We start from the raw sequence: 143392 nt of genomic DNA, 5'->3' as shown, positions 1-143392 counted from the left end.
TGGTGGTTCAAGTCATCAAGTGTTATGCTTAAGCATTTGAACTTTAGTATTATGCTGACTTCCTTCTTAAGACACAATTAGTTAGTGAATTAGTTAGAACATGAGGAATGAGGAGCAGCAAAATGTGGTATAGATAAATAGAGATAGATCTATTAGCCATGGCTGCTAATCCTGTGCAGTATGCAATGAAAATAAAGAACTGAACCGATGAGAAACTAGCAACTCTTTTTGGGGTAAACATTTGATTTCCTTTTGTTATGAAGGATTGTAATTACATTATTCCCCTATTGAAATACAAGCAGGCTAAAATTGTATCAAGCAACTAGATGGTCAGACTCTACTAATAACCGTTTGGTCCAAGATTTGCACATGAGTAATAAATCATCTATTAACCCGATATACATGCAGTTAGCTTTGGGATTGAACAATAGGTTCATATTGAAAGATGGTAATGTGACACCAACCTGGTATATAGGAAAAGGCGGTTCATATCTACCTCAAATTGTAGTTTCCTCGGATTCTTGCCAAACAACTAATAAATGATTGCAGAAAGGAAAAAATGGACTAGATTTTATTTTCTACCAATGGAATCTCTTTGTGAATCTAGCCCAAAATCTTGCAAACAGATTGAGGATTTACCTTTTAGAATCTAGAGACGATTAATGCTTGAACTGTTCAATGATCGTAGAGAGAGAAGGAAGAGAAGACAATCAGAAATAGGGATCCTTTCACGTGTTTCCGATGAGGACGATGATGCTCCTCAGAGACGGAGAAGGGGAAGAAGTGGAGGCCCTCTCTCCCCATTTGTTCCGATTAGGATGAATGATATGTACTTGACGGCAAATAGAGGAGGAGGAGAACGCGATGTGTTCGTCTCGCCCAGATGAAGCTGAAAGACCTGTTCAATGTAATTTTCACAAAAAGATGAGGATAGAATAGGTAGTTTGAAATAATTCATTAAATGACCTCCGTGTTTTTCCAATTGGTTCCGCAGAAGCAAATTTCAAAAGCTACGATTTGTAGCTTCTCAAAAACACAGGTTGGGAGAAGCGCTTTGGACTAAAATCAGCTTTAAAGAATTTTACCAAACACCTCAATTTAAGTTCAAAAGCACTTCTTGACTCAAAAGCAGTTTAGGAATCAATCCCAAACTGGGCCTTATTCTGCTATACAAAATGGTAGATTCAACTTTCCTTAGCACATCCTAATACTTTTTTAAATTATTGCTTGCTAAGCAAATTGAATGGATGGCCCTGGTAAACTGTACATGGATCGACAAATTTCCTACAAAACATTTGTTGCAGACAACAAATTATGCAAAGTAGTCCAATAAATGTCACTGACTAAAACATTCTAAACTACAAAATACTGAGGCAAAGCAGAAGGTATCATAAACCAACACTGAAACCAAAACAACGTTTGCTTCATCCTGCAACATTCTCCACAACATAGCTTGATTATACGCTTCACAAAACAAAAGGTGCTTTATATTGCCGAAGGCATACTATCTATAACCTTACTACTCCTTACTTTCAATCTCCTTCACACTATCAACTATGTGTTGGATCTTCTTTGATAGGTTCTTATTGTGCTCTTCAATATGCTCAAATATTAGGTCAAGATGTCTTTTATATGTTGCAGTATCTTTCTTCTCTATGGCCAGCTGCTAGGATAGTTCCCGAATCTTGTCATGTGCCTTCTGCATAAGAAATAAAAAGATATTGAGAATACAAACTAAGATTACATTTTCTATCTTTCCAAGAAAAAAAAAATTACCGTTATGATTCTTAAAACTTCAAAGTCATTGTTGGAGTTCTCACACATAACAAGGTATAAATTAATCATTAATTATAAAAAAAAAACCACCACTTACGTTCTAATTTAAAAATGAAGATACATTCAGAAATATAAGTACTACTGATAATTAATCAAATGATTTAAAAAGGTACATAAATATTTCAGTTCTGAAAAACCATAATAACCACACTTGTTTAGCTTAGCTGTTAACCATAATTGTTTGTGAGTATACTAAAACAGAAAATTATGGAGAAAGCAAAATCTATAACAAAGACATGGCAGAACCCATTTGATAGCATGAGTATGTCCAAATTGCCCGCAAACTACTATGAAATGATAAAGCTAAGTTTCAAAAAGAAAAATAAATAAATTGTAAAACGGACTAGATGGAAAGACATTTAGACATACAAAGGACTAATGGCATATTGGAGAAACAATATCACATTCTTAGCACACTACCAAACTAACAAAAGATAATGAGTTATTTCAATATGAGTCCAAGAAAATAGTAGCTTCTCATACTCATACATAAAAATAAGTTGTCCAAGAGTATCAAGGATCCAAAACAATTGTATGTCTTCTAGGAGTTTGGGTAGTATATACATAATTCATTTAACAATATCATTTGAAAGAGATTCTTATCAAAGCAGTGGTGCAGTCAGTTCCCATATATGTCATGAATTGCTATTTGCTACCTTAGGGTTTATGTTCTGATCTGCACCAACTCTGTGCCCAGTTTTAGTGGGGGGATTATGATTCAAAAAAGACGATTCATTGGCAATCTTGGGAACTTTTATGTATTCCAAAAAATGAATATGGTATGGGTTTTAAGGACTTACGTCTTTTTAATTTGGCTATGCTTGCCAAACAAGATTGACGGTTGTTAAAGAATCCTGATTCTCTTTTAGCTAGATTGTATCAGGCTCTATATTATCTTAATGGATCTTTTTGGAAGGCTGAGCTAGGACAACAACCATCTTTCTCATGGAGGAGCATTTTTGAAGCTCGATCAATTTTAGAAGTTGGTACTCGTTGGATGGTGGGAGATAGAACTGAGATAAAAATTCGGGAGCATAGATGGCTTCCTGCATATAGGTATGTTATCAGGCCATGGTCAAATCCACCAGTACAAGAGGTGAGGTTTGTTTCTGAACTCATAAATGAAGATTCTGCTACTTGGAGTATTGACTTGGTAGATGAATTGTTTTCACCACCGGAAGCAGCTATAATAAAAGTTATTCTATTGAGTCATCATCTTCCTCGAGATAAAATAGCTTGACATCCTCATAAGAAAGGTATTTTTACTATCAACTCAGCTTATTTTGTAGCAAGACACATTGCTTTGAACCAGGTTGTTCACTGTCCTACACCTAATGGGTTTCAACGCTTATGAAAGACCATATGGAAGGCTAAAGTTAAAAAAAAAAAATAAAAAAAATAGCCATTCGAGTTTGGAGAGCTTGCCAAGACATTTTGCCTACTAAAGCACGCTTGTTAGCTAAAGGATATGAGGGAGAAACTGATTGTCTTTTATGTGATTGTCATCTGGAAACTATCAGCCATGTGATGGCAGATTGCCCGGTAGCAAGGAAGTTGCTGGGATCTGTGTCGCTGCAGTTGACTTGCCCCAATCTATGTCTTTAAAGAATGGATGCTATGTCATGCCCCGAATTTCAAATAAAAAAATTCAAATTCAAAACACGATAACCTAACAAGCCTAAAAGAACACTCAAAAAATTTTTCATTTAAACTAAGAAACAAAACAAACTGAGCTCACAATGTCAACACCGAGTCGCTCTTTAGAGTCATATACTATATTACAGAGAGTTTACAACTTAAACTGAATAATAATTCAATGAGTAAACACACCCACCTCACTCACTACACAGCGGAAGACTAAAACCAAATGTACTTCTACATCCAAGCTACGACAGCAACAAAACCTCGACTTCAATAACTGTTACTCAGACCTATACAATATCCCTTACACCATGGAATAGTGCACCGGGTTGAAACAACAAAGCTGATAAGCTTTTGCCAGCTCGTGTGAGTAAACCTAAATAACTACAAAACACATTTCCGACTCAAGGACAACAAATCAACACAATGATTAATTCCAACATCAAAAACGTTTTTTCTTTTTTAAGGAAAACATAAGTCACCACCGTGACAAATTAAATCCTTTGTAATCTCAACAACAAACCAAGAAATCACTTTTTTTTCCTCTCGACATGAAGCATTTATCACCACAATGACATGATAATACATTTCTCAACTCACTACGAGTCTCAACCACAACTGCACTCATAAATTGAACTAAATAAAAACCAGTAATCCATAGAAAATTAGTTCAGGAGATCACTAAAACCACACAATCCAAAACCAAAGTAATCTATGCATGTAGTTTAGTTCAGGAGATTAAATTAAATCAATAAATAGAAATCATAGTAATCCCTACATATAGTTTAGTTCAAGAGATTACATTAAAACCAAACAATTCAATAAAACAAGAAATCAATAAGAAAATCAAACAACTCACGCTAAAGGCAGGAAATCACAATTTCACTCAAAGAAAACAATTTACACCTTGATTTATTTCAAAACTCAACATCTTTTTTTCACAAGGACAAATCACGTCACCACAGTAACGAAGTCATACTATTTGTTCACTCAACAAAATAAATATGAAACCATGTCCCTCCTTGGACTATTAAAAAAATATATATATACTCGAAACTCTCTTTTAAAAACATGTACACAAAAATTGAATCAGACGACGGCTAAAAACTGTCATCTGATACAGAATTGACTGTCGTATATCTCGTTGTCGTCTGATGAAACATGATTTAGAGAACAGTCGTCTGAAGAACTCGGCATTCATGTTGGGAACATGTCGATAGGCTGTCGGCAGCATTAACTATTGTGTGAACATTACTCAAACAACGGGCAACTTAAACACCCGTTGTGTGATTGTGATTCAGAAGTCATTTTTTTTATAATCGTTGTGTGATTGTTATTTACACAACAGTTTTTTCATAGCATCCGTGATCTGTTTTGCATTTAGACGACAGTTTTAATTTTGAGGCTATTGTAAATATTCTGTACATATGATAGCTTTGTATGGTTATTGTTGTACTAAAAGAATGATTCAATGCATTATATATGTTGGAAGTGGAATAAAAAATGATCAAATTAACAGTAACTGATCAATATATAGAAGAATTAATTGTTATAATCCACATCATGCTCCAAAATGGATTGTGCAATGGTAATTTTTTATCCACAAAAGACGTACATCTAACAGTATTCTCCTAGCAATATACATCTAGAAATTTATGATGCGGCTAAAATAGCCTCACAATTTAACCCTGCAAAATGTAGTTGTTAGTATAGGATAAGTAGGGATCGTTCAGTCCTGGGATTGTAGGGTACACCTACAAAAAAAGGTCAATTAACAAATAAAAGAATAAAATGGGGGGTTTTGAAATTTGGTTCCTAATCTACTTAAAATAAAAACAAAACAAATAAACCTATATACAATGATCGACTTCCCTAACCTAGACTAATATCACTCGGAAATTACTAAGTGTAAAAACAGAAATTTCATTTCAACATGCTACAAAAATATGCCCATCTTAAATGCCTAGATAAGAGCCCAAATGAAAAGCCTTAGCGGATCAATCCATTTATCTGATTGGTTCTAATGTAGGATTAGATCAGAAAAGTCCTTACCAAGCCTAATACTACTAATTTTCGAAAACACTCAACGTAATTCTATTAACTAGTAGTATTATCTGACCCTAGAATCAACTCACACATGCAAATTAACCATTACACACATAGAATTTAACACGTAATTTTCAGAATCATTTAATCATTAAAGCATGATTTTTACCACCCGTTAGAACTAATTACTACTTGTTTAACTCAGCGTCTTAACAAATAACAATTACTCTTGGCAAATTAAACAAACACACAAGCACTCTCACCGTTATTCTAGCATGCAAACTTATGAACCTAACTCTGAAAATTACCTAAACACGTAAAAGGGCACAAGATTGTAACATGCACCATAAAAGAATTCTCGAAATCAACTCAATAATAAACTGAAAATCTCAAAAATATTAATAAAAATATTCTGAAAATTTCGTGTCTCCAATTACACAACTCACAAAACTGAAACAAAAATTGTAAGTAGAGTCATAGTTACACTTTGAAGCTTTCCTCAGCAGCTTAGCAACAATGTGATGAACTCGTCTCTACTATGGTGGTGGAGCGTCCTTGACTCAGCGCCTTACAATAACGGTGGAGCGCCCTCGACTCAGCCCCTTAGAGCTTTGTAGATTGATGGATGGATGGTGGTCACGGTCTTGTAGGTGATGGAGGTTTGAGGAGTGAATTGGGCAGAGTCTCGGAAAGTTTTTGGCCAGGAAGTGATAGGCCAGGAAATGATCTTGGCTGGGAAGTGATGCCAATTCAGTTCTGGATGTTGCCTATTTATAGGGGAGCATTGGTTGGCTTTTGTCGATCATACCCTTCATCATTGGACGGATGGGATTGCATCGTAATTCCTTTAATTTTCCAACTAAAACATCTCCTTTAAGGCCTTAACTCCTCTCATAATGGGGCAATTCCTTTAATTTCCAAGCTGAAACATCTTTCTCCTTTATTCTCCAACTGAAAACGTCTTTCACTTTATTTCCCTTCTTCATTGCTTGGTCAACCTGATTTAATAAAGGGCACAAAATTAAATTCTTTTAGAAAAAATAAAAGAAATTAAAACAATTTAATTTCAGAAAAATACACCCATAAATTCTCTCTTAAGGCCCACAGATTAGCATGACGGTGAGGAATCCTGATCCAGCTAGGATTCTTCATGAATTTTGCGTTTTCTGCCTATTTCACGCCAAACACTCTACATGACTCTTAAAATGACTCGATGACTCAAAACACGAAACTTAAGGGAGAAACAAGGCTAAAATGGAGCATATACTCATTAATATCGTCGCACATTGTGCTCCTATCAATTTACTCAAGAAGTCTAGCTTTGTAAGCTCTACTGCTCTTATGGCCATTTGGAGTCTAGCTTTAGAAGCTTCCAAGCACTAATTCAGTAGGATTGTGAAGATGTAATAATGCTGCCTACCCCATCCTCAGGATTCCATCTCTCCTTATACAATTTTTCTAGAAGCTGAAATTAAGAATGCACAAGATGTTAAAAAAAGCTTCTTTTCTAAACATATGCAAATAAATACCAAAGGAAAGCAGAGGTGCTGCTTGGTGATTATAGGAACTGTAAAGCATAGTTCACAAAAAAAAAAAACAACCCTCCCACACAGATATGCAATAAATCAAAGATCAAACTCTAAAAATCTTTAGCCAATAATTCGGCACAAAGCACATGTTCCAAAACTCAACTAACTCAACTAAATACTAGCAGTATGTAAACCCAGCAACGTAATAGTTATATGTCAACTTTCTCACATTTCTCAGCTACCAATGACACCCTCCCTAATATATGTCAAATAGAATTTGTTAGTGCAAAGTAATCACTACAAGAATAAGTTAATCACACGACACTCATCACATGACACATGAGTTTTTGCTGTTGTCTGAGTTAGTCAGACGACAGATTTTTTAAATCGGTCGTCTCATCTCTACTCATCCAACACATGATCATTTCGTAAATTTGAGAGATTTCAAATGACACTAACAAGGATATCTGTTGTCTGAATAACCGAAAAAAAAACAAACAATCATTAATTTATATTTATTTTTTTCCCCTCTCAAAACACCCAAAACCTTTCCGCCAAAAAAAAAAAAACACCCAAAACTAACCCGAGTTCCCTCCTTAGCTAAAAATTTGGGTCAACTCTCTCTCTCTCGGCCTCCCTTCGACTCACCATCGCTTTCACCCTCAATCACCATCGCTCTCACCCTTAATCCCCCTCACCCTCTCAACCTCACCGACCCTAACTCTCCACCTTGCTCTCACTCGATCTGAGCGGGTTTTTCTTACTTCAAGCTCTGATACAACAAGGCCCAGCATATAATTTGTAGAAGTAAGGAGAGAAACGAAGAAGGAAGAGATCGGCAAACTAATTGCAGACCCACTCAGGCAACGATTAAAGCAGAGAGAAGACTCTAGGAGCAACTGGAGTTCAAGAAAGCTGTCAAAGGTGCAAATGAAGGTCCAATTTCAACGCTTTAATTATCCAATTTCTAAAATTTCCAATTGGGTTTCGCGATTTTGATTGTTATTGAAAACTTAATTGCAGTCTGTTCATTGCTTCTGGAGACGACGATACGATTAAGTGCAATTTGGTGGGCTTAACTCTCCTCTCCATTTTGCTGCAGCTAAAGGGCACAACGAGGTCGTTTTGGGTTTTCTTTTTTTCTTTTTCTGGGTTTGCTTCCCATTTGAAATTGATGACCGTTTGATTTTTCTGATTTTGGTTATTTTCTGGCTTTGATTCAGATTATTTCATTGCTTTTGGAGAATGGAGCTGATCGATGTAAAACTCCAAAAATTACTGTGGGCAGGTATGATACTTGGTGTTGTTCTAATCTAATTATGAGTTTTTAGATCAATTGTATGATACTGTGGAAATCAAATGTAGATCAAATTTATAGTAGTAGATCAATTTTCTACCGTTGTCTATTTCCATACATAGAACAAACTATATTTGTATTGAATTTGTCTACCAATGCATAGATTTAGTTTATTTTAATGTTGAGCTAATCTATTTTATGTATTGATACATTAATATATTGTAAGCGAACCTCTCTAAAATTAAGAATTGAGGATCGATGTAATTATATAGATCAACATAAATAGTATTGTCACAACTTTGATATTGTTAATTGCTTAGGTTGATAGTTCAATTTCGTAATCTTTTTTTCTTTGCATCTACGTTGTCACACTTAGAAAGGAAAGAACAAGTTCCATTAAGCTATATATATTTGAGCTAACAGAAAAGTGTTCTTTGTTGCAGCTCGTCAGAAAGAGATGGCTACACATTCAGTAACTGAGCTTGTGCAGGCAGTGAGGAGACCGAGGTCACTTAGTGAATCGACAAATCGTCCCTTTAGAAAGTCTGGAGGTGGCGGTAGGGGAGAGAAGGTAATTGAAGCTCTTGCGAGGAGAAACTCCGAGAGTTTTCCTAGGAGAAACTCAGAGAATGTGGCACCACCTAGACGTAACTCACTTGGGGATGCTAAAATCTCAATGCAGTGTATCAATGAGTTTCCTGAAAAGAAACAGAAAAAATCTAGACGGCGCTCTTTCATGGGGTATAGTTTCGCTTCTTCTTATAAATAACTGCTGAAAATTAAATGATCATGCATATATGTAGCTTAACAACTGTGTGTCATACTTCAGGGTTATTTAGAAAAGTCAAACTCAAAGCCAAGGCTACCTGATAATCCCATTGTAAGATTTCCACTCGGAACTGTTTAGTTCATTCTTCCAATTTCATTTCAATTTTGCAGTCTAGATGAGAATGCAGAATGTAACAAGAATGTGATGTCTTTGAATGTATGTATTTCAGATATTTGCATCCGACAGCTTCTTAGAGCTAGCGGAGTACAGCCGCGAAGAAATATTGGGAAGAAATTGCAGGTTACTAGTTAGTGTAATACTGCTCACTGATGCGTTCAAGCTAAACTCTTGCTTGTTTGGATTTTGTAGATTCCTTCAAGGACCTGAGACTGATCCAGCAACTGTGAAAAAAATAAGAGAGGCAATTGACAACCAGACTGACGTGACTGTACAACTCATCAATTACACGAAAAGTGGTATGTTTCTCCTGTAAAGGTTAAGTCCATAAAGCTCAGTGATTGTGTACTTAGCTAAAGTCTCTCTGTACTCAATCCAGGCAAAAAGTTCTGGAATGTCTTTCATCTGCAGCCTATGCGTGATCAAAAGGTAATATGTCTCCTCACATATTCTTTATTACATTACAAAATCAATGTTACTGTTGAATGCAAGCTTATTTTAAAAGGGTATAATAAAATTTCAAATTAGACAATTACCATAATAGAAAAGAATATGGAACTGATTTGCCATTCTACTTGTTTATGTAAACAGGGAGAAGTACAGTATTTTATTGGAGTACAACTTGATGGCAGTCAGCACATTGAGCCTCTGCATAACTCTATTCCTGAAGTTACAGTAAAAGAGAGTGAAAAACTGGTATGGAAGATACATTGTGCACTTTTCAGATGATTGTGATCATAAATATTGAATGTTCTTTTCCTTAAATTGCTTGGTTGGTTCGTTACGCAGGTCAAAGAGACTGCAGTTAATGTTGATGAGGCAGCAAGAGAACTTCCAGATGCCAATATGGTAACGCCACTTTCTAAATCCACCGTTTGTAAAATCTAAAGGTTTAAAAATTTGACAGAAGTTTTCTCTAACTGCAGAAACCAGAAGATTTATGGATGAATCATTCGAAGGTCGTTCATCCAAAGCCTCATAGACGGGACAGCCCCCCTTGGAGAGCTATTCAAAAGGTATTAATTGTTCAATTATATATGTATGGTATTGTCGAATAAAATTTTTATAAACTGCCATGGGAAAATATTGGTTTTGTTCAGTGTCTATTACTGGTTCATGGAAACATAACATAGATGTACTCATCTCTAAAATTTTTCTTTTCTATCTTTAAGTGTTAGGGATTTGTTCTGTTGTTTTTCTTAAAACTATATCATGATAGATTGCTGATCGAAGTAACTCTTGATATTGCAGATTCTAGACAGTGGAGAACAGATAGGATTGAAACATTTTAAGCCTATAAAGCCCTTAGGATCTGGTGATACTGGCAGGTTAGTATGTTAAACAGTTTTATACCTCAGGTTTGAAGTAGTCTATGGAAATTGAGGAATCTTAACTTAGATTCTACTTACTTGAACTATCTTTTGGAAATATTCAATGTCAGTGTGCATTTGGTCCAATTGTGTGGAACTGATCAGTACTACGCCATGAAGGCTATGGATAAGGGTATCATGCTCAATAGGAACAAGGTATTGGATAGTTTGCTGACCATTAAGTGCAAATCAATTTTTTTCAGTGGGAGAAAAAAGGAAAGCAGCATATACCCAGCAGCATATTGATGAAGTCAGAAACGAGTGGGCAAAATTTGTTGTTAAAACATATATGTAAGCTTGTGGTTGGTGATCGACTTATTTTGGTAACCTTGATTTTACAAGATATATAGACAATATTATTATTACTTGCTAGATTGAGGTAACTTTTGGTTAGAATTGCTGGATTTGATCATATCTGGATATGGATATGTACTTTTGGAAATGTTTTGGATTGGCAATGTAAGAACATATGGCATTGATATATGACAATGTTATATTTTGGATTTGTTCAGGATATGAATGTTCATATTTGCAACAATTGTGCAAAGTTAATTCAAACAACATATATAGGTCAAATAACTGTAGTTTTCAAAGGTATCACACAACTGAAGGGTTCACAAAACCATTGTCTGAGATCCACTCATACAACACATCTAAAAACAGCAAATAATACATGTTGTCTGAACTTCATTTCAGACAACAAAAATAACAAATTGATGTCGTGTGATCTCCATTCCGGTAACATGTATAATAAAGTTACTGTCAATCAGACGACAGATATAACAATAATATGTTGACTAAGATTCATTTCAGACGACAGAAATAACAAATTGATGTTGTGTGATCTCCATTCTGATAACATGTATAATAAAGTTACTGTCGTCTGAAATTGAAATCAGACAACAGATATAACAATAATATGTTGACTAAGATTCATTTCAGACAACAGAAATAACAAATTGATGTTGTGTGATCTCCATAAGACACAACTAAAACAACAATGACAGTTGTTGGAGATTCATTTCAGACAACAGTGTCATTATAACTGTGTGGTGTGAAATTCATTTCAGACATCATGTAGTTGTGTTGCTGTTGTCTAAGATTCATCACACACAACACAGTTTTCCTAAAACTGTTGAGGTAATATAGCTTTTCTCAACAGTTAATAAACGAACTGTCGTGTGATTTTGTAACAAACAACAGTTAAACCTAATTATTTTAATTTGGAAATATTCAGACGACACATACTTAGCTATATATGTTGTGTGAATTTTGAACAGACAATGGTTTTTAATTGTCGTTTGAATGAGGTCAATCAGACGACAGGCTACTAGACAACAGCAACTTTTTCATTCAGACGACAGTTAATGTTTAACTTTGTGGTATAGTGAATGAACCTCATGAAATGCAAACCACAACTCTTGTGAAAGTAATATCAAACTTATCCGTTCATCGAAATCATGGAAATAAATTAAACATCAAGTTCATGAGCATATAATCCCATATATTGTCACTCGCATCTATTCCAAGAACCTTGGCGACACCATACATGTAATCTGTGTGCTTATCGGCAGTTCTACAGCAATATTTGCTCTGCTTTAATAAATAACTTCTCTGACATTCATATGTGCATTACACATGAGAAAAGGTTACAAATAGAGTTAAACAAAGGGTAAACTATTTTAGTATGCAACGACGTCGCTAGCACTATTTATTACGAGTTATCAAATACACACACACACACACACACACTCCAGATATCTACAAGAATATCTTGCTGGAGAATGAGACCCAAAAATATATAGTGCTGGTCTCATAAATATATAACACACACACACACACACACACACACATATATATATGTATGCACAAGCACATACTACTCGAAGAAACAGACCTTATTTTAATCAAATCAACATCCCACTAATGAGTTAAAATTCACCAAGAGAAGAAAATAAAATACCATAATCAATTGCAAAAGAGAAATCCCACCACAAATTGACTGAATCTTCCTGGCAGCTTCAAGTGTGTGACAATTGTTAGATGCTTCTTGAACAAGAGATTAGCAACTTGAACAAAAATGGTGAGCACCAAATCCACCTAATCGAAAGAACTACACATTGTCCAAAAAAGAAATCGAGAGAGTTGAACTACACATCAATCAAACTCTAGACCAAGTAACAAACAAAGAAGAAGTCATAATTGAGAAGAATGTTCAAACACAGTGCATGTACTAAAAACTTTAGCACAAGAGCTGTGAAGCTCAGTAAGTCAACCAGTGCAGATCCCTAAAGTGAAAGACTTTAGATTACCAAGAGATGATTCAGTTGAGACAAAGCAAAGATATAATTACCAGCTAGTGAGCCAAGAAGCAAAGGGTGCCCATTTTGGGCTAGCAATCATTGCACTGCAATAGTACAAACCCCCATAAGTTGTGTAAGAAGAACAAATCTCAGCCATGGACGAATCAACAAACATGATGAAACAACCAGCTATAAACCACCAAGAAACAATACAAACTTTTCAAACCAAAAAAAACCAAGCAAAAAAGATTCTCTCTTTTTGAAAAACCAAACTAAGAACAAGTTGAGATTTTGGGAAAGATTACAAACAACCAGTGCACTATTCAATTGTTCATGGAAACAATTAAATTGTAAATTGGTAGAGAATAAAAGAACAATACCACTCTTTCTGGAATTAGGAAGAGACAAAGGTTGAAATCGGGAGCAGGCATTGCCATCAGTGCCTACACATTAACATACAGAAAACTTTAAACAAATTTCTTATTCCACCACTTAATCAATAACAATCTAAATCAAAAGTCGAAAGCTATTCAAGATTGAAATGCAAACCTTAACCAAAATACGAGCAACAATTTGAGTGCCAATATGCTCTGGCTCAAATTACACCAAAAAATTACAAGAACAAACCATCACAACAAAGCACAGAATCCAAATAAGAACCAGTCAATACCAGAAACTCTATTCCTAAACCCTAAATCACCTGATAGAGACAAAGAAAGGCAGAGATTCGCATCGAGATTGTAGGTTTGTGACGAAATCTAAACATTAAAAATAGAATTCACTTAATTAAATCATTTAAAACCAATTAATCAATGAATCAAATTGAATAGAAACAAAACTTGCTCGGTGATGTAGCCTCAAATGGATCACTATTGTGGTCTCCTCTGCCTCTTTTGAAATTTGCGTCAACCTAAAACAAACAGAGTGAATATCAATTGAAGGACCCAGACCGAATCGACGGAGAGGATCTGCAGTATATATAAATCAGCAGTATATGAATTAGAGACTCCAAATCTCTAATTCACTCTAAATCTCCAAATCTCTAGTCCAAGGTTTCTAGGTAAATGAGCAAGTTGTGAAGTTTGACTACTAACATACACTCAACAAAAAAGGAAAGTGTAAGCATGGTAGAAGGAAACAAAACGAGCAAGTTGTGAGGTTGTGATGTTGACTATTGATGGCTATGCATTCAAGAAAGAAAAAGGCAAATTATGATGAAATGAAAAGATTGAAATTCTGAAATTTAAAAATCAATCAAGCTCACTATATTTTGTCAAATGGATCTCAATACTGGCAAAGAAATGCAGAATGTTTGGCCTAGCAAATTCCAGAACAAACTTTTAAGTCTTACATTACTGGGCAGTATAAAGAATGACTAGATATGGCCACAATGTTCTCTGAGGCTTGTACCATTTGTTCCAGTTAATAAGAGTATATGATCTTTAATTAACAGGCCACAATTTGGATTTTTCAAAAAGCAAACAAACATAATTCATCATTTCAAAACCCATTTGAATGATACAATTAGGAAGAATGACAAGATCAAGTCAATATAGGTAAAAAGAAAAGTTACATAAACCTACTCCAGAATTGTGGGATATGTACAAAGAGTTATGGTTGTCAAAGCTTATTTCTAACAAAAGTTAGAACATGAAAGCACTTTCACCCCATCCCACCAACTTACTACACAAGGAAACATGTGCTATAGATTACAAGAGGAGGATACCAAATCCAGTTGCTTACCTTAGTTCCATAAATAAGGCCATCTCGGACAGAAGGATGAAAACAAGCTATGTTGACCTCATTTTTGCCTTCAATCCCAAATCCACAGCTCCAATGTTCGAATTCAAATCTTGGTTACCCATAGCTGAATTTTGAATCCACCGAAAGCAACACGCCACTGCCAAAAGGTTTGAAGAACACTAGAGGTCTACCCATTATGTTTTCTACAGCCTCTGAACAAGCAGACCCCAAACTAATAAGTTATTATGGTACTGGAACCAGAGAGTACTAAAATAGAAGGAAAGTAAAGGAAATTGCAGAAAGAGAGAATTTGTCATATCATTTCATAAACTTCCAATGAGGCCAAGGCCAGTACATATAGCTGAGAATGAAGGATACGTGTCTACTAAGAGATAAGGAACAAACATGTGATAACAGGCTGGCAGATCACTATTGACATGGCACACTACCAATAATACTGAAGATAAAGTAGGATTCCTATTTAACAAGTAAAAAACAATGAAAATATCTAAATATTGGAGCAGAGCCCCAATATCCCACCTCCCTTGACAAACACCATCAGTTACCCCTTAAAATTAGGAAAACGCATCTGAAATTCTTCTGCACATTCCCACATGGCATCATCCTCTGAACCATTCTTCCATTGAATCAACCATCTCGCCTCAGGCTTGTTACCCTTCTTGAATAAAGCTTGCTAAAGCACCATAGCAGGAACCCAATTTCTCTTGTTGGTATCAAAACTAGGAGATAAGGATGGAGAAGGAACTACTGAGATTCCAAGTTTCTTCTTTAGAAGAGATACATGAAACACTAGATGCACCCTTGCAGAAGCGGGGAGCTCTAACTTGTATGCCACTTTACCAATCTTTTCTATCACCTGATAAGGACCAAAGTATTTTGGAGACAATTTGTGGGATTTCCTGACCTGCACTGACTTTTGTCTGTATGGCTGCAATTTGAGGAATACCCAATCACCAATGTTAAACTCTCTTTCGGTGTGATGTTTGTCATAGTAAACCTTCATTCTGGCCTGAGCTTGTTCCATGTTACACTTGAGCTTGCTCAGTAATTCATCTATATTCCTCAGTACTAGATCCACTTGATGAATAGCAGTACTACCAGGGACATATTTTCTCACTTAAGGAGGAGGAATTCCATAAAGAGCTTGATAAGGAGACATCTTAATAGTTGAGTGATAAGTGGTATTGTACCACCACTCGGCCCAAGGCAAAATATCTGTCCAGTGACCCTTCTCCTCCAAAATCACACATCTTAGATACTGTTCCAGAACTCTATTTAAGCATCTAGTTTGATCATGATACGCTAAAAGCAAGCGCATAATTTAACCCTATAAATATCATTAGTAGTATAAGCAAGTAGGGATCGTTCTATTCAGGGGATTGAGGGTACACCTGTCAATGTAGGACAATTACACAATTAATAAAGACACAAAGTATATTATTTACAAAAATAAAATAAAGTATATACATAATTACTAAATTAAGGGGGGATAACCCTATAAATATCATTAGTAGTATAAGCAAGTAGGGATCGTTCTATTCAGGGGATTGAGGGTACACCTGTCAATGTAGGACAATTACACAATTAATAAAGACACAAAGTATATTATTTACAAAAATAAAATAAAGTATATACATAATTACTAAATTAAGGGGGGATTTAGGTTTTGGTTTTCGGAAATAAACTAAGTAAAGAAAACAAAGAAAACTAAAAACATAATTACACGAATGGAATGAGAGAAAAAAGATCAAAACCGAAACTATGATCAAATTCGATTAAACCCTAATATTGTTCATCTAAGTCATGAGAAAGGAGTTGATCATGTGAAATATTCGAAAGCAAATAATTTCCCTTTTTTTACTTTTCAATGCTAATTAACCTAAGTGAAAGCACAAAGATTAATCCTATCAAACATGTAATCAAGCCCTAGAAAGCTAGTCAATCATGACATGTTTAACGCATGAAACACATAGAAAGGCTATCAACTCAAGTGTGCAACTTAGTATGAAAAAGTCCACCTAATTGCAATCCTCTTTAATTAAATTCGGTTTTTGTCCAAAACCTTTACTACTTCGATTCAAGTTACACAAAACAAAAAGTTGATTTCATGTTCTTAAATCTAGCACCATTCATATCAAAACCCTAAGTGTTTCGAACCACATAAGATTAAAATACAAAAGATATCTATAAAGCAAATTTAATTAAACAAACTCACATAAGCAACTCTCGAATTACAATAATAGAATCTGAAAATTTCATTCAATCATATAAAATTTCAGAAATAATAACTTTGTTCAATCATGAATGTCAACTAAAACAAAACCAACGAAATTCAAACAAAGGTTACAAAGTAGAGGTCGAATTACACCGTGGATGGAAGATGAGGATGGATGAGTTTTGTTGTGATCCTTGAAGCTTGAAAGCAAGTCTTCAATGGTGGATGGTGGAGGAATAGGTCACGGCTCCTTCTTCTCCCTTCGGCCTTGCTTGAACTCCGTGGCTTGCTTTAGAGGATGGAGAGAAGATGGGAGAAGCTCACGGCAACAATATAATTTTTCTGAATTTTTCTAAGGTGTGTGGAACCCTTCTCAACGTCAAAGAGGTGGGTATATATAGGAGCACGGCTAGGGTTCATAAAGCAATCATAATTTTCCACATCGCTTCAACCAATGATAATTCACCAAGTAAGCATGTGATGTGGTCCAACCAATCATAGAATCCCAAGTAAGCCTTGTGATGTGTTCCAACCAATCAAAATTCTCTAAAATACCTCCCTAATATTTAATTGCCGAATTTCCTTGAAATTATTCTGATTTTCTTCATGAATTTCGGCCAACATTCATTTAGGGAATTTAGGGATGAATCTAGACACCTTTTTAGCTTTTCCTTGGTGCACACATATTTTCCTTCCATAAATATCTCCCCTGAATCTCTCTTGGCGTCATCTCCTTGATTATTTCTGATTTTCACGTTGGCAATCACACCAAATTATTCCTCCAACAATATTTCTTTCCATAAAAGTCTCCCAAGAAAATCTCTCCTTGAAATCCTCAATCAATCATCTTTAATTCCCACGTTGTCACCTTGTTTTTCCTTAAGTATTACACGGTAAATTTAATCCCCAAGGAAAATATATTTTCCTTTTTGAAAATCTTCCTTGATTTCCTCTTGCTTTGGACGGCAAAACTCTTAAGTCTCCACATTTTTCTCTTGACGTCACAAAAACCCTAGATCATATGGGCCTTCCTCCATTTTTGCCGAAAATTCAAGTCCCTTGATAATTCTTGGGCTTCTTGCGTCACCTTCTTGCCATGTCATCTTCATGAAGCTTCTCTTCCCACTTATGAACTCAATTCAACTTATTTATTCCAAAGACCTGAAAATAGACGCTTTCTAAAATAAGAAATGGAAACTTTCCTAAACTAAAATGGGAAACTTTCTAAAAATGAAAAATAGAAACTACAAAACGGAAAATTTCTACAACTAGGAACTTTCCCAATCGAAGAATGGAAACTTTCCTAAACAGAGTTTTATTAAGGAAATAACGCTGAAAATATAGGGAAATAGCAGTTAAAACGTCGCATTAAAATGCTCCTATCAGACCATCAGTCTGCGGATGGTATGCGGTACTCATACATAGCTTTGACCCTTGTAATTCAAAGAAATTTTTCCAAAATGCAGAAATATGGGATCCCTATCACTGATAATGCTCTCAGGCATCCCATGAAGCCTAAAAATTCCCTGAACGAATAGTTCAGCCACACTTCGAGCAGTGTAAGGGTGCTTAAGAGCAATGAAATGAGCATACTTAGTCAGCCTATCAACAACTACTAAAATAGAAGTTTTACCTGCACTTTGAGGAAGGCCATCAATGAAGTCCACTGAAATATCAGTCCATAATCCAGCTGGAATTGGATTTGGTTGAAGTATACCCGGAGGTGATATAGTCTCATAATGAACCTGTTGACAAATAAGACATTCTGAAACAAAAGTCTTCACCTGTTTTTTAATTCCAGGCCACAGAAAACTCCTCGAAATCCTTTTGTAAGTTCTTAACCAACATGAATGCCCGCCACCCTTACCACAACGCAATTCCTTATTAATTTTCAATCTTCATTCATCTGCATCAGGAACAAATATTCTCTTTTTATAGAGCAGCTGGCCATTAGACAAGGTAAAGTTCTTGGAAGTGATAGTGCCTTGCTCAATGTCTTCCATCAGCCGTTGATTTCAGAATGAGTGTGACACAAGATGGATATGTCATTTATAAATTCAAACACAGGGCTAGAGATCCCCATTAAGGAAGCCAACTCACCTTGCCATGATAATGCATCAGGTACAATGTTGGTATTACTAAACTTGTACACAATGGTATAATCATAGCCAAGTAACTTTAGCAGCCATTTTTGTTGAGCAGGGTAGTGATTCTCTTATTTAAAAAGTATTGAATCATTCTGTGGTCAGTAATGATTCTGAATGGGTGTCCCAGTAAGCAAGGCTGCCAATGTTCAACTGCAAACACCATTGCGAGCATTTCTTTATCATAAACTCTAAGTACTAGATGCTTGGGAGCCAGAGCTTTACTAAGGTATGCAATCAGATGGCCCTCTTGAGACAAAACTGCTCCAATTCCAAGACCGGAAGCATCACAGTCAACATCAAATTTTTTTGTAAAATCAGGTAAAGCTAAAACTGGAGTCGAACACAAAGCTGCCTTTAACTCTTCAAAAGCCGTCTCAGCCTCAAGTGTCCAAACAAAGTTATCCTTCTTGAGCATGTTTGTAAGTGCTTTAGCAATGATTCCAAAATTCTTGACGTATTTCCTGTAATATCCTGCCATGCCTAAGAAACCCCTTAAGTGACATAGGCTTTTTCCAGTTCTTGATTGCTTCTATTTTTTTCAGATCCACTACCACTCCTTTCTCATGTCCAAGGTACTCCACACTCTTGGCTCCAAAGGTGCATTTGCTCATCTTTACCTTTAACTGATGTTCCTCCAATTTTGAAAAAACAACAGCTAAATGTTGTAGACGTTCTTCAAGAGACTTGCTGTAAATAAGAATGTCATCAAAAAACACCAAGACAAATTTCCGTAAGTGATCTTTGAATATATCGTTCATCAATGACTGGAAGGTAGAAGGGGCATTTGTGAGACCAAATGACATTACAAGAAATTCATAGTGGCCCAGGTGAGTGCGAAAAGCCGTCTTGTGTACATCAGCCGCATGCATACGAATCTAATGGTAACCTGACCTCAAATCCAATTTAGTGAAGTAAATACAACCATGCAACTCATCTAATAGCTCATCCACAATTGGTATGGGAAATTTCTCTTTGACTGTTACTGCATTGAGGGACTTATAATCAACACACATTCTCTTGCTGCCATCTTTCTTTTTTACCAAAAGAACTGGAGAAGAGAAAGGACTAGTGCTTGGTTGTATCTGTTTCCCTGCCAAAAGTTCTGTACATATTTTTTCTACTTCATTTTTTTTGAAACTGTGGAAATCTGTAAGGTCTCACACTAACGGGAGCAGCTCCAGGAACTAACTCTATTTTGTGGTCATGTAACCGATAAGGAGGAAGTCCCGTTGGATTTTCAAAAAGAGTTGTAAAGTTGTCAATCAAAGAAATAATATTGGGATGAACATCTTTCAAAGGTTGGTCATTAGCAGCAGATATAGCTAACAATTCAATACACAAGGCTTCCTTCTCTTGTTTCAATAATTTGGTCATAGCAACAAAACTCACTATAGAAGTCTCACTAGCTAAAATGCCTTGTAAGAAATGAGATTTCCCAAACAAACTGGACCTCATGGTCATTTTCTCATAATTCCAAATTAAATCTCCCAAAGTTCGTAACCAAGTAGCTCCCAAAAGAATTTCACAACCATTAACAGGAAGGATAAATGCTTCTGTATCCACTGGAGTATCCTGTAGCTGCAGTTGAATTTGTAATTTGCCAGCAGACTTCACTTTTAATCCACAAGCAACAACAACTTGCAAGGATCGGCCATAATCAACCTTGATATCACTATGTTGCAACAAGGAAGGGTGGATAAAAGAATGAGTTGCCCCCCTATCAATGAGAACATGAACTTCCTTTTTCCTGAAAATTCCCTTAATCTGCATAGTCATAGGATTTTCCATACAATTAATTACATGTAGAGTGGCAGTTTCCTCACCTTTAGTTTCCCCGTCATCAGAGTCTCCTTCAACAAGGTCAGATGGAGGAGTGGCAACTTCATCTTCCAGAATGCCTTCAATCAGTAATGCTCTTCCTTGTCCTTGACCTGGTGTTCTCTTACACACATGACCTCCCTTGTATGGCTCATCACAAAAGAAACAGAGTCCTCTTGCCCTTTTTTCATAGTAATCATTTTGAGTCCACTTTCTGTCAGAAGTAGTACTTGCTTGTGTATTATGTATAGCAGATTGAGCAACTGTTGGCCTCAGGGAAGATGTTTGAAGGTTTCTGCCTGAAGCAACTGGATTTCTCTGTTGTAAACTATAGGTAGGAAAATGAGATCTTTGAACATTGGACCTCGCATTTCTGTGGTCAGCATGTCTTTCTTCAAAAATCATCGCTAACTCATAGGCTTGGTACAAGGAGGTTGGCCTCATTGCTCTCACGTCTACCTTAATATCTTCCTTAAGGCCCCCTAAGAAACAGGCAAGCAATATATCATCTGAAAATCCCGGAGCTCTTCTTGCATTTTTGTTAAACTGAGACTTGTATTCACTTACTGAACCAGTTTGGTTAAGCCTAATCAAAGCAGACTGATAATCTGCTCTAGAATGGGAACCAAACTCTCGCATCAGAAGTTCAGTAAAACCAAGCCAATTCCTGAATAGATGCCAAACATCCGCCACTTCATCGGTTAGATGCATAGCAGCAATAGACACTTTTTTGTCCTCTGGAATTTGATACAACTCGAAGAATTACTCTGCCTTATTAAGCCATTGTAGAGAGTCACCATCACCAAAAGTTTGAAACTCCAACCTCATTTGTCGCACAGTCGGAAGATTTGGATCCATCTTAGGTTGTAAATGAAACAGTGGTCATGGAATAGCATGATGAGTTTGAGGATACTGATAGTGAGCATGCTGTGCTTGCGAAAACTGCGGAGGTTGAAAATAAGAGTACGGTGTTGAAATGGTGGAATAGGTAGATGAAGCCTGAGCTGGTATGGGTTGAGTAGACAGTTGTGATGTTAAGTAATGGTTCACTGCAAATGGTAATGAAGGCCTGGCCATCTGTTCCTGAAAATTAAGATTACTCGATGGAAATTGCCATAGAGGTATCATTGAAGAATTGCTAGACTGTCCTTGTTGTAGTGGCCCTCCCAAAATAGAAGTTCCATGAACATAATGCATATGTGACACAGGTATACCGTGAATAAATTGAGAATTATAAGCAGGTATATTAGTATAATGATTGGGAGCTACGGTATGCTGATAAAAATTAGATTGATAAGGAAAGCCACCGTAATCATGTCGTTCTTCCCTATCTCTAGCTCTAAAAGCATCACCCATTAACCTTTCACTATGACCAACAGATTGAGTAACAACATCTGTTACGACCCGAACCTAGAATTAACGATTTACTCACTATTTGGACGGTAATTGTCGAATACTTTCAATTTTTACTTTTTATCGATATTTTAGTGGCCCTAAAAGTTGACTTTTTGTTCGGGTCAAAATTTGAGGAAATGTTCTTCATGAAAGTTGTAGAGGACTTTAAACCGAGCGCGTGCATATGTGGTGCGTAAAAAGTGGACTCAATATGTGAGAGTTATGGCCAAAAATGTAGAAGTTACTGTTCATGGTAATTTATATATATATGGAAATTACTGTTGGTAGATTTCCATTTTCGGAAAATCTACCTAGCCCCGCGGTAACTCTCTCTTCTCCTTCCCCGACCCTTCCTCCCTTTCGGCCCGATCCTTTCCTCTTCGATTTCTTCCTCCTCCGGCCGACCCAAGACGTAATCCGGCCACCCCCAAGCTTGGTTCCTTCCCCTTGTCACATCTGTGGAGGTATTTTACAGAGATTTGACCGGAGAAGCTCGATTTGGAGCGGGGAAAGCTACGGTAGCAGTTAGCCATTATTGCCGATTTCCAGCGATTCCGGCCACCTTCGGTCACCATATCGGCGTCGAAGGCTTGGTTTTCGACGGAGATCATTTCGCCCCTAGCCTCGAATCAAGATTTGACGTGTAGAGGCAGAATTGAAAACCTAGGGTTCTTGAATTTCTGGGTTATTTTCGCCGGTCGAATTCGACTATTTCCAGGTATAATTTGGGGATGTTGTAGTTGAGAAGATTAATCAGTGTGTTGAATTGTTGCTGTATATGAAATTTGGTAGCCGGTGGTAGAGGTTGGTACCGGCGAGTGGGTGCCACGCGCTGCCACTGTTGGTGGCGCGTGAGACTGTGTTTGGCCAGAATTTGACTTCTGTTGTTGATATAATTAGTCAATTATACATCTAGTTTCGTAATAGCAGCTTTGGGATAGAATTGGAGATGGAATGAATGTGGATTTTGATGTTGTTCAATGGTGGAATTGTTAATTGAATTGCGAGGAATCCATCCATCGGATTTCCTTGATTCGGCCCTAAAGCCCATACATTAAGGGAATAATGTTAGTGAAGAAGATTGGGAGGTTTTGGGCAAATAATGATAATGTTAGGGTTGGTTTTATTTATCGTAATTTAGTTTTCCCTCCAGTAATTATGGGTTTACGAACGTTATATTGTACAGGACGTGAGGAGGATTCCCTCGAGGAGGGTTCGGATCGACGGCAGGCTTAGCCGTACACTGTGAGTGGACTTTTGTTTTCGAATAAGTGATGCATGCATTTATTTATTAAAGCATGTTCTATTTAATTAACATATTATTTTCCGAGCATAGGAATTTGATTACGATTTATCTCGTGGATTTGTTTCCAATAATGATTTTGTGAAGTATTTATGATTTATACCGGTGGTGAGCCTTGGTTATTAAGTTGTTATGCTCGGATTCGAATTTATATTTGATGTTGATTTTTTCGACGAATTGTTTTCGATGTGATTTCCGGATTTATACCATTTATATTATATTTATATTCGTCGATTTGAGACTTTATTTGCAAATTGAATTTTGTTGGAGTAAATCTCCATGTCTATTTATCGATTTTCGATTTTGGCATTGGGAATGCCTCATTGACAATCTACTTATTTCTGTAGCTTGTGGGACACGCTGTTAGTTTATACGACTTTACGAGAATTTCTGGGTACGGTTGGGAATCGTACCCGTGTTTCCTTTATTCGTGGGACATGGGGAAGCCTTAAGGATTTATTGGATTTTAATAGTTTTTACCCACCATACCTGGGTCGCTATATTTTATTGCTAGCTAGCCTATTAGTACTCCTCCCTGCTTACTATGTGTTTGTGGGTGAGTAAGAGCAGAGCATGAGATGCTCCAAAGTGTGGGACACTCCGACCCGAGCTTGGGAGGCTCCCTTCTTTCGTATGGTGAAATCTCTTCCCCATATTTTATCATTACTTGACTAGCGGGGCTAGTCCGTTTTGTTTTAACCAGCGAGGCTGGTATGTTTTTCACCAGTTTTGAATTTAAGAAATACGTTTTATAAATGTCGCATGCATCGAGATTTTATAATGTAAATTTGTGGGAAAGTATAAACTTTTCTTCCTTTATACTTATTTATTTTGTCCACTCATGCTAATGTTTTTATGTACTTTCCCCTGGGCCCTTTGGTTTCAATTGTCCAGATCGCAGCGTTGCTGACCGGCTTAGGAGTGGAGGCTAGCACCACCTTGCCATCTATCCTCAGTAGGTTATTTGTTAACCTACTTTATGTATTATATATTTCGAGTGTGTTCTTTAGATTGCTCTGATGACTTTTAAAAAGGGTGGATTTATACATTTGTATAATTATGAGTGTATGGGAGTTGTATATTATTGGAGAAAGTTGTGTAGTACAACTTGCTGGGTTGTAATTTATATAAATGGTTATATTTGTGTAGTACAAAGTTTATACTTGGAAATTTGCGGATTGTTGCTTGGAAGCGGGGGGTGGCTTCAAGCCTAGAAATTACTATACTTAGAAGTGTTTTCAGCAGGTTTAGGGTTGTCCACTTTTAGGGGAAGTTCTGTCGAATTTTTCTGAAAAGTGGGCCCCGCAGGTCCATCTTGGAGTTAGGAGGGTAATTCCGGGGTGGGTCCTGACAACATCAGTAGTAGCAGCGGTACTAGCAATGGATTTACCTCTTTGGTGACTTAGACTGCCACCAGAAGCAATCGACACAGAAGAAGTAGGAATTTCCGTGTTAGGTAGAGAGAAACCAGAAGGACCCCCCTTCAGACATAGTGCTTAATACTCCCATGCCAGCTACTGGAAGAGGTTCAGAGGAAAGAAATCCTTGGGTACCTGCTTCAGAGATGGGTAGAGAGCCAAAACGAAGATTGTTTGGGGAATTTGGATCCGTCTCCGGTCGTAAGGAAGCAAGCCGAAGCTGATGAAGTTCTTCAAACAACCGAGTCTGCATCTCAGCGTTTCTACTCTGGATATCAGCATTTTGAGCACGAAGTGAGTCTTGAGCAGAACGAATCTCCTCCATAGAATCACGCATATGTTGAATCTGAGAGTCAAACAGTGATTGTTGAGTAAGATAATCCAACACCATCGCCGTTAAGTCACGGGTCATCGGAGGACCACCACTGCCTTTCGGTTTTGGCATGAGCGCAAGGGCTCTGATACTAGATATTATGGTACTGGAACCAGAGAGTACTAAAATAGAAGGAAAGTAAAGGAAATTGCAGAAAGAGAGAATTTGTCATATCATTTCATAAACTTCCAATGAGGCCAAGGCCAGTACATATAGCTGAGAATGAAGGATACGTGTCCACTAAGAGATAAGGAACAAACACGTGATAACAGGATGGCAAATCACTATTGACATGGCACACTACCAATAATACTGAAGATAAAGTAGGATTCCTATTTAACAAGTAAAAAACAATGAAAATAACTAAATATTGGAGCAGAGCCCCAATATCAGTTCACACAAAAAACGCAATTTAATTCCTTCAATTTTAGGTCTCAGAAACGAAACAAGAAGACGACGAAGAACTGGCGTCAGAAATTGCAAGAGAGAGGGGGTTGTTATCGGTGAGATTGTTGGATTTGATGTTGGCCTGAGCGCGGTCGAAGCAGAACTCGGAGTTGTTGGGGTCGACGGCGATGGCACGGGTGTTCTACACTTGTGGAATGGTGACAAATTGCGATTTATGTTCAGCCAAGCTATAATTATGATTTAGTTTAAGTTTTATGAGTGTTACGAAATTAAGCATGTCTTTTATAATTGTTGTACAATATGTAGAAGTTGTTTTTGTAGCATGTTGAAATAGATTTTCTGTTTTTACACTTAGTAATTTCCGAGTGGTATTGGTCTAGGTTAGGGAAGTCGATCATTGTATATAGTTTTATTTGTTTCATTTTTATTTTAAGTAGATTAGGATCCAAATTTGAAAACCCCCATTTTATTCTTTTATTTGTTAATTGACCTTTTAGTGTAGGTGTACCCTACAATCCCCGGACTGAACGATCCCTACTTATCCTATACTGACAACTACATTTTGCAAGGTTAAATTGTGAGGTTATTTCAACCGCATAAATTTTTGGTGCTGTTGCCGGGGTTTAAGAACCTTGTAGCATCATGCCCTAACCATGGGATGAGTGAGGGGTCCCTCCTTACCTATTTTTATGAAGGACTCACCGCTAATGAGCGTGGTCTGTTACATGCTGTTGCTGGAGGATCCTTTATGGATAAGACACCTGTTGATGCCAAGGAGCTACTTACTAATCGTGCACTAAACTATCAACAATATGAGGGGTGCTTTCCTCTCAACGGAGGGTACATGAGGTGTCCACTAACTTTGCTCTTGAAGACAAGGTCAACAAGATGTCTACTCTGCTGTCTCAAGTCTTAAACGTTAATGGAGGAGGAGCAATGGCTCAAGTGCGTGGGATGTGCTCGACTCAAGGGCACCCCAAAGATAAATGTCCCTAGCTTGCCTCTCCAGAAAGATGGGAATCTGTTAACGCCCTAGGGTATCAAGGAGGTCAAGGAGGCCTAAGGTTCAACCCTTACTCCAATATACAATCCTAGGCTCAAAGACCACCCCAACTTTCGTTGGGCTAACAATGATAACACCTTGAGACCACCTCAAGGCCCAGGTCAGAATTCTCAGCACCCACCAGGTTTTTTTTTGAGGCCTCAGGTACCTCAAACTTTTGGTATTCCCAATTCTGTCCCTCCACCTCCTGTTTCTAATACTTTGAGTGCCCCTAATTATGATGAACTGTTAAAGTCCCTTACTGCAGGGCAACAACAACTTAACACGGCTACTTAAGCTTTGGTTGTAGGACATGCCACCCATTCAAAGGATATTGCAGAGCTCAAGAATCAAATAGGCCAAGTCGTGGATTTCATGGGCCGGATTGCTGAAACAGGGAAACTACCAAGCAACACGGTGCCTAACCCAAGGAATGAGCACACTCAAGCCATCATCACTAGGAGTGGACGCATACTAGTTGACCCTCCCAGAGCCCACAAGAAGCCCCAAGCGGCCCATAATGAAGAAGAAGACGTTGTGGAGGTGTCTAAGAAGGATGTTGAGAAGGACCCAGCTACATCAAGGGTGGAAGTTGACTTGCCCCAAGGTGAGGCACCCAAAGGTACAATTCCTAACTCTAGTGGTTTAGTTAAGACTAACCCAGTTGTTTCTATACTTTCCCAAGCAGGTTTTCCAAGACGAAGAAAGATAAATCTGATCAAGAGATCTTGGAAATCTTCAAGAAGGTTCAAGTGAACATGCCCTTGATCGAGTGCAACAAATAGGTGCCTAAATACGCCAAGTTCTTGAAGGAGCTATGCACCACAAGGAGGCAAACAAGAGAGAAGGAGGTGGTGAAAATGAGAGAGACGGTATCAGCCGTTATCCAGAGGAAGCTACCCCCAAAGTTGAAGGACCCAGGGAGTTTTTCTGTTCCCTATATCATTGGTGACACCAGGTTTGAAAATGTGATGTTAGACTTAGGGGAGTCCATAACTGTTATGCCTTATAATTTGTATGTGTCCCTAGGTCTAGGCCCTCTTAAAAATGATAATGTTGTCATTCAACTTGCTGATAGGTCTAACAAATACCCTCAAGGGTATGTTGATGAGGATGTTCTTGTGCAGGTAAACCATCTAATATTCCATGCGGATTTCTACGTATTGGACATGGAGGAATCGCCCCTAAATATCACTCCATTACTTTTAGGGCATCCCTTTATGAGGACTGCAAGAACGAAGATCGACGTGTACAAAGGGACTCTCACCATGGAGTTTGATGGTGATGTTATACGCTTCAACATTCTTGAAGCCATGAGGTACCCTGTTTCTGATTTGAAACCTTGCTTTGCTATTGATGTAGTTGATTCACTCGCGCAGGTTTTCTCTGAAGCAATGGTTGAGGATGAATTGGCTCTGACCTTAGAGAAGGGGGTCGGATATGATGCAAATGGGGAATCTATCCCCAAGGTTGAGTGGAACGTTGAGGAGCCTAGAGTGATCAAGACTGTGGCCTCATTGGAGGCTCAGCCTATAAAGAGGTCAATTTCCTATTTGTCAATTCCGGTTTCTACTAATAAAATGCTACCCTATATTGTTCAAGCACCCAAGTTGGAATTGAAGGTACTCCCTGAGCATTTGAAGTACGCGTACCTAGGAGAAAAGGAGACCCTCTCAGTGATCATATCATCAACGCTGGAGGTAGAGCAAGAAAGAAAGTTGGTGGACGTGTTGAAGAAGCATAACACTGCTATTGGTTGGACTCTAGCAGATATCAAGGGGATCAGCCCAACCACGTGTGTCCACCGGATCTTGTTAGAAGACGTCGCTAAGCCCACAAGAGAAGCCCAAAGACGTCTACATCCGCCCATGATGAAGGTGGTCCAAGACGAGGTGATCAAGTTGCTAGATTGTGGGGTGATCTACCCCATTTCTGATAGTAAGTGGGTCTCTTGTCACGCCCCTGATTTTACACACATGAAAATCGATATATATAATCCCATAATTATACATGTGTGAACGTTCAGTCATCAATACAAAATACCTGAAATCTTTTTTCCCTTAACTTACACACATATTGATGCCCTGAACCCTCAAAGTTAATATACACTCGCTCCACAGAGTTATATATTACACAAGCTTACGAATTAAATTGTCAACAACAAGATAAAACGTAAATGCTCCTCAGAGCTCACTACAACGGAAGTCCAAATAACGGTAAAGTCACAAAATTTGCTTCCTACTGTCTAGCTGCAAGTATGCAACCCCAACTTCAGCCCCGATTATCCTGACCTGCAGGATTAACCCCTACACCGTTTGAATGGTGCACCGGGTTGCCACACAACAAACCCGGTAAGGTTTTGCAAGCCCGTATGAGTAACTCAAACCACACACAACTCACACGAATCACGAGAATAACTCACACGAATCACGTTTAAATCAATAAACAAAGCACGAGATAAACTCACTCAAATCACGTTTAAATCAATAAACAAAGCACGAGATAAACTCACTCAAATCACGAGATAAACTCACACGTTTAAATCAATAAACAAACACAAGATAAACTCACTCAAATCACTAGATAAACTCACACGTTTAAATGAATAAACAAGCACGGCGGACAGACTAGAGCTCTAACTGATCGTATTCACTAACCCGGCCAAAGGCGTGAAGTCCCGATTTTCCCACCCACGATCCTCAACTTGTAAGTCTTTGGACCCGCGGTATAAATACCAAAACATTAAAGGAGTCACAGTGGACCCAAAATGTTACACGAATCGAAAATGAAAGATTCCCCGTAATTGACCCCTATCAATTACTCCCGGTAAAAACCCATATTTAAATAAACCACCCGCGAACTAAAATGTTCCTCAAATACACAAATCTCAACTCTTTTCAAAACAAATCGAAATCAACATTTCCAAAATCATTTGTTTTCCAAAAGCCACAACCCAAAACAATAAAAAGCATCATTTCATGCATATTGTTTCAAAATCCACAAACCACCAAAACATATATATTTCACGTAAATATATATCTATATGTAGTCATCCGCTCAGGAATGCCTACTAATACCAACTATAGTTTGCAGTTAACTAAATAACTCTCAAATCGATAAAGGTAAGCCCGTTCGTGAATGAACTTCGTGAGATTACTCACCTCGAAATTCCCGCTGCGTCTTCACACCACTAGACTACTTACAGAAAGCACTCTGTCAAGCACTTAAGAAAAGTACAGCCTTGATTCAGTAAATGAAACACAAGGAATAACGTTCGAAACCCTAAATCGAACCAAAATTCCAAAAGTGACGCCAATCGAGGCTAAACCACATCCGAGACCACCCAATGTCTCCAGAATACATCTACGATCAATGTGACCAAACCACAAGTCGATCGGACGCTCGAATCCTCACGGATCGAATAAATCGATCGGTATGAAACTGTAAAAATCATAACAATTTCATACGAACTCCAAAATTTGCATATTATATATCGAAACGGTCGTATCAATGAGTAGAACATATATAATACCAAAAACAGTTCCTTAAGTGGCCGGAACACCGTTGGAACGCGCCACAGACGGTGGCGCACTGCCGCCGGCCAAAACTCAATATTTCACAAAACTCCCAACATCCAAGTTCTTCATCTAAGCATGCTTGTGAACTTTCATAACTGGATCGAAGTCAGAAAACAAGCTTAAGGGATCGAAAACTACCTCACAAGCCGTGAACAATAATCCAATCCGAGTTGATCGAAGTTTCACGTGAATCGATCCAAACAACCACCAAGGATCGATCAACGAGGCTGCTCTGAGCTCAACCAAGAAGAATTGAAGCCTCGTTGACGTCGGAACAAGGATTTCCGACCAGGTCCTAAAACGCCAACCTGTACCACCTTCTACCGCCGCCACCACCGAGAATCGGTGCTAGAGGACACCACAGGGAAGACCAGACGGAGGAGACGAACTGATCTGGAAAGTTTCGTCGCCGGAGACCGCCGTAGTTCGCCGGAAAAGTCGGGTCAGATCGTCTGGGTTCGGGTCGGGTCAGCCGGATAATTTTGATTCTGAAGGTGCGAACGAGAGAGAAGAGAGAGAAAGGAATGGTTTCCGGAAAAGGAAATTATGAAAATAGTAAGTTTCTCCTTCGGGAAACTTCTATTTATACCAAAATGGAAATTTCTTCCAATGGCCATAACTTTCTCATACGAACTCTGATTCTCGCGTTCCACATATCCACGAACTCGTATCGACGCGCTCTACAACTTTCTTGAAGGAAGTTTTTGGAGAATCCCAATGAATAAAAAGTCAACCTTGAGCCCCCCCCCCCCTAAAGTCATACCTTTCAAATAGAAATTCGTCCGAAACACTTCCGCTCCATCCACGAGCCACGAAACCGTCCAACAACCATAAATTAGATTCCGGAAATTCCTCAAAAAATAATTACGAATTTCCGGGCTCGTGATTATTTTCCTGAGTTTATTTTCATTGCTAGTTCAATGAAACTTCTTTTTTTTTTTTTTTTTAAATATCATTATGAAAGATAAGAAAACTATATAATAACTCAACTCGATTTAGAGAACCAAATGAAGCCCAAGACCAAAGCATGATATTCAAAGAGGATAAACAAATTTTTTTTCCAAAGTGTGTATCTTCGAGTGCAAATTACAATGAACAAAAATTATACTTGGATGGGTAAAAGAGACAATAAAAGGGAAAAAATGGTGTGTGTATATTTTGGGATTTAAATTTGCTCACCACCAAAATATGAGTAGTGCTAGGGATCCCAAAATTTTATACCAAAATTACTTACCAAATGACATGGCACATGCCATATCATCAATTTCTTTGGAATTTCTGTTGACATGGATTTCCTTGGTTGATATAAAATAAATTTCATGTTTTTTTTTTAAGAATTAAGAAAACTTATATTAAATAAAAGTCACAATTAAACAAAATACCAAATTAATTTAGAAAATGAATAGATGCAGTTGTTATAGCAATCTACCTCTCTGCAACCTTGATACCCAGATCAAAATATATATTAGAGAAAAAAAGAAAAAAAAAGCAATTCCCACATGAAAGATTATAACTGGGTCTTTGATGTTTGAGTTTTGAATCGATCTCTGCGAGTTTTCTTAATGTCTTTCTTTATTTCTTTCTTCCCTAAAGCTTTTGCAGGTTAATGAGGCCTTGAAACCATGGCTTATTCCGATCGTCATTGGATAAATAGAACTGAGCAGGGATGAGATCAACTAGCTTGTCCATAAATTGAGAATGCTGATGGATAATAGACTTCAAATAAAGAATTGGATAAGAATCAATATTGGTCTCTCTATCCGTTTTATTCTTCATCCTTTTCCCCATTTAAGCAAGATGAAGCCAATTAATGAATAACATTGGCTGTTCTTCATAAGAAGCAGTGTAATTATATTTGTAATTGCTTTGATTTTTGTAAAACATTAGGGTTTTGATAATATACAAAATATTTTCTCAAAAGCATTCTGTTTTTAAATTGAAAATAAATAAATCCATGTCATTGAAATTTATGGAATGATATTGATGAAGTGTTGTATGCTACATCATTTGGTACTCAATTTTTGTATAAATATTTGGTGTCTCAAGCATTTTCCCCAAAATATTGGTGGTGATACCACCACGTAACTACCACGTGTTATAAAACATAATTATAGTTTATCCTGATGTTCTATTAAAAAATTATATTTTAAGTATTGAATTAATTTTATATGACGTGACAAGTTTTAATAGGATAGTGATATCACCACAAAATAAAAGTGGTGAGACGTGTATATCTAGAAATAAAATTTCTCCCAATTATTTTCTCCTAAGAAAAAAAAATGTTGAGAGCATGAATCTCACATGGAGAAATGAAGACTTTGCAAATGAGTTTATACGAATGTAAGTTAAAACCCCATTCATTGTCTGTTGATTCTGAATGTGAAGCTCAGATTAATTTATCAGGAAGGAAAGATAGAGAGGAAAAGCAGTGAGACTTGTTTCCACCACTGTGACTAGTTTGGTTTTTTAGTGAGACTAATATATATATATATATATATATTTTTGTTTTTTGTTTTTTTTGGGGCCTTATGGTGCCCAAGTGCCCAACAATAAAAAGATGAGAGTAAAATAAGACCATAGCACCCTAATAACGATTTTAGGCGCGATCCTCTCTCTGTCTCTCTGTTCGTTGGGCGGTGCTGAGAAGCATGCGAGGCCAAAAGGAGAGCAAGCGTTCCAAAGAATCAGCAGCATCGGCATCAGGTTCAGCTTTTCTTTTCTGCTTCTGTTTGGTATCCCACAACATTTGTATTTTCTGGTGATCAAACGTTGTGTTTTTGATGCTACGAGCCCCAGTTTAGTATTTACTTGAAGTGGGTTTTATTCTGATGTTTGAACTCTTTGGTATTCGTTTTGTCTTTTGCTGAATTTGGAAGTGCATGTCTTGCCTTGGTTAAATTCTTCCTCACAAAAAGATGTACTTTTAATCGACTATAGATATAGCATTTGAAAGTTTTCTGTGAACTAGAGTCTCCATTGGAATTGTAGACAAGGTAGAAGAATATGGAGTCTTTAGAAGTTTAATTTGGAAGGCCAAAATACCTCCCAAGGCGCCCGGGCTTGTATCTGAGATAAGGATAGTGTCCGGGTGCCTCTCGTCTGCTCCATTGTCCTGTTGCTGCAGCCTTGTGGAGAAGATTTTTAAGCGTTTGCATTATTGAGTGTTAGGTACAAGTTATTTGGGACAAAATAGGGCTCCGCGGCTAGGTAGAGGAAGAGGATTTTTGAGGGAGCATGGAATGACGTGGTAGCTCAACTGTTGGATCAAGTTTGTTGGCCTCCCTTTAGGTATTGTATCATGTGAGTCTAGGGACATGCAATCTCTTATGATTGTAATGTGATAGTGTCTTAGTCTCATCTATTTATCCATCAAATTTTAGTTCATACATGTAGATTTGTGTATTTTTTACAGGGGACTTCTTGTCCCAAGTTACTGTTGTTTTTATTCTTTTTAAAAGAATTATTGCTTTCGAAGAAAAAACAAATGTTTACACTCGTGCATTACTGACATATCAGCAGCTGCTTAGAGACTTTTGATGGCTATGGTGTTCTGTGGCATCAAAACTAATGTTGTTAAGCTGGGATTGTTTAGGGATGTTAAAAAAGCAGTGTAATGCATTTGGTAGCTTACACTTGAATTTTGATTTCAGGAACTCTGGGTGACCTATCAGAGGAGGCTGTGGCCAAACTTGTCAGACGTGCAAATAGAAGTGGGAAAAAGAAATGTGAGAATCAACTTCATCCATGTGATTTGATTGGAAAGGTTTGTTTGATATTTTTGGTCCTCACCTCCATTTTTTATTCCTGTTTTCTTTACTTTTTATTGATTATATCATTTTCAGCAAGAGTCCAGGCCACAAAGAGACAAAAAAGATGTGGATGCAACAGTCGGATCCAATGCCTTGGAGACTCAAGCTTGTAGCAGAGATGCTTTGCAAAAGGTATCTAGGGATGCGAAAGGTGATGGGGAAAGCTTTCAGTGCTCTTTTACGAATAGCAGGGAAGAACTGAATGACTCAGATTGGGAAGATGGCCCAGTTCCAATTTCAAATTCCATGGGTGGTCATGAAGTGACTATTGAAATAAATGAAACACCTGATTCCAGAAGACGGAAACGTAGTCGTCGGGCTTCGGTTGAAGATAAGGTACATCTAGTTAGCATTTGACATGGGATATATCTCGTGATAATTCTAGCGTCCTGCACAAAGGTTTAACATTCTCTGGTTTTCTTCCAGGAATTGGCTGAACTTGTTCATAAAGCTCATTTACTCTGTTTAATTGCACGGGGAAGATTGATTGACAGAGCTTGTGATGATGCTCTTATTCAGGTTGTTTCTGGTAATTAGGATAACTATAATGATCATTATGAGTGAAAAAAAATTAGTAGTTATACGCACCACTAAATCTAAGTGATTGCTCATATTGATGCTCTTCTAGAGGTTATGTCTTGTAAGTTACTGTAACTATTGTCATCGTGATAATCCAAGCATATCAAACCGTTGTCATATATTTGTATGTATCATTTTACTCCATGTTCTCTAAAGCTTGCTAAAATAATGGGACATCAGTTCATTATCTTGTGACCAATTTTTGAGCATGCTTGTTTGTTTTGGTAATTAGGAGCATAATGAAAAAACCTTTTCTAAGTTTATTACTAAAGCACAATAGTTTTCAACTCACAATACTTGTTATCTTCAATTTTTTTTTGTGGGGACGGGGGGTGCTCTTTTTTCTTTTATTTATCTTCTCTCTCTCTTTCTTCCTGCATGTGGAAAGTGTAAGGAAATGAGGAAATATTTTTTTGAGATATTATTGGGTACAGAAAATTACTTCACTTCTTCCTGAGAAAATTTGATTACTGTGGCAGGCTTCCTTACTTTCTGTTCTACCAGAACACTTGCTGCATATATCCAAGGTTGCAAAACTTACTGCGAAGCATTTGCTTCCCCTAGTCTTTTGGGTATGGTTTTAGTTTCACTTGTTATTTTCCTGCATTAGACATGTGGACTTTGGTTCTAGGTTGATTAATGATGTATACTTTCTTTGTTTTGTTTGATGTGTTCCCACACATCAGTTTCAAAGTAATTTCCGTGTTAGAACTACAAGCGTGAGAAGATCATTTCATTCGGCTCTGAACTTTGCCCTTGAAACTCATGAAGGGACCCAAGAAGAGGTGAGCATTTCCTAATACAATCTCCCTATAGGGTTTTTGATCTCTGTGAACTCCTTTGAGTCAGTTATCTTCTGTAAGCCTAGTCAAGAGTATTGGATATAAACTGGCACTTATGATTTAGTGGAGTCTATGATTGAAAATTTTATTTATAGCGACAGTTTCAGACTGAATTTTACTTTGAGTGGTTGCATTGTTTATATAAATCAATTACAGCTCTAAGATGCCATTTTTGTTGCAGATTGCTGCATTGTCTGTGGCACTCTTCAGAGCTTTGAATCTTACAACCCGGTATGATATCTATTATGCCCAAAATGATAATAATGGTATCCTTGCACTGCTTTTGAATATAACTATATCCTCTTAATTTGAAGTGAACATATCTTGGATTTTTATCTTTCTAATGTCATCACTATTTCTCTCTCTTCTTTTCTTTTTCATTTTGGTGAACTTGAAGTTGTGGCTCATTTGTCTTTCAAAGACTATTGCTGAGGTTCTTCCAACTTCTGAATTGAGATGACATTAGTAAAGCACAATGTCTCTTTCTTGGTATTTTCTGATAATTTTCTAAGGCAACGGTGTAATATGAGTGTATTTGTGTTCAACCCTAATTGTTATACTTAAAAAATATGTAAAAGTTTGAATATAATATATGATTAACCCTCCTATATATGCTTAGTTTCTAGTGGTGTTTGAAGAATCATTCTTCTATTATTTAGTTGCATTATTATATAGTACAAAATTATGCTTCCTGCAAGTCTTTTTTGTAAATTTCTAAGTGACTATAGTTCTGCTCCAAACTTTGATCTTGCACACTTTCTCTGAAATGCCATTCCTCAAGAGACTAAGATACTAGGCCGGTTGGTGGTGCATGACAGATTGAATACATGTGAGATGCTTCAATGGAGGAGGCCACTTTATGTCTCTTGCCTCACTGTTGTGTCATATGCAAACTTTTCTGCAATTTGAATTGGCCTCCTATCTTTGGCTAAAGTTGTATAGGGAGGCTGGGGGTGACTTGGGAAGCACAAGTACAGATTTCTGCTCTGTTTGCTCATAACTGTCCTGGTATTGGAAAAGGGAAGAATGCTCAAATGTTGTGGGGGTCCGATGTCCTAGAAGAATTTTTGAAGTCTATCAGAAAGTAGGGTTGAGGATTTTGGGAGAGCATAAGATATGAGGGATACTTTGGGCTTCTTTCTGCAGCTTTTAAAGATTTAGTGTCTCTTGATTGGAGAGCAGCAGTAGTTTAGGAGTACTTTTTGTTTCTCTTTTGGGAGTTCCGTTAGGGGTCTTTGCTTTTGTTTTGAGTTTTTGCGGCATCTCTGTTTTGTGGACTTCATGTCTGCTTACTCTGTGTTTCCATTTCTTTTTAATAAATTTTGTTTCAAAAAAGTTGCATTCATATATATCCCAGTAATACTAGTGAACGGTGCCTGTTTTCATTAAAAGTAGACAATTCATCTACTTTTGGTTGTTCTTTAACATTAGGTAATTCTTTTTTTGAGTTCACTACTAGGAATCATGAACAGCTGTGATTTGTAGAAGTTTGAACCAACAGAATCAGTGTCATGACATTAAGATTAAGCTAATTGTATGCTCTTTACATCTAAAGAAAGTTGAAATTGAAGAAAAAGATCACAAGCTCCATCCTTGTAGTTACCATGTTTTGCATATTTTATTTTCAGGTTGGTGTCCATTTTGAATGTTGCCTCCTTAAAACCAGAGGCTGACAAGACTGACTGTTCTAGTGAAGATGCAAGCCGATTGAGTAAGGGAATATTCAGCACTTCAACCCCAATGGTGGCTAGAAGAAATGAGGTTCCTGTGTCTCCTGCTACAAGTAGTGAGAGAAACTCTGTCGGTGAAACTCCTCAGATCGGTTCATACAAAAGTGAGGACTGCCACCTTACCAGTAGCGAAACTCGGTGCAAAGGTTCTGATGTGTATGAGTTGAATGATAAAATGACTGATACTTTAGCATGTGAGGAATGGAATGATATGTCTGAAGCATGCCATACTAAGAAATCACAGGAATCAAAGAGAAGAGGGGATCTTGAGTTTGAAATGCAGTTGCAAATGGCTCTTTCCGCCACGGCAGTTCCGACTGCGGGTATAAAAATAGGTTCAGATAATAAAGACTCAAATAGTAATGTTGCAAAAAGATTGAAAAGAACTGTTTGTGAAGAATCACCAATTTCCTCCCAGAGTATCTCTACTGCAGTTGGATCGAGAAAAGAAGGATCCCCATTGTACTGGGCAGAAGTGTACTGCAATGGGGAAAACTTGACTGGAAAGTGGCTGCATATTGATGCTATCAATGCAATTATTGATGGAGAACAGAAGGTCGAAGCTGTAGCTGCTGCATGCAAAACGCCTTTGAGATATGTAGTTGCTTTCGCTGGGAATGGGGCTAAAGATGTGACTCGCAGGTTATTGTTTGCCTTTGATTTTATCTGCTTTCAGCATTTTTATAATTATGGCATACTTTTCATGCATTATCAGCTTCCTACTGCAAAAAGTGTGAGTTTGTACAGTGGGACTAGTTCTGAGTCCAGACACTTCGGTCCTATTTGCTTCTCGAAATGGAAAATATTAAATTTGCGTTCAACCCTGCCGCGGGGGCGGGGCGGTGGGGTGTAGTTTTTTACTTTTCTACCTCCTGCATCTTTTTTGCATGCAGCATACCAACCCAAGCCTCTAACACAAACAAGTCTGTTGAGGTTCGCTAGGCACTGCAGATTGCTGATGGATTTAATTAAAGCCCTAGGATAAGGTTGTCTGTATGTCTTGCTCTTTTTCCTCGCTTTTAAACATCTGGTCTTCATCTCTGGCTGTGTGCATCTATGCTATAGCCTATAGGAGTTGAACCCATTTTATTATTGGGTAATGTGTGCAAAAAGAAAAGAGGCTCTGGCAATCATGATCTACCATATGAAGGAAGTGACAGTATGTGATTTAACCTATACTGTTTCCTTTTTCCAACTTGTATCCGGAAAGGCTGAAAATTTGCAAACTGAGCACATAGCCTGCAGCGTAAACCAATCAAAACATGACGTTGGATCATTGTGATAAAACGTTGTTTTCTTTATCATATTATTGTCCTAGAAGATGGTGTAGTTCTATTGTTTATCGGCTTTAGAGTTGTATTGTTACTGTTATTGGTGCTTTTTGGTTACTCAGTGGTATCAGCATGGTCATATTCTCATATCACAGGTACTGTCTCAAGTGGTATCAGATAGCATCTCAACGAGTGAATCCAATTTGGTGGGATAAGGTGTTGGCACCACTGAGAGATTTAGAGGTGAGAGCAACAGGAGGCATGGTCCATTTGGATAAAGAACACACTGGTTCCTCATCTGAACATAATAAAGAAAATTTTTTGAACAAGTCTGGCAGTGCGGAAATGAATTATCTTCCAGGCAATGTCAACTTGAATGCGAAGTCTAGCCTAGAAGGCTCAAAAGAAACTGGAAAGGGGCTTGATGTAGAATCTTCTTCGAGGAGTTTTGAGATTGCTACCAGGAACTCCCTTGAGGATATGGAGTTGGAAACTAGGGCATTAACTGAGCCTCTTCCAACAAATCAACAGGTAGTGAATCAGTATATATTGTTTTCTATATATATTCTGACAATGCTTCCATTGCATAGGTACAAGGGTTTTACATTGTGCAATGTGTGGACTTCCATCTGCAGGCCTATAAAAACCATCACCTTTATGCTATTGAAAAATGGCTTACCAAGCATCAGGTACTTCATCCGAAAGGGCCAATTCTGGGGTTTTGTTCTGGTCATCCAGTTTACCCTAGGACATGTGTGCAAACTCTAAAGACAAAACACAAATGGCTGAGGGAGGGGCTGCAAGTTAAACCAAATGAGCGTCCTGTCAAGGTCTGTTTGGTTGATAATATGTGGAATACCTGGTGATGCTGTAAAACTGTTAGGTTTATTTTTCATTGTCATTTACAATAGCCTCACTCCTCCCATGTTGATTCTCCAGGAGTTGAAACGTTCTATCAAGCCTCAAAAGGTACAGGTTCTTGAAGATGATGATTATGTCGGGGGTAATTCAATTGGAACTATCGAACTTTATGGGAAGTGGCAACTTGAACCACTGCATCTGCCTCATGCTATTAATGGAAAAGTGCCAAAGGTATATTGCATCTAATTTTCTGTGGATGTGTATTGCAAGTAAAGATGGGTGATGAATAAGCATCAGTTGTCCTTGTATAGAAATGGTTGATAATACTTTGCTTTTCCTTCCATGTTACACTGTATATATACAGAAAGTTGGAAATTAGCACTCTACTTGCTTTAAAATGCATTTTCAACACCCCCTCTTTTTCATTATAAGCATACTTTTACTAAGAAAATAAAGTTTCAATACAACAAACTAGGATTCCTCTGAGCAATATAAGTAGGAGCATAGGACAAGTAGCAGGAACCTGCACAACAGAACTATAGGACTCACCTTAACTTTTATTTATGTTTAAGTAACTGATAAAACTATGTTGATAGAAAATAGTCTAAAATGACTAATCTCTATGCTCCCCCATCTCTTATTTCTACAGCAGCTTGAAAGTGCATTACTTAATTAATTAAATACTTTGGTTTTTCCTCATATTTCTTAATGAAGATTTATTATTACTGACTAAGAGCACATTTGATTTCTAGAATGATCATGGTAACGTGGAAGTATGGTCTGAGAAGTGCCTTCCACCAGGGACTGTGCATTTGAGGTTACCGAGGGTGTTTTCGGTTGCCAAGAGACTAGAAATTGATTACGCTCCCGCCATGGTTGATTTTGAATTCAAAAATGGTCAATCATATCCTGTCTTTGATGGTATAGTGGTGTGTGCTGAGTTCAAGGATGCAATATTGGAGGTAAACTGGACTGCAACTTTTTTCAGTGTATTATTTATTGTCCTTGATAATTTTACTTATCTGTTTGCTTTTTATATTTTTTGCTTTGACAAACAATTTGAACTGGTAATGGTAAAATGTTTGTCTTTTTGGCTCCTCTGAAGATGATGCGTTCCTTGTGCATTTTGAGGTTGTCTATTTTTCTTTTATTCAATTTCTAGTTTTCTGCCTTCAATCCTGACCAAAGTTGTTGTTCAATCATCCTTTAGGCTTATGCAGAGGAACGGGACAGAAGAGAGGCTGTAGAAAAGAAAAGATATGAAATGCAAGCTATTTCACGGTGGTATCAGCTTCTGTCTTCCATTGTAACTCGGCAGAGGATACAAAACCGTTATGGGGAGTCTTCATCTACAGCATCAGCTGAGACTGAAAATGTGAATAGTAAACTAGATGTACAGCTTGGTGGTGGTCAGAATGATGAGGAACCTCTTGGATGCCAGCAAGGAGGCCTACATGAAAATACACCGGATGATCCTACCATCGAGCTGGACAATCATGAGCATGTATTCTTGACAGAAAACCAGAGTTTTGATGAAGACAACTTGTTAGTTACAAAGAGGTGTCTGTGTGGATTTTCAGTGCAAGTGGAAGAACTGTAGCATCGCCACTGAACTAATATTCCTCGGAGCTAAAATTATGGTGCTTGTTGTAATCTAAGAATATTTGAGAATTACCAGTTGAACGCCTTACTCTACTTTTCAACTCGTCGGGAACTGAGCTCACAATGAACGACCTACCATGTGTTTTTGACATTCTGAGTCCATTCTGACTCTAATTAGCAAGCGAGTTGGATGTAAAAGTTGATAGTGGTGTACAGGAAAATTTTAGTTGATCCTATTTTCCAAGAAATGGGAAGGGCACTATAATTTGTTTTCTGGCCTTTTGTTTTGTTTTGAGTTAAGAATGACGGAGCAAGTAGAAAGGGAGAGAGAGGAAATGGAGATGTGAAACAGAATAGGGTAATAAAACAGAATGGTTTCTGTGTCCTCCTGTTTTGGCCCGAGTCATCCAAGTTTGGTTTTCCCATTTTTCCCTTCATATTATCGACCAAGACCAATTTAATAAACAAAACAAGCAATGAAGTATACTTCACAATTTGAGTTTCCCACCCACCTTGGAGACTGCGGAAAATTATCCAAGACATCAAGACTCTTGCTTCTTCTTTCGCTACTATAACCTTTAGACATGTTCTTAGAGAGGCAAATTTTGCTGCTGATTCAGTTACTAGTCTAGGCCATCTTCATTTTGATCGTATCTCGTGGGTTTAGAGATTCCCACCTGCTGTTGCTAGAGCTACTTTGTTTGACTCTGTAAACTGTGGAGGTCCTTGTGACCTGAGTATCTAATCTTTTCCTTTCGGATTAAAAAAAAAAAAAAAAAATATATATATATATATATATATATATATATATAAAATTAAGGGATTGATGGCTACATTCTGCAATACCATCAATGGCTCCACTAGACAAATTGGATGGCCAGAAAAAAAAAATTAAAAAAAAAAAAAGGATAGATTTAATGGTCCATTCAATTCAAGCCGCAGGACAAAGTGAACAAAACCCCTTCATCAGTTTTATCCCACAATCAAGTATTAAAGTTTGATTCCTTCCACTGAAAGCCACTGTAGCAAAGTTGAACACAATCCTGACACTTGCAAATAATGCTCGAACGACCTAATCACTTCCACTATTTGAAATTTGGAGATATGACAGCAAAGACATGTAATCCCAATCACATAAATGCTCAAAATAGCAGTCATGTCCTCCAGGACAAATAATTAGAAACCAGTAGAACCTCAAATCACTTCATTACACATTGTTCAAGCAGAGTTAAGATCACACGACACAACTAAATTATCGAGACAGCTTCGAATTCTACGCAGAAAGAGGTTATATAGAGAGACTAAGAACACTAAAATAGTAACACTAATAGCACACTAAATGTCTACTGCTGAATGCTCAATTCATTCAATGAATCCTTCACCTTTGGAGGTCTACCCCTTGGCCTCCCAGTCACTGCATCTGTTATGGTTGTGGAGCCACTTAAACCTCCAGTAGGTCGAGCCATCTTCCTCGGTCGTCCTCTAGGTTTCCCGCTTCCTGAAGATGCCTTGACCTTGGGAGGTCTTGGGGGTGCATCAGGGTCCTTAGGTGGGCGTCCCCTGCCCCTTCCTGATGGCAAGTTAGCAACCTGTGGCTGATCTGGATCCCTGGGTTTTGGTGGCCTTCCACGTCCCCGTCTCGGTGGGGCATTTGGGTCCGGCTTTGTGTAGTTGTTTTTCCAGAACACCAACTCACCGCTATCTTTCATTTTGCTGAGGTGATTAGACAGGAGTCCAGAGTGTCCGGCTGGCAATTCCCCATAAGTTGATTCAATGAATCTTGATATTGACGACTTGTTTGAGCCATTCTTCTCATTCAACCCTTCGATGGCCTTCAGAATCATCTGAAATACAACAAACTCAGACATTCCCCTCATAAAAAAAAAAAAAAAAAAAAAAAAAATGCTGCTGCTCAGTGCAGAACTTAACTATGATTCCCAGCTAACCCAATTTATGGAAAGCAAACCAAAGCAGTAGAAACATTATGAAAATCCTATTATTATAATATTCTGTTTTGACAGAAAATGTTATGGGAAATTGATACCTTGCTAGCTTAATATACCCAAAATAATTGAAAGAGCTAGGGCTAAACCTAAAGACTCAAACTTCATTTCTCATTTCAACTTGTACATGCATATAATTTTTTTTAAGGAACAGAACAAACGCTGTAATTTTTCTAATTTTCTTAACATAATGCAGCAACCATCTTAAATTTTCATAACACCAAATCCAGAAACGAACAAGAATTCTTGTGAAAAACAAGAAATTCAGAAGCAAGCAAGCCAAAATTTCATCAGAAATGTGAAAAAAAAAAGCAGAAGTAAAAAAAAAAAAAAAAAGGAAAAAAAAGTTGGAGTTAGAGATTTGAGAGGAGAGAGAAGATGTGTACCTCAGGGTAAGGAGGGAGAGACGGCGGTTTCTTGACCTCTTCAGTCGCCATTAAATTTGCAGACTCTGTCTCTCTCTCTCTCTCTCTCTCTGATAGTGGAAACAGTGAGTGACCAAAGCAACCCTCTCTCTCTCTCTCTCTCTGCTACAGGCTACAGTCTACGGCCTACAACAACGATAAACACCTTTTGTTCAAATTTCAGGAGATGTTAAAACTTAAAACTTTCGATTTGGGCTCAAATTTGCGAGAGCCAGATTTAAAGTCACAAAGGATAAATTTAATTATTATTATTGATCCAATTTTCTTTTACTTTTCCAATGGACGGCTGGGTATCATGGAGTGGACAATCCAACGGTTCAGAGAGCCTGTCCTCTGGGAGCATGCGGATCGCCCACGTGGCAGACATATATTTGCAACATTTTCTTTTCGGTGGAATCAGCATTGGCAATTTTTTTTTTTTTTTTTGAGGAAATGAAGCTTTATATATTTTCTGATTTCTTATTGAAATTGTGTATGTAACCTATTATTTCAACTCCTATAATAGAAGAAAAAAAAAGTAAGAAAACCAAATCACAGAGTCAACTTAAGAATGTTGATCATGACTCTCTAGTCACGCTCACAATGATGGAAGAAAATCAACTGTGATTGTAGCCTGTCAGTGATTGGAGACCATTGATAGATTCATCTTGAGCTTAGATATGATTTGGATTTCTTAATAGCGAATTGCTACTTCAATCTTCATTAAGATTGATTTCGTTTAAAAGTTTGTTTTTAACTTAACTCTCTTTTTAGTCGTGTTAGTGATGTAATTTCTCGATATTTCTAAAAATTTATTTGTTCTGCATAGTATATGTTATTGATTTTTATTGGAAAAAATACTGTTTAGTCCCTGTACTCTGACTCTATCCACCTTTCAGTCCTTCACATTCTAATTTGATCTGAAAAGTTTCTGAGGTCACAATTTCTCTCCGATCTGTCCTCACCGTTAACTTGCTCCGTTTGTAGGTTGACGTGGCATTAAAGTCAACGTTAAGTAAGCCTTTCTAATTGCGAAATGTCCATACTATCCATGACCTCTATTACGGGTGTTTAGGCCTCACCCTTCTCCATCCATTTCTTGAGAAGCATCAGATCGAGCCCCAAAAACTGAGTCGTGTTACAACGATAGTGATCCAACCCTTTCTCCACTTTCCGAGTACCTCTCGACCTCAGACCGGTGTTGTTCGACTCCTCTTGGCAGTGCGAATAGGAGCCCAGTCTTCCTTGCTCCGAATGAGTGACGACGGTGGCCGAGCTAAGCCCGAAAGCTTCAAGCATTTCCGTCGAGGTTTTCCAATTCTGGCCAAATCGTGGCGGCCAATAGTGTCAGAAGTTTCCTCTCGTTCTCGCCAACCTATCCATAATGTTGGTTTGTCCAGATGATAAGGCATGAGAGAGAATCGAAGCCAGGAAGCTTCGGTGTTTCCGGCGACTCCGGTCACCGTTGATGGTAAGTGATGTATGAAACTTGATCAACTCTTCGAGATCTACATGTCTATATACTTGGTTTTGATTTTAGATAAGGTTTGAGAAACTTGGAGTTTTGGGTGATTTCGGCCACCGTTAAAACCACTGTGTGTGGCGGCAGTGCTGATCTTCTTGGCTCATTATGGATTAAGTTGTTGCTCAGGAACATGTATTGATTACTTGTTTATGTTTAAATTCAAGAAATGGAGGAATTGGATCATTGGAAGGTTAAGCTAGTTGCTCGGGGAAGATAAGAAATAGTAGTTGTTTTCTTTGATTTCAGGTATTCATACTTGTTAAGTTGGTTAATATGATAATCAAAACTGTGAAGCTTGAACCAGAAAGTAAAGCAAGAATTTGTGGGTGCTATGTGATTATGCACCGAGAGCCCAACGAATGGAGTTTTAAAACTTGAGAAGCTTGCTAGAGTTTCAATGTATATGTTTGGAAAAGTTGTTGTTGGAGGTGTGGGGTTTGGAGTGACAAATTCAAGCACTTTGGAGATATTTTTTGGTCAAGAATGGGGGAAAAGACAGGGGGTATATTGGACAATTTGCATGTTACATGGCACGCAAACTGTTGAGCTGGTGTGCCTTTGAGTGCCACATCAGCAACTTAACGACCCGATTTGACTAAATGTTAACGCTGAGGATCGATCGGACGAAAATTGTGACCTCATGGACTTTTCAGGTTAAATTAGAATGTCAGAGATTGAAACGAGGACAGAGTCAGAGTACAGGGACTAAACAGTATTTTTCCCATTTTATGTTAGTTTAAAATTTCAATTCAAAGTCCTTCGACAAGGAATTTTATGAATCTTATAAACACTCACGCATACATCATTGGTTGTGAATTTCAGAGTTTGGATTTTGGATTTTAAAATTTCTTTTCTTTCAATTGAAGCTTTAATGTTTCAGTGATATAATTTGATACATTTATGTAATTTGACATTGTTTTACTATTTGCATTGATTTGTTGTTTCCTTTTAGTAGATTTTGTGTAGAATGATAGCAATTAGAGCATCTTTAGCAGACTCTCTATCTTGACTCCTTAACTATTTTAGAGAGCATGTTTAGTTTTTTATCATTTTAACAGCTTCACCAGACTCCCAACTAGCTCTCCATTTTAAATTTTAGCTATCTCGCTCCTAAATATAAAGCGAGAGATGAGACTCTCTATTATTTTTACAAATTTAAAACATTCATTTTAAGTCATTATATATAATTTATAAATGTATTTAAAATATGTTTTCTTTATTTAATAAATAATATAAATTTAAAACTAGCTAAAATAGAGAGAACTAATGCAGAGACCTATTAGCTACTAGCTGAAGTCGCTAGCTTTTTAGCTATTTTGGCTAATATTTGACTAAAAATTGGGTAACATTGCTAAAGATGCTTAAGGACATCTCCAATAGACTAGCTATTTTAACAAAATATTAAAAATTTAAGAGCAACTCCAACAGCTTCCCCATATTTTGATTTTTCTCCACTTTAGGGAAAAAAGAGCCTCTTTTGCTCCAACCGATTCCCTATAACTTTCCCTAAAATAGGGAAAGTGAGGAAAGAGAAAACCAAATTCCTTATATTTACAGCAATCTCTAAAATTTTAAGGAAGAATATGGAGATTTTAGAGATTGCTGTAAAATAGGGAATCTGTTGGAGTTGGAGAAGAAAAAAATGCTAAAGCTTTAACTTTTGCTTCCCTATTATACAGAAATTATAGGGAAGCTGTTGGAGTTGCTCTAAGGGTTTTTGTCCATTTACCCTAATTCAGGGATCATTTATCCCACTTATCCCATTAAGTTTTTTTAATTCCCCCTTACCCATAAAGACTCTAATAAGGTATTCCCTTATACTCAATTAACGTTTTTTTTTTTAGACTATTTTACCCTCACTCCTTTGTTACGTATAGAAAGAGAGAGAGGCCATAGGAGACTTCACTAGAGTCCAATCACCACCCACAGGATTTCTCCCGCAGCCGCCGCCCACCGGACTTCTCTGAAAACCTCGCCGGAGGTCCCCAAAAAAGTAGTCGGAGATCCCATAAGTTGCGGGAAATGTTTATTACCCCTAAATAAACTTTTATTGGCCCCCCAATAAACCTCTATTGCAATAGAGGTTTATGAAACCTCACCGGAAAGAAAAGAAAAAAAATAGGAGACTACATCAATTCAAAATATTTAATTTCCCCCAATAGATGTCTATTGCCCTCAGATGGACCTTTAACAGACTTCTATTGGCCCCAATAGCCTTTATTATCCTCCAATAATTTTTTTTTTCTTTCCTTCTAGGCCTTCTGCCCCCATTTTATACCCAAAGTTTGATTTTCCTTCTAACTTCACAGTTCCATGACCTGAACATAACTAAATCTCTCCATGTATTCAAGAATCAAAACAAAATTGAATTTGAACCAAGAAAAGAGTTGAAGAGTTCTAAACTGCAACCAAGTATAATCAACCCGAAATAGTTAGCCTGCCCCAAAATTTCAGTTTTTTCAATCTTAACTAAAACTCGGATTCATGTATATCATCATGTGCAACTCGACAAATAGAGTTACTATTATACTTGAATGGAAACAAAACGTAATCGGAAATTACCCAGAAACTGCCAGAAAACCATTGTATCCTTTGAGCTTCATTCCTTCATCGTCGGTCGTTGTTTGAACAAAGCAAGAGCATGGGGAGGTCCACGATGTCAAGAGGAAGCTTCAGCTACTGGTGAAACGCCGAGAAACAGCAGGAATCAGAAAACCTGATAGGAAAAGTCGTCACCTTTGCTTCGATACTCCATCATCGTAGCTTTTCATGAAAACCAATACCACAGAGACGTTGATGTCCGCCGCCGCTCCGCTGTCAGATATGTGAGAACCGGTCAGGTCTTTCATTGCTCCAAAATAGGTCTCGGCCATCCTCGTTCCTTGAGAAAGCAACAGACCCCGGCCTCATCCACTCCAGCTTCTCAAGGACGACGGTGATGGCCGGGGAAGTTGTAATACTCGAGAACTTTATAAAAGTACATATAATAACAAGATGCTTAAGAATTTGTTTTGATGATTTAAAATTAAATATCAACTTACAAGGGCTTGATGAAAGTTCATGTTACGGCGAGTTCGGTGGAATTTTAGAATACTCGGGTTACATATTATAAAAAAAAAAAAATAATAATGTTTAAGGAAAACGAAATTGGGAGAGAATTAGCTATGCTTTCATTGATAATAGGGGCTCTTTATATTGAGGATTACAAGCATAGAAGTAGAGTCGTACATCGAAACATAATCGTATAATGATTGGATATCTACGAATATTTCTAAGAATATCTCTAACATAAACCCTATTACAACTTGCAAAAGTAACCTAGAGTTTAGGCCAAACATATATTCTGGATTTACTTAAACACTCCCCCTTGTGTCACCCAAACGTAGTGCTCCTCTCATTGCCTCATTAAAAACCTTGCCGAGTAACAAAAACTCAATAGGACAAAAATAACCTCGGTCGAAGGGGAAAAAGAGCACCACACACTTTTCACATTTCAAGATCAACATGTGGACATCTCCTCCTGATGTCTCCATCTCCCCTTGATGACTATAATCATGGGAGTTCTTATAACTTCTGCAAGCCAATGCTTGCAACATGTTTCTTGAACGTGGATTTAGGTAGTGACTTAGTAAACAAGTTCGCCACATTGTCCTCAGATCGAAACTGGTTCACTTCGATCTTTAGGAGCTTCTGTTGTTGCTGATTATAGAAGAACTTGGGCAATATATGCTTGGTGTTGTCACCTTTGATGTAGCCTCGCTTCATTTGTTCAATGCAAGCAGCATTATTCTCATAAATGCTGGTAGGCTCATCTGCGGTAGACTTCAAACCACTATTGCTTCGAATAGGCGTAACTATGGATCTAAGCCATATACATTCACGAACCACTTTGTGAAAAGCAATAATCTCTGCATGGTTCGAAGAAGTAGCGACTATGGTTTGTTTAGTACACCTCTAAGATATCGCGGTCTTACCCATGGTGAACACATAACTAGTTTGGGAACGACCTTTGTGTGGATCAAAGAGATACCTAGCATCAACAAAACCTTCCAAAACACTTATGTCATTTTGGGATGGAGAGAGAGAGAACACAGACCACTGTTGGTGGTGTTCTTGACATATGATGGATCCGAATCCATTGTCTGTCTGTAGGGATAGAACAAACCCATATCAGTCGATCATACCACTTAGGTATCAAAAAATATCTTTAACACCAGTCCAATGGCATCGTGTTGGCGCAGAGCTATGTCTAACTAACAAGTTCACGACAAATGAGAAATTCAGTCTTGTGCATTGAGCTAAGTACAATAATGCGCCTATTGTACTCAAGTAGGGCACCTTTGCCTCTAGCACATCTTCGTCATCATCCTTCGGACGAAGATGATCCTTTTCAGGATCAAGACTACGGACAATCATGGGGGTGCTTGAATGCTTAACATTGTCAAAATGCCTAAGCATCTATCAACACGATGCTCAAGTTCCAAACCAAGACATAATCATGTTCTCCTAAGATCCTTCATCTCAAACTCGGATTTCAAGTGTTCAGCGGTTTTCCTTAACTTTTTAAGGGTTTCCAATGAAGATCATGTCACCAACATGAACCGTGATAGAATCCGAAACTTGTTATGGAAACGTGCTGGCATATCTCTTCCCAATCAAGTAGTCACTTTAATGAGCATTTCAACCTCATTGCAAACACGCTTCATGGTCCAGAGTCACTTGACTTGGGTAAATGAAGTTCACCATGAACCTTCATGCATATTCTGTATCTAGATCCCCATAGAGACATGTAGTGACCTCATCCGTAAGTTGCATATTCAGTTATTCGGAAACTACCAAACTGACAGGGTAGTGGAGTGGAAAGACATCTATTATGAGAGAATATGTCTCACCATAGTTGATTTCAGGGCTTTTTATGAGAAACCTTGCGCCATAAGGTGAGATTACCATCTCCTTTTCTCATCACGCCTTCTAACGAAGACCCATTAGTCAATAGGTTTTATGTTAGGAGGTGTTGGCATTACTGGCTCTATAAACCATCCTCTTCATTAGAGAATCCAAATGAACCTGGATCGCATCTTTCCATTTAGGCCAAATTTCTCTACGTTGGCATTCATTCATTAATGTGGCACGACTACATCATCAATTATTATGGAGTTTCTATCCCACATCTCATGTACACTGTGTAGTTTTCATAGAGCACTATATTCTCAAGAATAGATTCTAACGTTGAGGCGTCCCCCAATGATAACCATAATCAGGAAGATTCTAATGAGACAGATTTTGAGTGTCGATGATCCAAGGATTAGGTTGTGCCAAAGTATCCTCCGAACACACGGGCCACCCATGCATCCTATCTGGGGCCATGGCCAGTAATGCCGAAGTGCCACTCTCTATGGCGTTGAATCCATGCCTACCTCCGTGTAGGATGGCGCTACGTCCTTTCGTAGGGACATCCATCCTTGCAGGCATGTTTGTAGCAGATATGTGTGATCTTGTCACTTTAGTGGGGATCGAGATGAGACATAGTGGGAATAGACCACGACAATTCCTGTCATTCCTGCTGAACATCTGTGTTCTTATCTCTCCCTAACAATGGGAATACTGTCTCATCAAAGTGACAATCCACAAATCTAGCGGAAAGGAGATCGCTTAGCAAGGGCATTAAGTGACAGACGATTGTTGGAGTCTCAAATACAACTTAGTTGCCCATTCGTCTGTAAGGACTCATAATAGTGCACTGTGGCGGCGCAATTGACACATAAATGGCACTCAAATATGTGTAAGTACAGGATGATGGTACCCAATCACTAGCTGTAACACAGAGGTAGATTGAGTGGCGGTGGATCGTAGATGAATTAGCATTGCTGCATGCAATATTGATTCACCCTAAGAGGATATAAGAAGATTGGTGCGTATTACCAATTTCTGGGCTACCATAGTAGTCATTTGCATGAGACCATTTGGGTGTGTACATGGGAATATGATGTCCAACATCAGTCCCAATGCAATAACAATTGAAAGTCTTCCATGTAAATTCTCTAGCATTGTCAAGTCCAATTGACTGAATAGGATGATCCGGGGAGTGAGCTTGTTGTCATATGATATGTCCTAGGAGTGTAGTATAAGCAGCATTTACAGGTGGACAATGGCACACCATGTGACCATTGTGTTTGCGTGTCAATCAACATCATGAAATATTTAAACGTCTGCGAGTTGGTTGAATCAGTACATAGAATCCCCACGGATTCTATGTAAGAACAGAATGAGTATTTTCATATCCTTTGCATAGGACTATCTCAATCCTAATTTTCCCAAGGAACGAGATTTGTAAAACAAGCAAGAGCCCTTAGAAGCAACCAATGAGGATTTTGGTTGGGCCTGAGCGTCTGAAACCCTATTTAAAGCAAAGTTGGTGATTGCAACATCACCATGATGGATGCCATCCATGGTGTCATGGACAGGGACTGTGCCAGCCCTAGGCTGGTGGTGAACGACGGTCACACTTAGTCCAGGAATCAACTTTTGATTCATGCTTTGTTTTGCTCGAAAGAATGGATGTCCATGTGAAGTCTTTAGTAGACGGATCATCATATCATGACTAGGATGACCTATCTTGTCATGACAAAGCCAATATGTGTCTAAATCCAATAGATCTTCTCTCATAACTTTATTGAATTTAATAGCTCGAATAGTAGTATGACATAAAATCCACTAGAGAGACACTACGTTTCTCTAAGATGCGCCTTTATTCTCAATCATTAGAGGTAAGGCAAAGGAACTCTTTTTTGTTCTCTACATGCATTTCTGCATGGATTCCGTTGGCTATTCATAGGGTGCGATTTGCCCTAGGAGCGTAGAGAGTTTCTGTGACAGTAATCAATGTGCCCTTTGGCAAAGGGAACTTGAGCTATTCTATATCCTTGAACTAATACTGATGGCCCAGCCATCATAGTCACAGATTAATATGCTTAGAACCAAAATGGAGTCATAATGAAAAGAACTCAAAATTTTATTCATCAGCCAACGGAGAACATCATTGTTTCTTAACCATTAAGATAATCTAATCCAAATTCTAGCGAATGCAAAACAATGGTAGTCGTTGGTAACTCCAAAATAAATATGACTAGGTGAGTAGAGAGTTGTCGGTTGAGCAAAGCTCGCTTATCTCAAAATCTTCCTAGACATCATACTCACTTAGGATGAGCCTAGTGAAAGAAAAACTAAACCAATAGCATTTACTACAAAATATATGGCAATTGTCTATTACATATCTTGGAAAAATAAAGACTTAAAACAGAATTGGCGATCTATTGATCCCAGCCTGCAGATTTGAAGTCTTAAACCTTTACTCTAGATCACCTTCTTGATCTTCTTGTTCCACATAGTGAGCTTCTCTTGCTTCACAATATGCTTTGTAGGCGGTGATAATATCTTCACGAGCTCTACAAATGTGTGCCCAATGACTGGATACTCCACATCGAGAACATACATTTCTGTGCTCAGACTCCATTGATTGAGGCACTTTGAAAGCGTCATTTGGATGGCTCTTAATGTTGGTGGTGCCACCAATATGGCAAGAGGTGTTGCCTCTCACTCTCTTTCCACGTTGATCTCTTCGGTTCCGTGTTCACTTATTTTGGCGTTTACCTTCCTCATTAGAGCAAGAATATGGACCAAAACGTTCATAAATGTCCCTAGATTTAGGGTTTCACTCTTGGTTCCCTCCCTTAGGGGCGCAACTATAATTGGACTCATTCACCATTTGTAGTGGAGACAATGTCTAATCCTTGGTATTCATTGGTGATATAGTTTGTCACTCCATATATTATCAAAGTCTATACAAATTGAGATCATCATAAGACAATTATTCAATCCAGACCTTCCAACTATCAAACCTATTCTTTCAATAAGTACCCTACCAACTAGATTGGTTCATCAGGTACTGCAATAAAAGAGGAAAAACCAAAAACAAATTATATTTATGAAACACAAAACATGGAGTAGGAATATAAGAAACCAATCCTACAGACGACATCATGTTGTCTATACATGATATTTTCCTTTTTAGAGCCTGACATCAATCCAATAATATAGGAAAGCAATCCTCTAGACCACAAAAGCAAAAAATGCAAACGAACATCATTAACATCATGAACCTAGCTACAACAATAGCTTCTATGCTTCTATGCCTCACTTACATTGTATCATAAGTTTGACTAAACAAAGCAAACTAAAAGAAGTGAGCATTGAATTATTACCAGCTTCGGTCATGCCAATACCACTGTCAATGATTGAGAGCGTATTTTTGTGTATGATGAAAAGCTCCAGTTGAGGATCAAGCTTGTTCTTGTCCGTAAGGCTTTCAAATCAAATTTTGTGCAAAGCCTACACAAACCCAATCGCATCCGATCAATCTCAAATTCAATTCCCAACCAATAAACCAATAATCTAAAAACAACTCTAGGATTAATGCAATTATAATCGGAGATTACAAATCGATAAAGCCAAATTATGTAATCGAGGAAGAGAGAGAGAGAGAGAGAGAGCAAGAGAGCAATTACATCAGAGGAATTGCTGATGAGTCCGCGAAGGAAAATCTCCTTGTTGTTGTAGAAGGTGTTACTTGTTGCTACCATGGTTTGAATTTGAATTTGAATTAGCCTAAAGGCCTTGGTTACCATCGCCCATGCTCTCTCTACTAAACCAAAACAACCACCGGCTACTACGGTCTCTGATCTTCTTCGTGCATCAATCCACTGAGTTGACCAACATCATGACGAATACCGGCGATCCCCTGTTGTCCCAATATGCTTCGTCCCAAGCTAAGAGGTGTCTGAGTGGCGGAGAATCGGTGCCATCGACGGGTCCACCGAGTCGACCGGTACCGTGACAAAGGTTGTCGTTGTCCAGCAAGACCAAGTTGAGAGAGAGAGAGAGAGAGAGAGAGAGATCTGAGGGCAAAATAGCCATAGCACAAAAAGAAGCTAACGTTTTTGGGCTCCAAAGTGCCTTATGAAGACAAAAAGGGTTAGGTGGCCTTATAGCTAATTAAAGTTTCAAAATGACACTTGTGAGTAATTTTCTAAACTAATAAAACCTTTAAAACATACCTTAAAAAGTGTATAAAATTGCCGGAATTTGGTTGCCGGAGCTTGGCGGTGGTTGGCTAGAATTGTTTGGGTTGCCCTTCCTTTTTTCTTTTGTTTTTTTTTCTTCTTCTGCCTTTGGCCAAAGTGTGGGCCGCGGGACCCCTTTTTTTTTTTTTTTCTTTCGTTTCTTTTCTTCTGACTTGGGCCGCGGGGCCTTTCTTTTTGCCCTCTTTTTTTTCTTTTCTTTTTTTTTCTTCTTCTGCCTTTGGCCAAAGTGTGGGCTGCGGGACCAATTTTTTTTTTTTTTTTTTTTTTTTTTTTTTCTTTCGTTTCTTTTCTTCTGACTTGGGCCGCGGGGCCTTTCTTTTTGCCCTCTTTTTTTTCTTTTCTTTTTTCTCTCTGTGGGGCCGCCTCCTTTTTCTTTCTTTCTTTTCTTCTTCTTCTCTTTCTTTCCTTCTTCTGGGCACGTGGGCAGTATGAGCCTATTATTATTTTTTTCTTTCTTTTCTTCTTCTAGGACCGCTCCCTCTTTCTCCTTCTTTTTCTTCTTTCTTCTCTTTCTTTTTTCTACGTGTCTTCTTCCTCCTCCTCTTGGTTTTTTTTTTCGACGCTGGCAGAGGCTAACCAACTAACTGATGGGGTGCAGTGGAGGCGCTGGGCAGTTGCTGGGTCGAAGGGGAAAAACTCAATTGGAGAAAAATAACATCGATCGAAGGGGAAAAATAGCACAACACACTTTTCACATTTCAAGATCAACATGTGGACATCTCCTCCTGATATCTCCATCTCCCCTTGATGACTATAATCATGGGAGTTCTTATAACTGCTGCAAGCCAATGCTTGCAACATGTTTCTTGAACGTGGATTTAGGCAGTGACTTAGTAAACAGGTCCGCCACATTGTTCTCAGATCGAAACTAGTTCACTTAAATCTTGAGGAGCTTCTGTTGTTGTTGATTATAGAAGAACTTGGGTGATATATGCTTGGTGTTATCGCCTTTGATGTAGCCTCGCTTCATTTGTTCAATGCAAGCAGCATTATTCTCATAAATGCTGGTAGGCTCATCTGTGGTAGACTTCAAACCACTATTGCTTCGAATAGATGTAACTATGGATCTAAGCCATATACATTCACAAACCACTTTGTGAAGAGAAATAATCTCTGCATGGTTTGAAGAAGTAGCGACTAGGGTCTGTTTAGTACACCTCCAAGATATCGCGGTCTTACCCATGGTGAACACATAACTAGTTTGGGAACGATCTTTGTGTGGATCAGAGAGATACCTAGCATCAACAAAACCTTCCAAAACACTTATGTCATTTTGGGATGGAGAGAGAGAACGCAGACCACTGTTGGTGGTGTTCTTGACATATGATGGATCCGAATCCTTTGTCTATTTGTAGGGATAGAACAAACTCATATCAATCGATCATACAACTTAGGTATCGAAAAATATCTTTAACACCAGTCCAATGGCATCGTGTTGGCGCAGAGCTATGTCTAACTAACAAGTTTGAGGCGCTAGGTAGCAGGGGGTAGGAGCAGTGGTGGCAAGGTTGAGGTTTTTCCAGGTTTTTGGTTTTTAGTTTTGGAATTTCAGGGTTAGGACTTCATGCTGGTAACGTGTTTAAGGAATACTGAAATTGGGAGAGAATTGAGTTGTACTTTCATTCATAATAGGGGTCTCTTTATATAAAGGATTACAAGACATAGAATCAAAGTTGTACAAAGGAAGATAATCGTACAATTAATTAGATATCTCCGAGAATATCTCTAATTCAAAACTTTATAACAATTAGGTCAAGTAACCTAGAGTTTGAGCCAGACACATATTCTAGATTTACTTGAACACTAACTAAATTTAACTTTTAGATAATTTAGTTGAAACAAATAGTTTTTACTATTGGAGATGGTTTTAGAAGAGGTAAAGTTACACGAGTGATGTATCACTTTTATGTTATATCCTTTACATACACCTTTTTTTTAATTTTTTTTTTTTATAGAGCACAGAAAGTTCTTTTGGGGTCCTTATGTTAAAATCCCTCTGGTGGCTTCAAGCATGTGTCTATTGGAGGGTTTAAAGTTAGACTTGCTTCACATGTTAATATGGGTCATCATTTGGTTTGTGGGTCCAAAAGCCCATTAGCGCCTAGCCGGTCTATTGGGAGAAAACCCAGCGTGGCTTGAGTAAAGGCTCGAAAACTGCCCAACCCGTAAGGTATAAGGTAGGGATAGAGTAGAGGGTCCAAAGCCCGTGCTCGGCCAGTGGCCCAACCCATTATATCCCCACTAAAGCCTGCATGGCCCGACCTTATAAATCCTGCCCCAAAACCCATTCAATGTTAGTATTAAATTTTTTTTATATAGTTATTAGTTGAATATGTGGACTAATTATTACATTACACCTTATTTTCCTTTAATTTTGTATTTTATCTTGTTAAATCATCAACTGCAAAAGAGATCTCTCAAATTTTTGAATAAAAAAATACATATATAAATATAAAGGGTTGGCCCTGCCCACCCAAATAGCTCGGCATGGCCCGACCAGAAAAAGCCTATATTGCCTTGGGCCTATGAGAGGCTTTGGGCTTTTATTTTGAAGACAAGCCCTGAACTGTCTGGCCCTAATATATGAAAGAAGATGTTGTAGCCCTGCCTGAGCCCATTAGTTTTGGCATGGAAATCAAATTTGGAGTTTCAGTGGCAGAGGACGTTGGCTGTTGTTTCCCGACCAAATCTGACTACTCCCCTACAGTTTCATGGCGGCAGCAAGATGCTCTGTTAGAATTGAAGGGTTTGGTTGCTGTAGGTTTGCCATCGAGCTATTAAGGGGAGTGGTTGATTCTCTCAGGCAAGCGACGGCGGCATAGCAAGTGGACTTTCTTCAAAGAGGTAGTGCGTGCGATACCCATGTAGGGGTTTGGTGCGTCAGCAGCAGCAGGGGCCGTTAACAAGACAAACTGACTGCCAGGAGATGACCTAATGGTGCTTTGGCTCGAGTCTGTTATTTGGACTTCGGCCTGAGATTTATTGGGTGGTCTATAGCAGTAGAAATTGGGCTTACTAAGTCTTGGATCCAGATCTAGGATCCGGGTGGTTTTTCTATTAAAACTTGGGATCTGGGATGGCTCTCGGTGTGATATCCAACATTTTATTTTGATTGGGATCAATACCTGGGAGGAACTGCTAGGATTATTGGCTTGAGGTTGTCAACAAGTCTACTGATGAATTTTACAGAAAAAATTTATTGTCAGTTTATTATTAGTTTACCCCCGCGCCCCCCCCCCCCCCCCCCGGAGCTTTATTCTATAAGTGGTGTGGTATTGCGTTTAGGTAGACCTGTAAATGGACCAGATTTTGATCCGGACCCCCTCCAAATCCTTGGTTATTGGACGGGTTTGGATCGAAAATTTTGATCCGTTGATCTGAATCCGTTAACCCGTTTATTTAAGGGGCCGTGACCACTTACCCAATTTCAGCAGAAAAATTGCCCACTTACTCTACTAAGAGTTTTTTAACCCATTTACCCAATCTAATATCTACTGACAATTTTACCCTCATTAATCAAATTGAATCTCATCCGGACTCTCTCTCTCTCTCTCTCTCTCTCTCTCTCTCTCTCTCTCTCTCTCTCTCTCTCTCTCTCTCTCCCCCCAGGCCAGCCTCCATCCCCGTCGCTACTGGCTCTACCGCCATCGCTGTGGAACAAGAAGGAATGGGTCCTCCCGGAAATAGACGAAAACGACAACGTCAGCTCCTCCTGGAGATCGAACTCGCTCCTCCGCCGCCTTCTCCACAACCGGCAAACGCTGTCACTGCCAGGTAAAGGCCGGGGACGAGTTTATTCTTATCAACGATGGATTCAGCGGCCTTGTTCTTCCTTTGGCTCTAAGGCTTAAGAAGGAGAAGACGGAGGAGATGTTGAGGACGACGAGGAGATCTGGGATAGGTCGTCGTGCTCGTGCCTCGAGGACGAAAGCGAGAGACGCGAGGAGAAGGAGACGGACTCGCAATCGCAGAGGCAAGCTGAGCGAGGTGTCGGAGGATGACGACGACACCGATTTCGAGCTTCTATGAAGGAAGTGCTTCAGAGTTAGGCGTCGCGTTTGCTGAGGTGCTAGACGACGTTGTTTTCTGACCACTCTCGACCTTCACGCTGTCGTTACCGTGGTCTGTAGCCCAGTTTCAATTTTTTTTTTTTTGGACTGAGTCCCAACTCCCAATTACATTCCCCACTACCAGTCTAGGAGGATGGCGTGCTCAAGCCGGCTGAAGTTATACATGTCAGGAAGGAAAGAAGAATGAAAAAAAAAGGTTTTATTGAGGAGTTATACATGTCTATTGGGGGTCAATAATATGATTATTAGGGGTCAATAATATGGTTATTGGGGCAATAATATGATTATTATGGGGCAATAATATGATTATTACAGGGCAATAATAAGATTATTACGGAGCAATGATAAGATTATGTATTTGGATAAACCTATAAAAACTTTCAAAATTATAAACATTTTCATTTTTCATTAATATTGATCCCTAATAAACTGGTTACTAGGGGGCAATAGTATGATTACGCCGGAATCCGGTCACCAATCCGGCAGTTGGATTCGGGATTCCAGTGACTGGTTGTCAGATTCCGGTCACAGGTTGCCGGAGTCCGCTGCCAGCCACTGGTCACCGGAGCACAACAAGGTGGAGGATGACTTCTCTCTCTAAGTGAGAAAGAAGGAGAGGACAAAAAAGTCCCAAAAATAAATAAAAAGAATAAAAAAAGAATTAATTGGGTATTAGGGAAATAATCCCTTAGAGTGTTTTGGGTAAATGAGATTAAAAAACTGTTAGCAGAGCAAGCGGGCAATTCGGCAATTGAAATTGGGTAAATAATCATTTCCCCTTTATTTAACGGATCAAATACGGATTTAGGTTGATCCGATCCGGTAATGATCCGGCCCCTTTTTGTAATAATAAAATATTATTTTTTATTAATATATTATTACTTTAAAAAATATATAAAATATTAAGAATTTCTAATACAAATTTTTTGCAGAAATCTAAGGGACAGTCCATCACCCAAGATTCCAAGAAGCATTTAGAATTTTGATAATGTAACTCTACTTTTGGTGATACTCTTCATGTTGTTTTAATATTTTATTAATATCTTATAAGGTATCATGATATAAATTTAATATTACTATTTAAAATGTTAAAATATTTGAAATTATAAATGGATCGGATTAGCAGATTGGGTATCCGTTAATCCAGCGGATATGGATTTGGATTGAACTATCAATGATCCGCCAGGTTAACGGAGCAGGTTTGGATCAATTTTTTTTTTTTAAGTAAACGGATTTGAATTTAGGTCGATCCGATCCGATCCAAATCCGGTCCATTTACAGGTCTACGTTTAGGTGTCTCTTTCTAAAGGCCTCATTGGGGCCGGTCACTGTGTAATATATTACTTTTTCCATATTGAATAAAAATGCCTGACCGCCTTCTACCCAAAAAAAAGTTTTAAAACTAATGAACTATATCATGAATGTTAAAGGAAAAACATATTGTGTGCCTTCGTCAAAGTGATTGACGGAGAGGGAATCAAGCAATTACCGATTAACATCAATCAGCATGGATTACGAACCAATCAGTAGTTAATGTCATCATTGTAATTGTTCTTTCCATTGTAATTCTCTCCCTATATAAAGGGGTTATGAAATGAAATGAGTAGACCATTCCAATCTCAATTTACTTCAACACGTTATCAGCACGCTCAGAGCCAATAGCCAAGAAAAAAATCCTAATTTTCTAAGTTTTCTTTCTAACGAAAAGAAACAAACCCTAGAAGAAAAATATTTTCTTCTGTTTCTGCCGCCACCAACAACCAAAAAAAAAATAATAATAATTTCTTCTTCTTCGTGCAGCAGCCCCACCCTCTGCCATCAGTCCATCACCACCGCAGCACACCACCACCAGCCAGCCACAGACCGGCCTCCAGCCTAGCCCAGGCCGTGCCCTCCAGCCTGCCCACCGGAGAGAACCCAAATTCCAGCCAGCCTCAACCTCTGCGCATCAACAACAACCGGCAGACCGATCTTGCTGCTGCCCCACCCAGTCCCGCGCTGCTCCTCCATTGCGCAGCCCATTTGCCTCCACCGGCCGGCGCAGCCTCCATTTCCACCGGTCCAACTGCTTGCAGCCCAGATCGAATTCATCGTCCGTTCCCGGCATCGCCATCTCCGCCTTGGACCGGAGCCTCACCTGCACCGGAGTCATCTGCAAGGGCCTTCTCTGCACACAAGCCGCCTGCGCAGATCCCGCCTGCCGCCTGCTGCCCCACCCGGACCTCGCCTAGCCAACGCCCCCGCGTCTGCATCAGCAGCCCAGAAAACCAGAAAGAAAAACAGGCGGAGGAAGAAGACGTGCAGGAGGGAGAAAGAGAAAAAAAAAAAAAGACGCGAAAAGGAAGAAAAAAAAATAGAGAGGAAAAAGGTGTGACCCGGCCCAACAATCTCATTAAAAAAAAAAAAAAAAGGCCTTGCGGCCCACAGAAAAAAAAAGAAAAAAGAAAGGCCCTGCGGCCCAGACAAAAAAAAAAAAAAAAAAAAAAAGTAGGCCTGCAGCCCAGAGAAAAAAAAAACAAGGCCCACTGCTGAAACAAAAAGGAAGCAGCCCAGTTTTTCTCACCCCCAAAAACATCGCTACACACGCCTGCATCAACACGCGCGTGCTCTAGGATTGTTTTATTTTTTCTTCAAAACCAAGTATGTTCTCTTTAATTTATTTAATTTCATACTATTGTAGATTCTCATTATTTATTTTCTTGAGCATGCTATGTATATTTTATTGTTTATGCTTTTATTATAAATTTTTCGAGCATGTTTAGTTAGATTATATTAATCATTTTAAGCATGCTTTGTCATTTATGTTTTATATGATTATCTTTAAGTATGATTTATATATTTTACTGTTTAGTAAAATTTCAAACATGTTCTGTGAAATTTCATTTACGCTTTCTAATTATGCGTACCATGCATTTTCATTATGTTATTGCTTATATTTTTTTTTTTTTTTTTTAGCATGCCATATATATTTTGTGATTTATGCAATTTTTAGCATGTTTTATTTTATTTACGCTTATATAAATTATGTCTAGGCATGCTTTGTATTGTGCTATTGTTTCCATTTTATTTTATGCATGATATATTCTTGCTATTATTATGTGTAGTATATAATTTGTTGTACATTTGTGAAATTTGAGCATGCCATGTAGTTTATTTTTATATATGCTATGTTTAAATATTCTATGATTAATTTTTAGAATGCAACATATAAAATCCATTTTGCCATGATAATGAAAATTCATGCGCATTATCCATACACACTTACTGTGATAAAGTATTTTCACATAGCATCGAAAAAATGTGACCATTACGAATCTTGGTCTTGAAATCTAATTCATACATTTGGAAAATAATTCACGTGGATGTCTTTATGACTGCGTAATTTATTTCTTCTCTCTTGTTTATGTAGATGGCTGATCCAACTCGACCTGAGTTTGACATTTTGGACTCAGACGGACTTGAGTACCATCGTTGGGTTTCCGATATGGAAACTGCCTTTGTGGCAAAAGACTACATTGCCACCATTACTGATCCCAAAGATGATGAACTATCTAATAAGGTGAAAGCAGATGCCTTAATTTTTCTGAGGCGACATATTGATCCTAACCTCCGCTGGGAGTATCTTCAGTTGAAGACACCCAAAGCACTGTGGGATGCCCTTAAAGGACGTTTTGGGAACATTCACGATACTTTGCTCCCAGGACTGGCTGTTCAGTGGAATGGAATCCGCTTGCTTGACTATAAAAAGGTCAATGACTTCAACAAGGACATGTTGCGCTTAAAGGCACGTCTCAATTTCTGTGAAAGGGAAATCACAGAAGATGATATGATCTACAAGACTCTTACCACCTTTCCTAATTCAGCTTTTATATTAGCGAACTAGTATCAGTTGGATTATGACAACAAAAGAATCACAACCTTCAATAAGTTGATAAGCCTACTGCAAGTGGCTGAGAGACGAAATAAGATTCTCTTGAATAACAATGTCAGGCCCACTGGGACAAAGAAAATTCCCGAGGCTAATTATGGAAAAATGAAAGGTGGAAATAACTCCAATGCAAGGGGGTTTAGACGTGCTGATCCCTACCCACGTGGCAACAATGCACCACGTGGAAAGGGACATGAGGATCATGGAAACAAGATGCCAAAGGAAAGAGTTGACAATGAACCATGCTATAGGTGTGGATTCATTGGGCATTGGTACAAGAACTGCCAAGCAAACAACAGAGTAGCAACCAATTACAAGAGGTATAGAGAGCCTACAGAACAAGTGGCTCCCTATATGGAAGAAGGAGGTCATGACCTAGACGTCAACCTTACAGTTGCAGACTCCAATGGTAAAGAGGAACTTGCTAAGTCAATGGATGCTCTCAATCTTGACTGATCTGCTTTATTCATTTTATTTTCCAAAGACAGTTGTGCAGGCATAATGCCTCATTTTTAATTAGACTATTGTTTGGTCTTAAAGTTTATTTTCAATCATGGATTGATGAATAAGATTTCTGAACAAGACCTTGATTTGATTATCGTTGGCTTATTAATAAATTTTGAATTTTATTCTGAAGCACTGAATTTATTCAAATTTACTTACTACACATATTTACATGGTTCGACATAGCACTATAAAGATGTAAAGCAATACATCTAGAGAAAAATTATTAGAATGAAAAGAATACCATTCTACGCAAATAGAAATACTCTAAAGAATATGAGTTATATTTTCTAAATACCTCCCATTTATTTGTAGGAATGAATGGAGGAGAACTTGAGTGCTTAGATGATAGTGGGACTACCCACACAATATTAAGAAATAGGCAATTATTATTGAACTAATAGCCTATAATTCCTCTGTGACTACGATGATTGGATTATCAAAACTAATAAAATGGCGAGGAACTGCCAAATTTTTGCTGCCTAATGGCACAATATTTCAAGTCACAGACGCTCTATATGCACCAAGAGCTAATCGAACCTTGTTAATGTTTCAAAGCTATTTGTGCCAACGATTATCCAGTAAGAACACACCGTGAGAATGGAACTGAATACCTTGATATTACATCTCATGACTGTGGAAGGAAACGCATCTTAGAGAAACTTATGAGTCAATTTAGTGGACTGTACTTCACTACTATTCGGATCATTGAATCCTATACTGTCACCAACAATGAAATGTGGGACACTGACTCATACAGGCTTTTGCATGACCGCCTATGGCACCGAGTTCGTAACATGATGATCCATATTTTTCAAGAACTCACATGGACATCCCTTCTTTCGAGTGAAAAAAAAAAAAAATGGGAGAAAAATCCGCCACACTGTAAGGTGTCAGTTCTAGGATTGCTCACATGCAGTCATTGCTTTTCTGAAGTACCAGAAGCACTACCTCCCTCCCATTATGCCTCATTGACTATTTCAAAGGCACATCACTCGTTTTGCAAAGCCTGCTCTTTAGCAAAAATAGGATCGAGACCTTCTTACGCTAAAGATACAAAACAAAACATTCCATTCTTACAAAGGATACAAAGAGATGTCTGTGGACCTATCCATCCAGAATGCGGACCATTCAAGTACTTTATGGTTCTGGTGGATGCTTCGACAATCCGGTCACATGTCGTTTTATTGTCCACAAGAAATGCTGCAATACTCCTAGCATAGATTATACGTTTAAGGGCTCACCACCCTGATCACCCTATCAAGTCTATAAGGCTTGATAATGCTGGAGAGTTTACATCAAAAGCATTTGATGATTATTGCATATCTATTTGGATCGATGTAGAGCATCCTGTACCCCATGTGCATACACAAAATGGTCTCGCAGAAGCCACCATCAAAAGGATACAGATGGTGGCTAGGGCATTGGTTATGCGCACCAACCTGCCTATATCTACATGGGGTTATGCAATAGTGCACGCAGCTTTACTTATTCGTTTCAGACCCACAGCTAGCCAACTATTATCTGCGTACCAGTTGGTAACTGGATACGAGCCTGACATTTCACACTTACGCATATTTGGTTGATCAGTATATGTGCCTATTGCGCCCCCACTGCGCACCAAAATGGGTTCTCAGAGACGATTAAGTATATATGTTGGATATGAATCCCCAACAATTATACGCTATTTGGAAACCTTGACAGGCGATCTCTCTACCGCTAGATTTGCGGATTGTCACTTTGATGAGACAGTCTTCCCGTCGTTAGGGGGAGATAGGAAAAAGGATTTTCCAAGGGAACGACAGGAATTGTCGTGGTTTGTCCCCACTCTGTCTCATTTTTGATCCCCACATTTCACAATGTGAAAGTGAAGTGAAAAGAATAATCGATCTTCAGAACGTAGCAGATTCGATGCCTGATGCGTTTACTGATATCGTAAAAGTGACGAGATCACATATACCAGCTGCAAATGTGCCTGCAAGGTTAGAAGTCCCCAATAAGGGGCACGGTGCCGCAGATAGAGGCACTGCAACCGCACTTAGTGGAGGTGTGGTTGAGGCCGTGGCTCCCCAAGGAAGAGGGGGAGGTCACTTGGTTCGATTGACACTCACCCAAGGAAGAAGAGGGTGAGTAAGGCACAAACCAATCATCAATGTATAGAATCCCTCTCATGAGATTTTCTCTGATTATAGTTATGTCCATGAATCAATACTGGAGGACGCTCCGATGTTTAAAATGATTCCAGAGAATAAAGAAATCTTAGAGGATTATGAGATTGCGTATGAGTTGATAGAAAGATCTTCTATACACATTGATGATATATATACTGTTGCTCAAGGAACCATAGAGCACGATGATATCGAACCACGCTCTGTTGCAAAATGTCAACAAAGAGCATATTGGCCTAAATGGAAAGAAACAATCCAGGCAGAATTAGATTCTCTGACAAAGAGACAGGTATTTGGTCTGGTAGTGCTAACCTCACCAAGTGTAAAGCCTGTAGGACATAAATGAGTCTTTGTCAGAAAGCGTAATGAGAAGAATGAAGTCCTGAGGTACAAGGCTCGCCTTGTGGCGCAAGGTTTCTCACAACGCCCTGGAATTGACTGCGAGGAGACATACTCTCCCATAATGGACGTTATAACGTTTCGCTACTTAGTTAGCTTAGTAGTTTCCAAAGGACTGGAAATGCAGCTCACAGATGTGGTTACTACATATCTCTATGGGGATCTAGATTCAGAGATATATATGAAAGTGCCTGATGGCCTTACATTACCCAAGTCAAGTGACTCTAAACCACGGAGTGCGTTTGCAACTAGGTTGAAACGCTCACTTTACGGATCAAAATAATCCAGGCGGATGTGGTATACCTGTCTAAGTGACTACTTGATTGGGAAGGGATATAAGAATGATGAAATATGCCCCTGCGTATTCATAAAGAAAACAAGTTTCGGATTTGCAATTGTAGCTGCATATGTCAATGATATGAACATAACAGGTACTCTTGATGAAATAAGAGAAACCGTGAGCTACTTGAAATCCGAATTTGAGATGAAGGATCTTGGGAAAACTTGAGTCTGTCTAGGCTTTGAACTAGAACACCAAGTTTGTGGAATACTAATCCACTAGTCTGCGTATGTCCAAAAGTCAGGCGATATAACATGGACAAAGCGCATCCTGCTAGCACTCCCATGATCGGTCGAAGTTTGGATGCAAGGAAAGATTCATTTCGTCCAAAGGAAGATGACGAACAAGTGTTGGGAGCTGAAATTCCCTATCTAAGTGCAATAGGCGCATTATTGTACTTAGCCCAAATTTACTCGACCAGCCATTGCATTCTCAGTGAACTTGTTAGCTAAATTTAGCTCAGGGCCAACGCAGTGTCACTGGAATGGTATCAATAACATTTTCGATACCTAAAAGGAACCATTGACTTGGGACTGTTCTTTCCCAACAGAGAGACAAGAGGGACCGCAGATGGAACTGCAATCCCTAAAGGAAATGTTGATGGCGAAAACGCCACTCACTACACTAAAACGCCAAATGACGTTTTGGTCGGTTTTGCTGATGCTGGATACATATCTGACCCACACATCGTTCCCAAACTGGTTATGTATTTACCAATGGGAACACAGCGATATCTTGGAGATCAACCAAGCAAACCTTTGTGGCTACCTCCTCGAACCACTCAGAGATCATTGTTCTACAGGAGGTGGTTCTTGAGTGTGTATGGTTAAGAACTATCATTGCACATATTCGAGGGACTAGTGGTTTGAGTTCTACCACTTAAGAGCCTACTTGCATTTACGAACACAATGCAGCTTGCATCGAACAGATGAAGCTAGGTTATATTAAGGGTGATAACACAAAACACATATCGCCAAAGTTGTCCTATAATCAGCAACAACAGACTCTCCTCAAGATTCAAATGAATCAAGTAAGGTTTGAGGAGAATGTGGCAGATTTGTTCACCAAATCATTGCCTAAGGACACATTTGAGAAACATGTGAAAAGCATAGGAATGCGAAGACTTTCCAAGCTCCCTAGATTAATGTCAGTATCAGGGGGAGGTGTAGACGTCAGGGGGAGTCTAACACACACATGTCATACTCAAATATAAAAGGTGCGTTGTGCTCTTTTCCTTCGACCAAGGTGTATTTTTGTCCCACAGGGTTTTTATTGTTACTTGGCAAGGTTTTTAGTGAGGCAACAACTCATGCACCATTTCGTCTTTGACTTGGCACAAGGGGGAGTGTTAAAGGAAAAACATATTGTGTGCCTTCGTCAAAGTGATTGACGGAGAAGGAATCAAGCAATTACCGATTAACATCAATCAGCATGGATTACGAACCAATCAGTAGTTAATGTCATCATTGTAATTGTTCTTTCCATTGTAATTCTCTCCCTATATAAAGGGGTTATGAAATGAAATGAGTAGACCATTCCAATCTCAATTTACTTCAACAATGAAAGTAATTTTCCTAAGAAAAATATTATGCAAGAAAAAAAACTATCCTAATAAAAAGGATATGCATTATGCAACCCTATAAATCACTTAGTGGCTATTTTGATCACCAAGCCATCCTTCTCGGAAAATTGAAGATAACATGCACTGACACCATTCAGATATGTTCGAGTTTAAAATAGAGCTATCAATCTTGCTATTCTGCTAACACACAATCAAAAATTAAAGATGCTATGATATTCACTGAAGAACTTCAAACAACTCCAACAGTTTCTCTATAATTTCTTTATTATGGGGACGCAAAAGTCAAAATCTCTATAATTTTTTCGCTCCAACTCCAACCGATTCCTTGTTTCATAAAATAAATAAAACTCCAACAGATTCCCTATTCTTCTCTAAAATTTTAGTGATTTCTGTAAATTTAGAAAATTTTGTTTTCTCTTTCATCGCTATCCTTAAAATAGAGATAGGTATAGGAAATCTATTGGAGCAAAAAAAAATTATTTTTTCCTAAAGTTGAGGACAATTAAAATATTAGAGTTTTTTTTTTTTGAGAAATAGATAACTTCATTAATTTATCCATGGCCAGAAGGCACATACATCACATGTTGTTTCATACCAACCGTACTAGATGGCACAAACCGCCAAACAAATGACAAGTGACCCTCATTGTAGAATATGCACACTTATTAAAGTGCCTAACCAAATGAGAAAAAACCCAAGACTATCTAATCTCTTGCTTTAGCAACTCTACTCGCCTAGAGACCTCAATTGGTGTACGGGTAGAGGAGCTAACTTACATAGCATCAGACTCTAAAACAAAGGTAGGCACAGAAACAGGAAAACCTAGAGTTTCTCCTTGCCCTTAGCTTTAGGGCCAACCTCCTGAGCAGTAGTAGTAGCAGGCAGTAGTAGTAGCAGGATAGGTAAGACGCAAAGGGGTCAAACCAACCTTCTTTTGAGATCGGGGACCCTTGTTCTTGCTTCCCAGCGATCTTCCCGACCTCTTCTTCAGTGTCACCAAGGCGACATCATCCTCAGCTTCATTCAAACCAAGAGCTTCCGCATGGAGAGTGAGAAGCTTACCACCCAAAATGGTTTTGAATTTCTTAGGGGAAGGGACAGTTACCTCTTCTCGACCTCTTTTCTTGTAAATCAAGGTTTGCTTCTGACCAGTTTGCATGACAGGAGTAATAGTAAGATCTTGAGAACCCGAGTCAGAAGGTTCCACCGAGGACAACCCACTGGCCTTGTCCTGCACCGAAACCTCTTGATCCATGCCTTCCATCGCTGGCGTGGTATGCACGGGATCCTGAGAATCAATGCCTGAAGTTGATCGCTCAAGCCGACGAATAACCGGCTTCTTCTTTTTTAGCAGTGAGGAAGAAGACATACGTAGATCTCGAGTAGTCTGAGCAGAGAAGAAGAAGGCGCCACCAGAGGTAGAGGGGCCACCACCAAACTTCAAAACCCTAGAAGCAGAAACAGCCGTATTTGGCTCCTTACACTTAACCCCAGAATGTGTAATCAATCCACACTGAGGGCATCTCCCTTTGAGATGTTCAAACTGGAACTGCAAAATAGGCTCTATGCCAGGGGCCAAGAAAACTCTTCGCTCAAGAATAACCGGTTTAGAGATGTCATGGGAGAAGAGAATTCGAACAATACCTTTATGAAACTCTCTCTTATCATAGTCCAGATAACCACCCAGCAAGTTTCCAATGAGGATGAAGTTGTCGAGTTCCTCGTAGAGAAGAGGGATGTCAGAAACCCTAACCCACATCCTAACATACTTCATAGGGACTTCAGCGATGGGAAGAATACCATCATACTCCTCCAAATAGATTGGGGCTCTGTCAAAACACCACACCCCGCCTCTAAGCACTTTGTTCCGATCACGGACTAAATCGAAGGAAATCAGAAATCGGTTGTCAGTCATCTCTTGAATCCTAAAATCCTTCTCCACCATCCAAGTCCGGAAGAGATGCGATTTGAAGGCATTACGAGTAAGAGGTTTCCCCAGAAGAAAAGACTGAGAAGATCGACGAACAAGACCTCCTCCAATCTTTCCCAAATCTGGGGCGTTACCTCCTTCAGCTAGAGCCAAAGAGGCAGCAAAGCTGGCAGTGACGGCGTCGATTGAAGCCATGGAGAAAGCAGAAGAGAAGACGGCAAAGTTTGCCGACTAGGTATCTAGGGTTTTGGGAGAGAGCCCTTAGGTTTCGAGAGAAAATCTCGCTCTTGTTATCTTCTATGTGCTATTTCCCTTGGTAATAACTTGTGCTGATATGAGGAAGCTATTAGAGTTCTTACCTGTATAGGAGCTTCACAAAGATCAATTGGGGTCTTCATCCTCAATCTCTTTCATTCAAACCTAGTTTAAGCTTAAAGCTTTGGTGTTCTGTATAAGGAATGCCAACAATACAAAAACATTATACTAACAAAACGAAACAAGATTGGATGATCTTCAAGCATACTGCTTGCTCATTGAGGAGATGAAGTGTTAAAGTAATAAATAGTTTTGTGTTTAGTTCATGGGGATATTTGCGCCTTGAAGTTGTAATGAAGTTGCAAATATCACGGAAAAGGTTGCTTTGAATTGTGATATGGACGATGATTTGGACAATAGTATGGAGTTATAGTATGAGATGTGGTACTCTTTTTCCCCTTTTACTTCATTTCCCCTCCCATCGCTCCAAGAGCTGTTTCTATAAAAGTTTAGAATGAAATCTAAGTTTTAATTAGAAACGAAAAAAAGAAAGAAAAAAAATAGTAGTGGTGTTATGGGTGGAAATAGCATCATTCAAAACAACCCACCGGGTGCCATTCATATTGATTTACAAAGACTAGTCCAGCTTCCAGATGCAGAAGACATGATGTAATCAAATATAGTAGTTCATGATAGAGACTAAAGAACAAGAGAGAATAGCTAGCTGCAATGAGAGATTCCACAAAAAAAAAAAAAAAAGAGAGAATAGCTAGCTGCAATGAGAGAAATTAGTAAAGGAAAACCAAAAGGACTCAGCTTGAGTGGGTCTGAAGTAACTGCGCCTGTGATAGGGACAGTAATCAAAGAATCATATTAGGTGTACACACAAACACACATATGCTCCTTTTCACCTGTGCTAGGTAAATGCAGCAATCATCAAGGAGCTCTTGCAAATTCTTTGACATCAATTGATCATTCTTGTACCAGTTGAGCCCGAAAGACATGCTAGTTACAGCTTCGGCTGCAGATTATGGAGTTGCTTTATGCACCTGCACAATCACCAAGCCCAAGTGTTAACTATTGAATACAACCTTGGTTTGTTGACCAATCATATGTATTTCTGATCTTGTGGGAATTCCCATATCAACTAAGAGAGAATTGTGCTATCATCAAACTGATTTTATGTTTTTATGAAACATTTTCTCCAAATTACTTTTTGTAAAACAGACATTCCTACATTTGGTATCAGAATGACTATTACCTCTTATCTTCTCATTTCAATTACCTGCAGCTTCATCCACAGGAACATTAATGTTTCTTATGCAGAGTTCAACATCCCTCAAATCCCGGAGATGTTGCAAGCTCTCTTGAAGAAGATCCATCCCCTTCTCCAAATTACTTTTTTCAAGAGCTTGTAGCCTCTCATAAACATGATCCACCTCCTCCTCAATGGCTATTCTGGTATCATGCAATTCAGAATTCGTCACCGAGTTATGCATTGCAATAGATTCAGTTCTGACTTGTTTTTCATTTGTTAAACCTGCTTCAGTTTCATTATCCTCAGCTGCTACACCCAAAAGTGGAAGAAGCCTCTTTGCCATGGAAGCCAATGTTATTTTCTCATCTGATATTTGTTTTTCTTCTGGACTGCTGAAATCATGATTTTCTTCAATGTTTTTGGTACTGTAGTTTGAGCAATTCTCGACTAAATTAGCATCCTGAGAGCAGTTCTCATTTTCACTCAACACTACTAGCCTATCTTCCAATGCTTTAAGCTGATCCAGAACTGACAACCTCTCTTCCTGGAAGCCTGCCAATGAGTTATCAAGAATGCTCATCTGCTTAACACAATCCAGAGCCATTTCTTCCAAGCTTAGAGCTTCTGCATCATCTGGATTATTGGTGTTGTTACTGCATTCTTGAGGGAAAGAACTATCTTCATCCCTTGCTTCACAATTGAGATCAATGGATAGCGCATCACTATCCCAAGATTGGCTGCAGGAAGCAGAAGAATTTCTACTTCTCATACTTCCATATTTGATTCTGCTCATGACCCTTATCTTCTCTTTTTCCTCATAATCCAGGACTTTCTTCTGATATATTTCCAATTCTTTCTCTAGCTCTTGTTTTTCCCTCTCCATTTTGTTCATCAACTCATTCAAAAGTTGCAAGGCTTCCTGATCATACTCAGATTGTTCTTCCATCATTCTCTGATATTGCAATGCCTCCATCTGCATTGCTGCCTTCTCTTCTTGAAGCCTTGTTATCATAGCCATAGTCTGGTTGGCAGCTACTGCAGACGCACTTCTCTCTTCCTCTAGTTCTGAATATAAAGCACTTAAAGCTTTACTTTCAGCCTTCAATGCTGCTTTGAGCTCTTCAACGGTTGTTACAGGTTCTCCACCATTCGTCACACTTGCCACACTCCCATCATCTGCCCCACATTCTCCATTTCCATTCGGCTTTTTGTACAAGTAATGGATAGTGTTTATACAATTTTGTCCGCATACCAACCTCTCTTCCTCAGGTTCACTAGGCTCTGAACACATGCAAAAATGGTTGACTTCTTGAGCATTTTTAGTTCTACTTGTTTTGTCTTGCAACACTGATTTTCCTGTAGGCCCTGTACCTGTTGAAACCAAATTTTCTTTATAATAACAATACTATTAGAGTACAAAATATTGTTTCAAGAAAATGAAATACTTTTTTCTTTTACTCTACTGGTTTAGTCTTCAGATAAGATATGATTTTGATCGAGATTTACCGACATCACTGTGAGCTGGCACATTGGATATTTCAAGGAATGGCAGTGAAGAATCCTTGTGAGCTTGAGGCTGATCGGCTGCATGGTGTGACCCTTTTGTGTTTGACAGATTTCTTGAAATGACGGCCAAAATTCTCTCTTCTTCACATTCTATTAGGTTAGAAACAGAATGCATAACACAATTAAAGATTATTTATTTATCTGGCAATATGTAGATAGCTATTGTGAATAATTACAGTTTCTCTGTACCTGGTGGATCGTTAGGTTCTTTGGTATTTGTTAGTTGTTCAGTGTCAACGAACGAAGTTTGAGCTTCTGGAGCAGTGACCAAATCATCACATAGCATGCCAACCAACTCTAGATTTCGCTTTTCCACTTGTTCAATAGATGAAGCATCAGTAAATCCCTTGGCCATCTCCAAGCTCTTAAGTCCTCCATTACTTGTATTTGCTCCACTCTTAGTTACCATGAGTAATGCTGCTTCCCGTGAGAGTTGATCTTCCAATTCAATCTTTGACTTGGAATCAAAACTTCCTTGTTCATGATCATGATGTTCCTGATCTTTTAAGCTGTTTATGAGTCCTTCGTCTATTGTAGTTGAAAAATCAATCAAATCAGTAGGAATCAGGCTGCAACCAAGATCACAGACCATACCACTCTCAGAAGGAAGGGGGGTAGTGTCAAGAGAGTGATCTTCTTGAAGGCAACAGTACTCAATGGTAGTAGCATTGGAAGATTGATGGACAAGTTTCTTACTTTCATTTCGACAGTTTTCTTCTGCAGTAGTGTCTCTTAAGCTAGAAGTTGTCTCCATCTCATAGCCATTTTCGCTGTGGACTGACATGCTATCAGGTTTGGTTGTGCCTTCATTGTTGTCATCATGCACTGCTTCTATATTTGAATCTCCTTTGTGAGCATACTCCAATGAAAGAGGAGAGAGTTTGGTGTTGAAGCTCTTACTGCAGCAAGAACAGATGGAAGGTTTCTTCTGATATTTGTCACCCAGCAATGAAATCAAATCCATCCTACTTTGAGTAGAATTTTCTCTGCAATTTGGTTGAGAAGAAAAGCAGTTCCCACACATACTATGTGATTCAGCCAGTCTTTTATGATTGAGACAGTAACCCAGTTTAGATATCTCATTGGCATGGATCTCACATACAAGATCTGAGTAAGACTTTTGTGGTTCCAACATGTGCTCAACTCTAGAAGAACACCAGGGACAAGGTGGTTTGAGGCCAAAATAGTTGGCAAACTTTGTGATCAAGTAACTGAAAAAAGAGTTGAGCAGGAGGAGTATTAACAGCACCCATTCGAGGACTGCATAGACTAGAACTAGAACGAACCTGGGACTTTTCCTCTTCAACATGGTTGCAAACTTATTGGCCTCCATGGATGTAGAACCAAATGCTTATCTGAGAATTATCTGGGACAACAAAACTAAGAAATTAAACTTGGGAGTATGAATTGCAGTTAACTTTTCTCTTCCAAGTTCAATTTATTCTGTGATAATTTCTGTAGTTTTTTGAAGTGTTCATAATTATTTCTAGCATTTGCCATTTATTACATATAATTAAGTGACTAGAGGGCAATGATGAAACATGGGTTGTCAAGAGTGGCAGGCATGATGAAAAAGCACCACCAGAAAAAGAAAAGGTGTGTGCAGGAAAACTGGACCAAATTGGGGAATGGGGTAGTGATAATCACTACCCCTGGCCTAGGCAGCTTTCTTTTACTTTGAAAAAGTTCACTCATGAGTTTAAGAGTCACAACAAATATAAATGTGTGATACCTTTAATATCTCCATATAAGAATCATCCCTCCCTAAATTATGGATTAGATTAAATATGTAGATGCTACTAGTACTTGAAACAGTTACAAATTGAAACACACTCACGGCCGAAGTCTTATTCATTTTTCTTGTAAATCTATTTCCGCCAATAAAAGGGTTATCCTTGCACCAAATAGTAACATGTGATATGAAGGCTTCAATGTAAAGAATTTAGGAAAATATATGACAAAATTATGTTCCTGAAGAACATGATAAATTTTTATCAGCACCAATTAGTACAGGTCCCAAATTTGACTCTCCATGATGCATGCTTTTGCAAATAACTTCAATCATTTGCAATATATAAAAAATAATAAAAATAAAATAAAAAACTATAGCGTTTTATTTACATGAGTTATAATGACTTATTGTAATTAGCAGTATTTTTTTTTTTAATCCTAGCTAATGAAAACCTCTAAGTAGATAGCAGCAAATCTACACTACACTTGTCTAAATCCTATAATCTGTATCTGAATCATTATCAGCTTCTTGGTCTTCTCCTTTTTCTTCCATGCTATATTGGTTCATTGTAAACCTCCAGTTATCTCCTTCCTCTATCTCCCATTGTTTCTTAAGTTCATAGATTGCTTTAGTTGCTGCAGCAGCAATTGTCGGGTTGCTATCGTCTGCCAGTCTCTGCAAGAGGATTTGATAGACATGAGTTTCTGACATCATTATGGGAAAAAATAATGATATTCGTTATTTGACATCACTATGGGAAAGAATATTGATAGACCTGCAAGGCTCCCATTCCTGCATTACCCAACGTCCACATAGATGGAGCTGCAGCCAAAGCATTGGCTAATGCTTGCCTATATAACAGGAAAAAAAAAAAGGAAAAGTGGGTGATATGCAGTATAAATGTAAGAGCACTTAGCAGACATCAAGGGAATTTAAACTTAATTCATCAGGTTGCTTATCAGTTTCATTTCTTTAATCATTTAATGGTCTTTAGAGTCAAATAGCAAAATTTGTTTTACATGGCTTAGGATTGTTTTGAATTATATAATGAAAAGTGGATGGCAATATATAATAAAATGAGAAATAAATGTCTAAAAGGAACACAACTCAATATACTCTCAGCACTATAGCGAAAAGAGGGGCCAAGTAGTTTCAACTTCCAAAACATACAGTTCCATGACATTCATCCTTTACACTGCAAGGGGTTTCAGGATACCTCCTCTAGAACAAATTCAGCCTTGTACTGTTGCACATGAAGATTAAAGGATAATGTACAATTGGCATCTTACTCTTCTGTTATTTATTTCTCACAAATAAAGACCAAACCCAAAGCTAATGAGGGGAAACATTTTCATTTATCAAGTTGAAGGGTTGAGGTGACACTGTCAAAGGACCCTATAAAATACATAACACCAATGCTTAGTCAGCTTACCTAGTATTGACATCAGGGGAACTAGAACACTCTGCCAACAAGGATACACTACTTTTACCATCCATGGCATCAAGATCTATAAGAGTTGCAATTAACAACTCAAGCTGCTCAAATACAAAACATTAGTTAAATAAGCTCAAGCTACTTTACCATCCATAACCAAACAGAAAATAATTACTCAACCAAATCAAGAACATAAATACATGGGGATATGAACCTCTTCAGGATCAGTATAGTCAATTCCATCAGCTTCAGAGAGGGCAGATGCCATACTCCAGTAAGCTTCCTGCACAGTACCATTAATGCTAGTATAAATGTTCCAACTCTTAAGCAACAGAGGAGGAAATATGATAGGAGATAGCCAAGAAAAAGGGACCTGAATTGCAGTAATTTGATCAGTAGATACTACCCCTGGAGGGAAATTAAGAGTTATGCCATTCTTTTCGAGCATTATACGCCCCAGTTTATCATTTTCTGATTGAATGCCATCTACTCTCTGCAGAGGACTGGATGTCAACATGTCAGAAATTATGGTATCAAAGGTGTATATATTGCGGGAAGGGTCGAGGGAGGCAATAACAAATAAAGTTGAAAAATAACTTAAGAAACTTACAAATTGTACATTTTGCTCACCATCATGTCAAGAATGTCTTTGACAAACTGTAAAACAAAATGAAAAAGGATCACAGATATGCCATAAAAGAAAACGAAACTTGCAACATCTACTATGCATGGAAAATAATGTAAATAGATATAAAACTGTAAACATCTTATCTAACAATTGTCGATGACTATTAGTAAACAAATTAAGTTCACCTCCAAAGCCATTAGGGCATCTTGCATTGCACGTTGTTTGGCACGGATGTCAGCACGGCGGAGATCAGCCTAAAAATTAGTCAAAAGACACCATAAGACACACACACACACACACACATATATATATCATGTTAATTCTCTTAGACGCAAGAGAATGTTGAAGCATGTAAAGGATCAGTGAGAGAGAAAGAGAGATGCAAAGTTGGGGTGAACTTAATTATTTCAAAGAGAAAATTCTAATTAATAATAATAAAAAATAAAGCTCGAATACACATAATTTCAGAGCCTCCCCTTTGCATTAAAAGAATTACAATTCTTCTCATTTTCATCATCAAAGAGAAATATGCAATTTGCATATTCTGATGTAGAACAATAATATAACATTGTAATTATCATTATTTCTTCAATCATCAGTTCTTCCCCGACTTTGCACCCTTCTATATTAATAATTAATCGTTTTATTTCTAAGTCCTTTCACATTTACTCATATTGATCACTACCATTCTTTCATGCAGATCACATCCTCCCTAAACCCTAAACAATAATAAACCATTGTAATTATTATTATTTCTTCAGTCATCAGTTCTTCCCCGACTTTGCACCCCTTGGTTAATTTCTATATTAATTATTAATCATTTTATTTCTAAGGCCTTCCACATTTCCTCATATTGATCACTGCCATTTTTCCATGCAGATCACATCATCCATTAGTTGTATACCCCTATTGACACTCATTATAAATTACCAGGGAAAGAGAATTAAAGGGAGTCGAGAATAGGAAACCGATGAAGAGAGATTAAAGAAAAACTATAAGTTTAAATGATTCATTAAGTCTACATAAACACAGTGCCTAGTCATTGAGGCCATAACAGTTAAATAAACATCACGAAATGAAGTATTTATTATGTACGGCAGCCCATCCTATAAGGGTTAGGGAAATATGTTACCTCTAAGGCTCCGTCACTCCAATGCTTATCGGCAACACTTTTCAACCTAGACTCTGCTTTGTCTTTTAAGATCTGTGGATGATAGAGAGCTATAAAACATAAACTAAAAAATGCCAGGTAATGGGTGTCTTCACCTCCACAATAAACTAATAATTTTCATACCCTAGCAATATGATGAAGGCGCTCAGCTTTCTTCTTCACCTTACGGTCAATTTTTTCAGTATCCTCTCTTGCCCGAGCTACAGAGAAGGACACAGTAAGAAAACCATATGCACTCTCTTATTAATTGGTTGAAGCAAAAAGATGAAACACTATAATACTTCCTATGCATTACCAATATTCAATTGGACTGGACTTCAAGCACTAACAGCCCATTGGATTTAGGAAAATGCTATAACAGCAAACACCATTTTAAAAAGAATCCGGAAGTTCAGATAACAGACTGTATATCTATATATATATGTACACTCGTACATTTGTAATGGCAGGTCAAGGCGCTTGCCTACATTTAAGAAAAATGAGGTCCTAAGTGATTGGTATCAACCATTCAATTGCATTATGTGATGGCAGGATGAGACAACGTCCATATTTAATTTTGTTTTTATTTCTTTTCTTTTTTTTTCTTTTTTTTCTTTTTTTTTTATGTGCAAGTTCACAGTTGGTATGTCTTATAAGCAAGTCCAACTTCCATATTGTGCTCGTTTAATCAAACAAATTAATCAAATGAAATCATTTAACACAGTAGTAGTAGCAAACACTGCAGGAGTAGAACTAGCAAAATTGAAACACTAGGTACCTAAGTGAATTTAGACCAGAATCTTAGGCCTAAAATGAATCATATAATTTCACAACAAAATTACAATATCTACATTATATGTCAACATAAGTAACTTCATGCAAGTGTGCATTCAAAGAAAAAAACGCATTTCCAAAAACCCATTAGAAAAACTCATGACACTGGACAAGAATGTAGAAGAGATTTACCATCAAGCTTAAGAAACTCTGACCCAAGAATAGCAACATCTTGACGCGCACGAGCATCCAATCTCAATATGCCACTGGCAAGAATTAGCGAATCATGAGCAGTGTTCTCTGTGCATGTACATATCATTGAAAACCACACATTACATGAATGGCTAGGGGATGCCATTACAATATTCACATTCTTTATCTTTTGTAAACCATGCAACCTGACTTTATTATGCATAATTCACAGAAAAAAATATGCTGCTGCAAATTTTGCACAGATGCTGATTACTTTTGAAATTCCTAAAATTAGCAGCAACTTAACCATGCATGTTCTTTTCTAAGTGCACAAACTATAAAGACGAGAAACTGATGCTGAAAATTATGCAATCTCATCTTGAAACAGTATATTACTGAATATTACCGAGACAGCAGGATAATGTCATTGCGAGCCCTTTCATTTACAAACTTTGCATCATTGTGAACAAATTTACAAGCTTCAGTTAAGCCCTGACTGGAGCTAATAGTTCTCTCAGGAAAGACTTGACATTCATCTTCGTCTCCAATCTGTGAACTGACATACAAAACGGGTTTGTGTTAGCAAGTTCTTTAAATGTCATCTTGACAGAACATTACAGAAACTGATTTGGCCAAGAGTTCTAACTGCTTCTTTAAGACAAAGATGAACTAAATAATTATTAACTTCAGAGGTCATATATAAGTCAGTTATAAATTGGAGAACTCATGACTACATGAAAAGACTAAAAGTCTACTTGGAAAGGTATCTATCAGTCTCTTTAACAGCTGCATCATATAATTACAGGAACGTACATGAGATTATTGCTTATATAGCATTGACATTATGTAAATCCACGCCACTATTTTCCAACTTTCAGATATTATTACAACTGTTGACCCACAAGAACCAGAACATCCGAGCTTCACATAAAGAAAACCAAAATGCTCAAGATTTAGATCTATATAGGAAATCTCACATTTTCCAACTTTCTCACAGTATCTAGATCTATGTACATGCCACTTCAGCTACTTACTAGCTTTCAGATACAATCAGCATCTAAAACGTCAAGACCAAAACATAAGAGCTGCGAATAAAAATAAACCCAAATGTACTCATATAATTCACAGCAGCCATATCATATGGGAATATCTCATAAACTACAAGAGAGCAAGACATGCAGAGGTTGGAAAAAACAAACTTGTTAGACATGCAAAATGCTTTACAAAGAATGGAGAAATTCCACGTGGGCACAACAGTTAACAAAAGAATAAAGGCACAAGCTTCATGCAATGGCAATCTAAAGCATCACAGAAATCCAATCACACATGTACATTATGTATTCACAAGTTTCAAATTATAGATACAGATCAAAAATATAAATCCCAAGTTAGTTGACAGGTTTGACACAAAAAATGGACTACACATCATGAACATTTGCATAAGTAAGGAATAATCCATGTCTTGTTTAAGGTAAAAGAAAACTGCATCATGCTTTGAGATTAATTATTACTCTTCGCTCTGTGTTTTTCTCATAATGGAATGTTGCAGCTACAAAGTGAATTTACATATAGTCTCAAACACATATGAGCTGGTCTGAAAGTAAGTCATAGTTAAACTCAAGGTCTTGCAACATGGAAAGCAGAAATAATGATTCGCTAAAGCAATTGAGAGCATGATGGTTTAAATGATTTAAAACATTTATGATTAGGTGAACATCAAATTAAAATTTGATATGAATTCTTATTGATTCTTACCAAGTCTTCTCTGCACAATCACCATAAGTAATAATTCCTTCTTTTTCTTTGGTATTATGAGTTCCTCTTGACAGGTGTGCGACAATCGATCTCTGAGAGACAGTGAAACTAACTGGGTTACTAAACATACGCCACAACCCATCATTGGAATAGTTCTTTTTCTCTGTCAATAGACATCCATACTTTAGCTGCTTCCGTTCCACTCCTCGACTTGGACAGTGAAAGTTATTCCGTTGCACTAACTTGGCAAAGTTATTTGAAATTCCATAGCATTTATGAAGAGTATTTGAATTAGTCACCCCAGGACAGCTTGCGACCTTGCTTGCAGACAGTGCCATGTTCCGATCACCACAAGAATGAAATAAATACTCCCTCACAAGATCTCAAACTTCAGTGGCCATGGACAAATGAAACAAGCAAGTGTTATATACCGTATATAAAACCACAAATGACCCTATATTATAATTCAGTAAGAACCCAAATGACCCTATATTATAATTATCATGCACCCGCACACCATATTAGATTGATAGGCACAATTGTTTTTTTTTTTTTGAGAAGCAGAAGATATTCCAAACTTGTAGCCTCAGAATCGATCTCTAGTACAGTCATGTCTACTCTTTCTTTGGAATGAGTGAATTTTGGCACAATCAAATTCCCTCCAACATGTAATTTCGAGGTTGGAGTGCGAAAATCAGTTTGAGAACATAAATGAAATTTTCTCATCTGTTTCTTCATTTATGAGTTCTAACCACACCTACATATAATTGGGCCTGAGCAACTAGTCCAGTTAGATCCTTTGAATTTTTTCTGTTGTCATCATATATGGGTAAAGCTATTATTTGAGTCCCGATGTAGAAAGCTGTTTTGTTCAGAGCCATATATAGCTGTGATCAATTTCATAGCTTTGAATGAGCGCTCTGTGGGGGAGAGTTTCGGGAAATGGAAGAATGTGACATGTGATATCATCAGATGATCAGCAAAACTGCTACATGCAAAATCTAATTGAATCACCTCAACATTACAGTTAAGATTCATTTCTTGGCCATGAATGTTAAATTTGGAAATCCCACATAAAGCCAAAGTGCACATGAAAGCAGCTCAGCTCAGTGAAGAAGAAGAAGAAGAAGAAGAAAGCAGGAAATGCTACTAACCTCTGTGAGATGAAGATGGAGATGAAGATGATAAGACTGACTTGTTTCCAGAGAGAGAAAGAGAGAGAGAGAGAATGGAAGGGAAGCAAGTAAAGCCCAAATTTGAAGGCACATAGTAGAGGAGGCCCATCAAATATTCAACATTCTTTTTTCTTTTATTTTCCATTTTCTGCAGACCCAAACGGCAACCACAAGCAGTGCTTGTGGCCCCGCGATTGCCAACACTAGCGTACAAGAATGGGGAATTAATACAGTGAATGAGAGACCCAGAGATTTTTCTTTTTCTTTTTCTTTTTCTTTTCTTTACAGAATCACAGATGCACTTGAGAGACTCCATTCTAGTGCATTTTTCACTTGCTGTTTTGCTCACGCTATATTATGTGCTAGACATTATGGATTGGGAAATACCACGTAGCTCTTTGCGCAGCGACAGAAAACCTCATCCATGCGATTTAGGTCTAATTCTAAATCGGTTTTTTGTTTGTTTGTAGTTTTGTACCCTCCCTGACCCCTTTTTTTCGGTGTATGCACTGTGAATATTGAATGATATGTGATAATAATGTCATACTTGCTACTATTTGGATCTTTATTTGGGATGCAGGAGATTTATGAGCTCTATCTTTTGCTATGCTTTGGATTTGGTCCTCTTGTTACTTAGATTGAAGATTGCTCTTTATTCAACACATTAATTTGTGTGAAATATGCATGATCGGTCATACAACCAGTTATGTTGTTGGAAGATTACCTTCCATTCGACATTTTTTTTTACGTGAAAATATGGTTGATCATACCATTTATAACTTGTTACATAACCTGTATTCTATCATGTGCTCCATCAAATGCTTTATAGCCTTAGTATCCTTGCTAGGTTTTCTTTCTGATGCCTTAGTGCATCTAGTATTGTTTTTGTTATTTCTGATGTTGATGTAGTTTCTACATCTATAAATTGTAATCTTTCTTATTATCATTAATAAAGGAGTAGTGCTACATGTTGGTGAAATTACAATAAAATTATAATTTCTATATGAGAAACTCGTTGACAATAGGCTGAGGCGCGGGTATCTCGCTCTCTTTAAGGAGATTCAAGCCCTCTACGGAACAATGTCAGTGCACCAGAAATCTCTTGACTTGTCCCCTCCAAGATACAACAGTCCAATAACAAGTTGTGTGGCTCACACCAATCTGCACAAATTGGAGGAACCCAAAGCTCCACCCAAAAACACCTTTCTTTGGCCAAAAAACACACAAGACACTTTGAGGGATTTCAGAAAGAAAGTTGATGGGTGAATAGTAGTGTTTCGTAATAGTATTACGTAAAAAGCAAGGATCTGTTTGAGAATGTAACAAATGGTGCTATTTATAGGCTCTTAGGACACTCCCTACAATTAATAGGGTAGTAACCAAAAGTCATAGGTTACAAGAATTAAAACCCAAAATAAATCAAAATAAAACACCATGAGTTACAAAATAAAATTCAAAATAAATTATGAATTTAAACACACAAATAAATTCATAATTTAAACACAAAATAAATTCACCCAAATTTAATTTCAATTTCAATAATAAATAAAATATTAAATGTTACAACATTCCCCCACTCATTTTAATATTTTTAAAAAAATATAAACCAAATTTACCGGCCAAAAACAAACCATTATGCGTCATGAATGTGTGTTCTGCATTGAACCTTCACTTAGTGCAATCCCCACTCCAGAATTGGTAGTGGTCTCAGACTTGAACTACAACTACTTAAAGGAAAATAAGAACTACTGCTCACACATAATAATTCAGGTGTTAATATGAGCTTTATTAGCCAGCACGTTATGACCTTGTACTTATCCCAGTTTTCATGAGTACATTTCAAGAATAAGCCCAATTCTCATAGAGAGCGGCCCCACTCTCACACTCATATAGGTAAACTCCGTCAAGGATGTTCTTGTAACTATAACATCCCACTCATATGAGCTATAGATTTTATTAAGAGTTTTAAGTGAACTCAACCTTCATATACGTTACAAGATTAATGCACTTACATCATAGGGATGAGTAAGAAAATATAGTGCATTTTTCTTACGGCCACCTTATGATTCGTTTTTCCCATTGAACCTAGTTTTTAGGATCTCTAATCACCGGGTGGGTGTCCTCATATATGACTCATGACGATATGGGCTTCAATCTCATCCCCCTTGATGTACTCTAGACTTTTTCTCTTGCCAAGCCCTTAGTTAAAGGATCTGCAAGATTATCACATGATTTAACATAATTCACATTAATAATTCCATCACTCAAATATGACCTCACAGTTAGAGGTGGCAAACGGGCCGGGTCGGGTAATCGGGCTACGGGCCGTGCTCGTGCCGACCCATGTCGGCCCATTTCTTATCGGGCTCGGGCTCGGGCCGGCCCATATACTCAAACATTAGGCCCAACCCGGCCCACGGCCCAAGCCCATAGCTTGCCGGGCCGTGCTCGTGCCGGGCCTAAGGCGGGTCGTGCCGGGCCGTGCCGGGCCGTGCTCGTGCCTTGAGAAAACGAAAACTAGTTCCACTTTGAGATAAAATAAATGCAATCAACATAAACACTAAACACAAAATTCATACATAAATAGAATGCTAGATATCAGAAGTTTACAACAAAGTACAAAACTGTAAGTATGTAAAATATGGTTTTCCTCTAGTGTGCTATGAAGCTGGCTGGCTTATTTATCCATCAAATCTACATGCTACTCGTGTGTTTCACCTTCCTTCAGTAAACTATCTATTTGTTCCACTTTCTTCTATACCTCTACTTGTAGTTTCTCTGTCTTATCTTTATTCTCCATTTCTACTGCTGAGATTTTCAGCTACAAATTTTGCTGCAAGATAGTACAAAAACAAGTTTAACAGGAGAAAAACACCTGTTTCCAAGTTCTCCTGACCAGTCATCATGCTCTAGATGCTAATAGTGTCTAGCAAGTAGCTAGGTTCAATATATATATATATATATATATATATAATAAACTTGGATAAGTTTAGAAAATCAGAAGCACAAATTTGAAATTTCTCTCATCTGCACAAATTTATTATAAAAATTTGGATCACAATTCTTATAAAGGTTTTAGAAAACCATGCAGCTCGACCTACTTTGCTCTTTAGACTTGCCGTTGCCTCCCTTGATTTCATTTTCTTATTGTCACAAGAATAATAAAGTACTCGGGTACCAAATACAAAACAACAACAATCCTATGAAAAATCTTTGCATCAAAGGAAAGAGACTCTTGCTTTTCATACAAATATAGACATGAAATTTAAGTAAATAAATAATAGATAATAGAGCATGTATGTCAAATTATCATCATAGTTCATGTTTAAGATCTTGAAGCAAGTAATTCTCAGATTCTGATGCTAGAGTCCATGCTAATCAAGTTTAGTTTCTCTATATTATCTTTATTCTCAGTTTCATGTTTTTCCATTGCCTTAATATAAATCAAATTCAAAGTGACAAAGTTCATTACTGAGACCAAATTAGGACAAGCAAAAAATAAACAAAGTGCAGGGACATGAAAAATTGGAGATCCAACTTACAACGGTAGGGCGTTCCGAGTTAAGGAAAACAAAACATAAAACCTGCGCGCTCAACAATGACTTGTTCTTTCTGCTCCTCAAACTGCATAAGTATACACAAAAGATAATGTTTAACATTACAGCTAATACCTTGAAAGCTACATGAGACTTGTAAGTGTTTTTAATCCCAACAACACTCTTAACTTGCTTTCCATGTTCATCTGCAGATCAAACAATCACACAGTGAGGAAGAACATATCTACCATGAAATCATTAATCAGAAAAAGAACTTACTGTACACAATCCACTAAAAAGAATATACTTCTAAATCAAAACCTAAGAAAACCTGGGAGCCAAGAATGGAGAGTAACTAAATGCAGAGACAAATTACTGGCAGTAAGTAAGTAATGCTATTGTGCAAAAGCATATCAATATGTCTTTTTTAAAAGGGGTTTGGAACCCAGCGTAGCTGGGAGGCTCATCCCCACGCCTTTGCATATTATTCATAGTCATAGACGAGTACAACGGGGAGGACAAAGAACCAATGCCCCGTGATAAAGTACAAAAATATTATCAAGTCTCAAAAGGTGAGATTGCATCACTATAGTTTAAGCACATCCCAACTAGGTTGGCACCCACTCAACTATCAATCATTTGCATTCCTCTAACCTTTCCATCAACAAAAGATATCCAAATCTATTGCTTTTACACACTGATGTTGCAACATGAACTTGTGCATTCCTCAATGTCCTCTGCTTTCATCAGTGATGTAGCTCTGAGGAAAACAAGAGAAAAAAAGGTTAGACAAACTAGTGAAATTGGAAAGCATGACTTTGAAAAGAGATTGCAAACTATGGTAGATTCTTTTACATACTAGCTTTCTTAATCAACTGAAATGGAAGGTGTGCTTTTATTTTCTTCTTCATCACATGCCAAATCCTCATCCACAAAACTTTGAGCTCTAAAATCTGCATCATCCCAATCTTTAACACACATAAGAGCCTCCAAATTTTTGGGAGTTAGCCTTGTCCTCTTTTCATCCAATACACGACCACCTGCACTAAAAGCAGACTCCGATGCTACTGTGGACACCGGAGTTGTTAGCACATCACGCGCCATGATGGAAAGCACAGGAAAGTTTCTGCTATGTGCTTTCCACCACCCCAAAATGTCTAATTTTTGTTTTTCTTCCTCAGTCATGAATTCAGTAAAATCAGTATCTAAATATTTGAAAAATTCATTGCAAGAACTGACAACACCTTTTTGTTTGGCTTTGCTAGCAAGCAAACCAAAAACAGCTTGACAACTAGATGCATTAGATCCTGATGAAGAAGGGCGGTGAGGGGCTTGGCTACCTTGAACACTAGCAGCAGCATATTTCTTTTCATACAACTTATATGTATCATTGACATTCTTTTGGATATTAGTTATTTTCAATGGCATAGTAATAGATAAATTCTTCTCAATTTCTTTCAATATCAATTCCAAACCAGTAAGCTTGATCCTTGGATCCATAATAGCTCCAAAACAAAAAGTATAAGGAACCTCCTCCCAATACTTTTTGTATTTGCCTTCCATCACTTCACAAATCTTTTCAAAAAGACCACTTTCGAATCTGTATTTTTCAAAAGTAAGACTAATTGCATACAAATCATTAAGTGCAATAGGAAATGTCGGATAATAAACACCGGAGCAATTGCATGTAGCATCATAAAAGACTTTCAAAAAGTCCACAAATTTGAAACAGAGATTCCACATATCCTCAGTCAAAAGGTTATCATTAAATTTGTCATTATAGAAAACACTCAATGCATTAGTGTAACCTCGACAACTATTCAACATGTGATAAGTTGAGTTCCAACGGATAGGCATGTCTTTTTTAAATTTCTTAGGTTTCAGACCTTGACTTTTGCATAGCTGATTGAATTCTTGAATTCTACTATCAGAAGAACAAACATAACCAATAGCATCCCTAACACAACCAATATGGGTTCCAATAAGTTTTAGTCCATCTTGCACCATCAGATTAATGATATGACATGCACACCTCATATGAAAAAATATTCCTCCATAAGGAGGGTGCAAACAACGCTTCAATTGATCTATTGCAACCGAATTATTGGTTGCATTATCAAAAGTTACTGAAAAAAATTTGTTAACAATATTGTATTCCTTAAACACATCCATCATGCCATTAAATATTGTCCTACCAGAATGTGGAAATTCTAGAAGACGAAAGCCAATAATCCTTTTATGTAACAGCCAATTATCATCAATATAGTGAGCAGTAACACAAATAAAAGGCAAGTGATTTCTACCACCCCATAAATCAGAAGTAATAGCAATTGAGCTCTTTAAATTTGAGAAAACATGCGTCAACTTTTTCTTTTCCTCTCTGTAAACTTTCAACACATCATTCTTGTTAGTGTTACGAGGAACACGTTTAAACTCCGGTTGGCAATACTCTCTCTGAAATCTTTCAAATCTAGGACTCTCAGCAAATGAGAAAGGTAATTCTTCAGAAGCTAAAAACCTAGCCAAACCTTCCCTCATTCTGACATGGGAGTACTTAAATGTGGTTACACTACCATTATCTTTTCTACTCAATTGAGATTGAGTAGGACCAGATTTAGATACATGTACTTCCACACATTTTTTAGCATGCCTCTTAAGATGGCCAGTACCGTTATTGCTCTTACAACTTAACGGTGTCTTGCAGTAAATACATACTGCCCTTTCATCTTTTTTACCTCCACCAATATCAATTTCCTCAACTTTGTAATGATCCCACACATCAGACTTCCGTTTTCTTTTTCTTACCACATCTTCTTTGTTGGGATCAGTAGGTTCAGTGCCAACCTCATTAGGTTGGCTATTATCATTTTGAGCTATAGGTTGTGGTTCACCTGAACCCGAAGACTCACATGGCATATTCTCAGGGTTTGGTTGTGGAAATATATCTATATTATCATAGTACTCACCCAAATTCAAATCATCCCCAGAGTCCATCTAAATAAAACAAAACTAGCAAGAGCAAAGAGAACCAAAGAACTGAACAATCTTTCAAACATATATATATATATATATATATATATATATATATATATATATATTACCTCCTGCCGTTCAATGAAGTCTTGGCTCTTAAGACATATCAAGCGAACGAAAACAATGCAGTAAATAATGTATGCGATGTGATCCCCAACTTTCCTCCAATTAATGCTTTACCCTCTATTTCACTTACGGTAACTGCATCATATATAAAAGAAACATTCAGTACAAACTTAATTGATTAATCAAAACATATTTTTATAGTACAGAGGCATATAAAACAGTAAGTACCGAACTTCCCTCCAATTCCTTAATTGATTAATCAAAACACTCAGTACCCAACTTAATTGGTACAAACTTAATTGATTAAACATTCAGTACAAACGTAATTGATTAATCAAAACTTTCAATAGCCAACTTCCCTCCAATTCCTTGAAAACAACGCATTCAAAGGAAAATTATACAATATATGAAATACAATCATCTAAAACATGAAGCACAATAGTTTGAGTAAAATTGAATAATCAAATACCTTCATCTTTACAATTATAAGCTCAGAGGTGTCCGCTGCCAGTAAAAGTGATCAAATTTAGGGATTAGAAGAGAAATTCAAGAGCAAGAGATGGAGAAATTGAGAGTAATTTGAGGGCTAAAGGTTAGATATATATATATATATATATATATATGAGGAGAAGAAGCCGTTGGCATCTTCCTCCATTGATAAGTTGGAAGGTCCAAGCGTGAAGTTCATTGATGGTTGAAGTTTTCCAGAAAAAGTATTCGTTAAAAATTAATGTTGTAATCTTATTGACTATTTGAGTTATTGCGTAAATGTTTATAAATTATATATTTATATGTTATTTTAATATTATAAACGGGCCGGGCTGCAGCCCGTAATATGCCGTGCTCGGGCCGTGCCGGGCTTCTAACGGGCTCGGGCCGGGCCGGGCTTTTGGGCCAATATTTCTCGGCCCAGCCCGACCCATTAAATTACCGTGCTCTGGTAGTGCCGGGCCTCTAACGGGCTCGGGCCGTGCCGGGCCGCTTCTAAACGTGCTGGGTTCGTGCCGTGCTCGTGCCTAGCGGCCCATTTGCCACCTCTACTCACAGTACGGTGCTTTCTTCTTATAGGTCTGAATTTACCATTATAATAACGGTTATTTACTCTACCAATAGTTGCAATGCTATCACAATGAATCAATATAGGTTGTATAGGTTTTTCCCACAAGGGAATTTCATGCAATAAATCTCTCAACCAATTTGCTTCTTCACTTGTTGAAGCTAGAGCAATAAGTTCAGCTTCCATGGTTAAATTAGAGATTATTGTTTCCTTCTTTGATTTCCAACAAATAACACATCCACCTAATGTAAACATATAACCAGTGGTAGAGAGAGAATCACTTGACAGAGTATTCCAATCGGCATCACAAAAGCCTTCAAGTAGAGCAGGATATTTTTTATAAAATGATCCAAAATTTTTATACCAAGCAAATATTTCATAGCATGTTCAATTGCATGCCAATGTTCTTTACCTGGTTTACTTGTGAACCTGCTGAGTACTCCAACTGCATATGCAATGTCAGGTCTAGTGCAGTCAGTTGCATAGCGCAAAATGCCAATTATGCTAGCATATTCCTTTTGATTAATTACATCATTTTCACTCTCAACAAGAAATAAATGAACACTATAATCAAAAGGAGTAGACACATGCTTGTGGCCAACATAATCATATTTCTTCAAAGTTTTCTCAATATAATGTGACTGATCAAGAAAAATACCATCACATGTTTTTGTTATTTTCATGCCCAAAATAATATTAGCCCCACCAAGATCTTTCATATCAAAATTAGTCTTAAGCATAGTTTTGGTCTCATCAATCACCTGCAAATTTGAGCCAAAAACTAAGAGATCATCCACATAGAGACTAATAATAACATGTGAATTTTTTCAAGATTTATAATATATGCACTTGTCACATTAATTTGATTTATAACCATTTTCAATCATGCAGGAATCAAAATTTTCATGCCATTGTTTAGGAGTCTGCTTTAAACCATAAAGGGATTTAGATAACTTACATGCCTTGTGCTCTTGACCAAGTTCTATAAAACCTTCTGGTTGGTCCATGTAGATCTCTTCATCTAAATCACCATTTAGAAAAGCTGTTTTCATATCCATTTGATGAATAATCAAATCATGAATTGCAGCAATAGCAGTCAATAATCTAATGGATGTAATCCTTGTAACTGGAGAAAAAGTATCAAAAAAGTCTAGATCAGGTTTTTGCTTAAAGCCTTTAGCAACAAGTCTACCTTTATATTTGTCTACACTTCCATCCGGTTTGAGCTTTTTTCTAAGGACCCATTTACACCCAATGGTTTTAAAACATGTTGGTAAATCTACTAATTTCCAAGTATTATTAGAAATTAGAGACTTCATTTCATTATTCACAGCCTCTTTCCAAAAAATTGCATCTGGTGATGATAAACCTTCATGTAAAGAAATAGGATTTTCCTCAACATTATAAACATAAATTGTCAGGGCCAAAATCTTTTTCAACTCTAGCTCTCTTACTTCTTCTAGGTTTATTTTCATAAGTTTGTTGTATATGTAAATTAGAAGAAGAAGAACTAGGTTGGGTTAAAATATTTTCTCTAGATTCTTGACCCCCACTATTTTTTGATTTAAAAGGAAATTTTTCTTCATGAAAAATTGCATCACCAGATTCAATCACAACATGATTTTCAACATCAAGAAATCATATAGGTTGTACTATTTAAATCATATCCAACGAAAACACAAGTAGTGGCTCTAGCACCCAATTTTGGTCTTTTAGGGTTAGTTAACCTCACAAAGGTTAGACAACCCCAAACTCTAAGATAACCCAAATTTGGTTTATGCCCCTTCCACACCTCAAAAGGTGTAATTTTTGTATTTTTATGTGGCACTCTATTCAACACATAACAAGCAGTTTAAACTTCTTCACCCCAAAGATTAGAGGGAGCACCTGAATCAATCAACATGACATTTGTTAACTCAATCAAAGTTCTATTTTTTCTTTCTGCCACACCATTAGATGTAGGTGAATAAGGTGGAGTAACTTCACGAATCACTCCTAAAGATTGAACAAAAGAATTGAATTCAGAAGAATCATATTCTCTCCCTTTATCACTTCGAAGCCTTTTAATTTTTCTACCAAATTGATTTTCAACCTCAAGGAGGAACTCTTTAAATTTGGCAAAAGCATCACTTTTATTTTTCAACAAATAGACATAAGCATATTTAGAACAATCATCAATAAAAGTGATAAAATACATGTTACCTCCACGAGTTAAAATTCCCTCAAAATTCACACAAGTCTGTATGAATTAATTCCAATAGCTCGGTATTCCTTTCAACATTTTTATGAGGCCTTCTAGTAATTTTTGCTTTACTGCAAGTCTCACATTTTTCAAAATCCTTTTGCTTTGAAGGAATTAGACCCAAGCTACTCATGATTCCCACATATCTACTATTTATATGACATAAACGTGCATGCCAAAAATTCAAAGAAGATAGCATATAAATTGAAGTAGATGCTTTATTATTATTCTCAACATTCAATTTGAAAATGCTATCACAAGCATAACCTTTGCCCACAAATACACATTTTTTGGTGATCACATATTGGTTAGATTCCATAGTTTGTTTAAAACCAGCCTTATTGAGAAGATAACTAAACATCAAATTTTTCCTCATGGAGGGTGTATGCAACACATCTTTTAAAATTAGCATCCTACCAGAAGTAAATTTGAGTTCCACCTCACCAGTTCCAAGTACATGAGTAGTATGTGAATCTCCAAGCATAACCGTTTTGGGGTAATTAAAAGGAGTATATTTCTTGAACCAATCTTTATCATAGCAGATACGCCTATTAGCACCACAATCTACCCACCATCCTTCAACACTTTGAAGTTTGAACCATAGTTACATCAGTTATCATTGTCACATATGGTTCTTCAGTGACGTGAGCTTGAGGAACAGTCTCACGTTTTCGATAATTGCAATTTCGAGCAATATGCCCACTTTTGCCACAAACATAACAACAAGTATATTGTTGCTTATTTTCTGAAGGAGGATATTGGTTCTTATTCACATAGCTTGGTTTGCCTTTATTCTATTGGTGAGGTTTACCAACTTTTTTCATATTTTTCTTTGGCTGCATAAGAGAATTTTTATGAAAATGACCATTGAGCATATTATTATTGGAAGATACTAAATTTACCTTAGAGGTGTCATTGTTTGTATCTTGTATAAGAACATCTTGACCTCTTGCTTCCTCCTCAACACGGATGCAAGTGATCAATGTCTCCAAGAAAATCTCCTTTTGTTTGTGACGCATGAATTTTTCGAACTCTCTCCAAGTTAATCTACAAAACTTCTCAATATTTTTTTGAATAACAGTGAGTAGTTCATTATAATCATAAACAATGTATGAGAAATAAGTCAAGAGATAAAAAATAATATTTATACGTACTCATCTTTCTCAAATTGAGATCTCTCATATTGTCAAACGGTTTCTCTTGTGTATGCTCCATCTTCGTTGAATCTCCTTAAAATTGTTGGTGAAATTACAATAAAACTATAATTTCTATATGAGAAACTCATTGACAATAGACTGAGGCGCGGGTATCTCGCTCTCTTTAAGGAGATTCAAGCCCTCTGCGGAACAATGCCGGTGCACCAGAAATCTCTTGACTTGTCCCCTCCAGGATACAACAGCCCAACAACAAATTGTGTGGCTCACACCAATCTGCACAAATTGGAGGAACCCAAACCTCCACCAAAAGAACACACAAGAAACTTGGGGGATTTCGGAAAGAAAGTTGATGGGTGAATAGTAGTGTTTCGTAATAGTATTACGTAAAATGCAAGGATCTATTTGAGCATGCAACAAATGGTGCTATTTATAGGCTCTTAGGACACTCTCTACAATTAATAGGGTAGTCACCAAAAGCCATAGGTTACAAGAATTAAAACCCAAAATAAATCAAAATAAAACACCATGAATTACAAAATAAGATTCAAAATAAATTCTAAATTTAAATACAAAATAAATTCACCCAAATTTAATTTCAATTTCAATAATAAATAAAATATTGTTCAAGGAAAATCTAATTTGTGTTTAGCCCAAACTCTAGGTTACTTGACCTAGTGGTAATAGGATTTAATTAGAAGGATCTAGAATCCTAATCAATTTAGAATTACTTTCCTTGTATGATTGAGATTCTATGCATTGTAATCCTCTATATAAAGAGGCCCCTATTATCAATGAGAATACACAGCGATTATCTCTCAATTTCTGATTCCCTAAAACACGTTATCAGCACGAGCCCTAACCCTAGCCCTAAAAACCAAAACTCTTCTCACCAAAACAGCCGCAAGCTCCTAGCCCTTGCTAGCCATGCCGCAAGCTCCTAGCCCTTGCTAGCCATGCCGTAAGCTGCCCCTGCAGCCCTTGCGCACCCATGTGCCATCTACTGCCCATGCAGCATTGCGGCACTCCTGCTGCCCCTGCAGCATAGCAGCTCGCTCGTTCTTGTGCAGATCAGCCTGCTTGCACGCCCCGAAACGTCTTATTCGGGACCTCTGATCAAAATACTTTCTTCATCAAAGTTGTTCATATATATCTCCTCTATCTGACTTCAAAATTTCAGCCCTATTGGAGACGTTTTGAGACCTATACAGTATTCAAGGTGGGAGCTGTTCAGCATGCTCGTTCCTGTGCATATCAGTCAGTTTGCAAGCCCCGAAACTTCTATTTCGAATTATCATATCAAAATTCTTCCTTCATCAAAGTTGTTTGGCTAGGTCTCTTCTTTCTGACTTCCAAATTTCAGACCTATTGGAGACATTTGTAACCTGTACACCAATCGGAGTGGAGCTATTTAGAAGCGAATCTGCTCCAAATTTCAACAAGTTTGATTCGCCTAGAACTGAAGCTTGTTTGCAATCCTACAATGAGGATCGAATGCGATCCGCAATCCTAAGAGGTATGGTTTACTAAAAGTTCCCGTTTTTGAGTTTTAATTTCAATTTCTCTTCTTTTTCTCGGGGACTTGCAACCTCCCTTCTTCTCCCCCCCTTTCTTCATTATAGGAGAGACCAAATTATGCCGAACTGTGGGGGTTCGTGCTCACTCCAAGCTTAGAGCTTGTTGAGATCTCCAAACTTAGAGTTTGTAGAGAATTTATGATCGACCACTTACATCATTGTTTCGATCTAATCCAAAACCCCTCTTGGAATCGGATTTTCCTGGAAGCGACTACGCTCGGAAAAATCCCTAATTTCATGAAAGCGACTACGCTCAGAAATTTAATAAGTTTTTCGTGGTAACCCTTTTCGCTCCGAAACTAACCCTAATTTCTTGTTCTCTTTCAGGATGAGTAACCTGAACAAATTGGACTTTGCTCCATTGGGAACAACTGGCTCTGGATATCACAGGTGGGTTCGTGATATCCGCCAGCATCTCAAGGCTGTAGGAATCTTGAATATGATTCTCGAGCCTAGCCAGGACGTGATAACTGTTGAGCAAGCTCAAGCTTTGGAAGCAAATAGAGCAGCCTTAGAGGCAAATAAGGCGAAAGCCATCATCCTAATGACTCGTCATATGGATGATTCGCTCCAGTACGAGTATATGAATGAAGAAGACCCCAGAAGGCTGTGGGTCTCACTTGAAGAAAGATTTGGCAACGTCTGTGACTCCTTGCTTCCTGACCTAGAAGTGAGATGGCATAGCCTCCGCTTCTGTGATTTCAAGTCAGTTCTTGACTATAACTCGGAAGCACTTCGCATTAAATCCTTAATGGAATTCTGTGGTAAAGAGATCACAGATGCGATGTTGATTGAGAAGACTCTCTCTACCTTCCCCGTCTCTGCATTGATGGTTGCTAAGAACTATCGAATCGATGTTTATGCAAGACGGATCACAAGGTTTCATGAGCTCATTGGAGCTATGAATGTCGCTGAAAAGCATGACAATATCCTTGTGAAGAACTATAATTCGAGATCCGTGGAAACAGAGCATATTCCGGAATCCAATTATAGTCGCACCTCTAAGAGAGGGCGCCAAGAGTGAAACCCTAATCTTAGGTATACTTCTGGACATTCTGATCCATATAATCGCTCTACTTGGGAAGGTAACCGCCAAAATAGGCGAACACGGAACCGAAGAGGTAAACGTGGAAAGAGAGAGGGAGGCAACGCCTCTGGCCATGTTGGTAGCTCCACCAACACTAAGAGCCATCTAAATGACGCTTTCAAAGCGCCTCAATCAATGGAGTTCGAGCAAAGAGATGTATGTTCTCGATGTGGAGTGTCTGAGCATTGGGCACACATTTGTAGAGCTCGTGAAGAACTTGTCACCGCCTACAAAGCATATTGTGAAGCAAGAGAAGCTCACTATGTGGAACAAGAAGATCAAGAAGATGATCTAGAGTGAAGGGTTGCAGACTACAAATATGGCTGGAATCAATAGATCGCCAATTCTGTTTAAGTCTTTATTTTCCAAGAGATGTAGGCAATTGCCATATTACCTTTATTGGATTAGATTTTCTTTGATCATAGAAAGGATGATGTACTCCGTTGGCTTATGAATAAAATTTCGAGTTCTTTCCATTATGACTCCATTTTGCTTCTGAGCATATGACTTTGTGACTACGATGGCTAGGCCATCAATATTAATTCAAGGATAAGGAATAGCCCAAGTTCCACTTGCCAAATGGCACCTTGATTACAACTGTCACATAAACTCTCTACGCTCTTAGGGCAAATCGTACCCTATGAATAGCCAACGAATTCCATGCGACAATGCATGTAGAGAACGGAAATGAGTTCCTTTGCATTGCCTCTAATGATTGCGAACAAAGACGCATCTTAGAGAAGTTTATGTGTCTCTCTAGTGGACTCTATGTCACTATTCGAGCTATTAATCCAATAAAAGTTATGAGAGAAGATCTCTCGGATTTAGACACATATTGGCTTTGTCACGACAGGATCGATCATCCTAGTCATGATATGATGATCCGTCTACAAAGACTTCACACAGACATCTTTACAAAGCCCGTTCCTTAGGGAAATTAGGACCGAGACCGTCCTCTGCAAAGGATATGACAATACTCATTCTGTTCTTACAAATAATCCGTAGGGATTTTGTGGATTGATTCAACCAACTTGCGGACGCTTAAATATTTCATGATATTGGTTGACACGCAAACACGCTGGTCACGTGTTGTGCCATTGTCCACCTATAAATGTTGCTTACGCTACACTCCTAGCTCATATCATATGACAATGGGCTCACTCCCCAGATCATTCTATTCAGTCAATTGGATTTGACTATGCTAGAGAGTTTACATCGAAAGACTTTCGATGGATATTGCAATGGGCTTGATGTTGGACATCACATTCCCATGTACACACCCAATTGGTCTCGCGGAAACGACTACGATGGTAGTCCGAACTTTGGTAATGCGCACAAATCTTCTTACATCTGCTTGGGGTGATGCAATATCGCATGCAGCTATGCAAATTCGTCTACGACCTACCGCCACTCAGTGTACCTATGCGTTACAGCTAGTGACTGGGTACACGTATTTTGTACTTACGCACATTTGAGTGAGCTATTTATGTGCCCATTGCGCCACCACAGCGCGCTATGATAGGTCCTTACAGACGAATGGGAAACTACGTTGGATTTGAGACTCCAACCATCGTCCGCCACTTAATGCCCTTGCTAGGCGATCTCCTTATCGCTAGATTTGCGGATGTCACTTTGATGAGACAGTCTTCCCGTCATTCGGGGGAGATAAGAACACGAATGTTCAACAGGAACGACAGAAATTGTCGTGGCCTGTCCCCACTATGTCTCATCTCGATCCCTATTAAAGTGACGAAATCACACAAATATGCTGCAAACATGCCTGCAAGGAAGGACGTCCCTATGAGAGGACGTAGCGCCACCCTACACGGAGGTAGGCATGGCGCCAACGCCAAAGAGAGTGGCACTCTAGCGTTATACGCCATGGCCCCAGCTAGGATGCTTGGGAGGTCCGTGGGTTCGAAGGATACTTTGGCACATTCCAATCCTTTGATCATCGACACTCAAAATCCGTCTCATGAGTATCTTCCAGGTTATGGTTATCGTTGGGGGACGCCTCAACGTCAGAACCTATTCCTGAGAATATAGAGCTCTATGAAAATTACACTAGTGTACATGAGACGTGGGATAGAAACTCCATCATAATTGGTGATGTAGTTGCGTATTTTGTTGCGCATGAGTTTGTTGAGTCAGATGATATCGAACCACGCTCCGTTGATGAATGAATACCAACGTAGAGAGTTTTTGGCCTAAATGGAAAGATGCGATCCAGGTTAAGATGGATTCTCTAACGAAGAGGAAGGTTTTCGAGCTAGAGATGCCAACACCTCCTAACATAAAACCTGTTGACTAATGGGTCTTCGTTAGAAAGCGTGATGAGAAAAAGATATGGCAATCTCGCCTTATGGCGCAAGGCTTCTCACAAAACGCCCTGGAATCGACTACGATGAGACATATTCTCTCGTAATGGATGTCATTGCACTCCACTACCCTGTCAGTTTGATAGTTTCCGAATAACTGAACATGCAGCTTACAAATATGGTCACTACGTATCTCTATAAGGATCTAGATACGGAATATACATGAAGGTTCATGGCGAACTTCATTTACCCAAGTCAAGTGGCTCTAGACCATGGAGCGCGTTTACAATAAAGTTGAAACGCTCACTAAAGTGACTACTTGATTGGGAAGGGATATGCCCACGCGTTTCTATGACAAGTTTCGGATTCTATCGCGGTTCATGTTGGACATGATCTTCATTAGAAGCCCTTAAAGAGTTAAGGGAAACCGCTGAACACTTGAAATCCGAGTTTGAGATGAAGGATTTTGGGAAAACACGATTATGTCTCGGTTTGGAACTTGAGCATCGTGTCGATAGATGCTTAGGCATTTTGATAAGGTCAAGCCTTCAAGCACACCCATGATCGTCCGTAGTCTTGATCCTGAAAAGGATCCTCTTCGTCGAAAGGATGATGACGAAGATGTGCTAGAGGCAGAAGTTCCTTACTTAGTACAATAGGCGCATTATTGTACTTATCCCAATGCACAAGACCGGACATCTCATATGTTGTGAACTTGTTAGCTAGATATAGCTCTGCGCCAACGCGACGCCATTGGATTTGTGTAAAAGATATCTTTCGATACTTGAGATGTATGAGTGATATGGGCTTGTTCTATCCCTACGAAGAGATGATGGATTCGGACCCATCACACACCAGGTACGCCGCCAACCCTGGCTTGCGTCCACTATCCCCATCCCAAAACGACATGTGTTTTGGAAGGTTTTGCTGATGTTGGGTATCTCTCTGACCCACACAAAGGTCATTCCTAATCCGGTTAAGTGTTCGCCATGGGAAAAGACCGTGACATCTTGGAGGTCTACAGAATAGACCATAGTCGCTATATCTTCGAATAATGCAGAGATCATTGCTCTTCATGAAGTGGTTCGTGAATGAATATGGATTGGATTCATAATTACGCATGTTCGAACAATTGTGGTTTGAAGTCTACCACAGATGAGCCTACGAGCATTTAGGATAATGCTACTTGTTTTGAACAAATGAGGCAAGGCTACATCAAAAGCGATAACACCAAGCACAATCAGCAACAACAGACTCTCCTCGAGATCAAAGTGAACTAGATTCAATCTGAGGACAGTGAGGCAGACTTGTTTACTAAGTCATTGCTCAAATCCACGTTCGAGAAACATGTGGCAAGAATTGGCTTGCGGAAATTATCTGAACTCCCATGATCGTAGTCATCAGGGGGAGACGCAGACATCAGGGGGAGATGTCTACATGTTCACCTCGAAACGTGAAGGGTGTGTTGTGCTCTTTTTCCCCTTCGACCGAGATTATTTTTGTCCCACTGGGTTTTTGTTACTCGGCAAGGTTTTTAACGAGGCAACAAGAGAAGCACCGCGTTTGGGCAACACAAGGGGGAGTGTTCAAGGAAAACCTAATTTGTGTTTAGCCCAAACTCTAGGTTACTTGACCTAGTGGTAATAGGATTTAATTAGAAGGATCTAGAATCCTAATCAATTTAGAATTACTTTCCTTGTATGATTGAGATTCTATGCATTATAATCCTCTATATAAAGAGGCCCCTATTATCAATGAGAATACATAGCGATTATCTCTCAATTTCTGATTCCCTAAAACAAATATTAAAATGTTACAACATTACAAATCCCAAAAAATTATGCCAAATGTTCATACCAAATGATGTGGCATATGACATGGCAATGCCACATCATCATCCTCAATTTATTAAAATCCAGCAAATTAAATTAATTTCATTTGAAAAAAATTATTCTTTAGCAAAAAAATAATTAAAGAACCAGTTTTTTTTTTTTTTTGAGAAGATAATTAAAAACCAGATTAACCCTAACAAAACCAAAAATGTAGATCCACCGGCGATCGAAGTTTCACTGATCATATCAATTTCTATGGTCAAACCAAAACGCATGCACTCACCTCCTCTCCAAGTGAATTGTTATGTAATCCATCTTGGCTAATTTCAAATCAAAATTAGAAATCATTCTAAATTGGTAATTAGATTGGCTGCTTGCTTATTGTTCTGCGTCAAGAAATAACAGTAAGTTAATTGAAACACTTATATTTGCCTACCTTAATCATTTGATTTGTTTGGATCTTTGATTAGAACTTTAATATATTTGCCAACATAGTCAAATCCATCATTATTAAAATATTCCCAAAGAAGGGATTGTAGTACCTCCCTATAGAATTCTTTATCCTCTTTATTCAAATAGGTGTGTACATCTCTATATAATTATAGTTTCTGGATTTATGTTATGTTATGCTTGCATTTTTAACTATGTTTCTCAAGTGAGGATTTCAGAAGCTATCAATCTTAATTTTAAGCAGTGGAATCTGTAAATTGATCTCTATTAGTCAAACTCGAATATGTTTCGAACTCTATGATAGAGTTTGAAACATTTGAGCTTGAAACATATTCGAGTTTGATTAATATTTTTAATTATTAATGTTTTATTTTAAAATTATAAAATTAAATTTATAGAAATACAAGCAGGAAATTATTAGGTTGAAGATGATGATGTGTCGCTTTCCATGTCATTTGGTATTGCTATTTGGTATAATATTTTGGGATCTCCAAGCATTTTCCTTAATAAAGTGGTTGAATATTCCTCTAAAAAAAAAAAATCCAAATCATGATATCTTGTTTAGCAATTGGTAATTATTGCAATATGTGACATTCCAGTCAAATGCAGTATGGTAATTAAACTCTTCTTTTAGAACTATAAAGTTTCTATATATACTTAATAGCGAGGCACGTTTGATTGTAGCCTACGACTATTGGTTTTGCTTAATGAACGAATTTGGTTTCAATGAATTGCAGTTGTGATATAAAAAATATTTAATTTCCTCTCAAAGAAAAAATAAAGGAAGCTAAGCAGATGATTAGATCGGAATAAAACTCCCCGCAAATTTCTCTATTTATTTAAGGAAAACTGAAATTGGGAGAGAATTGAGTCATACTTTCATTGATAATATAGGCCTATTTATATAGAGGATTACAAGGCTTAGAATCGTACAAGGAAACGTAATATTATATTGATTGGATATCTTCAAGATTCTCCAATATTATCTCTAATTCTAACCTTATTATCATTAGGTCAAGTAACCTAGAGTTTGGGCCAGACACATATTCTAGATTTACTTGAACACTCTCCCTTGTGTTGCCCAAACGTGGTGCTCCTCTCGTTACCTCATTAAAAACCTTGCCGAGTAACAAAAACCCAGTGGGACAAAAATAACCTTGGTCGAAGGGGAAAAAGAGCACAACACACCCTTCACGTTTCGAGACCATACATGTAGACATTTCCTCCTGATATTTGCATCTCCCCATGATGACGATGGTCATGAGAGTTCGGATAACCTCCGCAAACGATGCTACCAACATGTTTCTCAAAAGTGGAATTTAGGCAATGACTTAGTGAGCAAGTCTGCCACACTGTCCTCATATCGAACCTCATTTACTTTGATCTTGAGGAGAGTCTGTTGTTACTTATTATACTTGGTGTTGTCGCTTTTGATGTAGCCTTGTTTCATTCGTTCAAAATAAGCAACATTATCCTAAATGCTCGTAGGCCCATCTATGGTAGACTTCAAACCACAGTTGTTCGAACATGCGTAATTATGGATCCAATCCATATACATTCACGAGCCATTTCGTGAACAACAATAATCTCTGCATGGTTAGAAGATATAGCGACTAGGGTCTATTTTGTAGACCTCCAAGATATCGCGGTCTTTACCCATGGTGAACACTTAACCATTTTGAGAATTATCTTGGTGTGGGTCAGAGAGATACCTAGCATCAACAAAACCTTCCAAAATACTTATGTCGTTTTGGGATGGGGATGAATGACGTAGGCTAGTGTTGGTGGCATTCCTGGTGTCTAATGGATCTGAATCCATCATCTTTCTGTAGGGATAGGATAAATCCATATCAATCGTACATCTTAAATATCAAAAGATATCTTTTACACCAATCCAATGGCGTTGCGTTGGTGCAGAGCTATACCTAGCTAACAAGTTCATTGCAAATACGATGTCTGGTCTTGTGCATTGAGCTAAGTACAATAATGCATCTATTGTACTCAAGCAGGGCACCTTTTCCTCTAGCACATCTTCGTCATCATCCTATGAAGATGATCCTTTTCAAAATCAAGACTACGAACGATCATGGGGGTGCTTGAAGGCTTGACCTTGTCAAAACGCCTAAGCATCTATCAACACGATGCTCAAGTTCGAAACCGAGACATAATTGTGATCTCCCAAGATTCTTAATCTCAAATTAGGATTTCAAGTGCTCAGTAGTTTCCCTTTAACTCTTTAAGGTCTTACAATGAAGATTATGTATCCAACATGAGCCGCGATAGAATCCAGACTTGTCATAGAAACGAAGGGCATTCACATATCCCTTCCTAATCAAGTAGTCACTTTAGTTAGCATTTAACCCTATTTGAAAACTCGCTCCATGGTCTAGAGCCACTTGACTTGGGTAAATGAAATTCACTATGAACCTTCATGTATATTTTGTATGTAGATCCCCATAGAGGTACGTAGTGACCACATTCGTAAACTGCATATTCAGTTATTTGGAAACTACCAAATTGACAAGATAGTGGAGTGCAATGACATCCATTACGAGAGAATATGTCTCATCGTAGTCGATTGCAGGGCGTTTAGTGAGAAGCCTTGCTCCATAAGGCGAGATTACCATCTCTTTTTCTCATCACGCTTTCTAACGAAGACCCATTGGTCAACAAGTTTTATGTTTAGGAGGTGTTGGTATCACTGGCTCAAAAACCTTCCTCTTCGTTAGAGAATTCAACTTAACCTGGATTGCATATTTTCATTTAGGTCAAATCTCTCTATGTTGGCATTCATTCATCAACGGAGTGTGATTCAATATCATCTGACTCAACAAACTCATGCGCTATGAAATGCGCGAATATATCATCAATTATGATGGAGTTTCTATCCCACGTCTCATGTACACTAGTGTAATTTTCATAGAGCTCTATATTCTCAAGAATAGGTTCTGACGTTGAGGCGTCCCCCAACGATAACCATAATCCGAAAGATTCTCATGAGATGGATTTTGAGTGTTGATGATCCAAGGATTGGGTTGTGCCAAAGTATCTGTGACGTCCCGAACCCGAATTTACCAGTTTACAAGTCTTTCGATGGGTAAACGACATTTACATTTACTTTTTGGCTCTGTTTCGACATTTTAGGGGGCCCTAAAAGTTGACTTTTTGTTCGGGTCAAAATTTGGGAAAATGTTCTTCATGGAAGTCGTAGAGGATGTTAAACTGAGCGCGTGCATATGTGGTACGTAAAAATCGGAGTTCGTATGTGAAAGTTACAAGCGAAATAGTAAAGTTACTGTTCATTGGTAGAAAGTATAAATTTGAATTTTTACTGTTGGGGGCCGGTAACTTTCTTTTCCTCTCTCTCTCCTCCTCCCCGCGTTTTCCTCTCTTCTTCGGCGATCTGCAGCTCCGGCCTTCTCTTCTTTTCCGGCCACCTGGTGGTGCAAGCTTGGTGTCAGTAGACTCGTCTCCTCCTCCTGGACGCGCCTGCGGTGATGAATCGTCGAGTTTTGGCTGGAAAACTGCAAACCAAGGCCGAGGAGTTTACTGTAGCAGTTTGGGATTTCCGTCGATTTCCGGCGATTCCGGCCATCTCCGGCCACCAAACCGGCGTCGAAGGAGCGGTTTTTCCCAAGGATCATGTTGCCCCTAGCCTTGAGCCACGATTTGCAGTGTAGAGGAAGAATCGACGATTGGAAGATTACGGTCACTATTCACAGTTTGAGTTCAAGTTTCTCCTTAATTGTTGAGGTACTTCCGCTCATTTTCTAACTTGGTTACAGTTGAAAGAATTATTGGGTCCGTTGAGTAGGTGCTGCTGCCAAAGTTTGGTGGCCATCGGAGCTGGTGGCGGTGGCGGCGGTGCCGCCACTGTGGGCGGCGGTAGCGGTGGCTAGGGTAGCTTTTTAATTTCAATTTCTGGCTAGTTAAATTCTATAATTATCATAGAGCTTGTATGTGAAGTTTGGTGAATTTTGGAGAAGCTTGGAATTAATTATGAATTTTTGAAGTTTAGGGTTTCGATTATCGAATTACGAGAATCCGACCGTCGGATATCTCTCGGTTCTGCCTTGGAACCTTTAAATTAACGAATTGGTATTAGTGGTATAATTTGGGTTGCATCCAAGGAGAAGTGGAGATGTAATTATGAGGAATTGATTTTAGGAATCGTATTAATTTGTCGAATAACTATTCACGGAATATAATTGTGTACAGGGCGATGTACCGAGCTATTGCTCGACGAAGGAACTCGTATGCATGGTCGCCTAAATAGTACTGTGAGTGGACATTTGTTTTTAAATTAATTCCGCATGTAGTATTATTATTATTTTCTTCCAATTGAGATTTAATTATGTTTTGAATATTAGAGATTTAGTTTATCGAGATTTATTTATGGATTACGAGATTAGTATTGAAATTCCTTCCCGAGGGCTTTTAGTAGATTTTTGAGTTAGTCATTCATGAGTTATTGAGTTGGGAAATGATTTTCGGGAAGTGACTGATTCGGAAAAATATTATGAGAATTATTGTTTTCGAATATCAGTTTTTATGAAGATATACGAGTGCGATGGATTTAGCAAATATTTGAGCATGATTGATTTATCGAGATTTATTGGGTTTTGAATTCCGCACTTATCAGACTTGGGTTAGATGGAACTTTCTTTCCGAAAGCAATTATTGAATTATAGAGTATGTGATTATGCTTTCGAGGATTTATTGAGATATCGAGGATTGAGTTAGCGAGTTATTACTGAGTTATGCTTTCGGTGAATTATTATTGATTTATTGAGGTAATATCGAGTTTCTTTCCGAAAGCAAGTGATTGAAAGAGGTTATTTTCAGTTCTTGAGGAGGCTATTCAGTTTATTAAGGAGGCCAGTTTTGGCGCATGCGTATCTTACCTAGTTGGCAGTCCCTTCTAGGTAATAGTCTGGTTGGCAGTCCCTTCCAGACTACAGCTCGGTTGGCAGTCCCATCCGATGCGTCACCTGGTTGGCAGTCCCTTCCAGATGACATGAGGTAGTTAGTCGGCAGTCCCGTCTACTACCTGTGGTTAGTCGGCAGTTCCGTCTACTACATGTGGCTAGTTGGCAGTCCCATCTATCCACCGCCTCCTATTCCGGTTGGCAGTCCCTTCCGATGCGTCATCTGGGTGGCAGTCCCTCCTAGATGGCATGAGATGACTAGGCAGCAGTCCTTTCTAGTCATCAAACGAGCCTCATGAAAAGGATGTTTTTATAAGGATTGAGGATGAGATTTTAAGAGATTTCAAGATGTTCTTGTTACGTGATTGAGATTTCAGTAAAGAGGATGATTAAAAGTATTTCCAAGATTGTTACTGCATGCGAGGTTTTAGAGAATAACTTGGGAAAGCATTAAGTTTTACTTATTCATTTGAAATTACTTATTTTTCGTCCACTCACTCTAACGGATTTTAAATGTTTTCCCCTGGGCCCTTCGGTTTTAAATGCCCAGTTTGCAGGCCAGTTTAGCTTGAGGTCGAGCGTACTTGGGGTTGAGGCATAGCTGTCATAGCTTCCGCATTATAAAAGCATCGGTCATTTTCTTGCTTTCTATTCTCTTGTTCGCCTGTATATTAGATTGCTCTGATAACCTATGAGATTAATATTCTTAAATTCAGAATTGTTTATGAAATGAGATATGTGAGATGTTGTGATATAGGGAGCAGGGTGGCTCCAGGAGAATAAGGATGGATGATTTAGAAGTGTGGATATTTTTCTACAGGATTTGGGTTGTCCATTTTTAGGGGAAGTTCTGTCAATTTTTGGTAGAATTTCTTCTATAGTGGGCCCCGCAGGGCCTCTTCGGGTTTCAGGCTGAAAACCGGGGCGGGTCCTGTCAGTATCCTTCTAACCCACGGGCCTCCCACGCATCCTAGCTGGGGCCATGACCAGTAATGCTAGAGTGCCACTCTCTATAGCATTGGCTCCAGGCATACCTCCGTGTAGGGTGGCGCTACGTCCTCTCATAGGGATGTCCATCTTTGCAGGCATGTTTGCAGCAAATATGTATGATCTGGTCACTTTAGCGGGGATCGAGATGAGACATAGTGGAGACAGACCATGACAATTCCTGTTGTTCTTGCTGAACATTAGTGTTCTTATCTCCCCCTAACGATGGGAAGACTGTCTTATCAAAGTGACAATCCGCAAATCTAGTGGTAAGGAGATTGCCCAGCAAATGTATTAAGTGGTTGTCACGCCCCTGATTTTACACACATGAAAATCGATATATATAACCCCATAATTATATATGCGTGAACGTCCAGTCATCAATACAAAATACCTGAAATCTTTTTCCCTTAAACTTACACACATATTGATGTCCTGAACCCTCAAAGTTAATATACACTCGCATCCAAAGAGTTATATATTACACAAGCTTACGAATTAAATTGTCAACAACAAAATAAAACGTAAAGGCTGCTCAGAGTAACTATACAACGGAAGTCCTTATCAAAGGTAAAGTCACAAAGATGGCTTCCTACCGTAAAGCTGCTAACTCGCTGCCTCAACCTCGATTATCCTAACCTGCAGGATTAACCCCTATACAGTTTGAATAGTGTACCGGGTTGCCACACAACAAACCCGGTAAGCTTTTGCAAGCCCGTATGAGTAACTCAAAACACACATGCACCACTCACGCCAAAAACGAGGAAAATCTTTCAACTCGCGAATAAAGAAAACATACCATGCTTCCAAAATCAATACTCTTTTCCCAAAAGAAACAACGAAAGTCATACCGTGACAAAATCATATAAATCGTTAACCTAACAATTAGAATAGGATAAATCGATCCAACCTGGATAAAACAATAATTAGGTCCAACCTGGACAAAACAGCAAATAGGTCCAACCTGGACAAAATATCAAATCGGTCCAACCTGGACAAAATATGTACCCAGGAGTCTTAAGTAACCTACTTAGATCCCTAAAGTACGATGGCAGACAGACTAGAGCTCTAACTGAATCGTAACCTGTCACCCGGCCAAGGTTCAATCTTACGATATAATATTGCCATGAGGATGCAACCTGCAACCCCGGATCCTTAGGCCAACCTGACCCTCAGATCAAAACGTCAAATCAAATCAAAAGGAGAAATCACAACCTGTGACTCTCAAATCCTCAGACCACCGGTCGTCAGATCAAAACATTAAATCAATTCAAAAGGAGAAATCACAACCTGTGACTCTCAAATCCTCAGACCACCGGTCGTCAGATCAAAACGTTAAATCAATTCAAAAGGAGAAATCACAACCTGTGACTCTCAAATCCTCAAACACTTTTCAAAACAATAGAAATACCATTTCCCACCAATTGTTTTCCAAAAGCCACAACCCAAAACAATAAAAAGCATCGTTTCATGCATATTGTTTCACAAATCCACAACTAATACATGAATACGTATGTATATATATACATCCCATAATATATATATATATATACACACATAGTCATCTACTCAGAAATGTCACTAATACCGTCTACAGTTTGCAGTTAACCAATTAACTCTCAAAACAATAAGGTATTCCCGTTCGTGAATGAACTTCGTGAGATTACTCACCTCAGAATCCCGCTGCGTCTTCAATACAGAACCGAACTAACACTATCACCAACAACTCGTCCAATTCACCTTTAGAAGCACCTAATCACCAATGATCTCAAATTAGTAACGATTCACAAATGATTTAAGTCTGAAACCCTTGTTTTGAACTAAAATCCCCAAAGTGGCGCCAATCGAGGCGAAACCACATCCGAGACCTCCCAAAGTCTCCGGAATACGTCCACGATCGATGTGACCAAACCACAAGTCGATCGGACGCTCAAATCCTCACGGATAGCATAAATTGGTCGGTATGAAACTGCAAAAATCATAATAATTCCAAACGAACTCCAAAACTTGCATATTATATATCGAAACGCTCGTATCAACGAGTAGAACATATATAATAACAGAAACAGTTCCTTAAGTGGCCGGAACACCGCCGGAACGCCACCACAGACGGTGGTGCACTGCCGCCGGCCAAAAACACATTATTTCACAAAACTCCCAACATCAAAAAGCTTCATCTAAGCATGCTTGTGAACTTTCATAACTGGATCGAAGTCAGAAAACAAGCCTAAGGGATCGAAAACTACCTCACAAGCCGTGAACAGTGATCCCAACTGAGTTGATCGAAGTTTCACGTGAATTGATCCAAACAACCACCAAGGATCGATCGGCGAGGCTGCTCTGAGCCCAACCAAGGAGACTCGAAGCCCTGCCGACGTCGGAATAAAGATTTCCGGTCGGGTCCGAAAACACCAACCTGCACCGCCTTGTAGCGCCGCCGTGGAGGAGAATCGAAGCTAGAGGACACCAGAGGGACGACCAGACGGAGGAGACGATGCTATCTGGAAAGTTTCGTCGCCGGAGACCGCCGCAGTTCGCCGGAAAAGTCGGGTCGGATCGTCCGGGTTCGGGTCGGGTCAGTCTGAAATCTTCGATACTGAAGGTAGCAGCCGAGAGAGAAGAGAGAGAGAAAGGATTTCCGGAAAAGGAAACAAATGAAAATAGTAAGTTTCTCCTTCGGGAAACTTTTCTTCCAATGGCCATAACTTCCTCATACGAACTCCGATTCTCACGTTCCACATGTCCACGAACTCGTATCGACGCGCTCTACAACTTTCGTGAAGGAAGTTTTCGGAGAATACCTACGAATAAAAAGTCAACCTTTGACAACCTCCTAAAACCATATTCTTCAATTAATTATTCGCCCAAAACACTTCCGCTCCATCCACGAGCCACGAAACCGTCCAACAACCATAAATTAGATTCCGGAAATTCCTCGGAAAATAAATACGAATTTCTGGGGCATCACAGTGGTAGACGATTGTTGGAGTCTTAAATCCAACTTAGTTGCCCATTTGTCTGTAAGGACCTATTATAGTGCGCTGTGGAGATGCAATTGGCACATAAATGGCACACTCAAATATGCGTAAGTACGAGATACTAGTATCCAGTCACTAGCTATAACGTAGAGGTAGATTGAGTGGCGATAGGTCGTAGACAAATTAGCATAGCTACATGCGATATAGCATCACCCCAAGCGGATATAAGGTGATTGTGCACATTATCAATGTCTGGGCTACCATTGTAGTCATTTTCGCGAGACCATTTAGGTGTGTTCATAGGAATATAATGTCCAACATCAGTCCCAATGCAATAACCATCGAAAGTCTTTGACTCTCTAGCATTGTCAAGTCCAATTGACTGAATAGGATGATCCGAGAAGTGAACCTATTGTCTTATGATATGTGCTAGGAGTGTAGCATAAGCAACATTACAAATGCACAATAGCACAACACGTGACCAGCGTGTTTGTGTGTCAACCAACTTCATGAGATATTTAAATGTCTACAAGTTGGTTGAACCAGTCCACAGAATCCCCATGGATTCTATGTAAGAACAGAATGAGTATGTTTATATCCTTTGCATAGGACGGTCTCATTCCTAATTTCCCTAATGAACGGGCTTTGTAAAACGAGCGAGAGGCCTTAGAAGCAACCAATGAGAATTTTGGTTGGACCTGAGCGTCTGAAACGCTATTTGAAACAAAGTTGGTGATTGCACCATCACCATGATGGACGTCGTCCATGGTGTCATGGATAGGGACTGTGCCAGCCTTAGGCTGGTAGTGGACCGAGGCGGTGCCAGAGGTGACAGTGGCGGTCACACTTAGTCCAAGAATCAACTTTTGGTTCATGCTTTGTTTCGCTCGAAAGAATGGATGTCCGTGTGAAGTATTTAGTAAACGGATCATCATGACTATGATGACCTATCCTGTCGTGACAAAGCTAATATGTGTCTAAATCTAAGAGATCTTCTCTCATAACTTTATTGGATTTAATAGCTCGAATAGTAACATAGATCCACTAGAGCGACACATAAACTTCTCTAAGATGCGCCTTTGTTTGCAATTATTAGAGGTATTGCAAAGGAACTAATTTTTGTTCTCTAAATGTGTTTTCGCATGAAAACCGTTGGCTTGAATAGCTCAATAGGGTTCGATTTTCCCTAAGAGTGTAGAGAGTTTCTGCGACAGGATGACCTATCCTATCGTGACAAAGCTAATATGTGTCTAAATCTAAGAGATCTTCTCTCATAACTTTATTGGATTTAATAGCTCGAATAGTAACATAGAATCCACTAGAGCGACACATAAACTTCTCTAAGATGCGCCTTTGTTTGCAATTATTAAAGGTATTGCAAAGGAACTAATTTTCGTTCTCTAAATGTGTTTCCTCACGAAAACCGTTGACTTGAATAGCTCAATATGGTTCGATTTGCCCTAAGAGTGTAGAGAGTTTCTACGACAGTAATCAAGGAGCCATTTGGCAAGTGGAAATTAGGCTATTCCATGTCCTTGAACAAATCCTGATGGCCCAGCCATCGTAATCACAAAGTAATATGCTTAGAATCAAAATGGAGTCATAATGAAAAGAACTCAAAATTTTATTCATAAGCCAACGGAGTACATCATTGTCTCTTAACCATTAAGAAAATCTAATCCAAATGCTAGCTAATGCAAAATAAAGGTAGTCGTTTGACTTCTTTGGGTAATTCCAAAATAAATATGACTAGGTGAGTAGAGAGATGTCAGTGGAGCAAACCTCACTTAAGTACCACTTATCTCAAAACCTTCCTAGACATCATACTCATTTTGGGTGAGGTTATGTGAAGAAAAACTAAAGCAGTGGCATTTACTGCAAAATATATAGTAATTGCCTATTACATCTCTTGGAAATAATAAAGACTTAAACATAATTGACAATCTATTGATCCCAGCTAAATTTGAAGTCTTCAACCCTTCACTCTAGATTATCTTCTTGATCTTCTTGTTCCACATAGTGAGCTTCTCTTGCTTCATAATATGCTTTGTAGGCGATGACAATTTCTTCACGAGCTCAACAAATGTGTGCCTAATGACCGGATACTCCACATTGGGAACATTCATCTCTACACTTAGACTCCATTGATTGAGGCGATTTGAAAGCTTTATAAGGATTGCTCTTAGTGTTGGTGGCGCCACCAACATGGCCAGAGGCATTGCCTCCCTCTCTCTTTCCACGTTAACCTTTTCGGTTCCGTGTTTGCCTATTTTTGCGGTTACCTTCCTTAGTAAAGCGATTATATGGACCAGAACGTCCAGAAGTATCCCTAAGATTAGGGTTTCACTCTTGGCACCCTCTCTTAGGGGCGCGACTATAATTGGATTCCAAAATATGCTCTGTTTCCACGGATCTTGAATTATAGTTCTTCACAAGAATGTTCTCATGCTTTTCAGCGACATTCATAGTTCCAATGAGCTTATAAAACCTTGTGATCCATCCTGCAGTAATATCGATTCGATAGTTCTTAGCAACCATCAATGCAGAGACGGGGAAGGTAGAGAGAGTCTTCTCAATCAACATCGCATCTGTGATATCTTTTCCACAGAATTCCATTAAAGATTTAATGCGAAGTGCTTCCAAGTTATAGTCAATAACTAACTTGAAATCACAGAAGCGGAGGCTATGCCATCTCACTTCTAGTTCAGGAAGCAGGGGGTCACAGACGTTGCCAAATCTTTTTTCAAGTGAGACCCACAGCCTTCTGGGGTCTTCTTTATTCATATACTTGCACTGGAGCGAATCATCCACATGACGAGTTATTAGGATGATGACTTTCGCCTTATTTGCCTCTAAGGCTGCTCTATTTGCTTCCAAAGCTTGAGTTTGCTCAACAGTTAACACGTCCTCGCTAGGCTCGAGAATCGTGTCCAAGATTCTATCGACCTTGAGATGCTGGTGGACATCAAGAAACCACTTATGATATCCAGAGCCATTTGTTCCCAATGAAGTGAAATTCAATTTGTTCAGGTTACTCATCCTCAAAGAGAACAAGAAAAAAGTTAGTTTCGGAATGAAAAAGGCTACCACGAAAACAATAAAAATTTCTGAGCGTAGTCACTTCTAAGAAATTTGATTCCTAGACGTATTGGATTATTTGGATTATATCGAAACAATGATATAAGTGGTCGATCATAAATTCTCTACAAACTCTAAGTTTGAAGATCTCAACAAGCTCCAAGCTTGTAGTGAGTACGAACTCCCATAGTTCGGCTTTTGGTCTCCCCTATGAAGAAGAAAGGAGGGTAGGAGAGGAAGGTTGCAAGTCCCCGAGAAAAAAGAAGAAAAAAACAATTAAAAAACTTAAAAAACGGGAACTAATAAAACCTTCGGGCCTGCTCCTCTTTCTTTCTCTTCGGGCTTCCCCCCTTTTTTTTTTTTTTTTTTTTTCTGCTGACGTGGGCTACACCTGTTTGGGCCGCGTCTCTCCTCTGGCCGACTTCTCCTTGTGTTTGTCTCCCTTTTTTTCTTTCCTTATTTTGTCTAGCAGTGGGCCGCCGTCCTTTTTTTTAGAGTTAATTGCTGCTTACTCCCTATACTTATAGGGTTTTATCGTTTCAGTCCCTGACCTTCGAATTTCACCCAAAAAGTCCCTGAACTCCCAATTTCCTCCCAAGTGGTCCCTGCCGTCAAGACTCCGTCAAATATTCCGTTATCTTGCTGACGTGGCGGTCTTTTCCCCCCTAAAAAGTCTATTATACCCTCACTTACTCTTTTTTTTTTTTGAATTTCTTTTTTCTCTCTCTCTTTTTTCTTTTTTTCTTTTTACCTCTTCTTCTTCCAGCTATTTCTCCTCCTCTATTTATCTCCTCCTCTCCTCCTTCACCAACACCAATGCCACCCACCACCTCCATCATCTGCAAGAGAAAAGTAAAAACAAACTAAACTCATGTCTATAATTTAATCGCAACCAAACCAGTAAATGAAGCAACAATCATCTCAAATCTTTAAAATGTAATACAATACCCCAATTGCAAATCCAATACCACACAAGAAGAACAAAGCCAAACTCGACAAGTTATACAGCCCAGCCACAGATCTATAAACAAAAGTAAGAACCTTCATATGCATGGGTAAGGCCACCAGATTGATTCTATGGAGTTAATGTAAAACAATCTTATAGTTTCACAAATATTCACATATCAAGCATTCATAATCAGTAAACATTTGGTGCTTGTAGCCACAGTAACAACCGGCATAGTTCGAAGATTGAAGATGCAACAGTGAATCACATTTTAAACTCAGTTTAACAATTCTAATATTAGCTTAGGCTCAAAACAAAATTCTTCAAATCACAAATTCCCAAACCAAAACCAGTCCGGCTCTATAAAGAACAAAACTTTAACAAATTCAGATTCATACAATACAAATTAACCATTTCAGATTCACATCTGCACGAACCAGATCCCAGAATCACATAAACACAGAGAAATTGAAATGAGGAGATCGGAAACAAAAACAAAGAATATGAATGGATTGGAGACAAAGATATATAGATACCTGATCTGGTTGAGAGCAGTGACCTCAGATTTGAGCTTGGAGATTTTATCAGTGGCAGGCTGGCAGCCATTGCTGAACTAACACACAAGCTTTTCAAATCTCTAGAGAAAACGAAAACGAATTAAGAGATCAGAGAGAGAGAGAGAGAGATAGTTGATGGTGGTACTCTTCTTCTCCGATCTCGTCCCAAAGATGTTCTTGTTCGACCTTCGAACTCACCTCCACTTCTCTCCCAAGCTTCTCGATCTTGTTGTGGCACTGCGAGGAGGTCTTGAACGGCGAGACCAGTGGGAATTGGGAGGCGAGGGTGGTGGCGACGTCATCCCAGTCGGTGGAGGCCGAGAGAGGACCACTTGTCCTTGAAGATGGAGATGAGGGCTTCGGCCTCGTTGTCGGTCCAGCACAGCGATGGGGGGTTAGGGAGGACATTGGGTGTGGGATAAGGAGAGAAGGGAGGTCGTAGGTTAGGAGAGGAATGAGGGTTGTGATGGGGGTAGTGGGTGGCGTTGGCGTCTCCGAAGGTTTGGAGAAGGAGAGAGAACTGAGTTTTGTTTTTGGAAGAAGAAGACGGATAACCAAAGGAGGAGAGAAAAGCTGGAAGAAGAAAAATAAAATGAAAAAAAAGAGAGACAAAAAATAAATTAAAAAAACAAAAAGAGTAAGTGAGGGTATAATAGACTTTTTAGGGGGGAAACGACCGCCACGTCAGCAAGGTAATGGAGTATTTGACGGATGTTTGACGGCAGGGACTAATTGGGAGGAAATTGGGAGTTCATGGATTTTTTAGGTGAAATTCGAAGGCCAAGGACTGAAACGATGAAACCTTATAAGTATAGGGAGTAAACAGTATTTAACTCTTTTTTTTATCTTTCTTTTCTTCCTTTCTGGTAGTGAGCCACGTCCCTTCTTTTCTCTTTCTCTCTTTTTGTTCTTTTCCTTCTTTCTGGCAAGTGGGCGGGCTTCCTCCTTTTCTTTTTGTTTTTTTTTTTCCTTTCTTTTTCTATGACTTTTGGGCGAGAGGGTCTTATTCCTTCTTCTTCTGTTTTTTTCTTTTGACAGCGGGGGTTGTGAGAGTTTGAAGGCTACGATATTAGGGTTTTAAGGTTAGGGATTCGTGCTGATAACGTGTTCAAGAAAAACTAAAATTGGAAGATAATTGAGTCGTACTTTCATTGATAATATGAGTCTCTTTATATAGAGAGGATTACAAGGCATCGAATAAGAGTTGTACAAAGAAACATAATATTACATTGATTGGATATCTCCAAGATTCTCTGATATTATCTCTAATTCTAACCCTATTACCACTAGATCAAGTAACCTAGAGTTTAGGCCAAACAAGTAGTTGAACACTATTTTCATTTTTATAGAAGTTACAAAAGTTATAAAGAAAAAATAATAAAGCCACAGTATATTGCACCGCCTAATCTGGGTGTAAGATGGATTTACAGCCTAGAGGGTAGCAAACACTAAAGTGGTAATTAATTGAAAACAATAATTGCTGCCATAATTGATTCATAAAACTAGACTTTAATTAATGGCAGAAATGGAAGCAATTGTATGCTTTATTACTACTAATTTTGGGGCCGCGGAAGGAATTTGAATCAGGGGCATTTGGGTTTTCCTTCTTGGGTCTTCCAGTTGTTGTAGCAAGGGCATACTTGCTTGTGGCCGTAAGTTCCTGGAGGTACACAAAGGCATTTGGCACAGCACTTTTCGCAGAAGAACTTGCATGGCTTCTTGTGCGATGTCGCCGAGCACCGATACGTACATTTTGGTTTGCAATCTTGAGGACGAAGCTTGGTGTAAGCCTGTGAATGAGCGACCAAAAACGCAGACTAGATTAGAGATCATGTTCTAGCTATAATGCTATATAACAGATGACGAAGATAGGTTGGATCAGTGCAATGTACCCAAGCGAGTCGAGATCGTGAGTCGAGATCTGATCAGCTCACATCACGACTCAATCTCGATTATGGTACAGCCTTACACAGTTCAAAACCCAGTATTGGTTTACTGTTTACATGCATGTTTGAAGATGCAAGGATGAAATTGATAATATACCTCAGCCACAGGAGAGAGTGTGACTAGAAGAAGCAGAGAAAGCAGCAGCAGGAGGGAGGTGTACGGACGTCCTGCCATTGCTTACTTGTGTTTCTCACAAAGCACTAGGGGATAGAGATATGGTTGGTTTGTGGTTTCAACGAATGATGATCGAGTAGGTTATTTATAGGGATTTACAGCCCCAATTAAATCAAATTAAGGGAATGCCCGCGCGGGGTTTGAGGCGTGGAATGAGGGAGGGAGTGAGCGTTGAAGGCGCCGTGTCTCTTGTTTTATTTTTGTTGGGGCTTCTTTGTCAACTTTCACATGCATGTTTGTTACTGTTCTCCTCTTTACCATTTTCTTCCGAACAGATCCAATCTTCTTTTTTGTCCTTTATTTTAGATCTTCTTTATTGTTCTTTATGGGGCACAACGACTATGCAGATCTAGTTTATGCTTTCGGAGATAGGGGTCTCAAGTTGGGTCTCCACTGTGGTCTCTGTTGCAGCAGTGCCTTTACATGGTGGGTGTTTGGGGTCCAAAAAATTCGAAGACTATTTTTGAGTGAAACGATAATAGTTTAGATTTCTTTTTATTTGTATGGCTCTAGAGCAATGCATCATTTGTAAATACCTCATTAAATAATATGTGAAATTAGTTACACAGTCTTTTTTTGTAGTGCCTCAAAAGGGTGTGTTATAATCAATAAATTTTTCTTTTAATATACCCTCGTCTTCTCATAAAAATATATTAGATCATTTGACTTGTGAGGATCAAACCCTACAGTCCTAGACTAGAAGGCATAAAGACGGTTTTTACAAAATTCAACTACAAAGAGGAAGAAAGTGGGGAGAATGAACCCGAAAGAAAGCTAGACTGGTAAAGGCTTTAGGTATCATTAATGGTGACTAAAGAAACATGGTATTAAAATTAGGTGCGCCTCAAGGCATGAAAAGCGCTAATCTGCAGTCATATTGCGTCCGTTTTGATGGCAAAGCGCGCTTATAAGACTTTTAATGCACAGAAGGCATTGAAAATTGGGGGAAGACATGTGTGCAAAGAATTTTTTTTCTTTTCTTTTGGGTCAGCACAGCTTTCTGTATCTGTTTCTAGACTCCCCTTTGAGTTTAAATTGATGTTTTATAGTTCTATTTCAATCGATAAGTATCACACATTTTTCTTTCTCATCTTTTGCTGATAATTTGATAAGTAGAAAATTGAGTTTGAATTGAGTATCATTTGATATGTATAGTTGAGTTTGAGTTGAGTTCAAATTATGAATCTAATATGCATAAATTATAGTATAATTAGTTGTATCCAGCGATTTTCATGTATATATGTTCTTGGTTGGTTTTTGTTTAGAACTTTGATTTAGAGAAATTAGGATGATAGAAATTAAGAAACATTTTTAAGGGTTAGCACAGAAGCCATATGAGATTGTTTATTAAACAAGTATGTATTAACCAATTAATTATGAGTTGCTAACCCAATTATAGGCTTAATTATGCAAAAAACACACCATGGAAGGTGCTATATATTCATTGATTAGATAAATGAACACTATGCCTTATTTTACTTAAGCAAGCATTTTACTTATTTTACTTGGCTTTATTTTTAATGCTATATAAATATTTCTTTGTTTTTTTTTTTTTTTTGACTCTGGATGATAATGTAACTCCCCACCCCACCTCATCCTTGATGTCAGTGAGATTTGGACCCGTGATCTCCACAGTTTTAGTTAGGCTAGCTAACCAACAAGCCACGGCTCACCTATTATTTATTTGTTATTATGCGTCGTAATTTACACCTTAACGAAACTCTCCAAAAAAACGTCTTGATCACGCCTTAAGCATTTTAAAACATTACTTTGGACACCGCAACTGAAAAGAGAGCCAAACAAACATTTATTCATGTAAAATGTTAATGTGATTTTATTTATACTCATAAAAAAAAAAAAGCCTATTTTGCTTTGAACCAAAGGGTATCTATATATCGAAAAAAAAAAGGCTCACGTGGTCCTTTCGCAGTACGGTGGGCATGTGAAACAACATGGCCTTTATTCTCAAAAAATAAAAATAATAAATAAATAAATTAAACATTAAAAATTAAAAAAAAAATTGAAAAAAAGAAGAAGAGAGCATGGCCTTTATTACTTGTACTGATTTTTTGCGCAAGTCACCGACTAAAAATAGCAACCCCAATTATTAGTTTTAGATTAGGCTTCGGTGTCAACCATCATTCAGACATTACTTATTAGTTAATTAATTCTAAAGACTTTTACGCATGTTAGATTACATCATCCTTTGATTCCTTTCCTAGGGGCTGATTTAATTAACGGCCCCACAACTTGGATTATGGTTTACAGCTCAAAAATAGTCTTTGTATTATTTATAACTTAAAAGATGGCCAAAATTTTAATTTTAATTTTGTGTTTGTAAAAAAACAGGAGTATCAACTGTTTGAAACCTTTTTTTTTTTGAACGGATGTTTGAAACTTTTAGTGAGAGAGGATCAACATCTTGAATTAAAGTAAAACGGTTGTCACATACCAACTTCTGCTGAGCTTTTTGCTTCAATTTTCTATATTGCTTGAGGTATTTGGAACTGTCGTAATAAACTAATATTTAAGCATCTTCAAGTTTCTCCTGCTTCTTGTGTGTTTCAAGCGTTTTTGCTAAGTTCTAGCTACCTACAGGCTGATCCTAGATCTCTCTTCCAAAGGTTTCAAAATATTTTCATATCAAATGGCAGCCTTCTAAGGTTAATCAAGTCAAGCTGAACTTTGATGGTTCTGTACGAAATGGTTTAGCAGTAATTGGATTTGTTATTCGCAATGAGGACAGTAATCCTTTGTTTGCAGCTAATAGACATATAGGAAATGCTAATGTCCTTGTGGCGGAGGCTATGGCCTTACGGGATGGTTTACACACTTGTCTTCTGCACCAGCATCCTAATGTAATGATAGGAGCATAAAATGCGACGTTTATAATGTTTAAACCCTATATTTTGCTAAGTTATTTCCTTTATCTTGATCAATTTAACTTAGTTAGTGTTTTACAAGTAAAATGGAGTCTCAAGGTCCAAAAATGACTAAGGAAGGCACAAGTGGTGCAGAAATGGAAAAGAAATGAAGAAATGGAAGTTCTCCCAATTTGACTAGGAAAAAGAATCCTAGTTGGAGTAGGAATCAGAAGCTGACTTGGATTCAAACTTTTAAGTCGCGGAAATTAGAAGTTCTACTTGGACAAGGAAACCCAATTCTACTCACATAAGGAATCCTAGTGTGACAAGGAGTCCCAGTTGGATAAGGATTACTCAAGAAGGTTCCGGAAGAGTGTAGAAGAATCGCAGAAAAGAAGTTTGTATTCAACTAGGAAACCTACTTGTATATGGAGTTCTACTCATACTAGGAGAGCCTTGGAACATTCATGAAGCATCTAGAAGTCTCAAGAAGATCATATGCCGTGCACATGGAAGAAGAATACACTTTGAATTCGGTTTTGAGAGAAACATGGAGTTAGAATTCGAAGTGGAAAAGGATTGAGGAATTTCCGTGAGATTCTTGAAGGTTCTAGGGAGTTCTTGACGTCTTATTCTTCAATAAGGCATGGAAGACATGTGAGAGGCATGTGATATGAAAGAAAACCGAATTGGACTTAAGTTGTGCTTTAAAAGTCAAATCCATTACAGAATCGGAAATCTGCCTGTGCAGATCAGTCAAATTCAACGGAGTATCAAAAATTGCTCAGAGCTCATAAAATTATGATATTTATATGGTTGGAAAGCTACAGATGTATAGTTTTCAGAACTTTTTACAGCTCATAAATATCTATTTTCTAGAAGAATTTATGACCATTTTAGTGCACTGAGGTCAATCCTGCCGGAAATCTGTTTTGTGACAAAGAAGTCCTAGATCAACACAAACTAAGCGAAGTCAAGTAGAAACGAATTGGGAGAGCTTTGGGACATCCTCCTATACCTAGTGTATTTGACGTCTCATGGTTACAACACTTTTCTCCACAAATTCGATTCTCACTTGCTTTCTCTCTAGTTTCAGGTTTTCGCAATCTTCAAGGAGCAAGGCCGTGCCATCACCCTCCACCACCGTGATCTTCACTTGTTGCTGTGCTAAGGAGCTGCTTTGGACCTTGGGACGTGACTAAGGGTTATTCATATACGCTTTATCATACATATAACTCACGGTTTTGTGAAATTGTTGAATGGATTTTCTATGTTTAAACCGAATCTTTTGAGTATGCAAATCTGTTTTCAAGTATAATTTTGATGTTCTATTCAATGATTGATGTGTTTATGTGTCCTTTGTCTTGATTAATTGCCGAATATATGGATTGTTGATCTGATTTTGTGCTTCATTACATGGAACGTTCTTGTGGTCCGGAACATAGGAAGACTTGCATGTAACTTGTTAGTAATTAGGTTTTATGCTTTGTAAACCCTAATTCGAATAAGTAGTAAAGGCTTGCTTAGAGTCGAAATCAGGTTATGCATGTGTTGATGAGTTTTGACATGCTTGGATTCGCATGTCTATTGATTCTTTCTTGAACTTAATGATTTGAAAAAGGGATTTTTCAACGCAGTTGCTTTGAGTGTGTGATATTGAACTTTTCAAAATAAAATTGATTTGGTGCTTTGCTCTTTCGATTTGACTTAAGAAAGAAAGTTAAAAGGGACAATGGTTGCTTTGATCTTTGTGTCTTGGTTGATAGCTTTCCATGGTAATTAAAAGAAAGATTGAGGGATGCATGAAAACGTTGAGCTTGATTGGTTCTTGATAAGTTGTTCTTCGAAAATTCTTCTTTTCCCACCTTTGTATAGAAACGATTTTATTCTTTTATTGTTTTCTGAAATTTTTATAGTTTGATCTTCAAAACCCCCTATCTTTATGTTTTCTTGTTCTTGTATATGTGTAAATAAATAAAATTGGTTTTAGGTTTCTAGGTTGCATGTTATCGTAAATAATTAAGTTAATAATCTGGAAATATGTTTTAATTTCATGAATAGTGTTTTCATGAATAGTAATATGTGTTTGTGTTATATATGGATTTCTAATTTAATTCTAACTTAACTTGTATATGTTCTAGTAATTTTCGTATGATATGTATATTCTTCTCTTTAAATTTGTCTCACATGTTAGCACCCTCAATCCCCGGTTTAGAACTATCCCTGCTTATCCTATACTAACGCTCGACATTTTCAGGGTTTAAATTGGCGATTGCTTTTGCACATATCATGTAATAATGGAAGGGGATTCCAAGCTCCTAATTGACTATATTCAAGGCAGATGCCAGATTTATTGGAGGATTCGGACTCTGATTGATGACATTAAGTCCTTGACTGCTCACTTTCAATCGGTTCTTTTCCGACACATATATCATCAGACCAATTTTGTAGCAGATCGGTTAGTTTTGGCAGCTCATTTTTGTAATAATCCTTCTGTCTGGTTCTTTTGTTTACCCCTTTCGGTGTCCCCAGTGTCCCAGTTGGATCAGCTGGAGGGGTTTTTTTTCTGTCATAAAAAAAAAAAAGTAAAACGGTTGTGTGATTTTTAGTTTCACAGGTATGAAAATTTCTAGTGTGAAAAAAATCTATAATTTCTCTCTTTGCCAATTCTAGCTAGAATTTTAGAGTCTACCCACCATCTACATCACTTCTGTCCCTTTCACTGGTCCTTGTCGAACAACATATACTTCCTTTGTCAAAAAAAAAACAAAAAACCAACATATACTTCATCCATTTATAATTCCTCTGTATCCTGTATCCCCGCGCTATATTGCTCTCTTAGGCCTTCCCTTGGTGGAAATAGTTGTGACCTAGTTCTGAATGATCACATATATTACACAACCACAAGTACATAAATAGAAGAATTAAAGGCATACTAGACATGATCTATACTATCATTAATAGAGAAGAACTTGCTTTCCATAACTGAGTTTTTGTATGATTATAATCTTGAAACATTTTTTGAAACAATGGTAATTCCATTGATAATAGCGCATGTCAAGAAGGCCATTACATACCTGTAACGTCCGAGCCCAAATTTACCAGTTTACTAGTCTTTCGGACGGTAAACGAGAGTTATTTTTATTTTCGACTCCGTTTCGACCTTTTAGGGGCCCTAAAAGTTGACTTTTTGTTCGGGTCAAAATTTGAGGAAATTTTCTTCATGAAAATCGTAGAGAACGTTAAACCGAACGCGTGCATATATTGTACGTAAAAATCAGAGTTCGTATGTGAAAGTTATAAGCTAAAAGGTAAAATTACTGTTCATGCTAAATTAATATATTAGAAAATTTACTGTGGCAGATCAGTCTACCACTCTCTCTCTCCCCTCTCCGTTTCTCTCTCCCCAACCCCGTCAGCTTTGGCCGGCGGTTTCTCCCTCGTCCGGTGATCGATTGAGGCCCTGTCTGTGGCTATGAACTCTTCTCTTCATCCTCTTTATGATAGTGGTAGTTGGGTGGCGTGATTTGGGCCGTGGGAGGTGCAGCAAGGAGGTGAACTCGAGGGGTTCAGTCGGCATTTTCTCATTTTCCAGCCATTTCAGGCCGATCCATCACCTACTCCTCGATGCTGGTTCGATCCATGACAGTGGGTATCAACGATTTGGCAGGATTAAAGCGGATCCACGGCGAGAAACCCCGTACGGATTTGATGTAATTTCGACCCTCTAGACTTGAAATTGAGTTTGGCCAGAGTTATGAAAGATGCTTAGAATGTTGAGTTGATGATGCTGGTAAAATTTGGTAGCCAGATATGGTGGTTGACCGGCGGCGCGTGGGGCCCAAGCGCAGCAGCCTGTGGCGGCACGTCGGGCCATTCCTGGTGAGTTGTTTTGGTTTGTTGGATAGTACTTGTTGTTACGAATTTACAGATATGAGTTTGATGGGAATCGGAAGAGTTTTGGTATCGATCGAAATTTCTGAAGTTCAATAGTTGGTTATTGATTTATGAGAATTCCACAGTTGGATTTCTCTCAATTCTGCCCTAGAAACTTTGAATTAAAGAATTGGTGTTAATGATGGTGTTTTGGTTAAATCGGAGAAGAAATAGAAATGTTGATTTATGAGGATTTGATGTGGAATCGTATTTAATTTCCAAATTGTTATTCACAAATTATAATTGTGTACAAAGCGACGTGCCGAGTTACTGCTCGATGTAAGAAACCAGTTGCATGGTCTCCTAAATAGTACTGTGAGTGGACATTTATTTTACATAAATTGAGCATGCAGTATTATTATTATTTTTATCCAATTAAGATTTAATTTATGATTTGAATTATTGAGTTTTATGGTTTATTGAGTTTTGATTTATTGAGATTTATTTATGAATTACGAGATTAGCACTGAAATTCCTTTCCGAGGGCTTTTAGTAGATTTTTGATTCGTGCGTTGTCTTTGTTTGAATCTCTTGACTACATCATTCATCAAATCTACAGACTTTGTCTGATATCAGTTCCTGGCTTGAATTCTAGTGATGGTGTTCCAATGATGATAATTAGCTCGTCACCATCCAGTGATAGTAATGATTAGCAGGGGTGATATGAGGATCAAGTGTGTTCGTCAGCCTTGCGTGGCGATAGTTGGGTAGTGATGGTTGCTTCGTGTTTTCCAGATCGTCAACGTGTCTGTCGTTGCGACGATGGTCACCCTCGGTGTCCTCGTCAATGGCATGTCGGGGGAGTACACATATGATAACATCATGTTCAAGAGTGGGCTATCTTCCATCAAATGGAGACATATGGACAAAGATTTGTAGATATGAACATTGAGTGTCCAGCCTCCGGTTGGTGTAGTAGGTGGAAGCCGAGGTTTGTAGTGGTAAGGATTGGTGGACTTCTCCTCTATTCCTTGCAAGCATGGTATGCTCGACCTTGTGCTCCTCCTCATAGGTGGATGTCCACTCTTGCCCAATTTGTCATTGTTTCATCTTTCATTTGTAGTCGTAGGTAAGACTCTAGACATCGAAGGTCTTTCTGGCATACTACGCTTGCTTCTTAACTGAACTAGTGAACACGCACTAAGCATCCAAGGTTCCCACAAACAGTGCCATTTGTTGGTGCCAATTTCGTCATCAACGAGTCAACTGAAGATCCGTTGAAATCCAAGTGTAAAGTGGTGGGGTTGTTTTCTTCAAGTGGGCCTATCTTTTCCTTCGATTAGTTTGACTACATGAGTAGCTTTGGTCATCTACTTGTGACTGACGGTATGCCCTGGTGGTCCTGTGCCTAATCTTGGTCGTCCACCTCTTGTGAATGAATGTATGGCCTCGGGCTTCTTTTACCTGATGTTGGGCTTCCAAGCTCCCTTGTTAGGTGAAATAGATAGTTTGGCCTTGGGCTTCCTTCGCCTGATGTTGGGCCTCCACGCTCCTTTGTTGGGTGAAGCTAATGGTCTTGCCCTGGGCTTCCTTTGCTTGATGTTGGGCGTCCAAGCTTCTTTGTTCGGTGAAACTGATAGTCTGGTCTCAGGCTCCCTTCACTTGACGTCTCGGGATTCCTCCGCTTGACATTGGGCATCCAATCTGTGGCTTGGGCGTATATCAACCTCTTCTTAAACATCCAGTCTGGCTCGGGCGTACAATATCCTCCACCTGACGTTGGGCATCCAACTCCTCGAGTTGGCGGAGCTCCATGGAAAAGACCTGCAAATGTGAATAGATGGAAGGTAATCAGAGGACCAGCCTAAGGCCGGCCAAATACACTCTGATGCCTAAGTTAGATAAGTGTGTTTGAACATTTATGGAGATTGGAGAAGAAAGAATGATGCTTAAGCATTTTGACATAAGAATGAAGTTGACATGTCAATAGAGAAAGAGGGAGAAGAGATTATGCATTTTAGCATAGCTTTGGAAGAGAAGAGAGAGTTTTTTATCCCTCCCCTTCTGCTTGTGAAGGACTGATATTTATAGGAGAAGGAGTAGTTGAGGTGGAAAGGGACGGTATGGGTTCTTCCCAAAAATGAGGGTGTCAGCCCCATAATTTCTACTTCTTGACACTCCATCTGACAGAGTTGGTGACAGGTATCACAACTATGTGGTCTCTTCCTTTCACGTCACTCTTGGGCCATGCCCACGGACCATACCTATCATTAGAGCATGACACCTGGCCTAGTAAGTGAGAGTTGGCCCTTGATTTCCGCTAACTATGTCCCATTGCAATGACTTTGTCTGAGAGTGAGTTGATAGTACAGGATTTAGCCTTGGAGCTCGTGACCATGATTCTTAGAGGTCGAGGCTTTTAAGCTTGGGGGTCGAACTATTGGTCTTGGGGTTTGAGGCTCTTGATTCCTTTGGACTATGCTTTTCTAGTAATGAGGTCGTGATATGCTTTTTCCTTGCCATCCAAGGTGGTGAATCAATCACGTGGTGACTGTCCAAGACCTAAGAGGTGGAGATCCAAGGTTGAAGACTTGGAGTACCAAAGTGAGGCATCTCACTAGTCATGGTTATTTTCATCTTAGGATTATCTTTTCTTTCTCAATGAAGGGTTTAAGTGTTGAAATGTCAGGGTCTTACGTGGACTCTTTGACATTTCAACGCGTCCTACGTAGAATGGGTTGAACAGTTAAAAGTCTTTGTCGAACCAAATTATGACATCAACACATCTACCCTGCTACGAAACCTGAAAAGGAAGCACCCTTCTCCCACAGACGAAATGGAAAACCTTATTTAGATTTCAATGATTGGAAATACAATTTTCAATGATGATTAGAAATGCATTTGCCTCTCTCTCTCTCTGAGCAAAGAGAAGAATAATAAGAAAAAATAATCCACACGATACCTCACATTTCTCATCTTATATATTTTGGTACTCAAGTTCAAAAAATATCAGAATGCTACTTGAGGCTCTGACCTTGATTGAAAATTAGTACCTAGCTCCGTTACAGAGTCTGCCAGCTGGCATATTTTTAAGGATATTTTTGTCATGCGATGTCTTCATTACTTTTTTTTTTTTTCTATATCCACGTTTTCTCTAAACCTTGGTCGTTTTGGTGACCTAGGGTTCACAATTCGTTTTAATTTCAACTACAGAAACCTCAATTACTATCTGAAATTGAAAAACTATTAAACCATGAAATAAAACAAAATAAGTGTATATACTTTTTCTGCAAAAAGTTGCAAGTCTGATGCAATTTTCTTTATTTGCTCCGGCGACAGTAGAGAAGCGACTTCTTGGGCCTTACTCCTCTGACTCAATTTTCTTTTGATACTCTTTCTCTCTCTCAGAGCAGATTCTGAAACACAAGAAAAGATTGTAACATTTTGAAAAAACCAAGAATCAAAGCCAAACCCAAATCAGCAATGAACCCAATTACGCAGATAATAAGCTTAGTAATAAATCTGTCGATGAGTTGTGACCTGTTGATAAGTTATAATTCCAACATTGTAAAGGTCATGGGTTCGATTCTCACTTATATATGTAAGGGTGCGGTGCGTTGAGGGTTTTTTTTTAAAAAAAAAAACTTAGTAATAAATCTTTATCATTAGTATGAAATTCCCAATCCAAGTCTTCAAATTTCAAATCCCTAATTCTACGAATTTGAAGAATATGAGTTAGAGCTCTTACGTGGAGGTGTGATGCTGCACTTGAAGCACTCGAACAACCGATCAACGTTGTCCATGGACATTCTTCACCGTTGTCTTGATTTATTCCAGAAAACAACCAGAGGTAGTTCCTTCTAGGTGGCTTTGCAAACTAGGCTGACCATGACCTATTGCTACTTCTTGACATGGGTGGCAAAGCAGAATTAGGGGTGTTGAGTGCTATGGCGGCGGTGGTTCGGCATTGGAGACTTGGACTCAAATTGGCTGGGATTGAAGGCGAGGCGTTGATGGGTTTGAGGAGGAAGAAGATGAGAAGATGGGATTGCCGGAAAAACTCGGAGACCTTGTTATTTTTGACCCAGTTGGGTAAATTCCCCACAAAAATCTTATCCTCTTGGCAGAACTCGACTTTGGGCAGCTCTAACTTCTTTTTCGGTTCATTGTACTTGAATGCTTCTTTCTCATCGTCGTCTTCTATGTCTAGTAGTGGTGGAGGAAGAGGAGGAGAGAGCTTGCTGGTGGTATTAATCGACGAAGTGGAGACATGGCTGGGATTAGTGAGGATTAAGATATAAAATGACAAAAATACCCTTCAAAAATTGCTAGTTGGCAACTTACATAACAGAGCTAACGGCGCCAAGTACTAATCTTCAGTTGAGGTTATTATGATATTTTGTGAACTTTGAGGAACCAAAATTTATAAAGTGAAACGTCAAATACGTCGTAAACATTGGCTATTCATGTCGCCATTTGGAGATATGTGGTTTTATTGCTCGCTACAGTAAAAATAGTCTGGTTAATTCTCAAACTAGAATAATAATGAATATAATAATAAAGAAAACTCCAGAGCCACTTATTGCATCATTCATTTCTATCTCTTTTTGATTTTGCATGAGCAGATTTTTGCCGGCGAACGAGAACGCCGTTGGGAGGATCCCCTGGTGAACTGACCATACCTCAAACCCACAGGGACTATTACACTGACACAAACTCATCCACAAGACCAGAAACACAAGCCACAAAAGTCCTCAATTCAAAGAAAAAGTAACTGAACAACAGATTGATACTGGAAATAAGATACATCAACACCCTGTAAAATAGCATCCCAGAGCTGGGTTGCTGCTGCTGCTTCTTCTAGTTCTAGTTACACTGGGACCAACACGAAGACGGGATATTAAGAACTCATCCTCTGCCTATACTGTTATTGATCCCTCTTTCTTAACCAAGCTATGCCGTTGAGAGTGTATGCTGTCAGTGCTGCTGAATTCCTCCATTTAGAGTCAGGGGGAAGTTAAACATGGCTGCAAGTTTCTTGAGCTCTTCGGGTTGTATATTTTGGGACATGATAGCAGCAACCATAGCAAGGGCAACAGACACCAGAACCATGCTTTTCATGCATCCACGGCCTTGAGATGACTGTCCTAAAATCAGCTTGCAATATTTATCTGCATCCTTCAACAACGAATGGCGCACCAAATCATCTCCTTTTGCCAATGCTTTTTCATTCTACACGAAGAAAGTAATTTGTTAGTAATTCTTTCTAATAAGTTTTATAGTATTACAGTTAATAGTTAAAGGCTACTCTAGAGTCTAGAGTAATTCAGATTCATGATTCCACTTGAAATTTCATAACCTACACACTCTGCAAAAAGAAAATACGTGGAGTATATGATTACCTTCTCCCTGAAACTCTTCAAGGTTTCCCTCAAGGGGTCAAGAGAGGCATGTTTAACGGAGAGATCCTTCCACTCGTCAGATAACTTTTTCAGCACAATAACACTTGCATCAAGATTGTCCAGATAAAGCATGTCCTGTTTTATATATCATAGAATTGAGCACATGAGATTTAAATATAGTAGTATACTTTCAATGAACATGTGAACATTTACCAAAAATAAAAAAACAAGTGAACAAGTACAATGGAAAGAAGATTAAAAAAACAAAAAACAAAAGCTAAAGGGTTATTATACTTGTCCCGAACTTTTCGATTTCATTTTAAATGGTACCTAAGGCCAACTTCGGTCACTATTCCGGCCAAAAAAACCAAATCTAAAAAAAAAAAAAAAAAAAAAAACAAGTTCAAGGCAAGTCTATTACCAAAAATCATCACTATATATGATTGCAACCCTTGAAATCATCAAAAATCATTACTATGATTGCCTTGCATGCCGTTTTTAGTCGGAATAGTGACCGGAGGTGGCTCTAGGTACCATTTAAAATGAAATCGAAAAGTTCGGGTACTGGTTGTAGGATCAAAATTGAAGTTCAGGTACCATCGATAAGATTGAGGTATAGTTCAGGTACCATTTGTGATAATAACCCAAAGCTAAAATAAAAACAAACAAGCAAATCAACATGCATACCCATTGCTTGTAACATTCGGGACTTTGTGTCAAACACCAGATAAATATAGCGGTTGCCTCCTTAGAGAGATCGGGGATGCCTGCAAAGTCCATACAACAAGTTCCATGAACAGAACTATTTTTACTTGTATCATTCTAATAAATTTAAAATAGTTTCTTTGCTATTGGTAATACCTTCTTTAACAGCTTTAACTGAATAATTCAGTGACTTCTGTGCAACCTGCCTCACTGTTTTGCTTCCTGGGGATCCAGCAAGGGCAATCTCTTTCAAGGTTGGATAGACAGCTTCAAATCTCTCAGTTGCCTTAGCAAAGGAAAATGTTTCACATATAAGATATTAGGTTGGGAAAGAGAGAGAGGAGAGGTTATGTTTGACTTGCATGATAAGGAAATCTCTGCAAATGATCCTGAAAGATGCACACCTTAACTCGCGCTGAAGGTGAAGGAAAAGAAACTCTCATCAAGAGATCAAGGGCTGATGGTGGCACTATGTGCTCCCCTTTCCTAACAGCACCATTTAATAGAATAGGCCGAGCTTTCGGAGATGATAAAATTCTGGTAGAGAAAGAAAACCAATTATTGTAGAAGAAATAAATAAATAAATAAAGAGAACATAGGTCTCCATGACAACTAAGCCAAACATATATGCGTGCAAGATGAAACAATAGAAGCTATTCCAATTTAAGTGGGTGTTCTGCTCCTACCTTTCCACTGACTGCAAAATCAAGTCTCTAGACTGTGGATTACAACCTGACTTGCTACTCAATATTGGCAGGAGAAGATGTACCCATGTGTACAACCCAACAACCAGATCTCCTTGAGAGGCCTATATAAACCATAATTGTTAAAAATTTCATATATAAGGGGAGGGGGGGTGGGGTGGGGGTGGGGAATTAGAAACATTAGTTAAAATCAGAAAAGCATTACCTGCGTAATCAACCACACTATGAGCGGAAGCTTATCTTGGCCTTGATATTTCGAACTTTCCCTCATCACAGGAAACAGACTAAACAATACATCAGGTTTTTTTTGCAACACCATTGCTAAAACCGCGAATATAGCAACCTGCAGTTCCAAGTTTTAAAGTAATAACTGAATGAGTTAAAGAGTAGATAATCTCAACTGTTATAGCACATAGAAGTTTACCAGGTTTAAATGAAAAACAAAAGCATAAAGGTACAGTCGTACCTTTTCAATCTTATTTGAAAGTCCTTTTTGTCTACTATTGGTATTTAAACTAGAAATTCCAATTTCAGACCTCATAATTTCCATAGTGAAAAGTGAGTTGACATTAAAAAGATAAACAGGAAAGCAAGAACTATATCAAACATATAAAATTTCATCTTCAATGATAAAAATTAAATTAAATTAAAAAAAAAAACACACAAACACACACTAATTAGTGGAGGCAAGAGAGAGGGCAGGGGAAAGTAAGAAAAGATTGGAATCACATACAAGTAGCAGGAAGGCTTATATGAACAAACCACCAAAAAACACTGAGTCAATCAGTAGCCTTGAACTCAATACATATATTGCATGTCATTCATATTTCAAAAGCTGCTCTGAAGACTCTTAACTTTCAACTGGTGAAATCTAGAAAGGAAAGGGAAATAAAGAAAACAAAAAAAAAAAAAAAATTCCCTGATAGTCTCACTCTCACCTTAACATCTGTTTTACTTAGCTAATGAGAATGAATCAAACTAGGCCTTGATGGATTATTCTCAGATCTCAACGGATGCTCAACTTCCATGAGCTGCATCTGATGACACTTCTCCTAATCAAATTTCAAGATAATAAACCCTTTCTGACATGGTTTGAATGGCAGTTCTATAACACAACTTGATGGATTAATTTTCCATCTCCATTTCCTATTCAGTGCAGAAGCATTTGCAGGGATATTATTTTTATTATTTATGTCTTATTCTACGCAATTTCCAAAATGTGCCCCCAATCATGATGAAATCAATGGCTCAAACAGTTCCTTAATACGTAGTTTATCTACCTTCTACAATTTCCCAGAAACTCAATCCGTTATATCATACCAGGCACAGAAATCTGTATAGACAGCCTAGGATGGAAAAGAATATTACAAGTTCGAGTTGAATTGTTTCCACCCCGGGATCTGGATTTCATGGGTGATAAACCAAGTCTTTACTGATCAATTACTGACCAGGAAAACACTACTGGAGATTTTTATATTAAAAAATAAATATAAGTAATAGCATCTGAGACCTTAAATGATAATCTGATACATGCTACAACCAAAAGTTACCTGACATTTTGAAGGTTGCTGGACCACCTTTTTGGATCCCTTTGCTGCTCCCTGATGACTTTCAAGGTCAGCAAGAATGCAATCTAGTGACCACAACACGAAGGACCCAAGGGCTTCAGTGGAGCGCTGGCCGATCCAGTCAGCTGATGTCTTATAAACATTTTCAGATATATGAGAAAGAGGGATCTGGTTTGGCAAATAATATAATCATTAGAAACTAGGAGACCCTGTGCAACATAATTACCCAATTCAAATACTTAAAAAGGATAAGTTGCTGAATAATACTCGCACAACATTTAACACACAGGATAAACAGATAAACAAATACGATCAAAGGCTCCCCCTATTCAGTTGTTCAATTCTCCAAAATTTTGATCCTACAGAGCCTTTTATGTTTTCCTTTTCCCAGCACAAAAATTGCCAAGTGTAATCGCACACATATATATGAGCAAGGAAAAACACTCACGTCAACCATCTTTGAGACAGTGGATTCCTTGAATATCTTCAACCAGGGAAACTGAGCGGCAGTGACGGACGCAAATTCTCGACCGAAATAATCAGCCAGACGCAAGAGCAGTATGTCTTGTTGGGATTGATACACCTCCTATTGATTCATGAATCAGAAACAAAATCATCTTCATTTTCCATTAAAGCCTTGGAACGAAATAGAATCCCAAATTTCACAAAGCAAAGCAAACAAACAAAAGCAGCAAGCGATTATATTAGCAATCTCACCGTTATCTCGGCGAGAAAAGCACCGAGATGAGCCGCGTCGATCTTGGAAGCCGCCTCGGCCACAGTCAGCTTCGGCTTCTTCGGCTTCTTCACTTTGGCCTTCTTCGGCTCGCCATTTTCCGCGGCAGCGGCGACCTCGGCATCGCTATCGTCGTCGGAATGCGGCTCGGATCGGACAGCGGGAAGGGAATCCGTTTGAGCCTGTCGAATTCTCCTCCGGCGGTCCTCGGAATGCAGCTCGATCGAGCGGAAGACGTCGCCGTTGGAGGGATCGCCGACAGAATCAGGCGGAATTGGCTGAGAAAGTCGTCGGTTTCGCTTGTGATAAGAAACAGTTTGCCAGGTGTAAGCGTCGCCGTTTTGGACTGGCGCAGTGCTGCTCATCTTCTTTACATATTTGTCTGCCTCCGCCTCGTCTTCCTCTCTCAGAATCGATTCGATCAGTGCTGAATTCTCGTCCATGCTTCTTCTTCTTCTTCTTCTTCACTCACTGAAGACTGAAGAAGACACAGAGAGAGACGAGCGGGCGGGCGGGTCGGGTTTTGAAGGAGAGCGACTCTGCGTCAAAAGAAACACGTGGTTTATTTGGATTAATTCTGATGACGGGTTTGGCCTCATTTGATTGGGGGTTATCACGTAAATGCCATTTTCTGCGTTTCCAATTCGAAAGCGTGACGACTACCCAAGGGTAAAGTTGTAACTTCACCGTGTAAAATTGCAGTTACGGTAACGGCCAAAATCACTCTCCCAGATCTCTCACTGACTCACTCTCTCTGTAATCGGCATCACATGCATTTGATACAGGGGGCCCCGCCTAGAATTACAAGGTAGCCAAGAAGAGAGAAGAAGGTTTTGCATTTTTGTAATAACGTTGGTTTGGCTGAATTGTACCACTACCACTAGTACCACTAGAAGGGTCTCTCTGGGGCAGTTTGCAACCAAGACAGCTGTCTTGTTCTCGACCTTCATGCATGTCAAACATGTAGCAAGACGCATTGTGCTCTGGACCATTTCCATTTGGCTCCCTTCTTTTATTTTTTTTTTACTGTTTTTTATATATATACATAAGTGGAGGTCCAATTTAATTCATAACTTACGGCGAATCGACATGGACCACGAAAGATAAGAAAACACCTCCTGCAATGGAGCACGAAATATAGGAATCACTACTAAGTACATTCTTCAACTACCGGTTATATTTAGCACCAAAAACAAACGAAGCAAATACAGATTTTGAAAAACACGAGACTCCAAGGCCATCTCCAGCTGTGGGGAGGCTAAAATAGCCCCCCGGGCTAAATTTTAACCCCTGATAATTACTATTCATATAAATAGTAAAGTGTTAAAGGAAAAGCACATTATGTGCCTTCGTTAAAGAAACAGATGAAGAGAGAATCAAGCAATTACAAATCACAGCTCAATTAGCATTTAGTATCATAAATGTAATTGATATTTCCGTTGTAATCTTATCCCTATATAAAGGGGTTATGAATGAAATGAGTAGACAATTCCATTTCCTATTTTACTTTTACACGTTATCAGCACGCTCAGAGCCAATAGCCAAAGAAAAAACCCTAGTTTTGAAAAAAAAAAAAACCTTTTCTTCTTTTGTGCCGGCAACCTAAAAAATAAAAAAATAAAAAATTTCCCTCTCCGCCGCGAAACCCACAACCGGCCAGATCGTATCCAAACCAGCCTTGTCCTTCGTCCCGGACAGCCCACACGGGCCTCCAGCTCAACCCAGCAAGCAGCGCCTCCACTCGATCCCAGCCCTCCAGGCCGCGCTACAGCCTCCAGCCCCCACCGCTGCAGTCTTCAGCCTCCAGCCACTGCGATCCTTGCAGCAGCAACCCCATCACAGACGGCCTCATCCTCCCGGCAGCCCACCCCGCGTCTGAAGCTGCCCACCAGCGCCCGGCTGCCGTTCTAGATCGATCCTCTGTACACCGCGCCGGAGCAGCACAGCCCAGCCCCTGCTGCAACGCCCCGACGCAGCAGCCCTGCCGAAATAAAATAAAAAAAGAGAAACCAGAAAACCAGAAGGAGATGACGAGAAGAAGAAGAAAAAAAAAAAAAAAAAAACTGACAAAAGGGGTGATCCGGCCCGAAGAAAAGGACCAGCCCAAAGAAAAAAAGAACAGGCCCATAAAAGAACAGGCTCAGAAAAAAAAAAAAAAGAACAGGCCCTGAGGCTCACAGAAAAAGAAAAAAAGAAAAAACACTGCAGGCCAAGAAAAAAAAAAGAAAAAAAAAAAACAACAAGGCCTGTGGCCCACTGCTAGAAAAAAGAGGAAGCGGTCCAATTTTCTGAAGCTCAAAAACATCGCTACACACGCCTGCATCAACACGCGCGTGTGCTAGGATTGTTTTATTTTTCGAAACCAAGTATGTTCTCTTTACTTTATTTAATTTCATACTATGGTAAATTCTCATTATTTATTTTCTTGAGCATGCTATATATTTTTTTGTTTATGCTTTTATTATAAATTTTTCGAGCATGCTTAGTTAGATTATATTAATTATTTTACGCATGCTTTGTCATTTATGCTTTATATAATTATCTTTAAGCCGTGATTATATATTTGATTTTTGAGCATGCCATATATATATATATATATATATATATATTGTTATATATTATTTATGAAATTTTGAGCATGTTTTTATTTTATTTACGCTTATATAAATCATGTCTACGTATGGTTTATATTTTATTTTACGCATGCTATATTATTGCTATTATTATGTGTAGTATAATTTGTCGTATATTTGTGAAATTTGAGCATGCCATGTAGTTTATTTTTATATGCTATATTTAAATGTGCTATGATTATTTTTAATGCAACATATCAATACCGTTTGGCCATGATAATGAAAATTCATGCGCATTATACACACACTTACTGTGATAAAGTATTTTCACATAGCATCGAAAAAAAATGTGTGACCATTACGAATCTTGGTCTTGAAATCTAATTCATATTTTTGGAAAATAATTTACGTGGATGTCTTTATGACTGCGTAATTTATATCTTCTCTCTTGTTTTATGTAGATGGCTGATCCAACTCGACCTGAGTTTGACATCTTGGACTCAGAAGGACTTGAGTACCATCGTTGGGTTTCCGATACGGAAACTACCTTTGTGGCAAAAGACTACACTGCCACCATTACTGATCCCAAAGATGATGAACTATCTAATAAGGTGAAAGCAGATGCCTTAATTTTTCTGAGGCGACATATTGATCCTAGCCTACACTGGGAGTACCTTCAGTTGAAGACACCCAAAGCACTGTGGGATGCCCTTAAAGGACGTTTTGGAAACATTCACGATACTTTGCTCCCAGGACTGGCTGTTCAGTGGAATGGAATCCGCTTGCTTGACTATAAAAAGGTCAATGACTTCAACAAGGACATGTTGCGCTTAAATGCACGTCTCAATTTCTGTGGAAGGGAAATCACAGAAGATAATATGATCTACAAGACTCTTACCACCTTTCCTAATTCAGCTTTTATACTAGCGAACCAGTATCAGTTGGATTATGACAACAAAAGAATCACAACCTTCAATGAGTTGATAAGCCTACTGCAAGTGGCTAAGAGACAAAATAAGATTCTCTTGAATAACAATACCAGGCCCACTGGGACAAAGAAAATTCCCGAGGCTAATTATGGAAAAATGAAAAGTGGAAATAACTCCAATGTAAGGGGGTTTAGACGTGCTGATCCCTACCCACGTGGCAACAATGCACGACGTGGAAAGGGATATGGGGATCATGGAAACAAGATGCCAAAGGAAAGAGTTGACAATGAACCATGATATAGGTGTGGATTCATTGGGCATTGGTACAAGAACTGCCAAGCAAACAACAGAGTAGCAGCCAATTACAAGAGGTATAGAGAGTCTAAAGAACAAGTGGCTCACTATATGGAAGAAAGAGGTCATGACCTAGACGTCAACCTTACAGTTGCAGACTCCAATGGCAAAGAGGAACTTGCTAAGTCAATGGATGCTCTCAATCTTGACTGATCTGCTTTATTCATTTTATTTTCCAAAGACAGTTGTGAAGGCATAATGCCTCATTTTTAATTAGACTATTGTTTGGTCTTAAAGTTTATTTTCAATCATGGATTGATGAATAAGATTTCTGAACAAGACCTTGATTTGATTATCGTTGGCTTATTAATAAATTTCAAATTTTATTCTGAAGCACTGAATTTATTCAAATTTATTTTCTATACACATATTTACATGGTTCGACATAGCACTATAAAGATGTAAAGCAATACATCTAGAAAAAAATTATTAGAATGAAAAGAATACCATTCTACGCAAATAGAAATACTCTAAAGAATATGAGTTATATTTTCTAAATACCTCCCATTTATTTGTAGGAATGAATGGAGGAGAACTTGAGTGCTAAGATGATAGTGGGACTACCCACACAATATTAAGAAATAGGCAATTATTCATTGAACTAATAGCCTACAATTCCTCTGTGACTACGATGATTGGATTATCAAAACTAATAAAATGGCGAGGAACTGCCAAATTTTTGCTGCCTAATGGCGCAACATTTCAAGTCACAGACGCTCTATATGCACCAAGAGCTAATCGAACCTTGTTAAGTTTCAAAGATATTTGTGCCAATGGTTATCAGGTAACAACACATCGTGAGAATGGAACTGAATACCTTGACATTAACTCTAATGAATGTGGAAGGAACACATTTTAGAGAAACTTATGAGTCAATCTAGTGGACTGTACCTCACTACGATTTGGATCATTGAATCCTATATTGTCACCAACAATGAAATGTGGGACCCTGACTCATACAGGCTTTTGCATGACCGCCTATGGCACTGAGGTCATGACATGATGATCCGTATTTTTAAAAGAACTCACACGGACATCCCTTCTTTCGAGTGAAAATTGGAGAAAAATCCGCCACACTGCAAGGTGTTGGTTCTAGTATTGCTCAAATGCAGTCATTGCCTTCTGAAGTACTAGAAGCACTACCTCCCTCCCATTATGCCTCATTGACTATTTCAAAGGCACATCACTCATTTTGCAAAGCCTGCTCTTTAGCAAAAACAGGATCGAGACCTTCCTATGCTAAAGCTACAAAACAAAACATTCCATTCTTACAAAGGATAAAAAGAGATGTCTGTGGACCTATCCATCCAGAATGCGGACCATTCAAGTATTTTATGGTTCTGGTGGATGCTTCGACAATCTGGTCACATGTCGTTTTATTGTCCACAAGAAATGCTGCAATACTCCTAGCACAGATTATACGTTTACGGGCTCACCACCCCGATCACCCTATCAAGTCTATAAGGCTTGATAATGCTGGAGAGTTTACATCAAAAGCATTTGATGATTATTGCATATCTATTTGGATCGATGTAGAGAATCCTGTACCCCACGTGCATACACAAAATGGTTTCGCAGAAGCCACCATCAAAAGGCTACAGATGGTGACTAGGGCATTGCTTATGCGCACCAACCTGCCTATATCTGCATGGGGTTATGCAATATTGCACGCAGCTTTACTTATTCATTTAAGACCCATAGCTAGCCAACCATTTTCTGCGTACCAGTTGGTAACTGGATATGAGCCTGACACTTCACACTCACGCATATTTGGTTGAGCAGTATATGTGCCTATTGCGCCCCCACAGCGCACCAAAATGGGTCCTCAGAGACGATTAAGTATTTATGTTGGATACGAATCCCCAACAATTATACGCTATTTGGAAACCTTGACAGGCGATCTCTCTACCGCTAAATTTACGGATTGTCACTTTGATGAGACAGTCATCCCGTCGTTAGGGGGAGATAGGAAAAAGGATTTTCCAAGGGAACGACAGGAATTGTCGTGGTTTGTCCCCACTCTGTCTCATCATGATCCCCGCACTTCATAAAGTGAAAGTGAAGTGAAAAGAATAATCGATCTTTAGAACGTAGCAGATTCGATGCCTGATGCGTTTACTGATATCGTAAAAGTGACGAGATCACATATACCAGCTGCAAATGCGCTTGCAAGGTTAGAAGTCCCCAACAAGGGGCACGATGCCGCAGATAGAGGCACTACAACCGCACTTAGTGGAGGTGTGGTTGAGGCCGTGGCTCCCCAAGGAAGAGGGGGAGGTCACTTGGTTCGATTGACACTCACCCAAGGAAGAAGAGGGTGAGTAAGGCACAAACCAATCATTAATGTATAGAATCCCTCTCATGAGATTGTCTCTGATTATAGTTATGTCCATGAATCAATACTGGAGGACGCTCCGATGTTTGAAATGATTCCAGAGAACAAAGAAATCTCAAAGGATTACGAGAGTACGTATGAGTTGATAGAAAGATCTTCCATACACATTGATGATATATACTGTTGCTCAAGAAATCATAGAGCATGATGATATCGAACCACGCTCTGTTGAAAAATGTCAACAAAGAGCAGATTGGCCTAAATGGAATGAATCAATCCAGGTAGAATTAGATTCTCTGACAAAGAGACAGGTATTTGGTCTGGTAGTGCTAACCCCACCAAGTGTAAAGCATGTAGGACATAAATGAGTCTTTGTCAGAAAGCGTAATGAGAAGAATGAAGTCCTCAAGTACAAGGCTCGCCTTGTGGAGCAAGGTTTCTCACAAACGCCCTGGAATTGACTACGAGGAGACATTCTCTCCCAAAATAGACGTTATAACGTTCCGCTACTTAGTTAGCTCAGTAGTTTCCAAAGGACTGGAAATGCAGCTCATAGATGTGGTTACTGCATATCTCTATGGGGATCTAGATTCAGAGATATATAAGAAAGTGCCTGATGGCCTTACATTACCCAAGTCAAGTGACTCTAAACCACAGAGTGCGTTTGCAATTAAGTTGAAACGCTCACTTTATGGATTGAAACAATCCAGACGGATGTGGTATACCCGTCTAAGTGACTACTTGATTGGGAAGGGATATAAGAACGATGAATTATGCCCCTGCGTATTCATAAAGAAAACAAGTTCCGGATTTGCAAATTGTAGTAGTATATGTCATAACTGGTACTCTTGATGAAATAAGAGAAACTGCGAGCTACTTGAAATCTGAATTTGAGATGAAGGATCTTGGGAAAACTCGATTCTATCTAGGTCGTGAACTAGAACACCGAGTTTGTGGAATGTTAATCCACCAGTCTGCATATGTCCAAAAGTCAGGTGATATAACATGGACAAAGCACATCCTGCTAGCACTCCCATGATCGGTCGAAGTTTGGATGCAAGGAAAGATCCATTTCGTCCAAAGGAAGATGACGAACAAGTATTGGGAGCTGAAATTCCCTATCTAAGTGCAATAGGCGCATTATTGTACTTAGTCCAATTTACTCGACCAGACATTGCATTCTCAATGAACTTGTTAGCTAGATTTAGCTAAGCGCCAACGCAGCGTCACTAGAATGGTATCAAGAACATTTTCGATACCTAAAAGGAACCATTGGCTTAGGACTGTTTTTTCCCTGCAGAGAGACAAGAGGGACCGCAGATGGAACTGCAATTCCTAAAGGAAATGTTGATGGCGAAAACGCCACTCACTACACTAAAACGCCAAATGACGTTTTGGTCGGGTTTGCTGATGCTGGATACGTATCTGACCCACATATCGTTCCCAAACTGGTTATGTATTTACCAATGGGAACACAGCGATATCTTGGAAATCAACTAAGCAAACCTTTGTGGCTACCTCCTCGAACCACTCAGAGATCATTGTTCTACATGAAGCGGTTCTTGAGTGTGTATGGTTAAGAACTATCATTGCACATATTCGAGGGACTAGTGGTTTGAGTTCTACCACTGAAGAGCCTACTTGCATTTACGAACACAATGCAGCTTACATCGAACAGATGAAGCTAGGTTATATTAAGGGTGATAACACAAAACACATATCGCCAAAGTTGTCCTACAATCAGCAACAACAGACTCTCCTCAAGATTCAAATGAATCAAGTAAGGTCTAAGGAGAATGTGGCAGATTTGTTCACCAAATCATTGCCTAAGGACACATTTGAGAAACATGTGAAAAGCATAGGAATGCGAAGACTTTCCAAGCTCCCTAGATTAATGTAAGTATCAGGGGGAGGTGTAGACGTCAGGGGGAGTCTAACACACACATGTCATTCTCAAATGTAGAAGGTGCGTTGTGCTCTTTTCCTTCGATCAAGTTTTATTTTTGTCCCACAGGGTTTTTATTGTTACTTGGCAAGGTTTTTAGTGAGGCAACAACTCATGCACCATTTGGTCTTTGACTTGGCACAAGGGGGAGTGTTAAAGGAAAAGCACATTATGTGCCTTCGTCAAAGAAACAGACGAAGAGAGAATCAAGCAATTACAAATCACAGCTCAATCAGCATTTAGTATCATAAATGTAATTGATATTTCCGTTGTAATCTTATCCCTATATAAAGGGGTTATAAATGAAATGAGTAGACAATTCCATTTCCTATTTTACTTTTACATAAAGGCAATAATTTCTACCATCTCCAATTCTTAGGGCTATAAGTTTAAAATGTCATGTTATTTTTTTGTTTTTCATCATGTATTTTAAATATGTAGTATTTTATAACTATGTTACTATTTCTACTCTTATATAATTATTTTTCTGATTAAATCTTATTAATTTTTTAGATATGATTTTATCATATCACGTGTCACTTTGTAAGCAATTATTCGGATTCTTGATTAGATTTTATGTCCTCTTATCCAGATATCATCTTCTCAAAATTTTTAGATAGGATTTTACGTGCCATGTGTCAAGGTGTAATTCCATATCGAGATTTTGACTAGATTTTATATCCATGTGGCATATCTTATCTTCAGCTCTAAAACTCAATAAAATGTATGTTTTGGGTTCCATTCTTCACCATCTCAACTAATTCATCTTCAATCACTTTCTTTCATAGAGATTTTAATCAAATTCTACAATGAATTCTAATTGGGCTGCCAAGTGGGAGGAGATGACCACCAAAGAAGAGAAGGAGATACAAGAAGAGGAGGAGGAGGATGAAGAAGAAGCTGATGCAAGCCTGTCCTACAGAAATTAGTGTATCAATTTAAAACACTATCAATGTAGTAAGAATAAGTAGAGATCTTCCTCAACCAAGGATTATGGCCTAATTAATTCCTGAAAAATGAAACATTAGCAAAACAAATTGAAGAATATATATATACATATTTACGAAAATAAGAAGGGGATTTAAGATTTTATTTAATTTAACAACTAAGTATTTATATACATATGTGACACATCAAAACCAAGAATCAAGTAGAGATATATGAATGGAACGAAAATAGATAGAATTAACTACTACTAACACGTTGGCAAGGTTTCAAACATCAAATCACGAATCAAAATATATCCAAGCATAGAATCAATCAAGAACAAAGATGAACGCATGCAAAGTTCTTTTTACTTCCCTTAATTAAATTAACTAGATGAACGCACCATAGTTAACCCTATTAATCATGCAATTACTAGTGGTAGCTAATCACTAACAAAAACACTTTTAACGCATTAAGAATCATAGAAGTTTGATCAATTCAAGTCAAGAACACAAGTTAGAACGCTAATCAAGCATGCAAGACTCATTGTTAATTTACCTAAGTAATTTTAGGTTTTCCACCGAAATTATTAAAGCCCAGAACGCTAGCACCTTAATATGGATTCAATTACATGTTCATCAACCTAAGTATGCATCCAAAGATCAATTAACACATAACAATTGGGATTGAAGCTTAGAACGCTAGCACCTTAATATGGATTCAATTACATGTTAATAAACCTAAGTATGCATCCAAAGATCAATTAACACATAACAATTGGGATTGAAGCTCGAAATTAACAATCATGCAAGAACATCATGAAATCACAACTTTTTAATTTGAAAACCTAAAACCTAAAACATGCTTCATAGTATTCGAAAACTACATCTAAAATCAATCTTTCATCAACACAAGAAATCGCAAAACATAAATCCAAGATAGAAAACCAAAATCGAAATTCATAAGAAACCAAAATTATTTTACATAGTTCAAAACCGAAAACAGAAAATAGGGTTCCATGGTTACACTTTTTGATCTTCAAGGATGCAAGAAGCTTCAAAAGGTGGAGGAATGGATGCTCACGGCCTTGAACTTTGGAATTCTTTGAAGTTGCCGAAACCTTGGAAGAGAAAGAGGAGTGTTTGTGTATTTGATTCTGAATTTTGTGGTGTATTGAATGTCTTTACAAACCTCCTCTATATAGTGAACGGCAAGGGCTAGAGTTCCCATGAATTTCTCTTGAATTGCATCACTTCGGCCAATAAGAAAATAGTATATGAATTGGAGAGCAAGTAACCTTCTTTTGCTGAATTCTTCCATGTATTTAGACCTAATTTCAGCCTCCATGTATGTAGAGTCATAAATCAATACTTATTCCTCTATTTTCTCTCACAAAATCCCAAGAAAATCCAAAATAATCCCATAAAGATATTTGCCGAAATCTTCTTGAATTACCCTTTGTAATTCACGGCATAAAGCATTTAGATTGGGCCAATGACTCCTTCAAAACATCAAGAAAGATTTAGAGACTCATGTGCAAGTCACATGCTTCAAACTTCGGGCCAAACCTCCCAAAATGGGCCAATTCGAAAGTAATCTTTATATTGCCGAAATTCTTCTTCAATCTAGAATAATCTTGAACTATCTTGAGTCATCTTCAAGACACAGCATCTCTTAGTCTCACCATGTCTCCTAGCAGCATCAGGACTCCTAGTGTCATCAGGTTTCCTAATCCAACTGGGACTCTGACATTTCTTCATTTTTGAACATTATTTTTCCGAGCTCACTCCTAGTTGCATTAGGATTCCTACTTCAACTGGGATTCCTTCTCCTGATAGAACTGGGAAAACTTCATTTCTTCCATTTCTTTCTCATTTCTGTCACGCCCCTGATTTTACACACAAGAAAATCGATATATATAATCCCATAATTATACATGCGTGAACGTTCAGTCATCAATACAAAATACCTGGAATCTTTTTCCCTTTAAACCAAGTACATACTGATGCCCTGAACCCTCAAAGTTAATATACACTCGCTCCATAGAGTTATATATTACAATGCTTACGAATTAAATTGTCAACAACAAAATAAAACGTAAATGCAGCTCAGAGTAACTATACAACGGAAGTCCTTATCAACGGTAAAGTCACAAAGATGGCTTCCTACCGTAAAGCTGCAAAAGCGCCACCTTAGCTTCAGCCACGATTTCCCTGACCTGCAGGATTAACCCATACACCTTTTGAATAGTGTACCGGGTTGCCACACAACAAACCCGTATAAGTAACTCAAAACACACATGCACAACTCACGCCAAGGTAAGGAAAACAACTCACGCTTTGATTCCTTAAAAACACGAAATAAAGGAGAATAACTCACACTTTAATTTCCTTCCAAATCGAAATAAAAGAAAGCAATTCACACCTTGTTTCCTTTTAAAACGAAACATAGAAAACAACTCACACTTGAATTCTATCAATAAAACATAGAAAGCAACTCACTCCTTGATTTCTATCAGTAAAACATAGAAAACAACTCACTCCTTGATTTCTATCAGTAAAACATAGAAAACAACTTACACCTTATTTCCTATCAAATGTACCATAATCATACCATAGAAAGCAACTCACACCTTGATTTCTACCAAAACGTTAATAAGGAAAACAACTCACACCTTGTCCCCTTAAAAACCATTAATAAGGAAGCAACTCACACCTTGTTCCCTAAAAATTTCGTAATGTCATGAGTTGTAAATAACCAATTCCCGTTACCCCATGAATTACCTATATGGCAGACAGATTAGAGCTCTAATTAAAAACGTAACCACTCGTCCGGCCAAAGACGTGGTCACCTGAGATTCTGCCCAAGGTCTTAGACCTTCGATCCTCGGGCCGCACTGTCCCTTGGAGAAAATCATTAAAGGAGTCACACTAGACCCAAAATGTTACACAAATCGCAACGCTTTTGAAAACAATCGAAATCAACATTTCCATAATTATTGTTTTCCGAAAAGCCATAACACAAAACAATAAGGAGCATCAATTCATGCATATTGTTTTCATACCCAAATCTCAATGCTTTTCTCAAATCTCAACGCTTTTCAAAACAAATCGAAATCAATCATTTCCACAAATCATTTGTTTTCCAAAAGCCACACCCCAAAACAATAAAAAGCATCATTTCATGCATATTGTTTTCATAAATCCACAAACCACCCAAAACATATATATTTCACGTAAATATATATATATATATATATATCTATATGTAGTCATCCGCTCAGGAATGCCTACTAATACCAACTATAGTTTTGCAGTTAACTAAATAACTCTCAAAACGATAAAGGTAAGCCCGTTCGTGAATGAACTTCGTGAGATTACTCACCTCGAAATTCCCGCTGCGTCTTCAATACAGAACAAGGCTGCCAATCCACAAAATAGCCGTCCAAGGAGTACTACGTCACGTACCTAAGGAATTACAGCTCTGATTCA

The 143392-nt window shown here is 38.4% G+C and overlaps 9 protein-coding genes and 1 long non-coding RNA gene across 18 annotated transcripts in view; 2 read left to right on the top strand and 8 right to left on the bottom strand.

Annotated features, from left to right (window-relative positions):
* Positions 1-1087, bottom strand: part of LOC121052032 — a 2544-nt gene extending 1457 nt beyond the window's left edge. Inside the window, exon 1 of the long non-coding RNA XR_005807814.1 lies at positions 640-1087. This is a non-coding gene — a long non-coding RNA (uncharacterized LOC121052032). The remainder of the gene's footprint in view (positions 1-639) is intronic.
* Positions 1088-8806: 7719 nt separating this feature from the next.
* LOC112194581 (phototropin-1-like) lies at positions 8807-11054 on the top strand. Its single transcript, XM_040517052.1, has 10 exons — positions 8807-8920; positions 9179-9229; positions 9348-9418; positions 9488-9594; positions 9675-9724; positions 9887-9991; positions 10085-10144; positions 10222-10311; positions 10547-10623; positions 10737-11054. The coding sequence occupies exons 1-10, from the start codon at positions 8807-8809 to the stop codon at positions 10909-10911; spliced, it is 900 nt and encodes a 299-aa protein (XP_040372986.1). The 3' UTR covers positions 10912-11054.
* Positions 11055-12095: 1041 nt separating this feature from the next.
* Positions 12096-15047, bottom strand: LOC121052071 (eukaryotic translation initiation factor 3 subunit K-like). 3 transcript variants are annotated; one of them, XM_040515963.1, is made up of 7 exons: positions 14712-15047; positions 13812-13878; positions 13669-13726; positions 13518-13558; positions 13349-13411; positions 13019-13072; positions 12096-12778 (listed from the first exon to the last, which is right to left on the bottom strand). In XM_040515963.1, the coding sequence occupies exons 1-6, from the start codon at positions 14732-14734 to the stop codon at positions 13058-13060; spliced, it is 267 nt and encodes an 88-aa protein (XP_040371897.1). In that variant the 5' UTR covers positions 14735-15047; the 3' UTR covers positions 12096-12778; positions 13019-13057. The 3 variants fall into 3 exon arrangements, with proteins under 3 accessions (XP_040371897.1, XP_040371896.1, XP_040371895.1); XM_040515962.1 differs by having other exon boundaries at positions 12096-13072; XM_040515961.1 differs by having other exon boundaries at positions 12096-13411.
* Positions 15048-20216: 5169 nt separating this feature from the next.
* Positions 20217-25473, bottom strand: LOC121052317. The gene is made up of 2 exons (XM_040517051.1): positions 25164-25473; positions 20217-21649 (listed from the first exon to the last, which is right to left on the bottom strand). Exons 1-2 carry the CDS (start codon positions 25471-25473, stop codon positions 20217-20219), a joined length of 1743 nt encoding a protein of 580 aa, XP_040372985.1.
* A 7502-nt stretch (positions 25474-32975) lies between these two features.
* LOC112192275 (DNA repair protein RAD4) lies at positions 32976-41402 on the top strand. 3 transcript variants are annotated; one of them, XM_040516388.1, is made up of 14 exons: positions 33010-33132; positions 33598-33717; positions 34080-34192; positions 34283-34574; positions 34665-34757; positions 35297-35389; positions 35504-35602; positions 35841-35890; positions 37288-38031; positions 38816-39191; positions 39296-39490; positions 39600-39752; positions 40274-40483; positions 40732-41402. In XM_040516388.1, the coding sequence occupies exons 4-14, from the start codon at positions 34485-34487 to the stop codon at positions 41119-41121; spliced, it is 2493 nt and encodes an 830-aa protein (XP_040372322.1). In that variant the 5' UTR covers positions 33010-33132; positions 33598-33717; positions 34080-34192; positions 34283-34484; the 3' UTR covers positions 41122-41402. The 3 variants fall into 3 exon arrangements, with proteins under 3 accessions (XP_024187697.1, XP_040372322.1, XP_040372323.1); XM_024331929.2 differs by lacking the exon at positions 33598-33717 and having other exon boundaries at positions 32976-33132; positions 34272-34574; XM_040516389.1 differs by lacking the exons at positions 33010-33132; positions 33598-33717; positions 34080-34192 and having other exon boundaries at positions 34433-34574; positions 34665-34767.
* An 869-nt stretch (positions 41403-42271) lies between these two features.
* Positions 42272-43761, bottom strand: LOC112193400 (HMG-Y-related protein A). The gene is made up of 2 exons (XM_024333544.2): positions 43513-43761; positions 42272-42967 (listed from the first exon to the last, which is right to left on the bottom strand). The coding sequence occupies exons 1-2, from the start codon at positions 43561-43563 to the stop codon at positions 42467-42469; spliced, it is 552 nt and encodes a 183-aa protein (XP_024189312.1). The 5' UTR covers positions 43564-43761; the 3' UTR covers positions 42272-42466.
* Positions 43762-69964: 26203 nt separating this feature from the next.
* LOC112192526 (myosin-binding protein 3) lies at positions 69965-73751 on the bottom strand. 2 transcript variants are annotated; one of them, XM_024332292.2, is made up of 4 exons: positions 72385-73751; positions 72136-72285; positions 70657-72000; positions 69965-70420 (listed from the first exon to the last, which is right to left on the bottom strand). In XM_024332292.2, the coding sequence occupies exons 1-4, from the start codon at positions 73526-73528 to the stop codon at positions 70413-70415; spliced, it is 2646 nt and encodes an 881-aa protein (XP_024188060.1). In that variant the 5' UTR covers positions 73529-73751; the 3' UTR covers positions 69965-70412. The 2 variants fall into 2 exon arrangements, with proteins under 2 accessions (XP_024188060.1, XP_024188059.1); XM_024332291.2 differs by having other exon boundaries at positions 70633-72000; positions 72385-73750.
* A 496-nt stretch (positions 73752-74247) lies between these two features.
* On the bottom strand, positions 74248-81173 carry LOC112192527 (senescence-associated protein AAF, chlorolplastic). 4 transcript variants are annotated; one of them, XM_040516870.1, is made up of 13 exons: positions 81016-81173; positions 79862-80249; positions 78513-78662; positions 78107-78180; positions 77285-77361; positions 77123-77194; positions 76176-76244; positions 75973-76019; positions 75736-75865; positions 75577-75645; positions 75360-75466; positions 74703-74778; positions 74248-74602 (listed from the first exon to the last, which is right to left on the bottom strand). In XM_040516870.1, the coding sequence occupies exons 2-13, from the start codon at positions 80197-80199 to the stop codon at positions 74417-74419; spliced, it is 1395 nt and encodes a 464-aa protein (XP_040372804.1). In that variant the 5' UTR covers positions 80200-80249; positions 81016-81173; the 3' UTR covers positions 74248-74416. The 4 variants fall into 4 exon arrangements, with proteins under 4 accessions (XP_040372804.1, XP_024188061.1, XP_040372805.1 ...); XM_024332293.2 differs by having other exon boundaries at positions 75360-75463; XM_040516871.1 differs by having other exon boundaries at positions 75736-75855; positions 75993-76019.
* A 32813-nt stretch (positions 81174-113986) lies between these two features.
* LOC112193535 (protein RSI-1) lies at positions 113987-115065 on the bottom strand. Its single transcript, XM_024333717.1, has 2 exons — positions 114906-115065; positions 113987-114652 (listed from the first exon to the last, which is right to left on the bottom strand). The coding sequence occupies exons 1-2, from the start codon at positions 114981-114983 to the stop codon at positions 114446-114448; spliced, it is 285 nt and encodes a 94-aa protein (XP_024189485.1). The 5' UTR covers positions 114984-115065; the 3' UTR covers positions 113987-114445.
* An 11210-nt stretch (positions 115066-126275) lies between these two features.
* On the bottom strand, positions 126276-131370 carry LOC112193548. The gene is made up of 10 exons (XM_024333733.2): positions 130820-131370; positions 130551-130688; positions 130085-130270; positions 128740-128877; positions 128517-128638; positions 128235-128367; positions 127987-128116; positions 127813-127892; positions 127126-127260; positions 126276-126955 (listed from the first exon to the last, which is right to left on the bottom strand). Exons 1-10 carry the CDS (start codon positions 131279-131281, stop codon positions 126701-126703), a joined length of 1779 nt encoding a protein of 592 aa, XP_024189501.1. The 5' UTR covers positions 131282-131370; the 3' UTR covers positions 126276-126700.
* Positions 131371-143392: the final 12022 nt, after the last annotated feature.

Source organism: Rosa chinensis, chromosome 3 (genome assembly GCF_002994745.2).
Source record: "Rosa chinensis cultivar Old Blush chromosome 3, RchiOBHm-V2, whole genome shotgun sequence".
In the NCBI taxonomy this organism is placed as follows: Eukaryota; Viridiplantae; Streptophyta; class Magnoliopsida; order Rosales; family Rosaceae; genus Rosa; species Rosa chinensis.
This window is presented reverse-complemented; position numbering and strand designations above follow the sequence as displayed.

Excerpts from the sequence above, each read along its gene's own strand:
- LOC112193535 (XM_024333717.1), bottom strand. The coding sequence starts at position 114,983 with ATGGCAGGACGTCCGTACACCTCCCTCCTGCTGCTGCTTTCTCTGCTT. Across the intron at positions 114,653-114,905 it reads CACTCTCTCCTGTGGCTGAG|GCTTACACCAAGCTTCGTCC; the intron begins GTATATTATCAA and ends GCTCATTCACAG.
- LOC112192526 (XM_024332292.2), bottom strand. The coding sequence starts at position 73,528 with ATGGAGGCCAATAAGTTTGCAACCATGTTGAAGAGGAAAAGTCCCAGG. Across the intron at positions 72,286-72,384 it reads AGAACCTAACGATCCACCAG|AATGTGAAGAAGAGAGAATT; the intron begins GTACAGAGAAAC and ends CTAACCTAATAG. Across the intron at positions 72,001-72,135 it reads GCCAGCTCACAGTGATGTCG|GTACAGGGCCTACAGGAAAA; the intron begins GTAAATCTCGAT and ends TGGTTTCAACAG.
- LOC121052071 (XM_040515961.1), bottom strand. The coding sequence starts at position 14,734 with ATGGCCTTATTTATGGAACTAAG. Across the intron at positions 13,879-14,711 it reads GCCTTATTTATGGAACTAAG|GTTGACGCAAATTTCAAAAG; the intron begins GTAAGCAACTGG and ends TGTTTGTTTTAG. Across the intron at positions 13,559-13,668 it reads CCTTTCTTTGTCTCTATCAG|AGCATATTGGCACTCAAATT; the intron begins GTGATTTAGGGT and ends AATTTGAGCCAG.
- LOC112192275 (XM_024331929.2), top strand. The coding sequence starts at position 33,078 with ATGCGAGGCCAAAAGGAGAGCAAGCGTTCCAAAGAATCAGCAGCATCG. Across the intron at positions 34,575-34,664 it reads GGGCTTCGGTTGAAGATAAG|GAATTGGCTGAACTTGTTCA; the intron begins GTACATCTAGTT and ends GTTTTCTTCCAG. Across the intron at positions 38,032-38,815 it reads GCTAAAGATGTGACTCGCAG|GTACTGTCTCAAGTGGTATC; the intron begins GTTATTGTTTGC and ends CTCATATCACAG.
- LOC112192527 (XM_040516870.1), bottom strand. The coding sequence starts at position 80,199 with ATGGCACTGTCTGCAAGCAAGGTCGCAAGCTGTCCTGGGGTGACTAAT. Across the intron at positions 78,663-79,861 it reads GATTGTGCAGAGAAGACTTG|TTCACAGATTGGAGACGAAG; the intron begins GTAAGAATCAAT and ends TTTGTATGTCAG. Across the intron at positions 74,603-74,702 it reads CAGGAATGGGAGCCTTGCAG|AGACTGGCAGACGATAGCAA; the intron begins GTCTATCAATAT and ends ATCCTCTTGCAG.
- LOC121052317 (XM_040517051.1), bottom strand. The coding sequence starts at position 25,473 with ATGCCAAAACCGAAAGGCAGTGGTGGTCCTCCGATGACCCGTGACTTA. Across the intron at positions 21,650-25,163 it reads TCTACCCATCTCTGAAGCAG|AGGACAAAAAAGTGTCTATT; the intron begins GTACCCAAGGAT and ends ATCAAATTCCAG.
- LOC112193548 (XM_024333733.2), bottom strand. The coding sequence starts at position 131,281 with ATGGACGAGAATTCAGCACTGATCGAATCGATTCTGAGAGAGGAAGAC. Across the intron at positions 130,689-130,819 it reads CTTTTCTCGCCGAGATAACG|GAGGTGTATCAATCCCAACA; the intron begins GTGAGATTGCTA and ends ATGAATCAATAG. Across the intron at positions 130,271-130,550 it reads CTGTCTCAAAGATGGTTGAC|ATCCCTCTTTCTCATATATC; the intron begins GTGAGTGTTTTT and ends TTGCCAAACCAG.
- LOC112194581 (XM_040517052.1), top strand. The coding sequence starts at position 8,807 with ATGGCTACACATTCAGTAACTGAGCTTGTGCAGGCAGTGAGGAGACCG. Across the intron at positions 9,725-9,886 it reads AGCCTATGCGTGATCAAAAG|GGAGAAGTACAGTATTTTAT; the intron begins GTAATATGTCTC and ends TTATGTAAACAG. Across the intron at positions 10,145-10,221 it reads AACTTCCAGATGCCAATATG|AAACCAGAAGATTTATGGAT; the intron begins GTAACGCCACTT and ends CTCTAACTGCAG.
- LOC112193400 (XM_024333544.2), bottom strand. The coding sequence starts at position 43,563 with ATGGCGACTGAAGAGGTCAAGAAACCGCCGTCTCTCCCTCCTTACCCT. Across the intron at positions 42,968-43,512 it reads CTCTCCCTCCTTACCCTGAG|ATGATTCTGAAGGCCATCGA; the intron begins GTACACATCTTC and ends GTTGTATTTCAG.